Source organism: Episyrphus balteatus, chromosome 2 (assembly GCF_945859705.1).
Source record: "Episyrphus balteatus chromosome 2, idEpiBalt1.1, whole genome shotgun sequence".
NCBI classification, from domain to species: Eukaryota; Metazoa; Arthropoda; class Insecta; order Diptera; family Syrphidae; genus Episyrphus; species Episyrphus balteatus.
This window is the reverse complement of record NC_079135.1, coordinates 66,830,711-66,974,889: the sequence shown is the minus strand read 5'-3', so window position 1 is coordinate 66,974,889 and position 144,179 is coordinate 66,830,711. Positions and strand designations below refer to the sequence as shown.

General features: G+C 32.3%; 9 protein-coding genes and 1 long non-coding RNA gene across 14 annotated transcripts in view; 4 read left to right on the top strand and 6 right to left on the bottom strand.

The window, feature by feature from the left end:
- Nucleotides 1-11,588, top strand: part of LOC129908513 (protein suppressor of white apricot) — a 17,314-nt gene extending 5,726 nt beyond the window's left edge. The window contains exons 4-7 of one of the 2 annotated variants that reach the window (XM_055985071.1): nt 6,340-7,231; nt 7,295-7,696; nt 7,762-7,890; nt 10,855-11,588. In XM_055985071.1, coding sequence (XP_055841046.1) covers nt 6,340-7,231; nt 7,295-7,696; nt 7,762-7,890; nt 10,855-11,432 — 2,001 coding nt within the window. In that variant the 3' untranslated portion in view covers nt 11,433-11,588. The remainder of the gene's footprint in view (nt 1-6,339; nt 7,232-7,294; nt 7,697-7,761; nt 7,891-10,854) is intronic. The other variant, XM_055985072.1, reaches the window with a different exon arrangement.
- On the bottom strand, nt 3,276-6,160 carry LOC129908514 (S-adenosylmethionine synthase-like). Of its 2 annotated transcripts, none has more exons than XM_055985073.1 (2): nt 6,029-6,160; nt 3,276-4,581 (listed from the first exon to the last, which is right to left on the bottom strand). In XM_055985073.1, the coding sequence occupies exon 2, from the start codon at nt 4,557-4,559 to the stop codon at nt 3,351-3,353; it is 1,209 nt and encodes a 402-aa protein (XP_055841048.1). In that variant the 5' UTR covers nt 4,560-4,581; nt 6,029-6,160; the 3' UTR covers nt 3,276-3,350. The 2 variants fall into 2 exon arrangements, with proteins under 2 accessions (XP_055841048.1, XP_055841049.1); XM_055985074.1 differs by lacking the exon at nt 6,029-6,160 and adding an exon at nt 5,855-5,872.
- An 11,211-nt stretch (nt 11,589-22,799) lies between the features above and the next one.
- On the top strand, nt 22,800-28,654 carry LOC129910958 (inositol oxygenase). Its single transcript, XM_055988568.1, has 4 exons — nt 22,800-22,976; nt 27,519-27,693; nt 27,767-28,343; nt 28,406-28,654. Exons 1-4 carry the CDS (start codon nt 22,959-22,961, stop codon nt 28,512-28,514), a joined length of 879 nt encoding a protein of 292 aa, XP_055844543.1. The 5' UTR covers nt 22,800-22,958; the 3' UTR covers nt 28,515-28,654.
- A 4,729-nt stretch (nt 28,655-33,383) lies between these two features.
- On the bottom strand, nt 33,384-71,762 carry LOC129909154 (tetratricopeptide repeat protein 28). 3 transcript variants are annotated; one of them, XM_055986144.1, is made up of 8 exons: nt 57,411-57,594; nt 57,126-57,342; nt 38,441-41,558; nt 38,255-38,374; nt 37,579-38,193; nt 36,531-37,512; nt 35,728-36,461; nt 33,384-35,669 (listed from the first exon to the last, which is right to left on the bottom strand). In XM_055986144.1, exons 2-8 carry the CDS (start codon nt 57,147-57,149, stop codon nt 33,700-33,702), a joined length of 7,563 nt encoding a protein of 2,520 aa, XP_055842119.1. In that variant the 5' UTR covers nt 57,150-57,342; nt 57,411-57,594; the 3' UTR covers nt 33,384-33,699. The 3 variants fall into 3 exon arrangements, with proteins under 3 accessions (XP_055842119.1, XP_055842117.1, XP_055842116.1); XM_055986142.1 differs by lacking the exon at nt 57,411-57,594 and adding an exon at nt 71,547-71,762 and having other exon boundaries at nt 36,531-38,193; XM_055986141.1 differs by having other exon boundaries at nt 36,531-38,193.
- A 10,371-nt stretch (nt 71,763-82,133) lies between these two features.
- LOC129908725 (diphthine methyltransferase) lies at nt 82,134-99,532 on the bottom strand. The gene is made up of 2 exons (XM_055985449.1): nt 99,365-99,532; nt 82,134-83,347 (listed from the first exon to the last, which is right to left on the bottom strand). The coding sequence occupies exon 2, from the start codon at nt 83,345-83,347 to the stop codon at nt 82,289-82,291; it is 1,059 nt and encodes a 352-aa protein (XP_055841424.1). The 5' UTR covers nt 99,365-99,532; the 3' UTR covers nt 82,134-82,288.
- Nucleotides 91,095-95,517, bottom strand: LOC129908724 (putative mediator of RNA polymerase II transcription subunit 26). The gene is made up of 2 exons (XM_055985448.1): nt 93,539-95,517; nt 91,095-93,466 (listed from the first exon to the last, which is right to left on the bottom strand). The coding sequence occupies exons 1-2, from the start codon at nt 94,358-94,360 to the stop codon at nt 91,685-91,687; spliced, it is 2,604 nt and encodes an 867-aa protein (XP_055841423.1). The 5' UTR covers nt 94,361-95,517; the 3' UTR covers nt 91,095-91,684.
- On the bottom strand, nt 97,968-99,336 carry LOC129908726 (uncharacterized). The gene has a single exon (XM_055985451.1). The coding sequence runs from the start codon at nt 98,917-98,919 to the stop codon at nt 98,353-98,355; it is 567 nt and encodes a 188-aa protein (XP_055841426.1). The 5' UTR covers nt 98,920-99,336; the 3' UTR covers nt 97,968-98,352.
- Nucleotides 99,533-103,263: 3,731 nt separating the features above from the next.
- On the bottom strand, nt 103,264-110,424 carry LOC129909964 (E3 UFM1-protein ligase 1 homolog). The gene is made up of 4 exons (XM_055987148.1): nt 110,334-110,424; nt 110,145-110,256; nt 109,876-110,074; nt 103,264-105,445 (listed from the first exon to the last, which is right to left on the bottom strand). The coding sequence occupies exons 2-4, from the start codon at nt 110,219-110,221 to the stop codon at nt 103,397-103,399; spliced, it is 2,325 nt and encodes a 774-aa protein (XP_055843123.1). The 5' UTR covers nt 110,222-110,256; nt 110,334-110,424; the 3' UTR covers nt 103,264-103,396.
- A 17,073-nt stretch (nt 110,425-127,497) lies between these two features.
- On the top strand, nt 127,498-127,983 carry LOC129911966 (uncharacterized). The gene is made up of 3 exons (XR_008771723.1): nt 127,498-127,521; nt 127,586-127,748; nt 127,806-127,983. It is a non-coding gene; the product is annotated as an uncharacterized LOC129911966 (long non-coding RNA).
- A 7,235-nt stretch (nt 127,984-135,218) lies between these two features.
- LOC129909115 (uncharacterized) overlaps nt 135,219-144,179 on the top strand; it is a 13,119-nt gene continuing 4,158 nt past the window's right edge. The window contains exons 1-5 of the mRNA XM_055986076.1: nt 135,219-135,696; nt 139,175-139,944; nt 142,769-142,867; nt 142,939-143,046; nt 143,111-144,034. Of these exons, the coding sequence (XP_055842051.1) occupies nt 135,577-135,696; nt 139,175-139,944; nt 142,769-142,867; nt 142,939-143,046; nt 143,111-144,034 (2,021 nt within the window). The 5' untranslated portion in view covers nt 135,219-135,576. The remainder of the gene's footprint in view (nt 135,697-139,174; nt 139,945-142,768; nt 142,868-142,938; nt 143,047-143,110; nt 144,035-144,179) is intronic.

Below are 144,179 nucleotides of genomic sequence, written 5' to 3'. Positions count from 1 at the left end.
GATTCGGGCTTCATTAGTGATACAGCTGTAAATATTACATTTTAACAGTTATTTCCAACAATTGCTAATTTTCTTTTGGTTCTTATGAAAGAAAATATTACTTACTCGTTACAGCCAGTGGCGCTATGTGCTCCTAGGTTCAATCTCTAGATTACCGCCTTATTTTGTTATGCCAAATCTTTTCAATGTGATTATGCCATTGGAGATAAAAACTTCCTTTGTTCCTAGGAACTGGAGCATCAAGTTTAATCGTCAATAACAATATTGAAGCTTGTCAGCGCGTCATAATGCCCCCTTGGTATAAAATATCAGATTGGCAGAAATACAATGGTATAACTGAAATCAAGATTAACTTCTAAACTTTGACTTCGATAAGCGTGTTTGAACATTTGGAAAATTTTAAGGTCAAAAATAATCAGTATAGGATTAACCCGAGCATTCATGTTTTCAGGTCCAGTTGTAAAAATATTTAATCCGTGGTTCAGTAACTTTTATCTTCTGAAATCGGTGGTAAAGTTGGGGTTCAAGGTTCTTAATGTATGTATATGTATTTAAAAAGCTAAATCCATGCTTGAACCCAAATTCATCCACAGCTAATCCGCTGAAATCGGCGAGTTAAAATCCTGATCCAAGGCTGACCCCCGTTTGTGCAACTGGTCCTCAGGGTGTGTATTAAATTTCGTGGTTTGCTATTGTTTTCAGTTACGATTTTGCAGTTTTGTCTAGCGCCATGAAATTTTTCAAAAATAAATACAATTATAAAATCATTTCAATTAAAGGAACGAAAAACAATAAAAGCCTGATACATATGTAGGTATTGCTAGCGATACACTTTTTTTTTTGCTTGCTCTATGGGGCAAGTATTAGGTTTCCTTCGAAAAAAAATAAATCAATCAAAACATTTCGTTGATGGAAATATCTAAAGAAAACTATATTTTTCATTTCGTCTGTCAATCTGTTCAATTATATTAATCTGCTGTACATCAAACTAGTGCTTTAAATTTGGTACTGATTATTTTTATGTTATTCGTAGCATACTTACTTAACAGCCTTTACCCTCTTTCCCTTGCCAACTGACTTCGGTTATGCACGCCCAATTCATTGGGGTCTACTTCCATTTGCGTGGGCCACTTTAGTTGTTGTGTTCCTCTATTGTGCATTGTGCTTTAACTCCGAGTGTTGCCCGACCTTTGCCACGGAATTGTTGTTCATACGCTTCATATAGCTCAGTCATCTCAGTGTTTGTACCTTAAATCGTTGGGTTAGGTTAGTAACTTTGTACAACTAACATATAAATGAAATATCCATTTAAAATCCTTGTAAATGATTCAAAATTCACAATGATTGTTGACAAACGTAAAATTAAAATTTCTAAAAATCCATCAGTATCCACTAACAATTTTGCCGTCCATGTACGATACGATTTTCGATGTCTCCCCATCCACGATTGTATGCGACTAGAAACAGAAAGCTTTTCCGCAATAATAAAACATGAAAATACCAGGTCAACATGAAGAGTGAGTCACATTTTATTTATGGTTGTGTACAGACTTGTATCAGTATCAGTTGGACTATACCGTGGAATCGTAAACTGAATTTTATAACTATGTGACTATGCATTTTCAAGTCAAATAAAAACAAAAATTTACTGAGGGCTGAAAGCTGTATTAGGTCTGTTCCAGACTTTTTGTGCACTAAATAAGGCAGTCTGTCAAATTAATGAGAGTTGGGAGAGAATTCTCTCAGTAGGAAATAAAACTACAAAAGACTGCCAAAAAGTCTGGAACAAGTTGAACACCATTATACAACACAATTTCATATTTTATGCTTAATTCGATAAACATTAACACTTTTTTAATGCAAAAAACACGTAAACGCGATTCAATTTAAAAATCAATTCAATTTGATTTGTTTTCTTCTTTATTTATTTGTTTGACATACGTCAACTTTTCATTTGACAGAACTCATATTTCTGCCGGAAGAAATTCTTTGGGCTAAATTTGTCAGGGTGGGGAAATTTTTTACTCTCTCGTGAGCGCTCTCTTCTACACAATTTTTGAAGTTGGGAACAGACTCTGACCAAAAATAACCAAATATTACTAGATTCGGCAGTTGCAAACTGAGTGTGGAACGGACCTATTAGTTCAAATCAAATCTAGTGCAAACTCTGAGCAAAGCTAAAAATTTATTAAGCACTCTAATAGCGTTTTCGTTTGGTCGTTCGACCTGGCCGGAATCACCTAAAACTGTTCGTTTGGCATTAAATGACAATTCTAATTCTAAAAAGAAGATAAAAATGATTCTGAATTTCAAAACAAAAATAATGGATAGTGGATTTTTTATTTGATATTTTTTTTCTTAGGTATGTACGTAGGTACGTTTAAAAAAACCAAAACAAAACTTTCGTCACGCAGAACAGAAATACAAAGAAACCCAAACGTCAGAATCAAAAAACTGTATCGAAGTTTGTCCGTTTGGCATTCCGGATCGGTCAGTTCTAACTTCTAAGAATTGCCAAACGAAAACGATATAATTTAACTCTATACGTATACGGAAATATGTATGATTTCCGAATACACTCTTTGTGACTTGGTCTCGCACAACTCTGAGCCCTCCATATTTATAAAAAAGAAATGCTTTTCATTAATTTTTGTAATTTTTTTCGGATGACGTACATACATACATTTTATAATGCGCAAAATAATGAAAAAAAACCAACTTTCATTTTGATAAGACTAAATTCTCCAATATTCTTTCGACTTAGTTTTAATCATTACTTTAATAATAGAAAGATTTATTTGACATTAAATTATATGCATACAAGCAATTTTGATTGTGCAGAGCAGCAGGGATTATAATTGCCATTCTGATAATCTGGATTGCAAACATTGACGTACCAAACGCGTGTGTTGATCACTTTTTGGCTGACGCAAAAGGGGATATTCATAATCATTAATTTCTTTCAATAACAAACAATGACTCGCAAAACTAGGTTTTAGAAATTTATGAATTGAAGAAAGAGACAATGACCTATTTATTTTATTCTTAAAATTTTAAGGCTATCGCATGGTTCAACTATTTAGAGATTGTTTTTGAAGTCGTCCGTTCGATAGCGTTTTTAATCTACAGTAACATTTTGGTACATAGTGATTTACGAAATAGTCATGCTGATGACCTCACACCATGAGGATTTCTAAAGTGTTTTAGAAATCTATAAAAAAAATACATTTCTGAAAAATCATTCCAATTGATTAAAGAAATAAAAAAATGAAATATTATTTTAACTTAACAAATTATTTTTTTTATTAGAAACTCTTATTTATAAATAACTACAAAAAAGGCCTTGCAGATTAGTAGTCTAACTCCTTAGCCTGCTCCCACGAGAAGCAATCTCGTCCAAAGTGACCATATGCACTTGTTCTTTGATAGATTGGTCTACGTAGATCAAGATCTCGCACAATACATCCTGGTCTTAAGTCAAAGTTATGTTTCACAATCTCAAGAAGCTCCAACTGGGATCGATCAGATGTCCCATAGTCAAATACACTTATCGAAAGTGGTTCAGCCACACCGATAGCATATGAAACCTGAACCAAACAACGTTTGCAAAGACCTGCCTTCACTAACGACTTTGCAACCCAGCGTGCGGCATAAGCAGCGGAACGGTCGACTTTAGTAAAATCTTTACCAGAGAACGCACCTCCTCCATGAGCACCCCATCCACCGTATGTATCAACAATGATCTTTCTTCCAGTTAGTCCTGCATCTCCCATTGGTCCACCAATCACAAATGTGCCACATGGGTTGATGTGTACTACAGTCTGGTCGTCAAAGTATTCAGATGGTACCACATCTTTGACAACCTTATGCAAAACCTCTTCTCGTAGATCATCTAGAGAGATTTCTTCTGAGTGTTGAACTGACACAACTATGGTATGAACCCGCTGTGGGATGGTCGATCCATTCTTTAAAATATATTCGCAGGTTACTTGTGTCTTAGAATCTGGTCTGGCCCACCAGAAAACTCCAGATCTTCTGAGTTCTGCAATTTTTTCATTAAGTCTATGTGCAAGTACGACTGTCAATGGCATACATTCTTTTGTCTCGTCCGTAGCATATCCAAACATAATTCCCTGATCTCCAGCTCCAACATCAATTTCTAATCGATTAACATGCACACCATCTGCAATATTAACAGATTGTTCTTCCAAAGCAAGTAATATGTTGCAGGTTTTGTGATCGAATCCCTTTGACGAATCATCGTATCCAATGTGGTTAATTGTATCACGAACAACTCGTTGATAATCGACAACAGCTTTTGATGTAATTTCACCGCAAAGTAATACCATACCAGTTTTAGCAACAGTTTCACAGGCAACTTTTGCATTGGGATCTTGTTGCAAATGAGCATCTAAAATAGCATCGCTGATTTGATCACACATTTTGTCTGGGTGTCCTTCTCCCACAGATTCTGAAGTAAATAAAAATGGTCGACCATCTTCTACGTTGTCAATGTCAGTAAATCCATTTGTATATAGTTTGGTTTCAGATTGAGGCATTTTCAAATTATTGTTGTGATATCTGTAAAAATTTAATTATTTAATAAAATTTTGAGATTTTTATAAAATTGCAAGGGAAATTTGAATTATCTTATAGACTAGGATTAAATGATTGTAAATAACCAAGCTACAAAAAAACAACAATAGGATTTATTTACTGATAATTATCAGGAACCTGCAATGTTCAAGAGAAACCCCCTTGGCCAAATGAAATAAAATGATAAGGCACTTTTACTTTTCTGATTTTCAATTTCTCTTCCCTAAATTGGATTCGCTAATTGCCAACTTGCAAAGTGAAAACATTTTTAAGATTGCATCATCCATCATATGGGCTCTAATTTTTTAATTTGCCAAACACTTTCTTTTAAACGTAAGTCGTTACGTTTGGATCAAACTTTTCGATTCAAGCTTATAGCGATTAGAAAAATGAAAATGAAACTTTTTCGTGTGTATTTCAATCAGGAAAATGAAAAGAAAAGGTAGATTGTGTGGTTTGCTTCATTTTTCTGATGGCTTTTACTGGCCCGTTACTCATTTTTTGAAAACAATATCAACATTTTTTTTATATTAAGATTATGAACTGAATTTCAAGTTCTGCATTGTTAGAAAATATGTAACTTGTTAAAAATCAAACATATCATTCAGATGATAGTAAAAGTAAAAAAAAGTGGGACCCTGAATTTGTTTGTATTAACTGACTTTAAACTGGTGTATAGCGTTTCTTAGAGTAGTTGTTGAAGTTGAAAACAAAAAGTACCGGAATACCTGTCTTATAACAATTTTGAAACAAAAATTTGTTTTTTCGAAACAGCTCAGAAGGTTCCGACAGATAAAATCATGTGCTTTTTCAAGAAAGTCCTACATTTTGATGGAATTTGAATTTTAAAAAACAACCGCTATCAACTGTTGATTTAATGTTGTTAAACGACTTAACGCATTTCAACAAAAAAAAAATATATTGTTTATTTAAAGTAGCTGAAATATTAAAATTATGTTTTTCCAAACCAGCATACGTTTTTGTTTAAAGTGTATTTAAGCGACAGTTTCGTTTAAATAATAAATTCACATGTTAGTATATTCGTTTCATTTAACTTGTGTTCATTTTTCAATAACTTTAAAATTATTGAGATAAGAAATAAAGATAAATCCACGTTTGTAACAAAATATATTTGTAGAGACAAAAAAAAATGAAAATTTTTTTAAACTATCAACAAAATTGAATTGAAATCACTCAAATTGATTTAAAATTAACTTAAAAACAAGAAAGTAAATTGAAATATTAATTGATCACTAACTGCTGTCCTTTTTTTCTATATCTTTAAATTGTCCTTAAATTAACTATAAAGGAGGTTTATATTTTCTTTTAAAAGTCAAACAACACAAATTATTTGTTAACCCTGAGTCAACACAACAAAATATTAAATCAGTTTACTTAAACAACCAGTTGTTTGATTTCGAAAACAACTTACATTGCAAAATATTATAATTATGTATTTTATTTATATTATTCTGAATGTGGGCTATCTATATCCGTTGAATAACCTTCACGCTCGCGATCGAACACACTTTTGATGAATAGTAGAATATGATTGAAAGTTAATCTATATATACAGAAATCTGGTGGTCTCTCGGTCAAGCTTGCGAAAAATAACAGTACTTTGAGGGCTATCTTCCATTATCAGTGTTTGTGTTTTTTTTCTTATATTCGTTTGAATTAAAATTTTTTTTTTTTATTTTTGTTTCTTCTTAAAATGATGAAATCTAATTCCTTTATTTCCAGCCTGACACGATGAAACAACACGCAATCGTGGAGAAAACTGCTCGATTCATATCAGCACAGGGCCCACAAATGGAAATACTGATTAAAGCAAAACAATCAAATAATCAGCAATTTGATTTTCTCAATCAAAATAATTCTCTTAATCCCTATTATAAATTTGTACTCAGTGCTATGAAAAGTGGAACGTATCCACAAATAGAAATTGAAACATCAGATTCTCTTTCTTCCGATGACAAATTATCGAATGCCACAGCGAATAGTGTTTGTGTTGAAGATCCATTTTCGAAGCCTTATATACCAGTGCCTACGATAAAATATACGCCTTCAGCGAATTGCGCTTATACTCAGTTGATAAGTAAAATCAAAGGAGTTCCACTGCCTCCACCAGAGCCAGAAAAACAACAATTTACCACTTATACGCCTGTGCTTTTGCAACAAAATGCAAATTCTGCACAAAATGCTGCTGCTTCTGGAACAAATGGAGAATCTACTAACAACAATCAAAAACAACCTCCACCAAAGCTACAACCAAAAAATATTTCCAATGCGTTAATGCTGGCCCATTATGGTTCTTCGGATACCGAAAACGAAGATCAATCTGAAGACGAAGCAGAGGAGGAAACGCAGGAAAAAGAAGCAGAGAAAAATGTAGAACTGTGCTTTCCAATTCCTCCTGATTATTTGCAAAATATAATTGACAAGACTGCAGGTTATGTGATTAAAAATGGTCGGCAATTTGAGGAAACACTTCGTATTAAGAATGACGAAAGGTTTACATTTTTATTCCCGGATAACGAGTTTTATTCGTATTATATGTATAAAGTGACAGGAGAGATTAAGTCATACGTGTCTGATGAAGAGGAAGGTGATGAAAAGCAAACTATTGCCAGTGGTAAGCCAACGAATTTTATTTTTGTAAATTTGGTATATTTCATAAATGATGTTGTTGTTTTAGGTCCAGTATCATTCTCAATAAAAATCAAAGATGATCAACCAGTAGCAGCTCTTCGTCCAGCTCTTCCACAAGAAGCTAGTGATGATGAATCAGATAAAAAAGTAAAGTCGAATGGCGGTGGTGTTCAAGTCGGTGATCAAGTACAATTGCAACAACCTCAAATGCCAGCGCGAAGTGTCCCTGAGCATGTTCAAAAAGCTATACAGTTAGTTGAGAGTCAGTTGATGGCGAGAAATGCACAGCTTGGAATACCAACGGTTGCTAACAGATCGAGATTTGATATCGATCAAAGTGGGACAGTGGCACCAAAAATGACTGTACCGCTATCATCACTTCTTGTCGCAGTTGCGGATCAATCACCTGTAAATATTGTAAAGTCTCACCAAAAAGAGTTGAAAAGAGGTATAAAATCATTGAATATTTCTCATATAAAACGGTTGATTAATTATTTTTTTTTTTTATTTCAGCGGAAGAAAAGGTTAAAGATAAGTTAGCACAAATTGCGAGAGAAAAATTAGGAGGATTAATTTCAAAGGAAAAACAATTACAAATTGAAAGAAAGAAAAAGGCGATGGCTTTTCTTAATCAAATTAAAGGTAATTACAAATGTTTATCTTATAAAATTTCTTAAATTTGTTTATTTCTCATACAAAAAATAGGAACATTAGTATTTTAATATGTGTATTAAAAAATTATTATTTATTTTATTAATATATATGATATATGATTAATATATATGATATAATAGGACTGTACAAACAACGCCTCTAAACGATAGCTTCAATAATTGCAAAGCAACTTCTCGCTGCAATTTGCTTCCTGATAGAAGAGTTTATTCTTATTGAATTATTTTGTGGTTTGACTCCTCCTTCAAATTACGAACTAGCTACTCAGAAACTTATGTCGTTTTCGATTGGCTCTCCGGAAGCGTCCGGAATCATTCAGAAGCCTTCTGAAAGCGTTTTATTCGCACGAATATGACAGGCAGAACGCTTCTCAGAAGAGAAATTCTCTTCTCGATTTAAAATCAGAATTCACTCGAGAAGCACTAATACACGAATATTTAAAAGTCAAATTAATCACTCAATCAATATTTTTTTTATTTTTTTAAATAAATTAATTTTTTTCCGAAATAAATTTTTTAATTAATTTTCAAACTTACTAAAACATTTTGGAAACCAAATTTCCTATTAATTTCTTCAACATTACCAATTTTTAAAAAATTTAAAACATTTCATTTGAAAGAAAAATAAATTAATATAAATATTTTACATTTGAAATTTAAAAGAAAAACACACAAACACAAAAAAAAAAATAGAATTGAGTGGAAGCTATTTGACCTGTTCCATTCGATTTTAGAATGAGTGAATCCTTGAGTGAAACCAATTAGTGAGGCGGCTTAGCATCTAAATCGTGCAGTTTGTGATAAAAGCATGAAATTTATATCATGGGTATTACTCAATATTAGAGTTATTTTGAGATATTAGGCCACTTTGTATTCCATCCAGGAGCGTAGATACAAGAGATTTTCTGTGTTGCACCCGCATTGTTGCATATCATAGTATAGCTGATGAAACCTTTTTATTAATATAATACATGATTTCGAGGTAATAAAACCAATAGCAATATGCCTGGACCGTCATGTAAAAAGTTATTGCACTTTTTATAAATTGTCTTTTACTCAAACAGCAAGATTCAGAATATTACCAAGCAGTTTGTGATAAAAGGATCAAATTAATAGGATTGTTAGTACAATATATAACCCTCATTTAAAGATATTGGGCCACTTAATATTTTACCTTTAAAGATGTTTATAACGATGCACAGAAAGCAATTTAAATGAAGTTTTGTGAAATTTGTGATTATTAGATTGCTCATGTACATCCTCATAGGTGAAATATTAAAAGCCCCAATATCTTAAAATGAGGGTTACATATTGTACTAACAATCCTATTAATTTGATCCTTTTATCACAAACTGCACAATTATTTTTCATACTTTTACTTTTGCACCTCACTCCTTCAAAATATTAATTTGTATGAAAATTTAATAAAAAATAAAAGCAAGCTATTTAAGTTTTGCATGAAAATTCAACATTCCATGGTAAATATAATTCATTTTTTGATTATTTTTGATTCTCATACGATGTATAAAATATATATGCGGTTCAAAAAAATGCAAAAATTTTCCATGTGCTGCAATGGTACCATTTCAAAAGTGTTCTTTCTCGTTAAAAAAAACACCCTTTGACCTGAAATTTTTTGATGAACATATTTTATTATTTTTTTCTATGGTATATGAAACGTCCACACGAAATTTTATCAACCTACCACTTTTTTTCAAGGAGTACTTGATAATATTTTGACTCTTGCTCTTTGAGTAAAAGACAATTCATAAAGAGTCCAATAACTTTTTACATGATGGTCGAGACATTTTGGTATTGATTTTATTCGATCGGGCGTTAGAAAATACCTCGAAATCATGTATCATATTAATACAATATTTCATTGCCTATACTACGATATGCAACAAATCGAGTGCAACACTTGTATCTACCCTTCCGAATGGAATACAAGGTGGCCCAATATCTCAAAATAACTCTTAAATTGAGTACTACCAACGATGTTAATTTCATGCTTTTATCACAAAGTGCACGATTGAACTCTTTTTTAATGCTAAGCCGCCTCACTAAATCGAAAACGACATAATTTTATTTTTGTGTCAATTTTGTTTGATTCAAATATTTTTAAGAAGATGGAGGAAATTCTTATAATAACCTTTTGGTTGTCTTGTCTTTACGCGTTTTCTTCGTGCATTGTCGCTAATTAATCTTAAATTCATTCAAAACTGACAGTATTTTAAATAATTGTCATAAATATCCCAGGGATATTTCTAAAACTGTTAGTAGGACAACTTAAGGCTTGAAACGAAGGAGTTAAGAAACAAATTTGTGAAAAAAACAAATTCTCAACTTTTGATTTGACCGAAGTAGGGTATATAGTCAATAAAATGGCCCTTAGTGGGTTAAACTGTAACCCAAAATAGAGACAGAATTGCGAGATCCTTTTGTTTCGCATGCTCAAATTCAATATTTATTTTTCCCCATTTAATTTAAAGGTCAAAAAGTCCCCATTTTAAACATTCAGAGGGATTGGGGCACCTCGAAATGAAATTATTTAAAAAAATTTAAGTATACAGTTTTGTTTGTTTATAAATAGCGCAACTTTTTATTTCTATGCCAATTCGAAAATAAAAAACAAAAATAAAATCACTCCACCCTAATGTACAGTGGTGCCAAATATTTGGATTTCGTTGTCGATGTCGTTTTTTGTGCAAAACTCTATAAAGAGAAACAAAATAAATTCAAAAACAATCATTGATTCAAAACTTATGAAGGCGAAATGCAATATGTACCTCAGTCACAAATCTCATTTGTGTACTTTTTATCTATTTAATGTACATTATATAGGTGTGTGTGTAAGAATTTAAAAAAAAGATCACATATTAAAAACTTGAATTACGTATTATATTAACCATGTTCTTTTTTTTTCTCTTTTAAGGAACATCCCAATCAAATGTCAGCGAATCAAACAAAATCTCCGCCAAATCATCCTCGGAAAAAAAAGATGAAGACGATTCCGATACATCATCCGTACATTCCATCCCAATATCATCGTATGGTGATGATAAATCTGATACTGAAATCGTTACAAGGCCTTCCATTAACAATCAACGTCATGAAAATGTTACAGTTGAAGATGACGATGATGACGATGACGTACAATTAATTACTGTTGAGACCAAAAAGAAAATTACAAGATCTCGACCACGTCAGCGAACACAAACTCCAGAAGTTGTTATTATTTCTCCTAAACGGGAGCGTTCTCGATCACGTAATTCACATACGAAACACGCAAAATCGAAATCGCACAAATCAAAAAAGAAGTCTTCCAAACATAGTCATCATCACAGTAAGAAAAAATCAAAGAAACGTTCCCGCAGTCATAGCACATATCGAAGCCAAAGTTGTTATTCGGAAGAGGAAGAAGATTATTCATCGTCGGATTCGTCGAGTAGAAAACGAAGAAAACGTTCTTCTTCGCACAAAAAGAAGAAGAGCAGAAGGCATGACAGATAAATGCAATTGAGTTTTTTTTATTTGTACAAACAATCATAACAAACGCTTTTAACACAAATAACATATTTTTATAAATAAAAATAATGTTTTGTAATTCAAAATTGTAAACTATATTTAAGTAATAAAGAAGATGTACATAAAAAATAAATGTTTTGAAAGTTATTTTAAAGTGCAAATTTTCTATTATTTCAAAAAATGTTTGTAAATAACACAACTTTTTGAACTTGACTTCTTCTCCATTATCGAGGATAGTCATGATCTGGGATGGGGTCACAACTCTCCCACTCTACTGCTTCACACTTCGGCTCCGCATGTAGGATTTCAGTATTTGTTGAGGGTTGCTTATAGTTAGAAGTAATCTTGTTAGTAAGTCAATCGCGCACTTTTTGATAGAATTGATATTGGGCCAATATCTCAAACGACATGTGTTAGAGCACTACCAATCATTCAAATTAAATGCTTTTATAACGAAGTGTATAGTTGGTTCCTTTTTTTATTCTATACCAAATCACTATAGCTGTTTTATCGATCATTAATTACTTGTTTATAAATTCTCTGGGTGTTTTCCGACTTCAAAAGAAATAAAATATACGACTGGGCCCGCGTACTTACTATTATATTACAATTTTCGTCAAATGTTAAAGATTTATCTAAAAAATCAAAAGATATTAATTTTAATAAAGAAATCTAAAGAAGTATACTGTTTTCTTTTTGGTTGGCAAATTCCTTTTTATTCTCTACGAGCCACTAGCTACAGGTCGCAATTTTTTTTTATCAAGAAAAGAAAAACAAGAGACACACAAACTCATTTTTTGATTTTTAAGGGAACGGCATTAAAAAGAAGTCGGTGTAAAAAGGGCCATACAATTAATATAAGCTGTGTTTTATTTTCCTCGTGATCCGGATCAGATCATTGTTTTTATTAGCTTTACAACAAAAGCAGGATTTTGTTTTGTTATTGTTTCGCAAATAAATCAATGATCTGATCTGGATAACGGTGAAAATAAAACTCAGCTATTCGAAAAAAAATTTACTTGATAATGGTAGTGTAAGGCTACACAAAAAATTTCATCACTATCGTCTAAAAATGGTGTAATTTGTTGGCCGTCCGATGAAAAAAAATGGTTTTAAGAAAAACCCGAAAGTAAATGGTTTAGTCTGCGGTGCCAGAGCCGTATGAAAACGCTTTTGTACATCATTTTTGAATAATAGGTTAAGGTCCATTTTCTTCACTCGGAGTTGAACATAACTTGAGAATTTTTAATATAAAAATTCAAAAGTTTTGTTCAACTCCGAGTGAAGAAAATGGACCTAAGTGTTTTAAGAGAAAGTCAAATGAGACTATTACCCACACAAATTTAAAATGGGGAGAGTACAATAAGTTAGGTGACAAGGATTGATAACGGTATTTTGTAGAGGAGTTCAATACAATCATTTTTTACTATGGGATCTATCTCCCCCGTTTAGGCAATTTTCTAAAATATCACGTAAAATACAAAAAAAAAATATTAAAAAAAATCAAAGGCAACACTTACAGTAATGAACGATATCAAAAGCCAGAATTGTACACTTGATTCTAATTTTTAAATCAAATTATTTCAATTAATTGTTCTCGAAATAATCAACTTCAAATTCAAAATTTGGGAAAAAAAAGTAAAAAAAACACATTTAATACTATTTTTACCAATACTGTGAATTTAAATATGAAATTAATCAATGAAATAAACTACCTCAATTAATTTCTAATCAAATTCTGAAAACCCCACCTAAACGGGGGGATATAGACCCCCCTCTCATAGTAAAAAATGATTGTATTGAACTCCTCTACAAAATATCGTTATCGATTCTTGTCGCCTAAGTTATCGTACTCATGCCTTAAAATGACATAATTTCCAACCCATTTGCACGGAATAATCTAGGATATTAAGTTAATTTTTACAATTACAAGTTTCTCGAAAACTGCAGCTGTTGCAAATAAAGTCATGAAATTATTGTTTTTAGTTTTTCTCCCCGTATATTTCGTAAGCGGTTCAAAAATATTACATTCAAAATCTCCTTGAACTCAATTAATTATTTGTTTTGCTTTTGATTTTGTCTTATTGTTTTGTTCTGATGACCTAACAAAAGGTTAGTTCTTTAAAGAATACGAGCAAGTTTTTACACACGTGCGACCGAGTCATGCATTTTTAATTTTTAAACTTTTTGATAAATTGTAATAAATGCTTTTGTTTAAATAAGGTAAGTCGTTTAAGTGGGTCGCACGTACTTACTTTTATGGTTTAAGTTGCGTAGAATTTTCATGTTATTTATAAACTTCATAAAAGAATATGTATGTAATTTAAATTTAATTTTATCATTAATTTTATAAGAAATGTAAAATTATGAAAACAAATTTTAAAATTTAATTTTTTATATCAAAAGGATTTTTTGAATTTTTTTTTTTTTTTGAAAACTGTTGTAATATTTTTTTATAAAAAAAATTCCAAAATTTGTCAAAAAAAAAATATGCTATTGAAGAAATTAATTTTCCATATATTTAAACAAAATTTCAAGTAAATCCATTAATCTGTTTTGAAAAAAATAATTTTTCAAAACAAAATTGAAATATAAAAAAAAAAATCGGTAAAATGGTTTACGAGAAAACGGTTCTATAGCAGGTACCGTTAGTAACGGCCCAAAAAATGTTTTTTTCTATATCATAATTTGTTTATATGTATATACTATACATATGCTACAGTGCATGTATATTTTTCTATCCAAATCGCGCTACAGCCGTTTGTGAGAAAAAAAAGCTTTTCCACTTACCCTTAGGGAATGTTATAGAACTCATAAGTACCAAGTTTAAAGAAAATCGTTCCAGTAGTTTAGACAGAATTCCGGGAACCAATTGTTTCCCATTCTCCATCATCGTAACATCATGTCTCATTGTTACCTCTAATTCGATTTTTTTACTAATCCTAAACTTGCCCAATAGTACCTATGTATATCCCAAGTAAAAAGGGTTTTTTGTATTTTTGTAATACCAATAAGTGTAATTGCTAAAGTCAGTTTTTTTTAAATATTTTAAAATCGTAAGAGAAATGTTTAAAAAAAAAAAATCCCAAATTTCCGTACATATCAGCACCCGTTTTGCCTTTCCTACACGGAGAAAACAGACAACATAGAATTAAGCGGATCGCACCTTAATTTAAGCGGATTTCTGCATGTTTTTTGGTAAATTAAATTAAGGTGACATTACCTTAAATTAAGGTGACAAGTCACATTAATTTAATTTAAAAAAAAAGTGGCAGCGACTGGGGATCGAACCTACAACTCGCTGGACAAGAATTATAAGGTTGTATGTTTTATGAAAACCACTGCAGGCTACAACCATAAAATTCTCAGCCAGTGCCTTACCACTGTGCTATCTCACTGTTGGAAATGACTTTGATAAACTGTAAGTAAAGCTTAAGTGTAACTATATAATTTAAAATTTTTTTATTTTTGGTCGGTTTTTTTAAGATGAACATTCACATTAAAATAAGATGAAGTTCACATTAAATTTAACTGAGTTTAAGTGAAATTATCTTATTTTAAGCGGATATCACCTTATTTTAAGGTGGTGAAATTTAATGTACGCATCATTTTATTTTAATATAACACTTTTTTCTCCGTGTAGGAATTAGAAATGTTTCTGCAATGGCTTCTCAGCATTTTACAAGAAACTCTTTTTAACCGTGTTGGATGTACAAAGTCATATTGAATAAATTATTGTACCAGGAACTCGGGTTAAAAAAAATCAATGGGTCTTTTCAAAAAAAATTGAGCCTAAGCTCTTATCTCACTTTTCAGTACATTTTCTTGAAATCTAACTCATTTTCTTGAGATAAATCTTAAAGAAATGAACTGAAAAGGCGGATAAGAGTTTAAGATCTACTTTTTGCATATGGCCCAATCCACTAAGGTCTTGACTAAACAAGGACAAAACTCCGTACATCATTTTGAAGGGATGTCAATTGATTACGGGGACTCTTGTCTTGAAAAAAACAATGGGGTATAAGCTGCATTATGGGTTTAAATAAAACAGAGAGTTAGTTGAAATGATTTTCGCTGACAAAATCATGGCTACAAGTTTTTGGGATATGGGATTCGGAACGGGCTATGCAAACCGATTATAAATTATATTGGGTGACATTATCACCGGTGGATAAAAAAGTGAACAAAAAAGGATCTGTTTCTGCGGGACAAAGGCTTCAATTCTCAAGAGCCATATATTGAATCACCACTCTTAAGACACAGATTTGCCATTCTGATTTATTCCCAAAACTGAAAAAAAAGAACTTCGAAAAATTCTTAGTAGAAAATATACCGAAGATAAAGAAGAAAAAATATTTATTTTTAGTTTTTAATTAATTTTTTTTTTACTATTCCTCTTTTGTAATTAAAATAAAATGCACGACTGGGGTCGCACGTACTTGCTCTTATGCAGCTTTTGTTATTTTGCTCTGAAAACCCCTGTTTTGTTGCATTTAAATTGTAATATCTTTTGTTCTAACTTCAACTTTGGAAACTTTTATACATTTCTGAAAACTGTAATAACACGGCAAGTTTTTAAAACAATAAACCAGTGTCACACCATACAAATTTTTTTCAGGGTGTTGCTTTGAAATAAAGGTAAGAAATTGAGTTTTTATAAAACATGGAACTGTTAATTAATTTGCAGAAAAATGGCGTACGAAATAAAAAATATTTTGATTAATTAATTATCTCTTATTATTTAGTGAAAGAGTTGTAAAAAACAAAAATAAATTATGAGCGGAGGAAGCAAAATACTGTTGCAAAGTCAGGATATTTCGAAATTTCACAAAAACTGCGTTAAATCGGAAACCGTAAGGATTTGGGATGAACAAGTTATCAAATTCTGAGAGCCCTAAAGTTGGCCTATCAGCATATTTCTTTTGATCCATTTCTTTTGGGACACCCTGTATATCTATCAAAATGAAAAAGATATAAATAAAACACGGTCAAAAGAGGTCGAAAACGGTCAAAAAATTTGGGGAAAAAATAGTTTTTCCCATTATTCGGTAAAAAATCATTTTTTGCACACGTACTTAGATCAATTGAACGTAAAAGTATAAAAATAAAAAAAAAAACACTCAAAAATAACCCAAATAAAATATGTAGGTATCTGTTTTTCAAAAATTTATATTTAGCAAATTAGGACCCTGGAAACAAATTCGTATCTAGCCTCTAATTTTTGCTTGTTATCTTTTAATTGTAACTCAAGTTTCTGTAAAAAAAATCATTTAGCTATAATAACCACTTTGTCGAAGGTCTTCCCCTTGCATTTTTTTTTTAAACCTTTCATAACTCTCAAGAGCCATATATTGAATCACCACTCTTAAGACACAGATTTGCCATTCTGATTTATTCCCAAAACTGAAAAAAAAGAACTTCGAAAAATTCTTAGTAGAAAATATACCGAAGATAAAGAAGAAAAAATATTTATTTTTAGTTTTTAATTAATTTTTTTTTTACTATTCCTCTTTTGTAATTAAAATAAAATGCACGACTGGGGTCGCACGTACTTGCTCTTATGCAGCTTTTGTTATTTTGCTCTGAAATAAAGGTAAGAAATTGAGTTTTTATAAAACATGGAACTGTTAATTAATTTGCAGAAAAATGGCGTACGAAATAAAAAATATTTTGATTAATTAATTATCTCTTATTATTTAGTGAAAGAGTTGTAAAAAACAAAAATAAATTATGAGCGGAGGAAGCAAAATACTGTTGCAAAGTCAGGATATTTCGAAATTTCACAAAAACTGCGTTAAATCGGAAACCGTAAGGATTTGGGATGAACAAGTTATCAAATTCTGAGAGCCCTAAAGTTGGCCTATCAGCATATTTCTTTTGATCCATTTCTTTTGGGACACCCTGTATATCTATCAAAATGAAAAAGATATAAATAAAACACGGTCAAAAGAGGTCGAAAACGGTCAAAAAATTTGGGGAAAAAATAGTTTTTCCCATTATTCGGTAAAAAATCATTTTTTGCACACGTACTTAGATCAATTGAACGTAAAAGTATAAAAATAAAAAAAAAACACTCAAAAATAACCCAAACAAAATATGTAGGTATCTGTTTTTCAAAAATTTATATTTAGCAAATTAGGACCCTGGAAACAAATTCGTATCTAGCCTCTAATTTTTGCTTGTTATCTTTTAATTGTAACTCAAGTTTCTGTAAAAAAAATCATTTAGCTATAATAACCACTTTGTCGAAGGTCTTCCCCTTGCATTTTTTTTTTTAAACCTTTCATAACTCAGTCTTTTTTTTTAATTTTTTTACTAATATTTTCATTTTTTTTTACGAAATCATCTATGGATTAGAAAAAAGTCAACTCTCTACAACTTACCGTTAAGAAAATAATTTGTTTTTACCATGTCATTTTACCCCTATCTACCCTAAATAACAATTGAATTATGAAAACCTTTTTTTCATGTTCCAAATAAGGTTTTAAACCTTTTTGTATCTAGTTTAGTTTAATCTGTATACATTGATAATAATGAATAAATCAGCTAAGATGAATTTGCAACCTATACCACACTGGTAACAGGCACGGGTAGAATGGGAGAATGAGTCACGTTTTTCGTGGATGCAGCCAGGGTTCATTGATTTGTAAGACGTTATCACATTAAAAGTGATATTTAAGGCCAATAAGACATAGGTATGTACAAAAGAATTAAGTCCACCTAGTGACTCAAAATCGACCACTGTGCGACGCACCGACGCACAGACCGACGGACGTCATGACGAAAACCACTTTTTCGGACTTCTCCATCATCGTAAAGTTAGTTTTGATTAAAACCTCGAATTTTTTTTGACATGAAATCAATACTTGCCCTATAGAGCAATTAAAAAAGTCAATCAGTTTTTAGACAATAAATTGATCTTTCAGAATCAAAAGAAAACTTGAAAAATAAGTCACGTTGAGTTAACATAAGATGGGTGCTAAAAAATATGCGAAGCAACCTCTAACAAGGGTAGAGTAAGAAATCACAACAAACTAAGAGGAACGTAAGAGGGTTAAGGCTGAGCTGGGCGCAGTATCGGCTGCGAAATAGTTGTCCATTGACAGCAGCCTTCTGTGCAATACGTGTTGTTGGTTCACTTGTTTAGGAGGGCTCTTTAAGATTTCCACACACAAGAATAAATTTTAACAAATTATAGACATTAAATTTGGTGTAATAATGTATTTTTTTTTAGCTACGGCTCTGAGTGGATCTTATTTTCACCATCCCTACGTATTAGAAAATATTTATACAAGCATACATACCAAATAAGCAAAATAATGAAAATTAAATGTAGCCACAGCAAAAAATAATGATTTATTTAATATTCAATATTTTGTTATCAAAGTGGAATAGTACCGAGCTAGTATCATCTGTGATTATGCAAAGGTATTTGTCAGCCACGCGAATTACGTCAAAGCAAGTTCATGTGCCGATATTTTAATCAACACTTAAAGTCAGTCACTGAAAATATTATTCCATCAGAGGTTAAACAGCATGTGTCCGATGGAACAAGAGCAAGAACAAGAACGTCTATTTCTGAAAGAAATTTATTTCTCCAATTCTATTTTTAAATATATATGTAGTTTTTAACAGCTTGAAATAAAAGACTCAATTCTGCGTTTTAGTCGCAGCATTAATTGAAACAAATATAATCAAATCGACACTTTATTGATATTAATGTCTTCAATAAATGTGTTCGGGAATGATATTATTTTTAGAAGTACCTAAGTTATAAATGACATGTAAGATGTTAAAAATCAAACTGAGACGTTTTCAATCAGTTTGCATGCATGACATATGAACCTATTAAAAATAAATTGCGTTTTCCTGTTATGACACATTTGTTATGAAGTCATATAAGTTATGAATTTTGATGTCTACCATCTGATAAGTTACAAGCAGCACAGTAGTTGTTTACATTTAGGTTATATAATTTTTCGAATTTGAATGGGGTCACCAGGGTGTATACTTACTTTTTTTCAGAACGTATAAAACTATGATTAAATAAACGCATTTATCAAATGTTTGTCGCTTTTCTAGCATTAGATCCCCCTTTACATGGACATTTGATTATAGTTTAGTAAATTAAAACCAGCTTTGTAAAAAAATAGTATTAGTTATTGAAAAAAAAGAAAAACAGTTATGAGGCTCCTTCGGACACCTTTGACTTTTGCAATGTGAGCACAGTTTTACGTTGCTTTTGGGTAAATATATATTAAATAAATTATTTAAAAATAAATCGACATCGATTAATTTTGATTAAGATTTAAATGGAGGGATTTTTTGAAATATTTTATGGTTTTTTGTTTTTTTCTTCTTCTTTTTAGAAAATTAATTTTTTTGATTTATATTTTTCGTTATATTGTTTAGTAGATTGTTTAAAACCAAAAATTTATTTTTTTTTTTCTAATCAAACAATAGACGAGCAAGATCCGCTGATACTTTTAAAAATATAATGCACACGATGTGGGGTTTAATCCACCATTGTCAAATGTACCCTTTTTAAAGTCAAATGTGCCCCTGTCCCGGGGCACTTTTGACAAAATGACTTTTTTTAAAAACCATTATTTTTGTAAATGTTGAAATGTTGTTAAACAAAAAAATTTACTGTTAGTATAATCTTGAATATTCAACAAATCAAATAAAAAACAAAACATTGGAAAAAATTGACAGTTTTTGAAAACACAGACCTTTAAAAACTAAATGTCAAATGTACCCCCTTCTCCCCTACGTAATTTTTTTTTTTTAAACCCAAATATCAAAGGGGCCCCAAAATTTAGTCTTACCCCGGGGCCCCGGCGACTCAACGTACGCCACTGTGAATAGGTCACCTCAAGTTTTTGATCAAGTTTAAGATCGAATCTGGTTTATGAAACAACTCTAGTTGATGCTAGTATATGTAGGTACTTGCTCAATATCTTCGTTTTGGCATTTTAGAACTTACCTCAAAAGTCTAGAAAAATCTCAGGTCCGCAAGTCGCTGATGATGATTCTGAAAAATCAAAAATCAAGGCAATCTGACGTCTCTGAAAAAAGTTATACCTCTTTTCCATCTGCCAATCATATTATTATAACAGTTGCAAACTTACTACCGAAAATCATTTTAAAGTTATGGTAGAGTAACCAAATTTTGCATGAAGGTTTTCATATCCATTATCATTAAGAATCAGCATTTAAAAATACATTGAAATGGTGTATCATATGTTTATTAAATACCATTATCTATTGTTACTTATTTTGAAAATCTAAATTTCGCGGTTTGACCTTGAAAATCGCGACTTGCGGACATGAGATGTTTCTAGACTTTTGAGGTAAGCTTTAAAATGCATTTTTAGAATGTATTTTTTTTTTTAATACAAGATTATAAAATTAAAATCAAACTGTATAAAAATTATACTAAGAAGAAATACAAAATTTCCTTTGTATGGTTTCATGGTCAGTGATTAACTAAATAAGTACATATAAAAATGCTTTTTTCCTAATTAAAATTTAAAATATAAAATCTGAATTTGTAGGTAGGTACTCATTTGCACACGTTTTGTTTTTTCGAAGTAAATTGTATGAATTACTAACAAAATTTGATCGGCAATAAGATTTAACATCACATTTCACATAGTTTGCGAAGCAAATTATAGAGACTATAATATCATCATTATTATAATTATGTTGAATCAATAATGTTTTATTCCATTTTAAAGAAGTAAAAAAGAAAATACCTAAAATAATAAAAAAAAAAATATGTCATTATAATAAACTAAAACTTAATATTTATTCAGAACATCCTGTTTTTTATATAAAAATATTAAATTTAAATAAATTCTGAATTGAATTAACAAATGAAATACATACATACATTCAAAATATTAAACATTTAAAACATTTTTTGGCGTGTTAATTTTTCTTAGAAACCATCCCAACATTTTTAACAGTGTAGTATTACTTCTGCCTTCAGTATGGGAATCTATTTTTTCAACAGTTCTAATTGAATAAGAAAACGAATTTCTTTTGTCTTTTGGGCACATTTGGTCCGCAAATGTGGGGGGTCACAGCACAGCCTAAACATATGGATTGATTCGCTTCAAACTTGGTGTGTAGAAGTTTTTTTTTATTATTAATAAATTTCCTCGAAAATTCATGTGCACACGCTTATGTTAATTTATCTTTATCTATTATTATTTTCATTACTATTTATGTGACCTTTAATATCGAATAATTAGATTTTTATTTTAAGTCAATTTCGCGTTTATTTTTATTTTTTATTTTCGGCACAACAACGTTTCGGAGATGGTTTAAATCTGTGTTATCTCTGTCATCAGGCAATAATTTATTAGTCAACAAATTTGTAAGAAAAATTATTGCCTTAAAATTAACTTTTATTCGTCAACAAAATTGTAAACAAAATTATTGCTTGATGATGGAGATAACCATCTACGAAACGTTGTGCCGAAAATACAAAATTAAAATGAATGCAAAATTGACTTAAAGCCTTCAATAAAAAAAATGTAATTGCAACGCTTATAAATGCAATGATGAATGATGTGATCTATATCACAAAGAAAATAAAACACGGCTATTATTTTTTTTTTATAATTTCTCCCAAAAGACTAGACCAATTTCAATACAAAAAATTTTGAATACTTAAACTTTCAAGTAGCCCTAAATGCAAAATAAAGTTAAGGTCAACATTTTTTGCTTAAAAAAAATATTGAACTTAAAATATTTTTGTTTCAATGTGTTCAAAAATAATTGCAAAAAAGTAGCATCTTAATTTATTTTTGATTATTTTAAAACTATTTATATTTATTTCTAAATCCCGTACCAAAACCACACAAAATGTTAATTAATATGATTAAATTTGACAGTCTCAGACTGAGTATGATACATACATTTCATTAGCCACATTGCAATGGTAATGAACCTGTCGCAAACAAAAAATAAACAATAAATAACAATTGTTTTCCCATGTAAAGTTATCTGCTTTAAAATTAACCCCTGCATGTATTTAAAAATGAAAACAAATGCGCCCAACATTGAATAATAAAGAAAAGATAAAAATCTTAACAATTAATTAGTACTTATTGACAATTTACAATAAATTTATTAAGATTGTTCTCTCGCGTTTTTAAGATTACCACAAAAATATACTTCTATTTAGGCATTGGTAAGTCCGAACAAAGCCAGACTGGTCGGCATATTATTTTAGAAGATCGCTTCTAAATACATTATCAATTGGCAATTTGTTATCAATTACTTGTTGTTGTTGGTGTTACGAGATGTGTTTTGTTTTTACTATAAAAGAACATCGTTTTGACGCGAATCGTTTAAAAGTGTTTTAGAGCTTGACCTAAGTGAATCGTTTTCTGGTTCAAGGCAATACATCTCGCGGAATCTATTTTGTTTGAAACTCACGTGAATATATTGTATTTAATTTTTTTTTTTTTTGAATAAGGACATTGCAATTCAATTAAAATGAAATTCTTGCCACAGGTAAAAACCAAATCACATAGTGAAATATTAAACATTTTTATGGAACAATAAGATACTTAAGAAGTGTTACCTACGAATATTCAAATTCATGTTCTGTTGATAATACCTAATTGCGTTGTTTGTTATTATATTTTTTCAGAAAATGTGTTAAGCATTACAAATTAAGCAGAATCTTAGTGAAATTTACATTAACATTTATTTACATGAATTATGGAACTTTTTGTTTAAATGCATTCCTAGGGATCAGTTCTAGTGTTCTTTTTTCATACAAAATTTCAATATAAGTTGATGTATTGGAACAAATTTTATGCGAGCACTTCCGGAAGAAGAAATTTAGAAGTGATGTACAAATATTCGGATCCTTAAGGAAAAATATATTTGCAATTTAAACTACAAAACAAAAATCTGTGTTATGTATTTGTGCAAAACACTTTTGTTAACGTGTCATACATATGGGCACTTATTTTTTTAACAATCCTGTCCACAGCAACTCAAAAATTTATTATTTTCAAAATTTAAATTTCTTGTACCTTACCTATAATATTTACCTATTTTTCGTTACCTTTCGTCTGGTTTTTATTGCTTTGCAGAAAAATTGACATTAAACTCCTCGTTCGCCGATAAGGTGTATACAACATTAAAATACATAAATGTGAAGCGTATATATGTATGTACTTAATACCTACGAAACCGACGACGGCGACGACGCAATTTTAAAGACTAATTGAGTTTTGTTGAACTCGAAAAGTTTTTTTTGAAGTTATACTTCTTATGGGAGGGTGGGTATGAAAATTTACTTTTTGACAAGAATGTCAAAGGGATTATGACGCGATCACCCTGGGTAGCAGGGCTGTCGTTTCACCTTTAGAGTAGGCAGTACTTTAGTATTTAAAAATGCAGTACGCCGCAGTACGGCAAACATAAAACACACAACACGTTGCAAGTAACATGTTTCATGTGGAAAGTTGCATGTGGCAAGTTGTATGTGGCAAGTTGCCTGTGGCAAGTTGCCTGTGGCAAGTTGCATGTGGCAAGTTGCATGTGGTAATTTCCATGTGGCAAGTTGCCAGGGTTGCAAAGAGCTCACATTTCAGCTCAGCTCACAGCTCAGCTCAAATTTGAGCTAGGTACCATAGCTTAGCTCATTTGAGCTGAGCTGAAAGTGAGCGCCGCAACTTCCAACGCCTATATCTCGGAATTTTGAAGAAAATGAAACAAAATTTTTTTGATGCCAAAAGGTAGCGGGGACTCTAACCTACATTTGGGTACAACTCTCATCCCTGTAGGTCTACGCGTTCTCAAACCGGGAGAACTTAAAAGTAAAAAAAAAATAGGCACGATTCTGAAAAAATAGGCATGATGTGGCGGTTTAACATGGAAGGCGATTTTTTAAAAATCTGACAATGTGCAAAGCGTAAGCCCATCACACAAGCTATCATTAAGCATCACTCCCAAAAATTGCTCTCAAGCGGCTTAGCTTCCAGGAGCGTTCAAAGATTCGGGGATTTTTCGAAAAAAAATTTTACCCCAACTTTCAAACGCGATTTTCTCGGAATTTTGAAAAAAATCGAAAAACCGGATTATACCACTATCGGGTAGCTGAGAATATAACCTTTCATATGGCACCACTCCCCTGTCTCTAGATCAAAGCGTTCCAACGCCTATATCGCGGAATTTTGAAGAAAATGAAAATAAAATTTTTGATGACAAAAGGTAGCGGGGACTCAAACCTACATTTGGGTACAACTCCCATCCCTGTAGGTCCACGCGTTCTCAAACCGGGAGAACTTAAAAGTAAAAAAAAAATAGGCACGATTCTGAAAAAATAGGCATGATGTGGCGGTTTAACATGGAAGGCGATTTTTTAAAAATCTGAAAATGTGCAAAGCGTAGGCCCATGACAAAAGCTATCATTTGGCATCACTTTCAAAAATTGCTCTCAAGCGGTTTAGCTTCCAGGAGCGTTCAAAGATTCGAGGATTTTTCGAAAAAAAAAATTTACCCCAACTTTCAAACGCGATTTTCTCGAAATTTTGAAAAAAGTCGAAAAACCGGATTGTACCGGAATTTTTTTTTATAATAAAAAAAGAAATATTTTACTAAAAAAATAGAAATATATTTACTATTATAAAAACCAAGAGAAAAGATCACGAAAAATTATCTGTCTTATTTATAAAAATATTCTGTGAAATAAATTTCACAGAATAAATTGAAAACTACATAGACGCAAGGAGGATGAAAGAATTAATTTATTGTTCACTTGATAAAAATGTAAAAAAACGAATTGTGGATTAATTAATTAAATAATAGAAGTTTAAAATATCAAATGAAATTCATTTACATATACTGAATGAGAAGTATAACTTCAGTCGCGTGTACATGTGTACACACACTCTTTTTTTTTCGTAGAGGAAAAGCGCTGTTGTTATTCAAACTTCAAATCAAAATTTAAATCGCTCTATCGCATTGTGAAAACTCATTTTCCATTCGGAAAGTATAACTTTCATTCGTTCTTCGACATTCAACTTTTATTTTTTTAAAAGAAACCTACCTGTTCGTTTAGATCTGTGGACGTATCAATGAACAACATTCCTCAAGAAATGTTTGTATGAAAAGCAAGACAAAATCTTTCCACTGCTATTTGAATTTTAAAGTTCTTCATTTTCATGAAATATTTATGTTTAGAGTCCTAAAGGCGATGAGGGGGAAAAGTCATTTGGTATTTGGAAGGGCTACCAATCTCTGGTATTAACATACTTTGAAACTTTTGTATACCTACATTTTTTCAGTAAAACTGATTTATGACGTGCTAAATATTAAGCAGAGGAAACATTTTTGACACTATTGAAAAGATTAATTCTCAGTTGTTAAATATAGGTACATACATATATCCTGCTATCTTTGAGCTCTTTGAGCAGTTTGATTTTTTGACTGTCGCAATTAAACAAAATAAGGACAAAGTATTTTCACGATTTAAAAAAATAACTTAAGTGTTTCCTCAAGTTCTGAATTGCTGATGGGAAACGAAAAATTCCATTCAAAAATGACAAAACGAAATCGTAAACGAAAAATTTCCTTCTACAATTACGCTGTTTCACCAGTGAAATTTGAAAGTCTTCACCTCTTTTTGACACACAATAATTGGGCATTAGTAAAATTGTGTGCGGAAAAATGAGTTCTTTGTTTGTTTTTATTAAGGAAGTGAAAATTGTAAATAGTTTAATTTTTTTTATTTGTACTCACCTAAAAATTTCAATTTTTTTAGAAAATCATTTGTTTGTGTGAACCAAGAGAATAGATCCTGCAGTAAGATTTTAAGCACACGCCGCGCCGCCGCCGCACAGTGGTGCCATTGGTCGTTTTTAGCGTCAATATTCATTTGCACGGCCATTTCTGGACGAAAAGTTATGAAATTTGGTACACTGAATGATAATAGTATGGAGAATAAGAAAAAGCTACCAACTTTTTTTTATTCAAAATGGCGGCTCCAAAATGGCGGAAAGAATGGGCGTTAAAATAGATATTTCATTTTCAAAACAGTATATAAGCTAGAAATTGGGCTAAATTCATAACAAAAAGGTGTCAGCTCTTAGATTTAGGATTCAAAATCTAAGACGTTACGTTTTTGAGATATAAGTAGTTCAAAATTAATTTTTATCTACGAAACGTGACGTCATAGATTTTTTTCGACTTCAGATTTGAATTTAGAACATTAAAATCTATTAGAAAAGTATATTTTTGTTCTCAGTTTTATTGAACATTGAAACTTTTTATTATATCATGTTTTCTAATATTTACTTAAAACATAGTTGGCAACCATATAACCGCAATATTTTCAATTTTCTTATAAAAAATAAATAAAAGAGATCTCAAAATTGTGCTAATTTAAAAAAACAATCCATGAAATAGCGTAATAAGGGGTTTTAAAGTGTGTTTTACTAATTTAGCATTTTTTGCACTTTGCTTTTAAAATTTTTAATTTTTTTTTAAAGAATATGAATTTATTTTTGTTATAAATTTAGCCCAATTTCCAGCTTATATACTATTTTGAAAATGAAAATTCTATTTTAACGCCCATTCTTTCCGACATTTTGGAGCCGCCATTTTGAATAAAAAAAAGTTGGCAGCTTTTTCTTATTCTCCATACTATTATCATTCAGTGTACCAAATTTCATAACTTTTCGTCCAGAAATGGCCGTGGAAATGAATTTTGACGTCAAAAACGACCAATGGCACCACTGTGCGCCGACCCCTTGAAAAGGGAAGGCCCCTTTTATCCTGTATGGAAGTTGTTAAATGTTTAAGCTTCTGAATAGTAAAAAGATTTTACAGTAGATGGCAATGTAGTAAAATATTGTAAACAAAATGGTTCAGTTAGTTAGATATACAATTTTTAGAACTCTTAGCACATTCATCTAAATGTCACTAGCTTATTATAACAACTTTTAAGACTTTTTTTAAATTTTTTTTATGAAATTACAATTTTCATGCAAAAAAACTTCAATATTGTTATTCAGAATTGTTTATTTATTTATTTTTCAGGGATGTATTGACATCATTGATCCATCGGAACTTCTTCGGCCAGAAGCTTCCTTTGCTGATAAGAAGCTTTCCCAATTTCGTGACTATAGTGTTGATGAAAATGATCCATTAAAAGAACGTGTAAGACAAACTTATCGTGATATGCATCTCAATCAAACGGTTGATTTTGTAAAGGGTATGTTGTTTTTGTTTTCGAAATCAACAATTGTAAAACGTAGAAATTTTACATTTATTTTTACCTTTTTAAGGTCGCCGCGAAAAATGGCTTAAATTCAACACTTTTAAGGCAAATATTCGGGATGCTTTGGAAAAACTTAACGATCTTGTGGACGAGTCTGACCCTGATATTAATTTGCCAAACATCATTCATGCTTTCCAGACCGCCGAGCGTGCACGTGCCGAATTTCCACAACACGACTGGTTACATCTGACAGCACTCATTCATGACCTTGGTAAAGTGATGGCATTTTACGAGGAGCCCCAATGGGCAGTAGTTGGTGACACTTTTGTCGTTGGCTGTGAGTGGGGTAAAAGTATTGTTTATCGCGATGAAAGTTTTATTGGAAATCCCGATGGCGACAATCCAAAATACAACACAAAATACGGAATGTATAAGCCCAACTGCGGCCTTGACAATGTACTCATATCGTGGGGTCATGATGAATACATGTACCAAGTGCTGAAGCATAACAAATGCACATTGCCTGAAGAGGCTCTGAATATCATTCGTTTTCATTCGTTCTACCCTTGGCATAATGGTGGTGACTATGAACATTTGTGCGAACCAAAGGATGAACTTATGAAGAAATGGGTTTTGATATTTAAGTAAGGGCCTTTTAAATGTCTTTTTTGTTGATTTAATTTTCTAATTTAAAATTATTTTTCAGTCGTTATGATTTATACACAAAAAGTACAAAATACCCTGATATAGAAGAACTTTGGCCTTATTACCAATCATTGATTGACAAATACTGCCCAGGAGAACTGGAATGGTAAAATTGTTATGCTGATGATATTATTCTAAAATAAGAGTTATCTAATTTATAGTTGTATGATGTTTTTTTTACATTAAAATTTGTCTGTGGTGAATATAAAAATTAAGCTTATAATAAATACATATAATATTGGTTATACGATTTTTTATATGTTTTTTTTTTAAGTTTTAAACAGTTCAATTATATAATATACAAGATGACAAAGAATCTGCCGTAAGTAAGTCTTTTGGTTATTAACTCAAAATTTAGATAAGTTATGTTAGCCTTTGGCTTATTAACTTAAACTTAAGATATCTCGCACAATAAAAGAATTATCGAAATGATTTAAACAGTTTTTGGAATAAAAAAAAAGTGTTCTTATAGACACCACTTCAAATTATGTTGAAATTAAGTACCACACATTAAAGCATAATTTCAAAAACAGTGAAAATAACGTTATTTTGCGTTTTATAATGGTTATATTTCAAACACGGAAATCAATCGGATATGTCTGGTTCGATGCCAGCACCCATAAAACTTTTAGAAAAGTATATTTTAACAGAAAACAAAGACTTTTTTAGGTGCCTTCTTCTTATTTTATATTATCTTTAATTGTTATATTATTCACTAGTTTAAAAAATACATCTGGATGTAAAGTAATTGAAATGTCAAAAATAAATCCAAATCTATGATATTCACTATCACACAGAGAAATCAGAAATCTATGAATCAGATGCAGCGCTACAGTTGCTTTATAGGTTTGTGTATCCGATAGCCTTAAAAAATGTAATTTATACTTTGTTTATTTCTATTGGTTTTATATTTGGTTTGTATTTATTTATATTTATGTTTTTGTTTTTGTAATATTTTAAAAATGAAGAAATGATTTAAATATTGTATTCCTATGTGAAAATAATATTTATTTATTAATACACTTATTTAACTATTGAGCGCAAGTGTTTATTTAATTTCGATTAGAGTGTGTTAGCATCCAGGCCAAAGTTGTAGTTCACATTATTTACAGGTTGTCTATTTACACTGTTGCGTATACGTGCTCTTTTTTTAATTAATTAATTAGAAAATTTAGGTTCAGGTAATCTGGCTATATAAAAAAAAAATATTTCAAAGTATTTTATAGAGCTGAATGAAACGAGACACGAAACGAACTCTAAAGTAGTTTATAATCGTTTTTATAAAAAGATGAATATTTTTTATTAGGGCAGAGGTAGGCGGGACTAAAGTTAACATAAGTAGAACGGCAAAACAGGTACTAACAGCTTAAACATATATATATTTTACTAAGCATGTAGCTTTCTAGGTACTTATATGACAAACCAAAAAAATCATTGATTTTAAGACTTGACAAATTATTTGTATGTTGTGGTTTTTTATGTGAAATGTTAACTTAACCTTCTTAACAGGAATGTTATATGGATTACATTCAATCAAGTAAAAATTTTAAGTCAAATAAATAAAATTTGAGGTGGAATGCAAACACCAGTGGATTTAATTGTTCTTAATTATAAATATTAAAAAAAGGTCACTGTGGTGTATACGTACTTTTTTTTTTGGTGTGGTAAATAAAAACTAATTCTTCTATAATTTGGAAACTAAGCGTAGGATAGCAAAAATAAAAGTAGGGATATTCTGGGCTAACCTTAGGCAAACAAACCACGGTTTAAAACTAACGATTTTTTCACAGGAAAAAAAAATCACAATTTTTTTGGTTTCTGATAAAAAAAAATTTTTTTTGTTGTATCTTTTGAAAAATAGTGCAATCAAGAAAAAAAAGTTGGGCTATCCTGGGCTAACGTTGGGCAAACGAACCACAGTGCAAAACCAACAACTTTTACACTGAATAAAAAAAAATTATTTTTTGTGATTTTTGAGGTGAAAATAAATAATTCCGTTATAATTTTAGAACTAAGGGTATGCTAACGAAAAAAAATCTTATGCTAACTTTGGGCAATCGAACCAGATAGGTTTGAAAAAAAAAATTAGCATTTGGGGGTGGCAGCTTCACATAGCCATAGTGAAAGTATGTATTTCAGTTGATATGATATCCAAGAACCAAAAGAGTTTCAACAAATGTTCAAGGTTAAAAGGTGTTTTTCGAATTATATGAAAAGTTAGATTTTATACTTTTAATTATGCATGATTTAGGGAAAATTTTTAATGCTGAGATACAAGAAAAAACTTTTTTCTTAATAACATTTTTTTTTAACGCTTAAATCACGTAGTATAATTGTGCTTCCATTGCTCCGTGAAATTAAGTTTATGTTATAAAATCCAACTTTTCACTCTTCTCAAAAAAACACCCTTTTAACTTGGATAATTAAGTAAACAAAAACCAACTTTAAAAAAATGTGCGTTTTACAAGGCTTACTGAACATAGTATAATGGCATTTTTTATTTTGTTTTACAAATTGGGGGCAAAAAATATATTTCGCATACATATGCGAGTTTTCACGCATACTTAGCCAAAAGCCTCAATCGTTTTTGACATACTTATCCAAAAGTATCTATCAATCCAAGCTTGTAGGCAAACCAGTATGACGTCAGAAGTTTCCCATCTCCTTCTGAGTATCTCTGCACTTGGGGTTAATTAACAGGACTAAAGATAACTTTTAATTATGCATGATTTAGGGAAAATTTTTAATGCTGAGATACAAGAAAAAACTTTTTTCTTAATAACATTTTTTTTAACGCTTAAATCACGTAGTATAATTGTGCTTCCATTGCTCCGTGAAATTAAGTTTATGTTATAAAATCCAACTTTTCACTCTTCTCAAAAAAACACCCTTTTAACTTGGATAATTAAGTAAACAAAAACCAACTTAAAAAAAATGTGCGTTTTACAAGGCTTACTGAACATAGTATAATGGCATTTTTTATTTTGTTTTGCAAATTGGGGGCAAAAAATATATTTCCAATACATATGCGAGTTTTCACGCATACTTAGCCAAAAGCCTCAATCGTTTCTGACATACTTATCCAAAAGTATCTATCAATCCAAGCTTGTAGGCAAACCAGTATGACGTCAGAAGTTTCCTATCTCCTTCTGAGTATCTCTGCACTTGGGGTTACTTAACAGGACTAAGGATAACTTGCATACATATAACTTGCCTAGGATATATAACAGTAGTTGATGCGTTTATGTGCATAAAAAGTTGTCGCAATACTTATGTTTGATATTTGTTTCATTTTGTATGTATGAGTAACACTTCCGACGTGTAAAATTCGGTGGTCCTTATATTGCTTTTTGCCAAAATTCCACGGTGGATGGACATCAATTAGTTCTAAATAGCGAAAAAAAATTCTTTAATTTTTGCGAATTTTTATTTCAACTGCATAGTCTCCCGGTACAATCCGGAAAACCCCATATACCAGGGCCGGTTTTAGGGGGGGGGGGGGGGGCAGCCTGGGCCGTCGCCCAGGGGCGCAAGGATTGAGGGGCGCCGAATGCGCCCCGGAATTTTACAAAAGTCTTTATAAATAACGAAATCTTTCCAATCGATGTTTTAATGATATTTACTTTCACAAAGGCGAAACAATTTTTTTTCTATTTTACTTTTTCAAAGGCGCTCTTATTTTTAGTCCTTGACATTTTGAAGAATGAAGGCACCCCTTAATTTTGGGTTGATCTTCGTTCATCTTTGAAGAAAAAGGTGTCCCAATTTCTTTCCTCCAACCAAATTAATTTTTGCAAAGGTGCCCCTATATTTAAATCACTTAATCATAGCTGGTAATATGAAGATGGAATGTGTTTATTTATTTCTTTCGGATATGGAATAGAATAGACTGACGAACCAGACTTTAATGAATAAAAAAAAACAGAACTGGACCGAAAAGAATAGATATCAATCAGCTCAGCTGTACTGTCATATATATGTGTCAAAACAAAATTAAAATGGGTTATTTGTAAAATATTGTACTTTAAAGAATTAAATAGATGAAGATTTACATAGTTGCAAATATGTAGGTGCAACATAAGCACTCTAAAACATTCGGTTTTTATTATTCTTACTGTCCACAATTTTCATTTATTTGAAACTAAACGTGAGAACTACTCCCGAGCTCATTTCCCAACTCTTGAAAAATTGACAGCTCTTCTTAAATCCAAAAAAAAAAAAAACAGTCTCAATCGCTTCCACTCAATTCTATATCTTATATCTGTATTGTTGAATAATAAAATAAATATTTTTTGATTTTCTACTGTCATATTCGTGCGATTAAAAGACTTTCAACAGGCTTCTGAATGATTCCGGTTTCTGGACGCTTCCGCAGAGCCAATTGAAAACGAAATTAAATAATTAAACGTCAAACAATTTCTCCTAGTGAATTTCACCAAACAGAATAGAGTGGAAGCGATTCAAACTTTTGTTGGATTTCAGAATGAGTGAATCATTGAGTGATTCCATTCGAAAACGACATTTATGTAGTTGAAAAAGATTTTGAAAAATATTGTTCAAATAAACCCAACTGTACCTACTGGATCTACATCTCTTTAAATGTGTTTAAACAAAAAAGTCAGAGATAAAGGTAAACTGCATTAACAAGTATGCTTTTTTCGTGATTTTAAAAAATTGTTTTAAAATGATTTTTTTTTAGAGGCGCCACTTGCAATCTTGCCCAGGGGCGCCGGTAGTGCTTAAACCGGCACTGCCTTATACAATTATAAAATTACCTAAAACAATCAAAGAAAATGAAAAGTTCACATTTTCGAAGTATTTCCAACCGGATGGCGGCAATCTAACTGCATATCCCAAATAAGGACCACCCAAATGTACATACATATGTTAGTTCAACTCTCAATTTTGATTTTGGGAAATAAATTTAAGCAATTACAAAAACACATTAATTTATTCTGATTTTTATTCATAACATTAATAAGCTATAATGTAGATATGCATTAAAATGAAATGGGTGCTTAGCATTAATACTAAATACTTAACATATTTTTATATACACTATGATAAATTTAAAATGAAAATATGCTTTTAAACTTAATCTTGAACTTTAATACAGAAATAAAGGTTCTACTTACATATATTAGGCTTTATATGTTTGTAGCTGATAACATTTAAATATTGCTCCTTAATTAACTTAATGTAATTTTAAAAAAAAGTACCTAAAAATTATATTTAAACGACACAATTCAGTTCTTTTTTTATATTTAATCTTTGTGAGTCCTTCTACACGAACGTTTAAGAGTTTGTTCCAAACTTATTTCGATTGCTTGCTGCCAATTGACTGGCAGGATTTAAAGTAATTGTTGCATTTGTCACATCTGTCTTATAGCTACTGCTACATTGTGAATCAGCAACTGACCGCCCATCACCTTCGTCTCGGCGACAAAGTTCGCTGAAGGGACTGCTAGTTCGTTTCCCAACCATGCTGTTCACTCCTTCACTATTGCCACCGGAATTTGTGGTTTTTATTTTATTTTGACGTTCTAGGATATCAGCAGTTGTTAGATCGCTGGCTTTAACAATACTCGATGGAATGTTGCTCAACCATGGCTTGAGAGTAGATTTTTTTTGGACCGTGGCAGCTTTGCATCGACATATTATGTTGGCAGGTTCACCACAAACCGAGCACACCTCCTCATTATTTGACTTCGGATTTGTGGCAGCATTTGACGTACTACTAAGCTCCATTTCACTCACTGCATCCACAATGCTTTTGATAGCACAGCCAGCTGGCGAAAGTTTACTCTCCGATTCATCATAGTTTTTACTAAGAAGCAATTTCGATAATGGCGGAGCTAATCCTAATCCCAAATTTCTCTCATGGTATACTTCTGAGATAGTAGGAGTCATTTCTCTATTCATATGTCGCATGATAGTATCTTGAATACTCTTGGTAGTAGGCTTAGAATTGTCTTTGGAAGTTGCAGCTGTGGAAGTACTTGCCACAGGTGCTTTTGAGCTGTGCTCTTTCTTTCCGCTTTCGATTTCAGTCTCAGCTGGAGCAAAATAAAGGCTTGACGAATTAAAAACCAAAGTATTATCATCTTCAGGGAGAGTTAAAGGCTTTCTACTGCCACCAGCTATTGCAACATTCGAAGAATTCGATGCAGAAACTTCAGTTCGAACGCTTAAACGATCCATGAACATTGAAGTGGTTTCTTTTAACCGATTTGACAGGAGTATCTGGGCATTTCCTAATTTGATTTTGGGCTTCATTCTGAAATGAGCTAATGATTGTGAAGGTATTTCAAGTCCCCTTTCAAACTCTGAGTCAGAGCTTGCCGATTCCAAGACATTACTGATGCAAGTGGTTGATGGACCAGCACTTGGTAGGTTTCCGAGATTGTTGTACACAGGCGCTAATGGTGCAAGTGGGCGTAGACTATCAACTAATGGCAGGTTCTGTCGTGGTGGGGGCAATGGTGGCATGTTTTGTTGTTGATTAGATCTTCGCAAGACAGTTGCATGACCAGAGCCTTCCCAGTCTGTAGTGGAACTGGCAGAACTGGAGCTATCTGGGCGGCGAGACATGCTTGGTGGCACACTCATCTCTGGAATAACACTATCTCCAAGGAAAGTCATTCCGGTGCTTGAGTATAAGTTGCGAATTCGAGTTTGATGTGCCAAAGCTAAGGAAACATTTGGATCCACCGCTGTTTGAGTTGTTACTGGTGGACTTGGTGTAAATGCAGCGTCACTTTCTCCTCCGCCACCAGGTCGAGACACACGAACTGGTCCGCGAAGACTGGAGTAGCCCAAACGTGGACCATTAGGCTTCTTTAGGTGACTCTGGGATATATATCCATCCGAAAGCTCGCTATCTGTTGTATTTGCTAGACTTGAATCTAGATTTGGATAAATAGATGGTGGTCCTACAGTAAGGTTAGTATTTTTTGTGCTCGGGGCTGAAGATTCAGTATCAGTACGGCCTCCATCTGGTTCACCTCTTCGACGGACATATGAGATGAATGCTCCTCCACCAGCACTAAGAATGCGTGGTCTATTAATGGGAAGTGGTGGCAAAGTCATCCCAATGTTCATTGATTTCACTGTGTCTGTTGGTGATATGCTAGCTTGTTGGGATGTTGGACCAGATAGGGAGCCCGTTGAAGCACTCATTGGATTTTCTGGTCGAGAATCTTCATTAAGCGACTCACAGCTACTACTCGAATCTAGTCCAAGAGTTTTTGGAGCTTCTTGAGTGTCTGTGAAAAAAAAATAGTAAATTCTAAATAACTTAGTTATATAATGATCAGATCTTACCAAAGAGAGCTAAAAGAGCTTGCAAAACAAACTGACAGCTTCTACGATTTGCCTGCTTGCCTGTGCGCAGGGTTACTTGATCCTGTCCCACTTCGGTCAGATCAAATCCAACAGATGCCAAAAGTTCGTGGCAACCTGAAACTCTCCAAAGTCTTACTGACAACGGAATCTCAATGCAAGACTCCACTTCCGGACTACCCTTAGGTGGAAACTGACTTAGAACATTTCTAATAACAGCTATTATATCATCAGCTACATCCACACTGTTTACAAGTTTAGCTAATGCCTGCAAAGTTATTGGAGTCAGTGCTAACAGTGCTTGAAGACTTGCTGAGCACTGCGACAATCGATCTTCAGGATCGGCTTGTGGGAAAAACACACTGGAAGGTATTCCATTTGCGGCCGGTTCGAACCGGAAGCCCACTGCCATCAGTAAGTCCTTCCATCCGTTAACTGGTCCGGCTTTGTTCTCTATGCTCTTCTGGGTGGTGTACATAGCATTTTTCTGTCCTCGATGAATTCTTTGTAAACTTTTCTCCACGAGGTGCAAGCAAACTCTCAAGGCATCTCGACACTTATCTGGGGTTCGCATCAATTCACATAAGGCATGTCCCATCAAAGCTACCTTATTTGAAAGCCGGACATTTCCACCAATCAACAAAAATCCGGCCCAGTTTGCTGGATGAGCAAAGTGTTTTGTGTGTTGCACTGTTTGCATAGCTTCTGCAAGAGCTCTATAAAAAGGAAGAATAAAATTATGCTTTTGTTTAGAACTTGAATAGGAAATTTGTTAATTGACATACCTTGCTGCTCTAGATCCTTGTAAAAGAGCTGAGTAAAAAGCTCTAAGAAGAATTTTAGCGGCTGTTTCAGGAACAGGCCAAAGTGATATGAGCACAGCACCTGCTCCAGCGCATAGCCAACTTCCTGCTAAATTTGCTACTCCAGCTCCGGTTATGGGTTCAATAGAATGATAAGAACTTAGAACCACTAGTTTTGCATTTAATTTCATTGTCAGGACATCAGCAGCAGAAAGGATGAAATCAGACAAAGGTGGAATTTCAATGCTTTGATTTGCTAATTCATTGCCTTCATCATCATTTTCCTCATTATTCGAAGTTGATTGGTAGTAGCGTTTCTGTGATTGAGAATCGACAACATCACCAGGGCTGAGAACTACAGCTCCAAGCTTCCAACTTAGATTTGCGGCGAAATGAACACACTCCGCAGTTGGAAGCTCTGATACTACAGCTTCCTTGGTAGCATTGCAACTTGCCAAAGCTTTCGATTGTAGCATATCAGCTACCATTGCAGCTTCTTGTATAGACGCCGGTGATTCTGACCAACCCCATGTTTCAGATAGAGTTGATGGAATCCGAGGACCCCCAACAACCAACGCAGTATTCAGATTTTCAGCTAGCTCGCGAGTACGAATTGTTTTGCTTTTTAAACGAAGAGACTGAAGTGAGGGAATCGTAATGATCGAACAGCGTTCAGACAAGTATTCTCCATCTTCTTTTGAGCTTCTCAAAATTGCAAATGGAACTAAATACAATTCATTCTCTAAAACAAGTATGAGCTCTTTTCGGCCTTGGCGAGAAACTGCTCCCCCAGAAGGCAAAAGATCATCAAATGGTTCCCAGAGGAGGTTGTAGAGAGTATGCAAGCAGCTTGGACCTTGCCATGTGGGTAACATTTGAGCTCGTCGAGATCTAGTTGATCCCTGCAAACTTGCAATTGATCGGGTAGAACCTTGTAAGCTTGCCACTGAACCACCTACACTACCTAAACTAAATAATGAACTTAGTGAATAGTTGCTGGAATTAAGTAAATGGTTTCGATTGACCATACGAAGAAAACCCGCTCTTTCACTTGAAAAATCATCAAGTAGGTTTTCTGAACTAGAACGCCATCCACTTCCATCTCCTTCGTGTAAAACGGTATCCGAATTAACTCCGAGACTGTCCCTTACCATGTTTATGTAGATTTCTAATAAGTTTTCTGGGCTCTCCTTAGCCCCATTATCTGTAAGCTTTTCTCGAGGAATCTTAAGAGTATTTTCATTTATTTCTACCGAATGGAATCGAACGATTCCCTTTTGTGGCTGGAGAAACCAGGCAAATAGCTCATTGCCAGCCAAACTGAAGTACAAAACATTAGTTTTGGCTTTGTTGACTGTGTCAAATATGCTTTCACTGCATGTGATCATGGTCTTGCGAGAGATACTGTTTGTGTCTGGGCTAGTTCGGGCTTTACATCTTTCAGCTGCAACTAAAGCCTCCTCATTGCGGGACATGGACACCAAAATCTGTTGCAGCATATGGTAACAAGATGTTTGCAAATCGAAAAGTACGGTTCTGCCTTCTGGAGATCTCTGATCATAACGAACCGATTCAAGGATCTGAGCAGCTGTTTCCATTTGAGTGCGGGCATTCTCATTATCACCGGAAGCTCGTAATGCAAGGCCTTAAAAAAGAAGATAGCAAAATATAGATGGTCCTTAAGTAAAAATTTAAGGTACACTTACCTAACTGATGCCTTATTTTGGCCTCGTCTTCCGATTTATTTAGGGACTGCACAATAGCCAAGCCTTGACGAAGAAAATTTATTGCTTGAGCTGTTTGACCCATTTGATGGAATACACGACCTTAAAATACAAAGCAAAAACATTTAATTTCATTTCAGAGCTTAAATACAAACAAATTCAATTTACCTAAGGAGCCACAGGCATACGCCTTGCTCAAACGATCTGTTGTCAATGATAGCTGCTTTTCAAAGAACTTAACAGCATCCACATAGCTCCGAATACTCTCATAGACTGAACCTAAATTACCACAAGCTCGTGCTTGAAGAGACATTACGCCAAGGTTTTCACTTATTTCCAAATCCATTTTGTGCAATTTGAGAGCACCATCGTGGTTACCCATTTGATGGAAAACATTTCCAAGGGCACTAGTTGCATCAGATACAAGAGCTCTGTCACCTAATTCTCTAGCAATTTCTTTTTGATGTTCTAGACAGTTGACTGCTTGTTCGTGATTGCCTAAAGCACAATGAATGTTGCCTAAATCACCATAAGCAGCTGCTTTTGCCTCGGAACTTCCAAGCTCATGAGCTACCACAAGTCTCTTTTCAAGGCAAACAAGTGCTTCTTGTAAATTGCCCAAAGCACGATGACTATGTCCTAAGCCACGATAAGCTCGTTCTTGATCGCGATAGCTTAAAAGAGCTGTTGCTAATTGGAGATGTCTCTCATGACATTTTATTCCTTCTTCATAATCTCCCAAGGCATCATAACAATCACCCAAGTGTCCTAGAGCTCTTGCCCTATCATGCTGCGTAGTGGTGGTATTCACTTGTTCCAAAGTACCTAATTGCTGCTCTAGATATCCAATAGCATCCTCATAATGTCCCATATTCAATTTGGCTATTCCAAGATTACCATATGCTTGAGCCTCAATAGCTGAGTCTTGCAATTCTTGGGCACGTTCCAATTGCTCCTGATAACACTTGACAGCATGTGTATAATTGCCGAGGGCCATATGCACTGCTCCCAAATGACCATGTGCTTTACATTCTCCAGGGAGGTCTGCCATTTCTTGACGCAGTGTCAGCTCTTGTGTGTGATAACCTAGAGCTTTGTCGAACTTTTTTATCAATCTATGAGCTAGTCCAAGTGCGCCACATGCAGCTGCTTCCATAGGTCTTTCCCTTGCCTGTCGAGCTAGAGCCAATTGTCGTTGATACATTTTAGCTGCCTCTTCAATTTCTACTGTACGAATAAGAATATCTCCAATGTTTCCAAGTGCCCGAAACTTTCCAGGCAGATGATTTGTCATGTGTGCAACAGCTAAAAAGTACTTCTGGCACTCTAAAGCAGCTTGACTATTACCCAGTGCTAAGTGAGCAAGGCCAAGGTTGCAATAGGCTCTTCCCATATTCATTTTATCTTGTAAGTCTTTTGCCAATGCTAAATCTTGATCATAATATCGCACAGCCTCACGGTAGTTTCCTATGCAATAGTGAGCATATCCTAAAAAGTGACATGCCTTTCCCTCTGCTGCAACGTCACCAAGTTCTTGTGAAAGCATCAGATACTGTTCATAGTATGGAACCGCCTGTGCAAATTCCTGCCTAGAACTAAGACAATTACCAAGATTCAGTAAGGCACAAGCTTCACCAGCGGTGTCTTTGAGTTCCCTTGCAATATTTAAGTGTGCACGGTAGTGCATTAGAGCCATATCATGAGCTCCCAATGCTTGATAGGCTACCGCTAGGTTGCCATGAGTTGATGCTTCTGCACTACGATCATGAACTTCTTTGCTAATAGTCAATTCTTGCTTATGATATTTAATAGCAGCTTCGTAAAGTCCAGCCGCCGAATAAGCGTTTCCAATATTTCCATATGCTCTTCCCATCCCTGCTCGATCATGTAACTGTCGAGCTATTGTTAAATGGGCTTGATGTAGTTTTAACGCAGCATCGTGTTCACCAAGAAGCTGATACACTATTCCCAGATTTGAGCATGCTCTACCCTCCCCAACTTTATCGCGTGCAGCAAGTGCCATCTCAAGCTGTTTTTCATGCCATTTTTTCGCCTGAATCGCATCTCCAGCACAACGAGCTGCATGTCCCAAGCCTGCATAAGCTCTAGCTTCGATATTCCGATCACCGAGTTGTTGGGAAATTCGCAAAACTTGTTCATGAAATGTTATCGCCTGGGAAAAATTTCTTCGATAGTGGTGACTTGATCCAAGATTACTATAAGCCCGAGCTTCCTCAACTTGATTTCCTAGTTTTCTAGCCAAACGTAGATGTTGAGTATGACAATCGACAGCTGAATCAAACTCCCCCATTGCAAGATAAACTGCTCCAACATTGCCGATTTCCCTGGCTTCTTGCAAGCGATCACCCATCTGTTTGACCAATTGGACACATTGTTTATGACTGGCCAATGCATTTGGATAGTCACCAATTGCTGTATAGACATGCCCAAGAGATGTGAGCGCAGCAGCAGCTGCTTGAGTATCCTTACATTTCATGGCAAGTACTAATTGATATCTATGAGCAGTCAAAGCTTCTTTGTAAGATCCCTGACTAAAATATGCACTACCCAGATTGCCATGAGCCCGGCACTCTCCAGCAGTATCTCCCAAGCTCTTAGCAACTGCTAGATCTTGTTGCATGTAGCCAATTGCTTTATCCAACTGATTAAGTGCCCAATGAGCTGAACTTAAAGCACTAAAAACCGATCCTCTTAATTTAAGAGAACAAGATCCGATTCGGAGAGCAGCTTCTAGGACAGTTACTGCTGAATGATACTGACCAGCTTGCAAAAGCTCTTGGCCAACAACAGAAATTACAACAAACGGACTTTGATCTAAGCTCATAGTTCTAAGCTGTTGAAATGTTGGCTCTAGTGCATGCTTTAAGGGACTTTTAATTGAAGCCTCAAAAAGACCTGCAAGCAATTGCTTATTTTGTGCGTCCTGTGCCAACCCGGCACTAAATGAAGCCAAAGCTTCTCCATATCGTCCTAAACACTGTAAGGCTACGCCTTGTCGAAAATATGCTTTCGGCCATTGAGGACACAACTCTCGAGCTTTTGTTGCATCTTGTAAAGCCAATGCAAATTGTCCCTGTTTCAAGCGAGCTGCAGAACGATTACTGTAGAGAATGTAGTTCCCCGGATCCAAGGATAATGCGTCTGTGTAAAGGGCTACCGCTGTAACAAAATCACCACTCTGACAAGCTGCATTCGATTGGCGGACTTTCTCAAGAAATAGCGCCCGATTGGCAGCTGGCAACTCCGGTGTGCAATCGGGTTCATTCTGGAAATAAAAGAAAATAACAACAGGTACATTTATCAGTCCAAAGTAATTAACGGGTAATCTTCAATAAAAAATCTGGAAATTTCGAGGGAGGGATGGATGTTCATTGATCATAATGTACGCGAAGCAATCACCCGAATAGTGAATGCAATTACCCCTTAATGTCAGGTATTTCATCGTCCGGAGAGATGGTTGGTGTGCTCTCAAGCCAATGTACATCTTACATACCATGGCGAGGATTTTGAAGCCTCGTCATTCTCATCATCATCATCTGCATCACTATCACCATCATCACCCAGTCACGTTCGAAGCGATCTATTCAAGAGTAAAGAAAATGAAAACTTGTTGTTCAAATGAACCAAGTCAAGAGACTCTGACGACGCGACGATGGACGGTATATCATAGGTGGTTGTGTTGTGGTTCATAAAAGGAATGTTACCATCACATGTGTGTGTGTTAGGAGAGGACTTGTAGAAAAAACTGGTGCTTGGTGCGATGCCAAGAATTCATTTCATTAATCGTTTTTAATCACTTATTGCGGATGAAAACAGTTTGAAGATACTCGTAAAGTGCGGTGAGATAGCAATTGTAAAATAGTAGATACGTTATGTATCAAGGCCTGAAGCATACGGAATTCATAGTATTTTTAGAAGTCTATTTTTGATTTTTAATTTTAGCGTAATTGAAGTTTAAAACATTTAGCACAAATTGGTAACCGTCTATTAAAAGCGACATGAGTTTGGAACAATGACGTCATGTACAAAATTGTTGAGTGACTTAAAAAAAAACACTTATCTATTGAAATTTCTCAGAAAATCGAAAAAAACTTAAGACATATAATTTCGAGTTTTCACTTGTTTTCAAAGTCCGATTTTTAGGGGAACTTGAGTTAAGCAGGTGGGGACTACCAGCAGAAAAAACCTCAGAGAAGCCAAAAAAGTGGATACCAGTGTAAGATATATTTTTGAATATGTAGAGTGGTCGGAACTAGTTGAAGATTTCGGTGGATTTTTCTTAAGTCGTTCCAAAAAATGTTTTTCTGCATTAAAACTTTCTGGTCCCTTGTGGCTAGGGTGAGAAAGGATACAGGGCATTAAGACCCAGGGAAATAACGGCCATATTTGTAAGGCCCACATTCAAGATGTGTTGCTTATTTTCCAGTGATAAAGTGCAAATGGATTATAGAAAGAAGTCGAGAAGAAATGCGCCTTAATTTTAGCAAAGAATAAGGGAAGCATGTATCGGTAGCTATATCGAAATTTTCACCCCGACTGCTGGTGCTATTCAAGAGCTAAGACAGAACACAAATGAAGAAATGAAATGAAGAAAGGTTAATTTACAATGCTCAGACCATCTTCTTGTGGAAGACGACGAAATTCTTTACAGGTGGTGACAGTAATGTGACGGACTTCTAATAATAATTCTGAATAATTTGCAATGCTATACTTTCCAATAGCTTCACCTAACTTAAGCGAAGTATCCATAATCCGATGTCACAGTTGAAGAAGTTAGTGAGGAGGTAAAATAATCCAAAAAGGGAAAAGCTGTTGGGCCAGACGAAATACCTTACCTTCCCTCAGAATTTTGGAAAAAGATGGGAGACATCGGGTTTAGATGGCTCATGAAACTTTACTCCAAGCTTATACAAGATGATCGCAAGGGAAACTTACTTTCTTCGAATATACAAAGGAAAGGGTTATACTCGAAGCTGTCATATTTACCGTTCGATTAAGCAAATGTCGCACACCATGAAGATCGTTGAGCGAGTCTTGGAAAAATAATTAAGCTATCTGATGACCAGTGCAGATTTGTCACGGGTAAGTCGCGGGGTGATTTTTAAAAAGCATTCAGGCAACGAGGAGTTCCATAAACCTATGTGCGTATAAATATAGACATGTAGGTACGATGGAGCAGTTACTAAAGTAAGATGTGCAACCGTAGTAACCGAAGAATTTGAAATCTCAGTAAGTGTACACCAGAAAAGCGTCTTCGGTTCTTCTTCTTTCTTAAAGTTCTTGATTACGTGCTTAAAGGCAAGGTGACGGACCTAAAAGTACGTCAGTTAAAAATAATGCTTTTAATAGTCCCTCTTTATGTATGATATAATTTTTCACTGATATACAGTTCATCAAAAACCAATAAAATCACTAACTTTTGTTGTTGCTTAAAGGAGATGGCACATTTTTGGGCCCAGTGTGTTCACTTACGAAATGGGTATCAAATGAAAGGTGACGGTAAGCACATTACGTGGGTAAAATATTTTCAAATTCGTTAGTGGGGTTTTGGAGATATTTGAGTTTGAAGTTTCGGATTTCAAAATCAAGATTTCAGCTATTTTTGCGATCAATTAATCGTAGAATGCGTAGAAAGGACTTTTTAGATTGGAAATTAGTTAATCTTTCTTTTTCTAGTACATCATTTTTCTCTAGGAGTTATACTTTCAGAGTAACAGAACCGCAAAGTATCTCATTCTCAGTAATTCCGCACTTAACTCTAAGGGTTGTTTAAAATATTTAAAATATCAAAAAACACACAATTTTCGGTAGTGTAACTCTGAAATTATAACTTCTAGAGAAAAATGATGTACTAGAAAAAGAAAGATTAACTAATTTCCAATCTAAAAAGTCCTCTCTAGTTTTCTGTCCGACCAGTCGTTCTCGAGATATTGAGACAAATGCGTTTTTCAAAATGGCGGTCGCCCCACAAGACCAAACAATACGCAATCTGAGATTTGTACTTGGGATAAACCCCTATTCAATACTGCATTCAAACTTAGCTCAAGTCATAGCTTTTTCCAGATTTTTCCCCATTGACTGAACTATAGTTTATATTCTTATTATTTAATAGGCATATTTCAGCGCGTTTTTGTGTATTTTGCTTATTATAAGGTTTTTGTATGTTTTATAGAACTATTTTATATATAGAATTAAAGGTAACACATTAAGCTATCGAAAAATTACAAAAAAAAAAGTGCATGTCACCACTGAATAATTTGATATTTCGATGTGCCAAATGCCTCGCTTAAAAAAATCACCTTTTGAGAAGTAAATACCTAATATGTATTATTTTTTTTTAACAAAGAAAAAAACTTTTGATACAGATTTATAGACAAGAGAAATACCTTTTATTTTATACCAATATTATTTCTGTACACCCATTATTACGCATTCTACGATTAATTGTTCGAAAAATTAGCTGAAATCTTGATTGTGAAATCCGAAACTTCAAACTCAAATATCTCCAAAACCCCACTAACGAATTTGAAAATATTTTACCCACGTAATGTGCTTACCGTCACCTTTCATTTGATACCAATTTCGTTAGTGAACACACTGGGCCCAAGCTCCATAGAAAAATTTGCCATCTCCTTTCTTGGGTTGATTTTTTTTCAAAAATAAAATATGTGTATGCCTACTCGTTATATTGATATAAGTTATTTTTGCTTTCATTTATAATAAGTAAAAGTTATTTTAAACCAAATGAATACCAAATACAAATCAGAAAATTTTATGAATTTAAGAAATTAAAATAAAATTAAATAGAAAAAAAAATAAACTTAGACAGACGGAATCCTTTCATCATGTTCCGTTCATGTTCATGCAGCAAGGTGTCCGTATCGCGTCTTCTGAACTGCAGAAGAGTCCAGGAGACTACCTATAGTTTTAAGATAAATACCTTCTCTGCGCAAAGATAATAATACATACAAGAAAGCAGCAAATTCAATATAAATGTTGGTATAAAACGCACCACGAGGTTGTATGAACTTGTATCTAATTTTAAGAGTATCATTTTAGGTCAAAGCTTAAAGAATTATTTTATTTAGTTCTTAAATTTCGCATAAATATACATATCTATAAAAAAACTACAATAGGTATAATTTTTGCAACTTTTATTTTTAATTAATTTAATTAATTTTTGATTTAATTAATTAATAGTCAAATTCATTCATTTGCCAAAAATATACGTTCCGGGAAAAAATCCAAAATAATTTTTATTCTAAATCAATAACTTACCCTTAAAGATTCTATAATTGAAGTAATAAGCGAAGAGAGCGAAAACATTCTTTACTTCAACTGCTAGATATTGTGTGTGAAACAATTGCAGAAATACAAAAAAACACAAACACTCAACATAAATATTGCATTGTTGTATCTATAATTATAAGTCATAGCTTCTTTTCACTTCAATCCAACAAATTCTAGTCATAGACTATGATTATTAGGTGATGATACAAAATGCCCAGACAATTTGTCCTGTAGTATAATATGACCTTGAACTGCGACCATTCAGCAAAATCAAATCTGAATTGCACCAGCCTTGCGTTAAAAAAATGTTGGTTTGTATAGTTTATACATCCAGAGATGCCATTGTTCAATACAAAAAAAAAAGCAAAATAAAACTAACCCTTGGCCTTTATAGGGGTGAAGTTCAAATTTTTGTATATTATGCATATCTTTAAGAATATAGCAATTTTACATTTGTATAATAATTGTCTGGACTACTATTTTTGGTAAAATAATTTCTCAAACATTGAACTTGACGATTTTGGATTTTAAAAGTCCATATTTGCAGTTTTTTTTTAGGTTTTTTGTTTTTAAATATGTATGTGTGTTTAACTTTCATGTTTATAAAATCTTACTCTCCTAATTAACCTTTATATGTCAAATTTCTAAAAATACTGAATACTAAATATTTTTAATTAAATATTCTCTGAAATCATATTTTTTGAAGGTATACCTACACCTGTAAGACTTGGCTAATAATGTGGTTCGCATATAGTTGAAATAACTCAAAAAATTAAGTTTAAAATGTGGCAACCCTATGCCTTGACAGGATATCGATATCGCTAGACATGATAAACCGAAATAATGTATCCTTTTTGTGAATACAATGTCGCCATTTTGAACAAAAATTATGACGCAAACGTCATCTCCGAATTTGACAATCGAGCTTGTTTACTTGGAAATTCATATTGAATTTTATATTTTTCGAGTTTTCAGCTTAAATTTGAAATACAAATTAAAAATTATGAAAAAAAACTAGATTTTACTATTTCCCAATGTGTCAAAGATTACACTGTGACAAAAACCATTTTAAAAAAACACTTAAATGAGGACCTAAAGGTTTTGTAGGGCTTATTGAACATATTAAAACGGCACATTTTGTTTCTTCAATTTAAACCCAAAATCCGTATTTAGGGAAAAACCTAAACGACCTTCAGCCATTGCAAAGCTTTTAGTGTCGTGTTTATTTTTTCATTATATGGAAAAAAGACTTTTAGACATTTTCAGAAATGTATAAATCATTCGTTTTTGTGAAAGAACCTAGACTCTGTAAGACCAAAATTTGACAATTGACATCGATTTAGATGAAATCACATGAAATGAAATTCTTTTGCTCTATCTAATTTGCATGTTAGATGGCGATGACGTCACAGCAGAAATGTCAAAAAAATAGCATGCATAGCTTGTTTTCTGTTAATCATGGTAGGTATGTAATTCATGTGCAAACTGTTTCTTTGGATACTTCCATTAAGAAAATATAACTAAGTTCAAATAGCCAAAAGGTTAATCAAGACACGTAAACAGCTATTTTTAGATCAAATAGCTGATTTTGCAAGAAATTCTACAAATCCTTGATTTGGTAGATTTCACATTTATTTTAAATTAAAAAAAATCTTATCAATGTTTCTTCACTGACAATGCACCTAGATTTTTTTCATTAAAATTATATTGTATTATATGGTAACCCTAGCATGACCACATAATGTATCTCATTATATTTGTTGTATCTAGATGCAGTATACCTTATAACTTATTTTTCTTCTTGTTTTTTTTTTTTTAGCTTTTATATTTTGTGATTGGTGATTGAACCTGCCCTATTCCTATGGGGATTAACTTAGAAGGTTGGCGGCGGCGGTTATTGCATTTTATAAACTCTTCAATTTAAGGAGGCGCATCTGTTTCTGTATAACGTATGCCCATCTTGCAATTTTATATGTAGTTGTTGGGTTTTGGTATTTCTTTGATGAAGAGCCACCATCTAGATCACGATTCAAAATATTGTAGACAAGTATGGATGTGGTATGCGCTGAATGCAATTTTACCCCGCAAAGTAATTTCAATTCCCTCCTAGAAAAGGAATAGAACTTAATTATTTTGAATGAACGTTCCGAACCAGATGGGTGTTATAGTATAGAGCCGTTATTATATTTTATGTTCGTGTATGGGAAAAGTGATGGATTTGTTTAATTGAGGAAAATATTGCGTAACGTCAAAGTATAGGTATAATGTAAAAGTAAGTTTCTCAATTATTATGATGTTTCGGAACGGAACACTTAAAAAAAATCATCGTTAATGGCTTGGGACTACCAAAATAAATTATTTGCTGGTCTTAAATTGGACTTTTCCAGTTTTTTAATGTTATCTCCACATCTCAAATAACGCAAACGAAAAATTTTGTTTTTGATCTCTGAGAATAGTTTCTAGATTCTTCTTTTTGTATAAAATGAGTTTTTAAATTTATTAAAGCTAACTATGGAACTGGGAAAGTACCTGAGCGTTGAGCGTTGTTGAGAAGGGTTGGGGTCAAAATTCTGCCGGGTCCAAAATTCTTTTTTAAAAATTCTGCTTTCAAAATTCAGCTTTTCAAATTTCTGGTTTTCATAATTCTGTTTTACAAAATTCTGAAAAAAATTAATAATTGGTTTGGAAAATGTTTAAAAGCGCGCGCTTTTAAACATTTTCCAAACCATTTTTTAATTTTTTTCAGAATTCTGTAAAACTATCTCCTCGCTGCATATTTGATTACTTGCTCAATTTGTCAGTTTTTTTTTTATGTTCATTGTTTGTTTGATAAATCAATAAATTCAAAAATATTAAGAAAAGATTCTTAATGTGAAATATCGGCTAGTGAGTCCCAACTTGCTAGTCTTTTGTGGTATCGCAATGGATCCATAAGGGTCTAAGTGTGTCGGGTAATTTGCCTGACAGCCACTACTACCTAGCCTAACCTAATGTGAAATAGTTTCGAAAAATAATTAGAAATTTATTAAGTTATCAAATAATAAAAGTGACCGTCGAAAAATTGATTAAGAAAGGAATATTTTGTATCTTTCTTTTTAGTTTCCAATAGTTTTGAACGGTTTAAAGATGTGAATTATAAGAAAGTCAGTCTATGCATTATAACAAATGTTTGGGACAATTACACAAAAACAGTAACAAAAGTAGTAAAGTTGAATAACTATAACTATTCATGAATCATGAGTTGTTCAAAAAATATGCTGGCAGAATTTTGAAAAGCAGAATTTTAAAAAGCAGAATTTTAAAAAGCAGAATTTTAAAAAGCAGAATTTTGAAAGACAGAATAAAAAAAAAACAGAATTTTCGTAAAAAAAGCTGAATTTTGAAAAAAAGAATTTTGAAGCCAGAATTTTGACCCGATCCCGTTGAGAAATCATTTCATTCTTAGCAGATACACCTTATTTTTTAAGAAGAAAATTCTTATTACAGTGAAACAAAGTTCACTTTGATTTTAACAGAAGCTTAAACGGATTCCGTTTATTGTTATTTGAAGAAGATAAATTAAACAAGAGCATCATCTTGATTCTATGTGACTTATTTTTATCTGTTTAGATGAAGAACAAAAAACTTTAGAACGCACGGTCACATCAAGCGATTGAACCAAATTTTTCAGCCCATATTGTATTAAAAATCAGTCGCAGGTTTGCGATGACAAGGAAACGAAAGCAGTTGGAAAGTCGCCTTCTCTAAGGCAGGGAATCTTCATGCTCCCCTTAAGAGTAAGTTAAGAGTTAATTCACTTAATGCTTTGACTAAAGATTGGGTTAAATCAAAAACCCAGAATGATCTCCCACTAAAAAATTGAGCCTTATCTAATAATATTTCTTACATCGCCTTAGGCCTTAAGTCTTTTTTGTTTTAATATTTTAGCATTTGCTTTACCATTTAAAGCATAGACATTAATAAGAAAACTGCGAAGCAAAGCAAGTACGGATCTTGGTGTATACATATGTACATATTCCTTACCTGTTGCTGTTCATACTGTTGAATATTTCCTATTTCAACTCCACATGCTGCAAGCAAAAGTAACTTATCCAGTTGTCTTAGAGTCGCACTGGTCATTTCTATATGTAATCAATTAATTCATTAAATATTTATGCATATGATCGCAATCCTCATGAGTGACGATAATCGCTTACATAAGCATAAGTCTTGAAATACAAAGCATCTGCGTTTGTGCGGATTGGGCAATAAGTGAAAGTCTTGGCATTTGATATTTAAACTGCAACAACATATAGTCATATCATCCTTGTAGAGTCACACACATGTTTGGTTGGAGTGTGCTTCATCTTAAATCACATTATAACACTTGCAGCTTTTGTGTGGAAAGTGTTGTTGTTGTGGTATTTTTATTTTGTTATTCAAGATTATCAACTTGCGAGTTTTCCTGAAAAAGCCATTTACAGCAGACCATAACATCACCGAAGCCACATAATTTTTTAAGTGTGCAATGGTTTATTTACACAATCGTTTACATACGTGTGTAATTTTCATTTAAAAACAATGTTATTAGCGAATAATTTATTTTTTAAAACAAAAGTGCAAGACTATCCTATACGTTATTTCTGTGCGAATTGTCATTAACACCACAACTCAGAGATCCATCCTACCAATGCCACCTGGGGATCGGATATATCTACATTATCTCAGCTAGCACTTTTATGGTTTTTTCTTATGAAATTTTCTATTTAAGTGTGATGAGGAGAGTGCAATTTGTTTGATTTATTGAAATAAATTAAAACATTGAAGTGAGAAAATAATACCACGCGATGACGAATTCACTCACAGTGGTACCAAAAATTTCACGGAAAAGTATCTGTAAATCAAGATTTTTTTGGGAAAAGTACCTGGTTTTAAAAAAATAAATAATTCGAGAATGAAAGTACTTAACCAAATGAACAGGGGTGGAATCAGCAAACTCGATAGTCGATAGTCAAAAAACGATAATTTTTCTTCGTTTATTGATTATCAACTATCGACTATAGCGTTAGCCGATTTAACCCCAGATTTTTCAAAGTTTATTTATTTACGGAATTTATTCCTCAGCCATAGTGGAAAACATATATGTAGGGTGGAAAATGATAGGTCTGCAGAAATCAATTTTTTTATCCTTCAAATAATTTTTTCTTAGTTTCTTTAGTGTTTTAAATATATATTTTGAATGATATTAAGTATACGTACCACGTAAAATTTTTCGATTGATTTTTAAATGGATAGGGAATTTTAAGAAAGGGTTTACGTAGTAAAAAAGTTGAACTAATTAGTCAATAAGGCTCAATTTTTGAGGGACTTTTTTCATAAATATTGGCTTTTCCCTCACACAAATTTGTTCATATTCATCAATATTTCGTTTGCAGTCGTTGTTTTACAAAAACGACTTAAATTTCGAAACTAAATTTTGTTTATAATTATGAACAAAATTGATTTAAAAAATGAATTTGTTAGAATAGCCTTAAAAAGAGCCTCTTAAAAATATGTGGTCTAGAAGATTAAAAAGTTTTTTGCTTTTAACAAAATCTGAATTTTCAAAAGCACAATAAGAGGCTTTAAAAGACTCTTAACATCCCAGTCTTAATGTTTGGTGCAGAGACATGGACTTTGACAGTGGTGGATGAAAAAAGATGTTCGGACGATTCGATTCGGTCTCATCTGCATTGATGGTGATTGAAGAAGAAGATAATATAACAAATTGTCCGGGTACTAAAGCACTAACATAGACAAAGACAAACGAGTAAAAATGCAGCGAATGAGATGGCTTGGTTATGTGGACAAAAATGCCGAAAAGATTTCGACTCCACGCTAAATAAAGACCTTGTCTAAGTTGCGGAACAGAACCAACCGGGGGGGGGGTGAATGGTCATAAAATTAAAAAAAAAATATTTTCTTTGGTTCTCAGCCCGCCACACATGGATTCGAAGTACGTTTTACTAACAGAACAAAAGTGACCAAAATCAAGTGAATAAAACTGTGTATTAATTTATCTCAAAAAGGTTACTAGACCTAAAAAACAAAATATGAAAACTATTTGACACCACTGTATAACATCTTGTTTATAATTATAGCAGGAAAATATTCTCAAATAAATTATGCAAATATATCAAATATTATTTGTGAGGGAAGAATTGTAATTGATATCATTTGTATAAGATATCTATTATTGGATTTACTATTTAAGTACTTGGCTGCATAGTTTATTAGTTGATGGAAATGATCTTCGATTTAATGTATTATCAAAATTATCTATACATTTTTTTTTTCACTTCTCCTCCAGTAATCGAATGCCAAAGTTATATTATTCTGAAATCGATCTCCATAATTATTAAGTGTAAATGTTTGAAACATTGATATTATACTTTGAAAAATGTACCAGCATAGTTTTGTACACAACAGAAATTTTAGAAAAATGTACTTTTCCAAAAAAGATTTTTGTAGTTTTGATGCATTTCCCATAATTAAATTAAAATGCCAAAAACTTTCGATTTCAAAAAGATAGAAACATTAGGAAAAATGACACAGAATAGAATAATATGCACTCATAACTTCCGGAAGAATTTTTGATTTTGAAGCCATAAATAGGAAATTATAAAAAAAATCCTGTCACAAAAAAATTCCGTTCAAAATTTAATTACATTATTTTTGATTCTGCTCTTAATATAAATCAAAGAAAGATGTGGATGTAGCCTTTTATATGAATTAAATAGCAAAAAACAAACCTAAAATCAAAATGAAGTTTTTACCTCAGCTCTTTTGTTTCAATTTTTATTGTACGCTTCATAAGCTATTCAACATTTTAATTCTTTGTACTAATTAAAATAAATTCATTACAATCACTAATTAATAAGATTAGTAACCGTGACTACATTAACAGAAAAAATAAATTTAATGAAGAAGCAAAAAAAAAAGCATTCCGTGGGTTGTATAGGAATTCAGAAATGACGCTGACATTGTCGATGTTGGCGCGCCATCGTTATCAGGCGATGAACGTTTAAATCATTTGTTTTGCACCCGACATAAAAATAAAAGAAGCTATAAAGGGTGTTTTTTTTTCTCAAAAATTGTGCACATTTTAAAGTGCATTTATTGTATTGCTTTTATCTAGATTTTTTGATTTATAGAAAAACATAAAGAAATGTTACAAAATCTAAGAACTCATTATTTATATGTTGGATTTTGTGTGTGAATTAAATTTTAAATTTCTCGTGATTTTAATTCAAAATACATTCCGTATTAGAACTAGATCACGAAATCATCAAATATGAAATTATAAGGAAAGTAATGCCAACTATACCTACTTTAAAATCAAGTATGGGAATGTTAAATTTGTTAAAAAAAAAATCTTGTATGTAGGTATCTTTTTTGAAAAAGAAAATGCGACATTATCTAAAACATTTTAATTCAAAACTTTAAAACTATAGTTATTAAATAAATTAGAACGTCAATGATTTAAAATAAGTTTAGTTATTCCCATCTTTCTTGAATCAATAAATTCAAGTTCTTAAATCTGATGATTCGAGTGTTTTAACACTTTTTTTAGGGATTCTATTTAATCCTATTTAATCTTTCAATCTTAAAAAATTAATCTTCAGAATGTTTAACCCTTGCTTTTTGGTTTTGTTTTTTTTATTAATAAATTTTAAATATTTCAAAACTAAAATAAAGTTTAGTTCTTAAAAAAAGTTATCTTTTTCAACACGAATTCATTAAAATGTCTTTGGTTTACAATTTATATATCTTTCATGTGATTACTTTATTTTATTAACTTTATCTTCCATGAAAGCCAAAAAACCACCCTATACAAATATAAAAATACCATCCATTTGAGCTACTAAGACGAGTCTTTTTTTTTATAGGGCGAATTGAATTGAAAATTTAAAATAATTAGAATTGCCATCGGTTTATATGCTATGTATAGAGTTTTGTTGCAATAACACTCCAGACTCAGATTAGGTTGATCGTGCAGAATTCATTGTGCCACAAAATCGATAGACATCACTTCAGCATGAAGCACTCAGAACTTTGTCGTGATTCTTATTCAGTATTTCTCTCTTCAACTAACTTTGAGATGTCCTTTCTCAATTTGGATTTAGATTTTATTTAACTTTAAACAAAATTTAAGACAATGAACGAAAAAAAAAGAAGACAGAAACAAAAAAAAAGAAAAAACAACGACTTTATCCATTTACTGGTGGTTTCACCACATCAAGAGACCACCGATTTTGGAACTTAATGACCGTTAAGATGGCGAAAGGTTCTTTGGAGGTCATCACGATAGTATTAAGTTTTTCCATATCATATACATTTTCTCAGGAAATTAACATATAAGGGTGACATGTGTGGCAGAGTATATACTATACAGTATACATGTAGAGTGAATTGTTAGAGGACTTAGTTTTAAGTTGTATAAAGAAGTAAAAAATTCGCTTAGTCACACAATTTAAAGATTTTTCAAAAAGGTATTTAATAAAATTAAACCTTAGGTAAATTTAAAAGTAGGTACATTATTTGTTTAAAAAATTTGAAAAAAATCAGTCTGGGCACAAATAAAAAAATAAGTATTTTAACTTGGAATGTATTTTTATAACCTCATTTTGAATATTGAATTTATGTACCAAATTTAATCACAATAATTTTATACGTTTTTTGGAAAAAAAACGAATATTTGTAAATACATACATATATGGAAAATAAAAATATAAAAAAATCAGAATTATCGGTTCAAAAATTCGAATGCATATCCCAAATTTGTAGCAAACCTAATTATGGAAACATTTATTTGCCTATAATATTCTATAAATGTTATAGTAACATCTGATATCTTTGAAAGCTCTTTTAAATGCAAGCATTTATATGTATATACTCGTCCAAATGGACAATATCGGCTTCAATCATCGTCAAATATCCAGACAAAGATCAAGATTTCAATCTACAAAAACGCATTGTATACGAATATACACATAAACCTAATATGATGGCATCACAGATTTCAATCCAATGGAAACCATCTAAGTGATCTAAGAGTAGGTATATTCCAAGGCCCCATCATCATGCAATAAATGTATGAGACTCTCAGATATACTATACAGTCAATTTATAAACCATCCAGTTCGAGATTCAGTGCAGTGCGCTTACATGTAATCAAATTGGATCAAGTTGCGCTTGTGGACCGCTGCATGATGTTGAATCCGACATGAACATGCCCTTCATCTTGGGTTTTGTTTTATAAATATGTACTCGTATCATTTTTTGTTCGATCTACCAATTTCTGATAATCACTCATGCGAAAATAGACGTTGACATCTTTCTGTTCTGAATAAGCAATTTTCAAAGGGCGATGCGACGGCGATGGTGGCGACGTTATGGGGAGACAGAGAGGAGCTTGGAGATGACATCGACACAGAGATGTCGGTGGTGGCGGATGTTTGTCGGCAGAAAAAAAAACAAAAAAAAACACAACATACACATAAGTTTAAGTATATACAATTCGAGAGAGGACAAGTCGCTTGTACATCATGGGCACATGTAAGATTGTTATGGAATTCAAGTTGCAAGTATTGCTAAAGAGGAACAAGATTAGGGTTTTGTATAGTTCACAAAAGTCACATGTATGTAGGTTGAGTTGTAGATATATGTAGCTACCTTTCATGATAAATTTATTTACAAAATTTTGTATTTTAAAAACCAAAAACCTTTGGCTTTCGTTTATATTGTACGCATGTACAATTCAGAAATAAATGTTACTAATTCCACAAAATATTTCTGCACCTGGGGAATCTGTATCCGATATAACAAATCACACCTTAAACTCCGTGAAAATAAGTGTTTTTCTAAACTCATATGCATCACATTTTTATCTCTTCGACCGTTCGATTTATCTCAAGGTTGCACTAAACATTTTTGAAATAATCCTATTTTCTTGAATGGAAGCTGATGATATTAAAAATTTACTAATCTTAGTACCTCATGGAGCAATGGACTATCACTCCAGAGATCTGGGTTCGAGTCCTAGTCCCACTACAAAAAAAAATATTTTATTTCACGGTCATCTTTCGGGAACTGATACAGCCTCCAAGAGTGCCAATGTCTAAAAAAGTTCATCTCTTCTAACCCGTTCGAACTCGGTCCCTTCCAATCTGGCAAATTAATAACATACTCACAAGAATGATTGACAGTTGTTAGTTACTAGGGCTTGCTTCCGGGAAATGGTAAAGCTGTACCTTAGTACCTAAATACGTGTATATCGCATATTTAAAGTCTTAAGACTTTAAAAATTAGCTATATAATGAAAGTATTCATGACATATAGAAAATATTTCATGTGATTATTGTTATTCCATTTTGTTTGTGCCCAAAAAGAACTGATACCCTCAACTCATAACAACCTGAAAAAATAAAACAAAAGATTTGACACACGAACTTGATAATGCAAAATATGTAATGGCCACACTTTAGCTTATCTTAAATATTTTGCTCAAAGAAACTTTAACGATGGCTCCTCTAATTACTTCATTTCAAAACAATACGTTAAAGTGCGCGGCATATCAACGAAAAAAAAAACAAAACCAGTCGTTCAGTCAAGCAGTTAAATATTTATTCTAAAGAAATTGTGCAGATGAATCTAAATGATTAGACCGCTTTTTTTTTCAAGGTAAACAAAATACACAATGATGCAGACGAAAAGCCGGATAATGAAACATAAAGGGATCAGAACTCACAAAAAAAGCAAACAAAAAATGAAATACACCAGCCCAGCTTTAACCAGAGCACCGCATCACATTTTGGTCTTTTTTTTTAAAGATTGAAATCTAAGATTGGAAAAGAAAAGCAGACAAAAAAAATAATATCAGTGTTACCATCCTATTTATTTTAGTTCATTTTATTTATTTATTCACTAACAACCAGTTAACTGTGTATTTCTTAAAACCAAGCATATAAACTGCTTCTTAAATAAATGATATTAAAAAATTAATTTTTTTTTAAGATGATCATTTAATTTATTAGATAAAATATCATACCTTTTACAAAAATTAATTTTTTAATATTTAGAAAATATTTTTTTTATATTTTTGTTTTATATTTTTTTATTTTTATCAAATAACTTTTATATTTTATTTTAAAACGTAGAATGGTAACATTGAAAGGATCTTCGCAGAGCGGATGGATGGAAGGTCAGCCTGTAAGCAGCCAGTCGAAGAATGAAACAAAAACGAATATGTAACTCCTCTGCTTTTGGATTTCATTTAACTTTTTTTGTTACATTTGTTTGTCAATCGTGACAGACTTTATGTGTGCAGAGCTCATGATGATGATGAGACACTGAAATTTTAGCGTAGGCTTGGAAACAAGCAACGAGGATACTGTGGGCATTTTTTAAAGGTTTATTTTTATAAATTAATATATATATAAATGTTTATATATGTACAGATGTACACACATACATGTGTCACACAAATACATCATTATATTGGAAGCTTAAAGTTTAGACTTACCTCTGAGAAATCGCGCTGAGACATATCTAAAGTTGTATTAGCCAATTTGATTGTTTGTTTTTTCTATCCGTCCGTTTGCTATTTGGATATTTAATTATTTAGATATGAATAGATAATTCACATTTCAAAAAAATATTGATTTATGTATTTGACATGGTTTTGAATATTTTTTTTTCAAGAGAGGATTTTTATAGAGGATTGAAATCCGCTTCATAGTCTGTAAAGAAAAAAAATTGATTTTTATTAAGCTATACAATTTTAGTTTGTGGGTATCTAAATTCCTACCAAGATTGGTGTGATAAAGTGGGGCCTCACGTCAATTTTTGGTAGCAATGAAAAAAAAAATATGGTAACGCTTTAAGTACAGCTTTTCATAAAGCCCGAATTCTATTTCTTATAATAAAAGTTGTTGAGGAATAGATTTTAAAAAATTAGTTTTCAGACTAAAAACTTTGACAAAAACAAAACTCAAAATTTTTGTTGAATTTTTCTAAGTGAATTCAGGGGTCGAACTACGGCATACGTACGTTAACGTATTGACGCTTTATGTCTCTATCATTTTCTTCTGATTAAATAGAGAAAGCAATAGTCAAAACGTTATCGAACGTATGCCGTAGTTCGACCCCAGTAATATTTTTCTTTTTAACATTTCTCTTATTAATTTCTTATTAAACATTAAAAGCCATAAATGCATTTATGCCTTCTTTAAACTTTTAACTAAAACAATTTTTTTAACATTCCTTTTATTTATCTTAATAACAGAAGTAATGAGAATGTAAAAAGAGTCCTGATTTATTTAAACTGTATACTCAGATTACTAAACATTTTACACTGTAAACAATAAAAGTTTGTTTATTGCATTTATTTGCATTTAATAACACTAAAATATACTTTCCTAAAGAATTTCTTAATTTAAGTAAGTTTAGTAGGTTTGGCATATTTTAGCATAAAGAAACTAACCTCTAAAAATTCATTAATAAATGCAAATTTGGTGTCATATGACTGATCATGTTTTGAGAAATAAGTCCTCCAAATTTGAGCTTAATATGAATAATAGTTTTTTTTTTTTGTACAAGGTGAACCGAATCTAAAAGGGTTATTTTTTACAATCTGGGTACTCATATTTAAAAAAAAAATAAACATTTAAAAAAAATGGTACGTGCTAGAATTTTTCTGAAACCAGATTTAGTTTAAGAAAAGTCAAATCTTTCATAATGTCAAAAAAGACGAAAAAAAAGTTAAATTTTGCAGACCAGTGTTATTTAATAAATCTTTTGATATTTTAAGGTCAAAAATTAATAGTCTCAAATTTTGGGAGTGGAAGTATGTATATGTATAACCATAATATAAGCACGCAGTTTTGTAGCTACATACATATCGAATTCTGACAGTTTTAATTGGTGGCCTTATTTGATTTTCGGGGGGATAAGGAAGGCAAGTTTTCCAATTAATTCACGGTTAAACATATTTTTTCGTAATTTTTAAGATTAAACTTACCTACAAAAATTAGCTGTAGGCTCTAGATCTAAGAGTATTAGATCACACTACAGACTTTCTATCGGCCGATAGTAGTCAGGTTGGGCTCCTAGTGTGCGCATTACGGTTCTGTAGGAAATATTAAAGTTTGATGCCAATTATTGTGTAGAATTAAAAAAAAAAATGTTATCATCGTCCGATACGCATACGCACTTTCATCAGTTTTATACTGATTTAGAGACCGACTTTACTGTCAAAAAGTATAAATTTTTTCAATGCATTCATCATATTTATACCAAACACGCACAAATACAATTCAAATGATCAAATTCATTATTATTGTCTATAGGGGATTGCATTATGTTTTGGTTCTAAAAAGGGCGATGGGATTTAAAACCTTAAACAAATTTGAAACCATGAAATTTGCTTTAACCATATAAATTTTTAACAAAATCGGATTATAATGTTCTCCAAAAACTAACATAAAAAGAAAAAAATTATTTAAAATATTCGCAATTTCCAAATGATTTACTAACGATGCAGACGTTTTCTTTACTTTTTTTTTCATACACAATCAATCGATTGATTTTAAAAGAGATATGCAAATAAAAAAAAAAGAAAACAATCAAAAAGATTCGCAGTCTTGATAGCATTTTCTCTCTTTATCGATTTTGTTGTTCTTTTGTTTGTCAAGACCCTATTGGTTTAACCGAAACTAACCAACCTACAAACGTACCCATACCTATATTGCCATATTCTTGACAAGACAAGACAAGGGGAGACACTCGACAGAACCGTTTGTATTGAAGAAATGCGCACGGTTACCACTTTTGTATTTATGGTATTCCACAAAACTTGACAGAATTTTCGGTCTTTGGATAGTTTTTTTGTAGTAGAATTTTGTATATTTATATTATGTACGTACATTTTCACAAATTCGACTTTGGATTCGTTCAAAAACTGGCTTAAAAAAGCTTTCTAAAAACGTTTTTTAAACACGTTTTTAGATTGGGACGAGACTTGACTCTCAAAGCATGTGTCCTCTTTCAAAATCATTGAATTTTGAAAAAATACAGCTTCTAGTTTCCAAATCTTAAAAGTTAAAAGAGTCAAATATAATGTGAATTTCCATTTGCCACAAAAAATCAATTATTTTTAAATATTTTTGATCTTCCGTCAAAAAATACTGGTATCTCAAATTCTATTTGCAAAAAGAGATCATTTTTTATTGATCTGAGATAAAATTTTCCAGATCTTGATTTTTAAAGAGATTTACACCATTTTGTACACGGCCTTTTCACACACACCGAAGTACTTGACAGTTATGTGAACATTTGTTTTTGTAAATTTTGTAACGAAAAAAAATAAATCATTTGGCAATATACATTTGCCACAAGAGATCATTGGATTTGCTACAAAAATCTCAGTTTCGAAATTCAATCTCGTAATAACAAACTGTCAATAAAGTGGACAGGTTCAAAAAATTAAGGGTCCAGTTTAGATGTTAAAAAAATGTAGACAATTTTGGAAAGTTGACCGGAAAGTTAGGCAAGAAAAATTTCCCCAAATTGATTTAGTGTACTACCTAAATGTCCGTTCAGAAAAAGACGTTGACTAAATTTCTAGCCCTTAATTTCCTGAACGTGATTATTTGAAATGCCGACGAGGGACATAAAGCTCCAAATGACTTACTTAACTTAAAACTGGAGGTGATGAAGCAAAGAAAATTCACAAAGAATAATGAATATCGTTATTAAAAACATAATTGCCGGATTAAGACCTTGTCACTCAAAGAGCGTTAGTACGCCACGTTTAGATTATTTTAACGCACCGTAAGTTAGTAAGTTGGCAACCTTGGCATTGAATTACTTTGCTTGCGTTCGTTTGCTTGTTTCTTTCGTAAAATAAAAGTTATATAAAATTTGCATTTATGTACCTACGAATTTTATTTTGCTTGGCAATTGAATGCGCAAATAAATTATTAGTGAGTGACTACCCGCTGAAAGCCGGTGAATTTCTTTGAAAAGACATTTACAAAAAAAAGGAGGAAAAAAAAACAGAAAACAGAACGATGATGGTTATCAAAGGAGATAGCATCTAAATACGATTATTTGGAAGGAACAATTTTTTATTGCTTTAAATGGAAACAAAAGTGTTGGAATTTGTTTTTAACTCATATAATACCTTATACCATGTAATTCAGTTATCATAATCCCTATAGGTACATAATCAGCATCAATAACAACAACAAAAACTAATAATATGTAATCTATTTTAAATAAAACGATTTTTTTTCGTGGTTTCATGGTGTGTGAAATCAGCTTAATCGAACTGTCACAGCTTCGGGTATCACCCTTTCCTTTGTAGATTGGAGGAAGGCAGTGGCGTAGATAGCTTTTTGCTAAGGGGGGGGGGGATAGATCTAGTTCGCAAATTTTTGTTTATGTTTTAATAATGCTTCTTTGTATTGTTTTTATTCTCTTTAAATTGGAGAAAGTTCTTTCGGTAGTTGACGTAGAAACCAGCAGTGTAGCTAATATCTTTAATAAAATATAAATACCATAACAACTTTTTTCGGTGCAGCTTTCGAGCGCTTTCAATGAGTTCATAGAGGAAGTATTTTTCTTTCAAAATTTTTTGTAAACATTTCATATTTTTTCCAACTTGGCACTAGAACAAAAATTGTGACCAATATTTCTATAGTAAGTTGGAATAGGTGATCCCGTACATGATCGTATTTTTTTTATTAAAAAAACAAAACCGACTTCCATGGATCAAAACTGGGTTTTATGGTTTTTCTAATAGTACTGAACAGGCACCAGCTTTTCAATACCTACAAAAAGAATTATCAAAACTGGTTCACTCGGTCCAAAGTTATGAGGTGACAAACACAAAAAAAAGTACAGACGAATTGAATAACTCCTCCTTTTTGGAAGTCGGTAAAACAGTTAGGAAATCCCGATTGTTTAAATAATATTTCCTTCTTGGATGAAAACTATAAGGAAATCTTATTGTTTTTGTTCAATTTTATGTGGTCTAGTTTTTGGTAAAACTCAACAGTTTCATTAAATTTTTTAGCTGCTTTGTCTATTTCAGACGAAGAATCCTTAGAAGGAACCGAAAACCCTTCTAGTGTGTTTTCATGGTTTGTACATTTTTCTCCAAGGCCCATTACATAGAAATCGAGAAAAAGATTGAAAACAGTAACACGAAAATATTCTTTACTGTACTTTGAACCGAAGGGTTCGAACGATTCTTTTGTCGCTTCACTATTCTCTTATGTTTAACGCCTATGTCAAGGATTTCAGCTAATTTTTCCCATATACAAAAAACTTTCGAAAATGAGTCTGCCCGTTTAATTTTTAGTTGATCCCTTAAATCTTTAGCGAGCTCCATTGCTTGGACCAAGTCTAAATTCACTCTTTGAAACACCGACTTAATGGCAACGAAAGTTGGTAAACCATATTTATAACCTTTAAGCTAATCAAGAACTCGAAATCCATAGCGTTTTTTTTTTTCAAAGTGCGCTTCTTCAACTTATTTATTCATGACTGTTTATATCGATCCCAATGGGGGGGGGATATATCCCCCTGATCCCCCCCTATCTATGCCACTGGAGGAAGGTAATGAGGTAAATCAATTTCAAAAAAAGAGGTGGGAAATTTTAGAGGAGTGCATAAAATGGGGTACGGAAACTTGTATTTTTATACCTTACATTTTAAGAAACAATGTAATGCAAAGAAAGTACACAGATAAAAATAGACCACATAAAACAGTACAAAAAAAATAAGATTTCTCTGTTTCTCATCCAAGAAGGAAACCTTATCAAAACTGTAAGGTTTTTACTGAAATTTTAAGATATAAAAAAATAAGATATCCCTTACACAGAGAGTTACCAGTTTAGGTGAAGATTATAAAGCAGTAAATAATAATAAAAAATAAATAAAGTTCGCTGCTCAGCTCTTTTGTTTAAACCAACTTACATTGGAATTTCGATACAACTACATAGAACCTACCTTTTATTAGGCCCAAGGAAACTTTATATTTTTCCTCCCTTTTGCTGCAATAAGCGTGGGAATACATAAACATGATTAAATTATAGTTTTGAGCTTGTTATCATAAACGTAGGGATGGGAAAAACCGGTTTCGGTTTTTTTTGATTCGGTCAACCGGTTTTTTTCGGTTTTTTTGTTCTCCCGGTTTAAACCGGTTTTTGCAAAAAAAAAAAAAACGAACAACAAAAAAAAAAAACGACTGAAAAAAAAAGTCAAACAAAAAAAAAGATCCGACGAGACAAAAAACTGAAAACCCTCAAAATTTTCATTTCCTCTCTCAACTAACGATATAATTATAAATTTTCATTCATATTTAGCTTAAAAAATTCCTCAAAGCTCCTACTAAGAACTAGTTAAGAACTCTTATAACAATAGCAAACTAAATAAAGCTTTGCTTAGGAATTTTCTTCGAAAAGTTTTTTTTTTGGTTGACAAATTAAGTTAATTTTTTTTTACTGTCAAATCAAGCAAAAAAAAACCGAAACCCGGTTTTTCCAAAAAACCGGTTTTTTGGCCCGGAAAACCCGGAAAAACCGAAAACTGGTTTTTGTACTAACAACCCCCATCTCTATTATAAAGAATAAGGGCACTTATTATAGCAAAAGAAAAACATATGTATTAATTTCCAAAGAAGGTCGTTTCCTTTTTTGTAGTTTTTCTTTCTATCAAAATGTATGAAGTTTTTTTTACTTGTTTTGGATAAGCCAATCCAGCAAAGTATAATATATTTAGGTACTGATGTCTGAGTTGCAATTAATCAAACATATTTACAACAGTGGTACTGGTAAGAAAAGACCAGTAACTCAAAAAATGTAAAATCCATTCCCAATGCTAGTTTTTATTGAGACATTTTGTTTTTTTGATTTCACTCTGTTTTTTATATCACAAATCACTTTAAACTAGAGCTCTTGATACCCGGATACCCGAGTACTCGCCGAGTACCCGGTTACCCGAGTTTTCGGGTATTTCTCGGGCAGTGCCGGTTTAAGCACTACCGGCGCCCCTGGGCAAGATTGCAAGTGGCGCCTCTAAAAAAAAATTCATCTGAAAACAATTTTTTAAAATCACGAAAAAAAGCAATAGCAGATAATGTCTTACCTCTCATATACTTGTTAATGCATTTATTAAAAATGTGCAGTGTATTAACTTAAAAAGGTAATAACACCTTGTAAACCACGAAATCGAGCGTCATTTTCATTAGCGTATAAAACAAAGAAGAAATATTATTTTCTTTTGGTGTTTGTTTAGTTTAGTTAAGTATATTAATAGGTAACAGAATAGGGTAATGTTAAATTTTTTAATGTTGTGAAATTTTTTAAATGGCGGTGTAGTTCAGGATGATAGAAAAATCCTGTGCTTCCATCGGGCGACCAGGTAACTCCTACAGTTTTTAACCGATTGGGCTAAAATTTTGTGTGGAGATTAACATTACTATTCTCCAGTGAAGGATTTTTTGAAATATTACAATTTAACGATTTTATGGTCTTTTTTTCATCGAATTTTGATTTTGGAATGAAATAATTTTTTCAAAGTTGTGCCATTTTTTAAAAAATTAATATTTCAAAAAAATCACTGGAGAATAGTAATCTTAATCTCCACACAAAATTTTAGCCCAATCGGTTAAAAACTGTAGGAGTTACCTGGTCGCCCGATGGAAGCACAGGATTTTTCTATCATCCTGAACTACACCGCCATTTAAAAAATTTCACAACATTAAAAAATTTAACATTACCCTATTCTGTTACCTATTAATATACTTAACTAAACTAAACAAACACCAAAAGAAAATAATATTTCTTCTTTGTTTTATACGATAATGAAAATGACGCTCGATTTCGTAGTTTACAAGGTGTTATTACCCCTTAAAAAAAAATTAATTATTCATGTCATTTAGGCTCAATTGACAAGATTACCTTTATCTCTGACTTTTTTGTTTAAACACATTTAAAGATTAGGTACAGTTGGTTTTATTTGAACAATATTTTTTCAAAAACTTTTTCAACTAGGTACATTAATGTCGTTTTCGATTGGAATCACTCAATGATTCACTCATTCTGAAATCCAATAAAAAACTCGCTTCCACCCAATTCTAAAATTTAATATCTGTATTTATAAGTATTTGGTTTGTTCGTTGTGAGCTCTATGGCACTCTGGGTCGCTCCGAATTCGTTGTCAAGCGTTTTTTGTAGCTCCTTTTTCAACCAGAGTAATTTCCTCTGTGTTCGATGTTCGCTGATGAAACTAAAGCTCTGAGGTGTTCGATGTAAAATGAAAACCCGAGAAACTCTGATTTTTTTCACAGTTAATTGAAATGACTTAGAGTGCCCTGGAGGAGGGAACAACTAACAGACCTATTTTTTTATTCTCACACACAAACGTAGTTTTTATGAGAAATGGAGAAGCTGTCAGTTTTTGGCATTTCTGGATTTTGGGTTTTCGAATTTTGGGATTGTGGGTTTTCGGGATTTTGTGTTTTAGGGTTTTCGGAATTTAGGGGTTTCTGGATTTTGGGCTTTCTGGATTTTTAATTTCGGGATTCTGTCCGTCTCCCTTCTCTTTCCTTATTCATTATTATAGGATCACCTTTGAAAAAATTAAATTGGTAGGAGGAATATAAGGATTGCTTTAGTCTTTCAAAAGAAATTGGGGCGCCTTGTTCTTCAAAGATGAACGAAGATTTTAGACACCATTGGCCTTCCGGAAGCCAAATAAATTAACCCAAAATTGGGGGGCGCCTTCATTCTTCAAAAAGTTTAGGACAAACAATACGAGCGCCGTTGAAAATGTAAAATAGAAAAAAATTGGGGCACCTTTGTGAATGTAAAAAAAAATAAAACATCGAATGGAAAGACTTCGTTATTTATATAACTTTTGTAAAAGTTCGGGGCGCCTGCGGCGCCCCTCAATTCTTGCGCCCCTGGGCGACGGCCCAGGCTGCCCCCCCCCCTAAAACCGGCTCTGTTCTCGGGTAGCCGGTACCCGGGTATTCGGGTACCCGAGAAATACGTGTACCCGGGTACCCTGTTGTTTAGTTACACGAATACTCAGGTATCAAAAGAAAAAAGGATTTGTTAGGAAAATTGTTGATACTGAGCATTTTAAAAGGTAAATAACACACCATAGGTATATAATTAAAGGCAAAAATTAAATTCAAAGCAGTTCTCCAGTCAAAGCGAAGAATCATCGTCAAATAGAGTTTTAACTTGGTTTCCTTGCAAAAATCAAAAGATGCAACATCTCCATTCCTCTAGGTGACCGAAGTATGCCCACCGGAGAAGGGTCCTTGCCGTCTGCAAAGATACCTTTCATATTGTTTTTTTGTTTTTTATTTTTATAAATTTCCATTAAAATTTTCCAAAATATTAAGTAAAAAAAAAGCTTTCCTAAGCTAAAATTTGTTTTAAGTGGTTGCATTTTAATGTAAATATTTCCAGATATACGCTATGCACTTTCCGGATTAATGTCTTAAATGAAATCTGATAAGATTATTGAGCGAATATTAGCATAAAATTACCAACATTTTGGCGAGAAATAAGGAAAAATTACAAAAAAGTTTTGACGGTTGATTAAAAAAAAATCAATGTGGCTACCTTCAAACGCTTATAACATAAGAACGCCGCAACCAATGTAAGTGTTTATTGTCTCAAAATGTAGCTTATAATATAGGTCCACCCATCATAGATCCCATGGCCCTAATACTCTTAAATCGAACACTTCCAAATAAAAAAACAAATGGCTTTATTGTACCCGGGTACCAGGGTACTCGAGTATTATAATTCATGAAACTACCGGGTACCCGTATACCCGGGTACCCGGCTACTCGAGTAATACCCGAAAACTCGGGTACCCGGGTATTTGTGAGGACGGGTACTACCCGGTCGAAATCAAGAGCTCTACACTAAGGGAAAAAACGCAACGTAAAATTTAAAATGATCAACGTTGATTCAATGTTGAAAAAAATAACATGAAACTTCTTCAAAGTAAAATTGAAACAACGTAAGAAATTTTTTTATTTTTGTTGGGCTTCAGCTTTTGTTGCATTTTATCACTCTAATTTTCAACAGTGAGATAGCACGTTGGTAAAGCATTCGCCTAGTAACCTAAGAGTTGTAGGTTCGATCCCCAGCGGCTGCCCATTTTTTCTTTTTTTTTAATAAATTGATGCTTTTTTTAAAGTTGAAACAACTTTGATTTAAAGATGTTTTATAACGGTAAACCACTTTAAACTAACGATGTTCTACTTTAATTTTAAAATTTTCGTCTTCAACGCAAAATCATTCCGAAAAATAGTTGAATCAACGTGGTTTTCGTTGATTTTAAGTTGTTTTTTCCCTCAGTGTACTTTAAACCAAATTCTTTTTGATTAAATTCCGGTAAATCTGTGATAATCAAGAAATATGTCTATGTAAATAAATTGAAACCAATTTAAACTATACAATTCGTTTATTTATACAGTGTACCATTGTTAAAGGGAGTCATATATTTTATGCATCTACATTATGTTTGATAAACACATACAATTCTACATTAATGATAGTTTTTTATTAAATTTTAATGAAAATAGTTCAAGTGCATATACGAGACTTGCACTGTTCACTCCAGTATACGAAGTTCTTTGAAATTTGCTGTCACAGTCTGTTGGTTGAGGTCACAGTAAATATCACATCCAACTCGAACCTGGCATACGAACTTTGCACAACGAAGAATGTAAATAAATTGTATTTCTCTCACAAATTACAAAAATATGCGCGCAAAAAGGAGAAGCGTAAACGAAGTCTGGTCTTTGGTTTGTGGTTATAAGCACGTTAAACCTAACCAACTTGAAATCAATGAGAGAACTCAATGTTTATATCAAGTTGGGAATGAAAAGTATCCTGTCTTCGCTTCACAGTTGTTCTTGAGCAATAAAAATACGAAACAATTTTTACAGATTTCGATAGCTGTCTTCGTTTTTTTTTTATAATTTGTGTGGTTAGAGAATGTGAAATGAAAATGAAAGATGTTTCTTTACAACAAAGAAAAAGATCATTCTGGTAATTTTTCAATAATATGTTTATAACTGGACTAGTGTATAATGCAGATGATAATGGTGCCGAATCTGATGATCAAAGCTCTTATACTCTTCAGAATGAATCATAAATGATTCACAATTATATGATTCGATTTGGATCCAAACTTCTGACGAAACGATAGGTACTAAACTTCTTATTCGAATGTAAGTAGAACAGTAATGATCCATAGTATCCAAGGCAGCGTTACTATCTGTTTGGGGGATGACTATTTCTACTTGTTTTGTATTTCCTTGTTTCTCGGTGAATTTGATGCTTACTGGACCCTATTCTAAGCTAATTAAAAAAAAATGTTCCAATATGTAGCTGAAAGTGGTCATATCGTCCCCCTTCTACGTTTAACATGCATCTGCAAAGCAATTTTGTTTCCAGCTCTTAACAAAAATTTTGTTTTTCTGGATACCTATCAAACAACATAGAACAAGACTTTTCTGGTGAATTAATAACTCTTATCTTGAATAACAGTATCATTAATTTTAAAATTACGCAACTTTTCGACACGAAGATCTTTGATTTTGTGGAATCAAATAGTCAACGAACTGCCGCTCATAGTGGCAACAAAAAATAATACTAACCACTAATCAATTTTGAATTCTTTTGAATCAATTCCCAAGTGTATTGAACCGAAAATGCAGTTACGAAAAAAAAAATTTAACCTCCATACCTACAAGGTCAGCCTGGAAGCCTTCCAGGCTGACTTTGGAGGTATGAAGTCCAGTGGAAGGACATTGATCTGTAAAGTTTAATATCAAAAACACTCGTTAAAGCTGTTATCTCTGAACAGACTGAAAAAAAATTGGCCATTTTAGTTAAGGCTTACTTCAGTCAAAAATTCTCACCTACACAAATGATGTAAAATATTTTGTGTGGAATTCCTTTAAAAAAATCGAATTTAAAGCGATAACAATAAATGTGCCCAACATGATTTACTGAAGAAAAAAATCGGTTTATATTCCAAATTTTTTGAGAGGAATTCGACATGAGTCAAAACGAACAGCATCCGACTAAAAGGAATTTTCTATTTTTTTTTATTTTTTTATACCTAAATGCTTGATCCTCTTTGTTTGAAATTTAATGTACTTTAATTTTTTAATGTACTTTAATTTTTTTCATAAATCGGTTATGACATTATGAACGACTTACCTAAACGGTTTACTTTTTCCTTATACTCCTAGTTGAACTCAGGTACTTTGGGCATATTATGTAAAAAAAGTGGTTTTAAGTTTTCAGTAACCTCATCCACCGTTCTATGAAAGAAAATCTACGGTTAATTTTTGCTATTTCAGAACTTTTTGTAGGCACATAGTGACTGGGCTGATCTGAAATCAAGATTTCAAAATGCAAAAAAAATATGAGTTCAAAAACACAAAACATATGGTATAAAGTATACGAGAATTATTTTGCGAATCTTTATTCTTTGACCGCAATTTCAATTAAACTTTATCGGATAATACATACCTTGCAAACTCAAAGTTTTTTTTGAAAACAAAAAAAATGAAGCAAATTTGGACACAAGTTACCTATTTAAATGATTTTGCCAGAAGCAAGTGAAGTAAATACAATTTGATAGTTTCGAACACCTGCATTTTCCTGGAAAACACGTACAAAGATACCTTCACGAATGGAGCTTAGTACTGATAGGATACAGTATTTAGCTGGTTTCGTGTCTACCTCCAACTCCCGACACATAACATCGCACCATTGAATTGCTAAGTCCACCTTTCGACAAACCGTCTCAACACTGTAATTATATTGATTGCAAAGGCTAACAACAACGGAAAATAAATTGGTTAGCTCTTCTTTCTTTAATCGCTATTTTGTTGATTTTGTTCTTTAATTTGGGCGATAGCCAGACTTTCGTGTAAACTGTAAATATATACCTACATTGTATGAACGTAAGTATGTGCATAATATGCTCGTAGCTGCTTACAATAAAAGTTTAATAAACGTTAACTTAATACGGATATTGACCTTTAAATCTTACTTTAAATTAACTAATTTTTTTTTTAATGTAATGAAATTTTTTTTATTTAGAAGCTTTTTCTGCTACTCTTAAATCCAAAAATATTCTCACCTCAAATTCTTATGTGATGTTCATATGCAACTTACATGGACAAAAAAATAAAATCCGAGTTTAATAAGCGTAAATTTAATAATATAATCCAAAACCACGTAACAACAATTTCATAATATGACATTTTCTTGTTTTTTTTTGTATCCTTATTTTTTTTTTTTTTATTATGTCGTTTTCGATTGGACGTCCAGAAGCGTTCAGAAGCCTTCTGAAACCATTTTATTGGCATGAAAATGACAGCCAGAACGATTCTGAGAAGAGAAATTCTCTTCTTGATTTCAAATCCACTCAAGAAGTACTAATACATGAATATTCAAATGCCAAGAAGAACTCAATCAGTTTGTTTTCCTTAATTCAAGAATGAATTGTTTTCTTAAAATGAAATTAATTAAAAAATAGAAATAGGTGCATTAAAGTGATGGAACTAATCATTATCTTTTTCGTCGTCGTCCTCATAAATATAATTTTTCAACTTTAAAACCATGTCATTCGTTTGCCAAAAAAAAAATTAATTCAAATTTTTGACATTTAAAATTTTACACAAACGCAAAAAAAAACAGAATTGAGTGAAAGTGATTCAATCCGTTTTATTGAATTTCAGAACAAGTGAATCCTCGAGTGAAACCAATCGAAAACGACATTAGATTAAGGGTACCTATATAGCAATTTTGTAAGGTACCTACGTAATGATAATGAGTAACAAGTTCAAAGCCGTTTTTTGAAAACGGCTCAGGTATGATCAGGGATCAGGTATGATTTTGAAATTTACAAATTTGGAATCCTGAGATCATTTCGAACAAATCTGCATCATTACTTTTGGGGTCCATTTTTGTAAAACCTGCCGCGTTTTCAAGACCACCGTGAGGACATTTTCACAAAGCCGTGAAACCAAAGTGAAATTGTGTGTAAAAGCGGTTAAGATTGACCCAATTGGTTTAAAAATTAAAAAAAAAAAAAACAGAGCCGTTTAATGATCTATATTGAACTGAAAACACTGCCAAAAATGAGGACCAAGGAAAATGGAGCCAAAATTTAATACATAATACCAAATCGATTGATTTTGAAATTATAATAAATTAGTTTGCATTCTTTAAATATTTTTAATCAGCGTTCTTTTTAATTCATTAGGGAATTGCAAAATAAAAGGACTCAATAATATTTTCCAATTTTTTGTTTTGTTTTTACTTTTCTTTTAAGGAAGTGGCAAGTTTTTTTTCTGATAAAATGATTAATATTTTCAGAAAGGCTATTTGTAAAAGAGTTTTTAGATTTACCTACTCATATTCCTTCAGAATACTTCCATATATTTAAAAAAAATAAAGTTTAAGCAGTAACAATAATTTCATGTATAGATTTTCTTTAAATGTTCTTTTAGAAGTTCGTCTTAGTGTTAAAAAAAATGTTTTTTTTTTTTCAATTAACATTCCAAAATGATGAAAAAAAAAATAGAAGGACCTCCGAAAAATGAATCCTATAGCCTATAAAAATTGATTGAATTTTAATTTTTGGATATTTTAAAAAGAATAAAGTACTTTTTTAACAAGGTACCTACTTTGATTTTCTAAATTATTATGTTCAAAGTGAAAATAAAAAGCCCGTTTCATTTATGTTGCAAGCCTTTAAAGAAGTTGTTTTACGTATTTAAATTAAAATTATTTATTAAATTGTCTTCTAGAGATCCAAAAGGATTAAGGATGTCAAATCGAATACAAAATTTTCAAAATTCGTTTTATTTTTCTTAGCTTACCATGTAAATTTGATCATTGGTTATCCGAAATTTAATTAAGTGGTTAATTAAATCTTTCGATGACCCTTGATGCTTTTTAACTGCTATTCCAATATTTGTTTCTTATTTTATAGAATAAACTATCCTATTTTGATTTTTTTAATCAACCGTATCTGGGTTAATCTATCACAAATAGAAAATATTCAATACCAATTTTTGTATGTATTACATTCCAAAGAAGAATGCATTTTTAAAACTTCTTTTTTTTTTGCATAAATGCATACTTCATACACAGAGATACACATACACTCAAACAAAACTTCGACAATAACACTAGGCAAAGATGAAATAAAAAGAATGAAAACACTCGATTTTCACCACTTCTTCCGCAAGATTTTTCTTAAATGTAGGTACCAACATTTTTCAAACTTATATGCACTCAAATTGGTTATATTCACGAGTAGTAATTGTTGGAATAGGTACATTTTTAAAAACAATTTTTTACTTTTACTATTTCTTTCTTTTTTGGCCGAAATATTTATTTTTTGAACAACAATTATAACTTTCCTTAGAAAAAAAGGAATAAGGAACTCCTCACTTTCACGAGTAGTAATTGTTGGAATAGGTACATTTTTAAAAACAATTTTTTACTTTTACTATTTCTTTCTTTTTTGGCCGAAATATTTATTTTTTGAACAACAATTATAACTTTCCTTAGAAAAAAAGGAATAAGGAACTCCCCACACATGAAATAAAAAACAAGCCACACGACTTTACATGAAGAAACCCAACAACAACACCGTGGACAAAATCAACAAAAAAAGATTCAAAGCCATGGTGAAAATTCCAATGTGCAAAAGTTGAATTAAGAGAGATGATGGCCAATTACGATCATGATGATGAAGAAGAAAATTTTTTTCAAAGATTTTCAATTCATTTTTAAAGCACTTTAAGCTTTGAAAAAACGATTAAAAACACACAACAAAGACTTATTGTTGTTAGGTAATGATAAATTTAAATATTTTTTGAAGGAATGCGAATAGCTTAAGGTTGAAATTGTTTCTTTTTCTATACCCTTCACTAAAATTTTCTTTTTTCTTTTTTTTTTTAATAGGGAACGCGGTATTACAAGCCAAGATCGGTTCCCGTGAATTGCTTCGAATGTAACTCGCACTCAATACCAAAGCAAACTGAAACGATCAATCCCATTCCAAAAGAGATTCACTGAGTATCTTATGGATACCATTAGAACAGGTTGTTGTGTTGTTCAGTTTCAGTTCGATCTATTCCTCTGTATGTGTGGTAAGGTAAATGAAGCCGCAAAGGTGGAATAAAATGGAAGTTAGAAGACAGGTACCTAACCTATGTCCAACAAGAAACTAAGAAGAGAGAGCAGTTGATTGGTGGATTGGAAGAGGAATCAACGAGTGGTTAAAGAGGAGAATAGGTCCAAATAGAAACGTCAAATTGAAACGAATGCTGAATAAATGTAATAGTTATTAACTTAATGACAGATACCTACTTTTCAAAATTTTAACATCGCATCGGTTTTATATTCCTTTTTTCTTATTACATATTTACCATAATTATCAATTTCTTAATTCTTGTAAAAAATTAGTTGGAATTAAGAAGATTCACTTTCGCGAAATGCTACTAAGGAAAAAGTCGCTGTACTCGTATAAAGATTAAAAAAAAAAACTGAACAAATAGTAACGGAGTTATGAATACCAGAGTTATGCGCGTCAAAGTTATGAAAAACCTAAGTTATGAAAAATTATGGCTATGAATACCAAAGCTATAAAACGTGGGTAAATCAGGAGGAATGTACCAAAAACCTAGAGCGTGTAGGTTGGGTCCTGATAAGAAAAATATCGAATGGAAGGGGGGGTCTATTCCCCCTCGTTTAGCCGGGAGAAGTAATTTAAAAAAATTGACTTAATTTGGAACAAAATATTAAAAATCAACCTACATTAATGACAAATCAAAAAATTTCAAAAAATGGAAAAATATCCAAAAATAACTTAACTTTTTTGAAAACTTTTAATTTTTTTCTTGGTTAATCTAGAACTTAAATGATATTTATGAATAAAATGTTCAAATAAACTCAAAAGAGTTTGATTTTTCTCATAAAAAAGTGATTAGAAATAAGTCATTTACAGGTTACAGCTGCAATAATGTCGTATTTTATTTAATTTGATGAATAAATATGTAATTTTTTAGATTTATTTTAGGTATAGCCTCATTTTAATCTTATCACCCATAGTTATAAAATAGTGGTACATTTTATAAAAAACCGTAAAAATGCCTATTTTGATAGCTTTACTAAATTGATCTCAAATGTAAGAAAGCATTTTTTTTTAACAAAGCAAACTTAATTTCTTTTTTTAGAGAATTGAATGACGTTTTTAAATGTATCCTTGAATTTTCTATAAAGTGATCATTTGTTTAGGTATTGATAGTAAAAGTCAAGAGTATGGTTTTTGATTTTATGACTGATATTACAGTTTAAACAAAATCGTAGAAGTTTGGTGCAGTGGATGAAGTGCTTGACTGCTTACCTGGAGGTGTGGGTTGGTGCCATATACCTAAGGCAGCATTCTATTATTTATCTCCCAGCTTGGACGCCACCCGTGGGATAATATAATCCACTGTACCAACGAAAACCTGTTTCCTATCTTTCACATGCTTTTTGTTTTAAAATGATACGATCATTTTTTAAAGGGATACAGCCTATCGAAAAGCACTAAAAAAGTCACGAATTGGGTTGGGGTCGAAATTCTGTATGTTGCAAAATTCTGTATTCAAAATACTGTATTCCAAAATACTGTAGGTATGTCAAAATTCTGTATGTACAAAATTCTGTAGGAAGAAAATTCTGAAAGTCAAAATTCTGTATAGCAAAATTCTGGTTGGTCAAAATACTGTATTTCAAAATTCTGTACATCAAAATTATGTAAAGTTATGTAAGTGCGCGTGCACTTTTTTACATTATCAAAACGATATTTTTTTACAGCATTTTTACAGAATTTTGATATACAGTATTTTGCCGTACAGAATTTTACAAAACAGAATTTTGCATGTCAGTATTTTGTTGATACAGTATTTTGACGTACAGAATACTGTATTTACAGTATAATGACGTACAGAATTATGGTATTACAGTATTTTGACCCCACAGAATTTTGTCGTACAGAATTATGACCCGCTCCCTCACGAATTTTTTGTTTGTTCCTTTAATTTTTTTGGCTAGTGTACATGTATATTATAAACCTTGCATCACTCACAGTGGTTGAATTCCTCCGAAATGGCTGAACGAAACGCATAGCTGTGTTTTTTTATTACGACCGGGCTAAACAGGACAAAAAACGCAGTCGGGGCTAAGCAATTTTAACTTGCGGTTCACTGTGGCGTATGCGTAACATTTGTGTCGATAGAAAAACTTGAACAGTTTATATAAAATGTTAATGACTATGCAATATAAGCAATTGAGTTTTTAACAAATTTTATATGAAAGGTGTTTAAATCACAGAACAAGCTATTCAAAGTTCGATATTTCTATACCAATCAACTTTTCTTAATTTAGTTTTTACTTGCGATATAGGTGGGTTGGGGTCAAAATTCTGCTTTACAAAATTCTGCTTTCAAAATTCTGCTTTTCAAAATTCTGTTTTTCAGCGCGCGCTTTTTAACATTTTCCAAACCCTTTTTTAATTTTTTGCAAAATTCTGTAAAATCATCTTCTTGAAAAATTATCTGTTTATTTGATTACTTACCTACATAATTTGCATTCTTTGAATGTATATTAATTTTTGTTTTATAAATGAATAAATTTGAAAATATTAAGAAAAGGTTTTGAATACTAAACATTTCCGAAAATAATTCAAAATTTTTTAATTTGTCAAATAAAGATGAATATTCAAAAATTTGAATAAGAAAACGAATATCTTGTATCAAACAACATCGGTTCCAATAAGGTATAGATTTTATTTGAAAGAAAGTCAGTCTATGCATTTTAAAAAATATTTGCGACACTTAAATAAAAAAATTTAGGAAAGTTCCAATGTTGAATTACATTAATGAGGTGTATTTTTCTTTAGTCAGCGCATATGCTATAAAAAAAAAACAGAATTGGCAGAATTTTTTTGTATAAGTATAATGCTGGCAGAATTTTAAAAATTTTAAAAAGCAGAATTTTGAAAAGCAGAATAGAAAAAAAGCAGAATTTTGAAAAACTGAATTATCTGAAAAAAGCAGAATTTTGAAAAGCAGAATTTTGGAGCCAGAATTTTGACCCGATCCCGATATAGGTACTATAGGGCAAGTTTAGGATTCGTAAAAAAAATCGAACTCGAGATAACAATTTTACGTGACATTACGATGATGGAGAATGCCAAAAAAGTGGGTCCGGCAATTCTGTCTGTCTGTCTGTGTGTCTGTCTCTATCTGGAGCTGCAGCCTAAACGAGTGAAGTGATTTTCTTCAAACTTGGTATTTAGCAGTTTTGGGTGATTCCCTAGAGGGGAAATTGGAATTTTATTTTTATGACCAAAACTAACGGTACCTGCCATATAACGGAAATATAAAAGTTAATTTTTTTTCAAAAACGGCTCTACCGATATTGATTAAAATTTTTGTGTGAAGTATTACACATAAGAGCCAACTTTTGAAATAAAAAAAATATTTTTTGTACAGTTATTAACGGTACCTGTCATAGAACGGTTTTTTTGATTTATGAATAACTCGTACAAGACTAATCCGCTTTCAACGAAAATTTTTATACAAGAGCGTTTAAGTAAAGGTAATATTAAAATTTAAGAAAATTTTCAAAAAACACACTTTTAGATTTTTAAAAAATATTTCAAAAATTTTTTTCGACAAATCAATTTTTTGAAAACGGTTTGACGAAAAATCTTTAAATTTCGTTTTTATGTGTAAATTAATTATTTCTTCAAAATGGCATACCAACTTTTTTTTTGAAAAATGTTAGAAAATTTTTATTTACAAAAAATTTTTTTTTTTTTAAAACGGCTCCAACGATTTTCGAAATTTTTTTTCTAAAAATACCTTTTTATACAAGAAATAAAATGGCATACTTGGTTTTTTGTAAAAGATCATTTAAAACGGTGTTTAATTAATTATAAAAACAGATTTAATATTTGTATACTACTTTTGAAATTTGTGCAAAATATCAAATTTTAAATTTCTTGAATAAAAACAAAAAGCCTTAACATTAGAGTTACTTTAAGCATAAGAGCAAGTACGTGCGACCCCAGTCGTGCAATTTATTAGTATATTCAGTTAAAGTAGATATAGGCTATTGATTATGTCGAAAAAAAACAGGGTAATAAGGAACTAAGACGTTCACGGGTTTTTATTGCAGGAATCGTTCAATGGGTTATAAAAGAAGATAAAACCGCGGAGTGCTATTAAATGAGAGGGTGGAAACTGAAGATAGGGGTACAAAGGCCCCCTTTTTGGTTTTTTCAATATACCTCGTAAACCAACCAAAATTTTGATATATTGTATACCCAACTTTTTGTAGAGAATTAAATTTCCAATTGGAATAATGTTTTTTAAAAATTGAAAAAAAAAAAAATTTCCATACCAAAATAGTCGAAACAATCATAAAAAAAATATCAAAAAAATCGATTTTTTGAGTTTTTTTGCTTTTTTAGTTGTACATTTTTTTTGGGTTGAGATAGACATAAACATTGCTTCAAAGAAAAAAAGAAGATTAAATTTCCTTCAAAATGCTGTACTCACTAAATTTTTTCATTGAAAATTAACCGAAGTATGGCTATTTTAATCTATTTTTTTTCGCATTTTTAGTTTTACTCAAGTAAAATATTAACATTTGAGGGGAAAGTACGATAACTTAAGCACCAAGAACTGATAATGAGATTTTGTAGAGGGGTTAAATACAATTATTGTTTACTATGGGAGAGGGGTCAATGCCCCTACGTTTTGGTGGGAGGGGCAATTTTCTAAAAAAAAATACTTAAAATAAAAAAAAATTATTCAAAAACAACGGCAACACTTACAGTTTTGATTGATACTTTTTTCAAAAGCTAGAATTATAAACTTAATATTAATTTTAAAATGAAGTTATTTTAATCAATTGTTTTTGAAATACCCGATTTCAAAGTCAAAACTTGTGAAAAAAAGTTTAAAAATACATTGAGTACTATTTTCACAAAGACTGTGGACCTCAATACGAAATTGATCGACAAATTAAACTGCCTTAATTGATTTCTTATCAAATCATGAAAATCATAATGTTCCTATGCCTTCTACTTTTTGAGAAAATTGAAAAATAGACAAAATACTTTCTTTATCGGAATCACTCGTTTATTTCAAAAACAATTGATTAAAATAACTTCATTTTAAAATTAATATTAAGTTTATAATTCTAGCTTTTGAAAAAAGTATCAATCAAAACTGTAAGTGTTGCCGTTGTTTTTTAATAATTTTTTTTAATTTTAAGTATTTTTTTTAGAAAATTGCCCCTCCCGCCAAAACGGGGGGACATTGACCCTCCCTCCCATAGTAAACAATGATTGTATTTAACCCCTCTACAAAATCTCATTATCAGTTCTTGGTGCTTAAGTAATCATACTTTCCCCTCAAATGTTTCTGTTCTACTGAGTAAAACTAAAAATGCGAAAAAAAAGATAGATTAAAATAGCCATACTTCGGTTAATTTTCAATGAAAAAATTTAGTGAGTACAGCATTTTGAAGGAAATTTAATCTTCTTTTTTTCTTTGAAGCAATGTTTATGTCTATCTCAACCCAAAAAAAATGTACAACTAAAAAAGCAAAAAAACTCAAAAAATCGATTTTTTTGATATTTTTTTTATGATTGTTTCGACTATTTTGGTATGGAAATTTTTTTTTTTCAATTTTTAAAAAACATTATTCCAATTGGAAATTTAATTCTCTACAAAAAGTTGGGTATACAATACAATATATCAAAATTTTGGTTGGTTTACGAGGTATATTGAAAAAACCAAAAAGGGGCCTTTGTACCCCTATCTTCAGTTTCCACCCTCTCATTTAATAGCACTCCGCGGTTTTATCTTCTTTTATAACCCATTGAACGATTCCTGCAATAAAAACCCGTGAACGTCTTAGTTCCTTTCTAAACTACATAATCAATAGCCTAATACATAATTATTAATATACGGTTCTTAAACGAATCATTTTTGCTACTCTTTGATTGGTTATGGTCACAAACACAAACAATTTGAAACAGTACAAATTATTCAATTAAAAAAACTCATACATAAAACGTGAGCGGGCAGTCAGATAATTATTTTTTTTTTGTTAATACGTCTTTGACCAAACCCGAATTCCTGTTTATAGTGATTCAGAAAGCAATCATATACTAGCTATCAAAATTTGAAATATTATAGTTTTTCAAAAAACATTTTTTAAATAATAATTATTTTTAAATAAAAGGCATGGTTTTGGTTATTTTCAACAGATAACATAAAAAACGAGTCAGAAACCCGAAAAACAAGTAAATTGAAGTTTTATATTATTTTCAAAAATATAACTAACTTAGGCCATTGTATCTTGAGAACCGTTGTACAGTAAAAAACATGATGGATTCCTTAAAAAAGGTAAATTTTTCCAAGCACTTAAAAGATAAAGTTAACCTATAGTACCTACCTAGAAAGAAAAATATTCAACAATGTCCACTGTGCGCCACTTTTCTTTAGAGTTAGAATTAAACGATCGTCGAATAATGAATTCAGCACTAAGTTATCAGAATTTTAAAACTTAGTTTTTTTTTATAGTTTTTACAAAAAAAAGTGGCCAGAATTACGTAAAGATGCAAAAAAATCACAGACGATTTGATCGCGAGATTTTTGAAGTATTTCGGAGAACTTTAAGTTCGTTTAAGATGGGTAAGGTCGCGATCCAAACTTCTGAGACTTCAGACCCCAATCTGTGGAAAAATTCCTAGTGAGCTGAATTTTGGAATACACCTTTATTAAGGCGTTGTAATGAAGATGTGAAAAATCGACATTGATATCGTGTCGGCTAAAATGTTGCAAGGGTCAAAAGGTAACGAAAATTTTTCATAAATACCTCGCGACCTATTGCTCGGACGTCATCAGTGTACCTACATTATAAAAATAGTTTGTCGTAAAATTATCTAAGTATCTACAACTTATTTCTATAAAGTTTTTCTGTAAAATCGACCGTTTCGGGAGTAGAGCGCAGAGAAAGTGACTGAATTATTGCACTCACATACGAAAAAATACATCTTGTTGGTTTATGTTGCTCAATTTTTGAGGTTTTTATCTAAGAAGCTTATAATTTTTGGTCTCATTTACTTATGATTATGCATGTGTAGTAGGCTGGGTCACAAATGTATGGAAAAATTTGTTTTGCTGATTTTTTTACGGGCACAGTGATGAAAAGGTGCCAAACTGTGAATAGAACAATAATATAAAGTTTGGTTATAATCAGACTTTATCTTCTGCCTCCGGTTGCCCAGCCAAGTTCTCTATGAACTTTGGTCCTACACCCTTAGGAAACAACTCAGGCTTTTTTGAACCATTCTAACTTTTGTTTCAATAATGTCAAACATTTCAAGCTCGTTTTATTTGATAACATAGTCCAAATCAAGCTTCTCAAAAACTTTTAGCTACGTAGGATTAGTAGTTACTGAGAAAAAGGCCTTCAAAAATCGCAAAAAGAGTAGCTGATTTACTCACTAACACACTAACTAACATATGATAAAAATTATGGCAAAATTCTAGTTTTCATAGAAACTAATTATGGTCATGGATCTTGAAGTACATAATGTACACAAAAAAATCGAAAAATTGAGATTTTACATTCAGGGCCCATTTTGGTAGAATTAATATCAATTATTAAAAAGTATACTTCTATACCTAGAATCTTGAAACTTATTAGAATTGTAGTTAATGCAAAGGAAATTATATTCAAACTTAAGATTTTCTACCTAGAAGGCGTGGTATCCTCTTAAAAATAATAAAAGAAAGATATAATGTTTCATAAATTAATTAACAAGATAAACCTCAGATAGAGCTTATTCCTAAAAACAAAAGTTTGTTTATATTGACATTTATTCTTCTGATAGTCTAACTGACGATTGAAAAATCAGGGGTCAATCGTCGCATACGTTAACGAGTAACTCGTTAATGAAATCTGTTCATTTGGCATGATGTCATACGTACAGCAAACGACTTCGTATTAAACTGAACGGAATGTCATTCGTTTGGTTTGAAGCTTTCGAACAAATTGTTAACGGGTTCAAAAAGTAATGAAAATATAAGTATATCTTTTTTTAAAATAACATACGTTAGGGCATATATTAACAAAATAAAATTTCACCAAAAGAGTTCAAAGCACCAGCAATAACCCCCAATGATTTAAGAAAAAATAATTCCTCAAATTAGAATTATATGAAAAAAAAATTAGATTTTAAAACAAAAACGACGTGATTAGCCAAAAAAAAAAATAAAACTCTTAAAATGTATTTATTAAAATAAAATTATAAAAAATTCTTGCCAAAAGTGGGATTCGAACCCACGTCATTTACTCTCCCATATCTTTAGAAAGCAACATTGCTTCTTGAGTCAGGCGCCTTAGACCGCTCGGCCATCCTCGCATAGGGGTCGACGAAGTCAAATTTGTCACCCAATTATATTTTGGCCTATGCAGTTGTAGATTCTACCAAAAATTTCGTTCTGTTTTCTAACCTATACCGTCATCCCAATCGCTGTGCTCGTTTAATGTATCACGAATTATCTTTCGTACGTTTGAGGTTTCGTCAACGGATGCGACGATTTGGCCCCAGGGCTTAATCACATAAAATTTTGAAAACAAAAATTAGTTCGCAAATTAAAAATTTTTTTTTCAAAATTTTGAATTTGAAAATTAATTTTTCAAAAACTGTTTTATAAAACAGCTTTATTTGAAAGGAAAATAAAAAAGAAATTTTGGGATTAAAAAAAAGGTATAACATGTTGTTGTAGAAAATTGCCCCTCCTGGTTAAACGGGGGCGAATATTAACCCCCTCCAATACGATTTTTGTCTTGTCCCGACCCAAACTACACGCTTAAGGCTTAAGCTTTTTGGCACATCCTAATCAATTAGTTTGTATAAGAAATGAGATAATAATAAATTAAGCAAAGAATGTTCTTTAGGCAAAAATGAGCTTTTTCAAAAATGAAACTACAATCCGGAGGCACTTAGGCTTAAAATAATGAGATGAAATTTTACTTATAAGCTAACTGCTAGAACTTTTTTATGTCTCATATTTTGTAGAGAATACGTACATATATGAAATTTATGTTTACGTATTTATGGAATTCCTGCTCGGGAAATTTTTAGTTCGGCCCAGTACCTCCATATTTTATATTGAGAAATAACATGGCACTCTTATCTTCATGGCAAGAGCCTCCATCTTGCATACATATAGAAACTACGAGCCTCGAAAAACCTATTCCGAACTCGTAGAATCAAGCTCCTTTATGCGTTGGCCCTGGGTTATAGTGCTTACCACAATATACAATTAACCTTATCCTTTTCCTAAGATAGAAGAATAGCCAATCATGAATGGAGAAGGTTTGATGTTAACCATTATAAAAAATACATATATTTAAAAAAAAGAATAAACACATACATATTTCTATTATGAAACACAACCACAATATTTATAAAAATGTTCGATCTATAAAATGAAAACAAAATAAAAAATGTTTTTCCAAGATAAAATACAGTCTATTTATTCTCCACAATTTTCGATAAGCATAATTTGTGATCATAAAACGAGCAAGTTGCCATATACAATTCACCCTTGTTTTCTTTGCTGGTATCCAAACACCAATCCGCACCATAGCATATGCTTTCATGCTCATTATACTCGGCAATCAATTTCATATCACTTCTTCCATCCAATAATTCAACAATACTGAAATTTTTGTACATACAAGCGGCCAAAATAAGATTTTTATCATATGGATCAGGCTTCAGTCTCCAAATGCCTCCATTGAGGTTTATATCGGACACTGGTTGCTTCATGGATCGCGTGTCAAAGATTCTCAAGCGTTCATCGTAACTTCCAGTTAAAAGGATGTGTTCCTGCTTCGGATGACTCAGTAGACATGTGACACCGGCAATGTGTGACTTGTTGGTTAATATTTTATTGGGACCTCTAATATCGAAGGCATGTAAAAATGTGTCATCACCTCCGGTGAAAACACGATTGCAGTCCCATTTGTCAAAAGCACATATCCATGCCTCAAAACTATGTGCTGACCAGTTGTTAATTTTTTTCAAATTATCTCCGTTATATTGTAATAATGTGATGTCACCTTTAGAATCGGAGGATAAAATTCTTCTACCATCAACTGGTAGCGATGAAGGAGCCCAATTCCAATCCAAAGACAAAGCCAACAAATTATGAAATTCCGTATTCAAATCAAAAGTTGACTTTCGTATCAGCTGGTTATTCTCCAAAGTGAACACTTCAATTTGACCAAGTGCGTTTGCAGCAGCGAGAATAGGAAATTCCAAGTTCTCTTGTTGTAACCATTTCATGTCAAGTATTGCTGCTGTTTCTAAGCGATGCAATTCAATAAATTCATTTGTTTTTGCTTTGAATTGGAAAAGATAAATTCGGCCTTTTCGTCGGCATGGGGGCGAAGATGATTCTGAAGTGTTGCCTTCGAGCTGATATGTTCCGCAAACGAAATACGTAAGAAAGTTTTCATGTGGACACCATTCAATAGAATCGGCTGAATATTCAGTGTCTAATGAGTGGAGAGTTTTTATTTCCATCTAGAAAAAAGGTTAAAATTAAAAAAATTACCAAAAATGTACCTAGGTAAAAATAAAATAAACAATGTTTTAATTTTGATGTTTTAAAATTTTTTTTTACGTTGTATTTAAATTAATAATTTAATATGTTTATATGAAGGGTTTCTTTATTGTTATGGACTATGCTTGAGGAAATGATTCATGGGCATATTAGCAAGAAGTCGTTTTTAGTTGTAAATATAATGAGGCCATGAAACAATTTTTTTATTGGTTTCTTACACATTTTTTTTATAATAATATACAGGGTGTCCTAAAAGTTTACGTCGAAACTAAAACGATATATAGAATAGGTGGTGACAGTTATCAGAAAAATAATTAAAAAAATCGCAGCCATATATTTTGTGAGTTATGGGCATTTGAAAAAAAAAGTCGAAAAAATGGTCACCCTGTGACGGTTTTTCATGTGCCGTGACTACAAATCTTAATTTTTCTCAGTTTTTTCTTTTGTTACGGAACCTTGAATAACCCTGCTACCAAATGCATTCAAAAATTTTAACTCAGCTGCATCAGTTTTAAAGAAAATATTACTTTTTTACCCAACTAAGTACTAAACAAATTTACATGACTCTAATTCAATGAGCCGTAGTGTAAAAAAAAATGCACTACGATGTTTTGGCAAGTTGCCTTAAAAGTTGGTGTGTTCAATGCTCTTTTCAAAATGGTATAACATTGTTGGGAATATTCCATAAATAACCGAGATAAGATTTTTTTTCTTAAGAAATCCGACTTTTTTTTAAGTTAATTTTTCCATATTATTTAAGTTGTGGTATTCTGAAAGGTTCTGAAAGGGTACAAATCTTAAATAATATGGAAAAATTACCTTAAAAAAAAGTCGGATTTCTTAAGAAAAAAAAATTTATCTCGGTTATTTATGGAATATTTTCAACAATATTATACCATTTTGAAAAGAGAATTGACCACACCAACTTTTAAGGCAACTTGCCGAAACATCGTAGTGCATTTTTTTTTACACTACGGCTCATTGAATTAGAGTCATGTAAAATTTTTTAGTACTTAGTTGGGTAAAAAAGTAATATTTTCTTTAAAACTGATGCAGCTGAGTTAAAATTTTTGAATGCATTTGGTAGCAGGGTTGTTCAAGGTTCCGTAACAAAAGAAAAAACTGAGAAAAATTAAGATTTGTAGTCACGGCACATGAAAAACCGTCACAGGGTGACCATTTTGTCGACTTTTTTTCAAATTCCCATAACTCGCAAAATATTTGGCTCCGATTTTTTTTATTATTTTTCTGATAACAGTCACCACCTACCCTATCTACCATTTTCGTTTCGACGTTAACTTTTGGGACACCCTGTATAATAACTATTACATGATAACATGTATCCCGATCCACGAACACTTTATCATAACTAGTCCCAAAAAACTAAATTTAATATTTTGGTTTAAGAAGAAATACGCTCTTCTTTGAAACAAACCTGTGTGGAGGAAATTTATTTCATCCTACATACATTTTTTTAATTTGTATAATTTTTTTTTAAAGCTAATTTTTGCTTTCAAAGATCAAATTTCTTAAAATGTGTATTAAGGGGTTATATCTAGTTGTAAGTGCAAAAAAAAACCTTCTTTTTTGTGGATTTTTTGTGAAGAGGCATTTAATTATATAAACATAAAGAATACATATCCATATAGCAAATTTAATGTATTAAAAGAATTCGCTGTGCATTTCAAAAAATATTGGGTTCCGTTATTTTTGTAGTAGATCTTCTAGACGACCTCTAAAAAAAAAAGGTGTCTGGCGGTGAGCAAAATTTCTCCGAAACGGCTGGAGTAATCGGCTTGAAATTTTTACACAATTTTCTTAGATACTTTTGTCAGGTAATGAACGAAGGAAAAAGGTTTTTGACAATAATTCGATTTTTTTTAAGCCACTTTGAAGTGTAAATTTTCGTGAAAAACAACGATTTTTTTCTTTGGGAAGCCGCCATTTTGTCAAAAATCAAAATTTTGACTATTCCTTCGTTCATTACCTGCATTCGTCTTTCCTGCAAATGAATCTTTTGGTTTTTTTAATTTTAAGTGACTTGGATCACAGATATCTTGCTCACCGCCAGACACCTTTTTTTTGGAGGTCGTCTAGAAGATCTACTACAAAAATAACGGAACCCAATATTTTTTTAAATACATAGCGAATTATTTTAATACATTAAATTTGCTATATGGATATTAGGGTGGGTCAAAAAAATCGAAATTCTTTTTTTTGAATTGGTACTCCGAAAAATCGATTGCTAGACCCCTCTAGAATATACACACCAAATATGAGCTCTTTATATTAATGGGAAGGTCCTCCGCTTTTCAATTTTCCATTTTTACATCAAGCTTCTACTAAAAAAAAATAATTTTTTTATTAATTGACTTTTTAGCAAATTTCTTTTCATATTCTTGTAGGAAATTGAACGCTCTACAAAAAAGGCCTTATACACTTTTTTCGTTTATCTAACCGTTGAATAGATATTTGAGGTCCAAAAATCGAGAAAATCTTTAAAAATTAGTTTTTTGTTCTTAATTTTGTAACAAATTGAAAAATTATAATGATCAAACGCGCAAGACATATTCTTGTTGGAAATTGATTGCTCCACAAAAAAGGTCTTATTAACTTTTTTCATTAATCTAACCACTCTAAAGATATTCGAGGTCAAAGTTAAAAAAAAATATAAAAACATTTTATATTTTTAAAAAATTTCTAATTCACTGAAACTTTATTATTTTCAAATTAGCAAGATATATTCTTGTAGGGGCTTAATCGTTCTACAAAAAATTCCTTGGAATGAAATTGATTGCTTTAACCGTTTAGAAGATATTCGTATCCAAATCGCAATGCATACGGGTCATAAGAAAACTATTGAAATCAGTGAGCATTGGTTTGGATACGAATATCTTCTAAACGGTTAAAGCAATCAATTTGATTCCAAGGAATTTTTTGAAGAACGTTAAGGCCCCTACAAGAATATATCTTGCTAATTTGAAAATAATGAAGTTTCAGTGAATTAGAAATTTTTTAAAAATATAAAATGTTTTTATATTTTTTTTTAACTTTGACCTCGAATATCTTTAGAGTGGTTAGATTAATGAAAAAAGTTAATAAGACCTTTTTTGTGGAGCAATCAATTTCCAACAAGAATATGTCTTGCGCGTTTGATCATTATAATTTTTCAATTTGTTACAAAATTAAGAACAAAAAACTAATTTTTAAAGATTTTCTCGATTTTTGGACCTCAAATATCTATTCAACGGTTAGATAAACGAAAAAAGTGTATAAGGCCTTTTTTGTAGAGCGTTCAATTTCCTACAAGAATATGAAAAGAAATTTGCTAAAAAGTCAATTAATAAAAAAATTATTTTTTTTTAGTAGAATCTTGATGTAAAAATGGAAAATTGCAAAGCGGAGGACCTTCCCATTAATATAAAGAGCTCATATTTGGTGTGTATATTCTAGAGGGGTCTAGCAATCGATTTTTCGGAGTACCAAATCAAAAAAAAAAATTTCGATTTTTTTGACCCACCCTAATGGATATGTATTCTTTATGTTTATATAATTAAATGCCACTTCACAAAAAATCCACAAAAAAGAAGTTTTTTTTTTGCACTTACAACTAGATATAACCCCTTAAACATATTATTATACTATTTTTACTCGGTACTTTTTTGTAGAAAAAAACATTTATCGTTTGATGTTTCCGCAAGAAAATAATGATGCTGAAAATATCGCTCTTGAAACCATCGATATATCGAAACTTCAAAGCTATTTTTTAAGTGAAGCGCACCAGGCGAGTTCTACTTAAAAACGATTGTAGAAGAAAAACGTTTCTTAATTATTTTCCTACTTTTAGTGCAGTTGATAGTTAAACTATAAATATAAAATAATATAGGTAATTTTCTCCAAATCGGTCCCTTCGATTTTGTTAAAAACATTCAACTGGAATCGCAATGTAAGATTAAGTACGGTGATTCGATTTTGAAAAAAAAAAATACATTTTAAAATGAGGGCATTCAACGCAAAATCATTCCAAAAAACAGTTAAATCAAAGTGGTTTCCGTTTATTTTAACTAGGTATAAGATTCACACAGTGTAGAACGTCTAGGTATTCTAACTTTGTTTGAAATGACAACTTCAAAAATTTCAAAAGATTTTTTTTAAACAAAAGCTTGTAGGTACCTATTAATTAAAAATTAAATATAGAAAAATTAATTTTTGAATTAAGAAAAATATATAGGTATACTGTATACATAATATCAATTTTTAAGAAACGGGCATTTTTTCAAATGGAGCGGGTCAAAATTCTGGCTTCAAAAAACTGCTTTTCAAAATTCTGCTTTTTTCTTTTCTGTCTTCCAAAATTCTGCTTTTGAAAATTCTACTTTTCAAAATTCTGCCAGCATATTTTTTGAACAAAAAATTCTTCTAATTCTGTTTTTTTTTTTTTATAGCATACATATGCGCTTACAGCTCATTAATATAGTTCAACTTTATTACTTTCTTAACAGTTTGTTGTTTAAATGTCTCAAATTTTTTTATAATGCATAGGCTGACTTTCCTACAGCTCACATCTATAAACAATTTCTAACAATTTTTGAAAATATTTATTATAAAAGTTTTGTAAAACAGAATTTTGAAAAGCAGACTTTTGATCAGCAGAATTTTGAAAGGAGAACGTTAAAAAAAGAATTCTCATGCCGGCAGAATTTTGACCCCAACCCTTAATTTTTTCTTAGTTGCGAAACAATAGAATTAATGGTGTTTAAAACTTATATAAATATTAACAATTTACAAACTTCCACCTTGACAATTTACAAACTTCACTTTGACATGTGAATTTTATTTTTGCGTTTACATTCACTTACAATTTTTTTCCTTCTGCAAAAAATTTATCCTCTGAGGATAAAAATTTAATCGGGTCCCAGGGCAGGGTAAATGTTTGACAGCTGAAAACTTTTGTATTCAAAAAATTATTTTCGAAAATTTAGCCTCGGCTAAATATTTAACCCAATTCATACACGGCTTTAGTGAGTAAACAATTACAGTAAATGACATACTCACTATATTTTGAATCGTGATTTTTTAATTTTTATGTATGTTTCAAAAAACTCTTCATAATAAAATAAATCAGGTTGGCTACCTATAAGTATGCTGAGCTTAATTTAAGCTCCAAAACAAAATCCTCTCGAAAATACATTTGATTTAAGATTTTGGATAGAATTTTGATTGTTAGGAACAATTTAGCATATATTTTGAGCACTTGACCATTTTTTGGATTATTTTGGAAGTAAGTTTTTTTAATCCTGTGGGAGGAAACCAAATTTCTAGATCCGCACCTGGCCTATTCATGTACTTCTTCTTCTTCCTTTTTCTCGGCGCTGCAGCTGTTATGATCTCGATGTCGAGGGGATCATAACTATCCCACGTAACTGCTTCACACTAGTGATCCGCCTGTGGGGTTCGCCGGGTTGACCTCAGAAATCGTCGGCAAGCCTCCCGGTTTTGTATTGTTCCATTTCTATAAGGCCAACTGAATGCTGGTGGTTTTGCATTTGCTTGTACCAGGAGTTTTTAGGCCTACCTTTCTTTCTATTTCGTGTTGGAACGTTGTATGATATTGCTTTTTTGACGGGGTTCTCAGGATCTCTCCTTTGAACATGGCAATACCAACTGAGTCGGTCGTGTTCAATTGTTTGGGAGATGGTGTTTTTAACATGAAGGCTTCCTCGGATCTTCGTACTTCTAATTCTATCAAGCTTTGTTACTCTTGCTGTCATACGAAGCATCTTCATCTCAGCTGCCGTTAACTTACTCTCATACTTTTTGTACATTGTCCAACATTGTGAACCGTATGTGAGTGCTGGACGCACAACTGCGGTGTAGAGTCTTCCTTTCAGCTTAGGGGGCATTTTTCGATCACAGAAGATGGCAGAATTTTCCCGCCACTTCATCCACCCTACGCTTACGCGATGATTGATATCGTCATCACAAGTACCTTCGTTATTTATCATAGACCCCAGATATTTAAACTTTTCACACTTGGGAAGCACTACACCATTCAAATAAATGTCAGGAATAGGCCTGTGTGGATCAGAAAATGGGCAGCATAGGTATTCTGTCTTTTTCGCGCTTATGCGGTACCCACTACCTTCTAGAACATCCACCCATACATCAAGTGCTCGTTGCAGGGATATCGGGTCTTCTAACGTTTACCGCACCTGGCCTATTCATGTACTATATTTATTTATATGTATTTTATCTTTTATCCATTGTATAAGGTTGGACCCATATGTGCCAACAAATTTTATATCAATCAAAATCAATGTATCTTATTAGAAATAAGTTAAGCTTAAGTCAATCGGAAATAGAATGTTCAAAAAGTGAACTTATTACATTAACGCATAAAATTTAGCTTATTTTTGGCAACAATGGGAGAAAGGATTACATTTACGTTTCAATAGTTTTCATCTACTTTTCTGATTAGTTGGGTGAAAAGACATGCTTTGAAACTTATTTCAAAAATCTGAAAAAGGTTTTTGTTAAGCTTATTTTAGGTAACAATCGAACAATGAATAGAGCTGAGAAAAACCTCGGATTTATCGAGTGTTGAACAGTTCGAAAAGAAATTGTTTTATTTTTTTGTTACTGCGGCATTACTGAAAAAGTGAGCAATTTTCAGAAAAACAGCTTGTGTAGAATAAAAAAAAATCAAAAGTTTATGTCTTTCCAATTTATTTCACGAGATATGGTTTTAACTGAAAAAGCGACATTTTTTCGAAAATTACTTTTTGGTGTGGAAATTACTGTGTTAAGGTCCTGGGGGTACTGGAGGTCTATAAAACTAGATCAAAAATAAAATTGTGCAACCCATTCATTTCCTCACTAGAATAGTACTGTACTTTTTCGTTTCCAGAACAATTTTAGAAATTTCGCTTAATACATTCTTAAGCGAAGGTATGGATATGTGCGACGAGGCATTGACTCAACTAAGCTTTGTAAAATAGTTAATGGTATTTCATTCCAAACCTTTTTTATATCCTACTCTGCAATTCTAACAAGATTTATTTGTGCTCAAATAGGGTGACTGCGTTTGGCAATCAATTGATATTGTTATCACTGACTTACCGCCTTTTGAATGGTCTAGCAGTTTGATTTAAGTCATTGTCGTGCTAGAAGACCCAACGCTATGAAGTTTCCCACTCCGCACATTGCAACATAATATTTTTTCAAGTCGTATTGGTCCATTGTTCCATTAAAGCTAGCTGATAATGAGGTATTTTTCAACTTAATAAAGTTCTAACCTGTAATGATTATTACTTCCAAATCAAAGTAAACGGCAAAAGGAGAATGGGCATTTTGGTAGTTTGGCGGCCATTAATGCAAATGGTATTAAATGGAAGAACTTTAACACAGGAAACACTTTAGCTATGGAGGTTTGGCTCTATTGCATTGAGAATGTGAGATATTGTAATATTAGTATTGTTAATGCATCGTTCAGTGAGTGAAGGCCAATTTGAATTACATTTTTATTTTAAATATAAAATTTGATGCTCTGTCATTTTCTCTGAGTATTAAGACATTAATCTTGAATATCCGAATAATAATATAAGAATTTTAAGGCAACAACTTCGAGATTCTGTTCAAGAATTTTCCAACTGATACAAACTAACAAAAAATTGAATAACAAAACTCTCAAAATTGACTCCAAATTGTTGATTTAAAAAGCTTATTGTTTGTGTTCTATAAGTTGGATATTAAAGATAAAGGTCTCTTCAGACTCTGGAAAAATGACGGAGCATCATATTTTGCACTTAAAGTACATATTAAAGTTACAACATTGAGACAATCTATATAAAGTGTTAAATGCAAAAATGTATCTTATTCATTTCTGAAGTACATCACAAGGATACAACTTCTGCACAACATATTATGGAAGACTTATTTACATCATAAAATAACAAATTTATTAATGGCCGCGTAATGTCCACGTTGTTCCATACAAATTTGCCCATTCTCTTTTCCATTTGTGATGGTGATCCCCTAAAAATTGAAAATTCCAAAAAGAAAAGCATTCATTTCTACTTTTAAAAAATTATTGACTTTTGTTTTATTGTTAGGTATATTCTTTTTTTTTAATTTTCTCTGCTTATTTTTTTTTTGTTTTATTTTCCCTACGTTTACATACACATTAGTTAGTCACTACTTAATCACCTAGATACATATATGTATTTGTATTAATATTATGCTTTATTTTTTATTATACTTATATACGTCTGCATTTAAAATTTTTTTTTTCTTAAATGTTACTTAGTTTTCATAACTATAATGGGTTCTAAAATTTTTAATACATCGTTATTTTCGGATTGACCAAAATCCTTGCCAGGATTCTTTGCGAATTCCTCACCATTACCGCCGCCCCCATTAGTAATAACATTTATTTGTTGTTGTAGATGGTGCTGTTGTTGTTGTGCAGAAGACGACGATGTCGGATGGAGTTGGTGCTGTAGCATAATTAAATTATGCTGCTCCTGTGTTAAATTATTTTGTGTGCTGCTGTTTAGTGTTAGTTCCTGTTCGTGTGTTGATTCTTGTGGCATTGTTGTCAAATTGTGCAATTGTGCGTACAATTGTTTAGCACGCTCCTCAATGAGCTTTTTATTTTCAGGTGCTTGCGCCCGAAGTCTTCTTAATCGAGCATATTCAGCCTGTTTGGCAAGGCGTTGTTTTCGTTCGTTCTCGTTTTCCGTGGCTCGCACTTGGGCACGCTTCATGCGTGCTCTAGCACTCAAATTTCTCAGTCGAATTTCTCGCTGATCTAGGCTCTCGTTAGCGCGCACAGCACGCTGATGAGCAGCCATTCTGTCTAATCGTATTCGTCTTTCTTCATCTGTTTCTTGACCACGTCCGCGGCGCCTACCTTGCTTTATATTGTTGTTGTTATTGTTTGATGTTGTCGTTGATGATGCTGCAGCTGCTACGGCCAGCATTTGATTAATCTCTTGCTCGAGCAAAGAATTGGCTTTTTGCTGCCTCAGAATTGCTTCTTCCTGCAAATCTGGTGGCAGACTATTGTCGGCATAGAGTTTTCTAGGGCGACCGCGGACCGGCTTTGGAAAATCCTGAATCAATTGTTGTTGTAATTGAGGAGTTTCTGTTGCTGTCGTCGATGAAGTCGTAGCCGTTGTTGCTACAGCTGCGAGAGTAGAGTTCGTAAGTAAATTATACGGACTGGGCGACTGTGACGACGACGGACTTGGTGTTTGAGAAGATCCTTGAGGGAAATGAACAGGAGTAAACGGGGGAGGAACAGTATTCGGAGCTATGGCTAACTGAAAACCATTATGATACATTGGATAGTAGGCAGATGGTTGCTGCGAACTCGTTGGTGTCGACGGACAAGGAGAAGGCGATGTACCTGGAGGGGGATTTAAAACCGAGCCACCGGGAAAGGTCGACAAGTATGAGAACTGATTGTAAAGAGGGGTGGGCGGGTTTTGAACTTGATGCTGTTGCTGCTGTTGCTGATGTTGAAAACTATTAGGCTCTTCAGAGTTTGGTGAACTTTTAAGTTTATTTAATTTATCCTCGTCAATCTGAAGCGGAAGTGGCAGTACTTTAACACTGTTAACATCTGGAAGTTCCTGCTTCTTGATGAATTTATTCTGATAGTATTCGATTGAACTGGCAAGCGTACCAAAGCTAGTTACATGCGGAACTTTCGATGGCTGTTGCGACAAGCTTTGCTTGTGATCTTCATATAAACTTTGTTGAAACAAACTATTCGATTCGGAATCAAGTGATAAACTATTTGAATTATACCGCAACGAATGTTGTTGATTCTGATGCTGCTGATGATGCTGACCTGCTGCTGTGGGAGAATCTTTTGAAAGCAATACATTACCAGGACGCACCGATGGGCTCATAAACATATTTTGATAATATTCAATAGAATTTGCCAATGTCTGGTGCTGGTATTGCGAAGGCAATTGCTGTTCCGATTGATGTTGATTCTGATGTTGGAGTTGATGTTGTTGATCATGCTGCTGCCGATCCTGCTGCAGGGATGTTCTAGGACTAGTCACTTCCTGATTGTTAAAATTTCCAATATTATTAACGCTATTTGGGTTGAGCTTTAAATTTTTTTTCTTTTCTCTGACCTTTTTTGCATACTCGTTCAATTTTTTCAGTCTTTCCTTGCGCTCATCCGTTGTCTCGCTGGCGATGCGCTGTCTAGCGCGTGCCGCCATCTCAGCTAACCGCATCTTCCTTTGATCTGGACTTTCATTAGCACGATAAAGACGCATTCGTTCGGCAAGTTTTTGTAGACGTTTGGCCCGTTGATCGGGCGTTTCCATAGCACGTCGTAGTCTCTGCCGTGCGGCATTTCGTACTAGCCGCATGGCACGCTCCATTTCGGATTCGTTTTGTCGTCGCATTCGATTCGCTTCGGCATTACGCGATAGACGCTTGCGATACTCGTCGTCGGATTCACGTGAACGTCTTTCGCGCATTCTTTCAGCATTTCGGGCTAAGCGGCGTGCTCGGGCTTCGGGACTTTCGTTCCAGCGTTGCTTGCCGGAGGCGGACAGTGGGGTAATACTACGATATGGCGATAAGGATGATAAACTGCTTGGTCCGGGCGGTATGCCACCAACTACAGTGTTTTCTAGTGAATTTGTGCTTACATCCAGTGGCGGAGGTTGTTGCGTAGGCTGTTGCTGATGATGTTGAATTGAATGTTGTTGTTGTTGTAAATGATGTTGTTCTTGTTGTTGTTGTTGTTGTTGATGCAATTGCTGCTGATGGTGCTGTTGAAGATGCGGTGGAAGATGATGGTGAGATTGTGCAGCGGCAAGCGACAACAATGTGGAGGGATGATCGATAATAAGGCGCCCATTGGCGCCATTCAAACCAAGCAAGTGCGAATATTGTTGTTCTGTGGGTGGTTCGATCTTTATCCCATTGGGATCAGATTCCATAATTTGTTGCAAACACTAATTGGTTTAATGTTATTTTCTCTATTAATAGGTTTTATCAAACAATGTTTGTTGTTAATTTTTGTTTCACAAAAAACTTTAATAATATTGTCGAAAAAATAAAATAAAAATAAAAAAAGACAACTAACGCGCATGTGAGGATATTTATTGTATGTTCTATTTCAGCGCTCTTGCCATCACTTTGCCACTGCTAATATTTAATTTTCTGTTTACAAAACACAAAGAAATGCATTTTTAATGCAAACTATTATTATTTTTCTTGGAGCCAAAGAATGGCATTTAAAAAATAAATAAAAACAACAAAAAGAAAATAAATACTCTAGGATGACAGCAAATGAGTAAATTCAGTAGTTGTTCGATTTGACATTTGACACTTTGCAGACACACAAAAATCGTAGAGAAATGTTCTTTTTCTTTTTTTTTCTTATTGGAATCTTGGAATGAAAAAAAAAAAATGGTTGGTTTATCGATTTTTTTTTTGTTGCTTTGCTTATCTGTTTAAATACATAAAATACTTTTTGTTTCTTGGGTTTGAGATATGTTTATTTACAACGGAACGGAGTTCACTTGTTCTTTTTTATAATAGCACATCGGCGGTCGCTAGGGTTATTGCATAATGTATAATAGATAAATATATATGTACTTTGCCGACTAGATTATCCCTACAACCAACAGAATCCGCAGAGCGAGACATTTCTAATTGGAAATTTTTTCCTTCGATTCTCTGAATTAAACCGGTGGTAGTGGTGTTGATGTATCTTTCTCACTTATTTGCATTCAGTAAATGGAAAACAAAAGCATGTTCGAAAGAGATAGTAAATTTTGGACGAACGAGAGCTAGACGGAATATGGTGATTCGATTTGATTTGCAAAAATATATATTTTTTTTTCTCTCACACATTTGTGTTAACTACATAATTTTTAGATTTTAATTAAATTGATGGTTGAGGTTGTAATTAAATTTGAAGGTGGGTTTAGAGATATTGGAATTTCGATTAGGTACTATTTAAAATTATATATTTTTCACTGTTTTAGACGATAAGAGTTGTGTATAAATATTTCTTTTTGCTAAATTAAAAGTTGGTGTGCGGGTGTGAGTGCAAATTGGAAAATAGACTAGCTTTGCAGAATAGTGGGAAAGAGATAGGTTGAGGAAAGCGCAGGTTGGAGGGAAGAGCAAAACCGTTTGTGCATTTGCAACAGTAGTATTTTTTGTTTACAAAAAGAAAGATTTTGTACTAGAATAATTGGCTGCAAATGCAGCTGTATTAGGTTTGTTTGATTTGGTTTCAGAAAATTGGTTCGTAATTTCTACTATTTAAAGATAGAAAATTGAAAATTAGCTCAGAAAAAATTTGAAACAATTTCAAATTTCAATAAAGTTGAAGTTTCTTTCTGGTAACCAACAAAAATATAAGTATGTATCTTTTCATGTCGAATAGTCTAAACAAAGCACAGTACACATGACACGAGAGCGACCAACAAATGAGCGAATGAACGAACAAATTAAATTGTTATATGTTGGTATTTCTAAATTAATTTTTTTAACAAAAACTTTACACTATAGTTTATACTATTTATATATATATGTACTTTATACTATTTATATATACTAAAGTTTACATTTAAAAAAGTTACGAAAACGAATTAAAATTTGTTCGTTATTAGGAACCACCATCCTTACGGAAGAACCATTTAAAAAATGTATCAACTCCATATTTTTTCTTTATATTTTGTGCGTACACAACGACTTTGTAGGAAGGTATCAACTGATCCATCAGTTGCATTGGAAATTGAATTTTAATGATGAAAGTTTTCGCGAAAAAATCCTTAACCCACAAATGTGGTGTTCAGAATAATAAAATATAAACAATTCAAAAATTAAGAAAGAATTTAATTCAGGACACATAAGGCTATTGTCCTGTAAAACATTTTTTTTTAAGTTCCTTTGTTTGTTTCTTAAACAGAGCTTTTGAAAGTTTTGTATAATGTACAATTTCCAAGTGGACTTGATGTTTTATTATTTTAAACGCCTGAACAATCCTTTTTGGACTGTTCGTCAAAGCCTAGTGTCATGTATATTTTATTATCGTTTCGTCAGCTTTGTCCACAGATTTGGTCCTCTTCTTGGTATAAATGTTGCTCAATTTTATTATATTTTTTTTTATAAAAAAAAAACTTTTTTTAAGAGCTGTCTTACATAATACCACCAATCGCATAATACTAACTAACATTTTAAACCATATTCATAGTCATATGACCTGGTCAAGTCAAATAGTGTCTGACGCAGGTCTATTTCTTATAATAAAAGTGTCATGTACTGGGAACCAGACCTATATCTTTCTACATATGTATATGTTTTTGGGCACGCTGAATCCAAATTTCAAGTCCGTGTGGCCCGGTCACACTCCATTTTTGAGCTCTGACTGCATTTTGTTTGAATTTTATGATTTTTTTTGAGTTTTTTTTTTTTTATTTTTCTCAAAACTGAAGGGTGTTCGAACAAAATGGACTTGAAATTCTAATGTGTCCCCTAGAATCAAAAACAATCTATTCCACTTTTTGTGAAAAATTAGTTAAAAACGCAGTTTATCTCAGTTTTTTCAACCTCTTTCTTTGAGTGTGGTTGAACACTTTCAAAGCCAACTTGTTCCAGAGTTATACATTATAGAAATATTAGGGTTTGCATCAAAACGAATGTATTCCATATTCTTTGAGAATCAAAACAACACTATTCCTGATATAAAGCAAAATAATTTTATTGCTAAGTTTCAAAACTAAACTATTCCTATGCATGACTTTCAAAACAACTCTATTCCAAAATGAATTGTTAAATACTTTTGGAACGCGTTTGGTGAAAAAGAAAAGCATAGTCAGTTTAAAATCGAAAATACACGTTTGGCTTAGTATTTTTTTTTTCAAAAAGATTTGAAAGGTTTTTGTATATTTAATCAATTTTTGAAATCATTATTATGTGGTGTTAGCAGGCAGTAAGCAGGCTTGCACTCTAAGCCGACGATATATGAATATTGTGCATTGAAATTTATTTACAAATTATTGATTTTTTTAAAGTTATCAATTAAAATTTTCAATCCAATCAAAATGGATGTTTCGTCAATCCACACACTTCATCCATGCGCCTTTTTTAGGATCTTGTCTAAATACTTGAAAATAAAAAAAAAAAAAACATTTCGGAGTCCATACGCATACTCAATGTATTAAAATTGGAAAAAATTTAAAAAAAGGTATAATTTATTAGCAACATCTAAAAAAAATAAGTGCAACTTTAGACTTTTACCACTTTTGTGTTTTGCGACCCACCCTTTAATTACATATAACATCAAATTTTAATGTTTCACATTTTATAAAAAAAAAACTACTATTGCATAGTTTTCTTAGAAACCAATTTAAACTTATCACCCCACATAAAACATTCTCTCCAACATAGATATCTTTATAGTAGCACCCCAACCCAGAGCAGACAAAAGAATGAGAAACCAACCATCAAGCATCACTGATGGAAAATCGATATTTTTTTTTATTGTATTCTCCTTCAGGGTATGAACTAGAAAAACATATAATAAATAAATAAAAAAGCAATTTTTTGTGTTCAAGTTCTTAAGATATTTTATTATGTTATTCTTAATACTAAATATTTCTAATAAACATGATAAAAACATAAAATACAAATTTTGTTCAACAAACGATTTAGATGGGGACTAGGGAGTTATGGGCAACTAAGGAACAATATCGCAAGAAGTGTGAGGGAGATACTATAGCTTGCCAAAGAATACAAGACTAGACCAATTATTTTGGGATTAGATTAGATATAATACTTCTTAATTTCTATATTTTTATATATTTTTTTTGTTTTTGTTACACTCTTAAGAATTACTGTTAATTTGTGTTGAAAACCACTAAAAGGCGCTGGCTGCTGCAATTTTGTGCAACTTCAGATGCACTTGCACTTGCGGTTAGTAACCTTTCAGGCGATCCGCCAAAGGTGGTTTGTCGATTTTCGGTGCATTAGCTCGAGCCAAACGCATTCGCTCTGCTGCCTTTGCTAACCTCTTGACGCGCTCCTCCGGTGTTTCGCTTGCCCTCCTTAACCGTTGTCTCGCTGCATTTTTCATCAGTCTTAGGGCTCTTTGTACTTCGTTCTCATTTTGGCGTCGCACGCGATTAGCTTCAGCGTTTTTCGCCAAACGGGCTTTATATTCATCGTCGCTCTCCTTCGAACGTTTGTCTCTCATTCTGGCTGCGTTTCTGGCTAAGCGTCTTTCTCTAGCCTCCGGCGATTCATTCCATCTGGTACGTGTTTTAACGTTTTGATAAGTGTCCAAGTTTAGTAGAGTTGACGAGTAGTTGTAATCGAAACGCGAATTATGAAAACCCTGTGGATTTTGCTGCAGATTATGGGGATGCGATTCAATATCAGTGGCGTATTCTGCTTTAACAAGCTCCGCAGAATGTCCGTGCGGTGTGGTTGCGGGATTTATAATGACAATATGGTGTTCTACGCCACCACCTCCACCTGACATCTGAGAAAAAATTTTCCCCACAAGAACAAAAAAAAAAAATAGTAGGTAAATGTTCCCAATCACTTGAATCTTTTCACTTCACCCAAAGTGCACCGTTCACGTGAGTTTTTCATTGAAAAGTTTATATTTTTTCAAAAATATATATTTTTACTTTAATAATAAACGGAAAAGCGAGAAAATAAATTCTTACTTTTGGTGGCAAAATTAAGAAAACGATTTTTTGTTTTTTTTTTCTTCGCTCAACCCTTTTTGTTGGTGGCGATACACACAAGCGCACACGTACGAATTTAACGAAATTTGACAGTTTTATTAGTTGGGTGGTTTTTTTTTTTAGGTTTGTTGTTAGAGGGGCTTTTGGGGGGGTAATCGAGACAAATTTGATTTTGAGGTTTTGGGAAGGTTTTTCTTATTGAAAGTGATAAAATTTATATAAAATTGAACTTACTTTTTTGGGTATTTTGGTCCAAGGCGGCTAATAAAGAGAATTTCGTACAGCTTTCAACACTCGCGTGCGAATAAAAACATAACAAATTAATACCGATAGTTGGTTTTTTAAAATGTCACTTGAAGCAGAAATTACGATATTACGAGATTGCAACAGTTAAGGTCATATGCACACCACAATCATTTTGGTATTTTTATAGTTTTGTTACTGAGAAACAAAACCATTTGATATTTTTTTTTTTATAATTTTTTATAATTTTACTACATATTTTATATTAGGGGTATTCATTAAACCGGGTAAACGTGGTAAATGGTAAATGTGGTATGGAAAACTTTGCCAAAATCTGGTAAACATTCCCGCACAATTTTGTTTGGAAAAGTTTACCATCTGAATAAACTTTTCCTTTTTACGATGTGGTAAAGTTTTCCAGGTTGCATGAATACCCCTGTTATAAAAATTTTATAATTAAACTTTCGTATAAATAAATTATTGTTGATTTGGTTGGGTTAATATTTTTGTTATTTTAGCCCTGTTTCATTAGCTGCGTTCCTTTGGAAATATTTATCTACTGCTTAGTACTTAAAATTACTTTGAACTACTTTTGCTATACTGAAAAAGTAGTTCAAAGCAGCTTTAAGTACTAAGCAGTAGATAAATATTTCCAAAGGAACGCAGCTATTGGAGGTGGTAGTCTACTAATAGCCCTGTTCCTTTGGGAAGTGGCAAAGTACTACTAGTAGTTTACTAGCGATTTTCAATGGAACGCACTTTCAACGAATTCAATACAAATCGTATCTACTCGGGAAGAAGAGCATGAGTAGATGATAGTACTAGATTAACCAAAACATCTACTAGTAGTAGACTACCACCTCCAATGGAACAGGGCTAATAGTAGATGCTTTGGTTTATCTAGTACTATCATCTACTCATGCTCTTCTTCCCGATAGTTGGATACGATTTGTATTGAATTCGTTAAGAGAGCGTTCCATTGAAAATCGCCAGTAAACTACTAGTAGTAATTTGCAGGGCTTTTAGTGCTAGATTTAAGGCTGTTTCACACCATTGACGACTGACGACAAAAAACCCTGCCAACAATAGGTGTGTTTTTTATTACAACCGGTCTTAACTGGACAAAAAAAACGCAGTCTGGGCTAAGCAATTTACATATTAAATACAACAACACCTTAGCCCCTTGGGCTTAGTTGTTTAGCCCGGAGATTTCTCTGGGCTTAACTTTTTGAAGAGTTTTAAATCTGTGCTACCAAACTAATTTTTTCATAAATTGTTTAGAATTTGTTTAAAAACGTGAAAACTCACGTTTGGAAGGACAAAATGTATTAAAATAGTTTTGCTAGCATACATTTTTGTATCTCTTTGTAAAACATACATGAAAAATACAAGAATATGACGAAAGCGAAAAAAACAACTCAAAATTTTTGTTGTGTCGGCTGTTTTCGGAACATTCAATATACAGTGCTGCCAAGATTTCAGGTTAAGCCCCGAGGCGTTTTTTTTGTCCAGTTAAGACCGGTAGTAATAAAAAACACACCTAATGTTTTTGTATGAGCAAAATTCTTTACCGGAACGTCAACGTTCAGGGGAAACCAACGAAGTTATTGATACCATAGTTATGCGTGTCAAAGGTATGAAAAACTGAAGTTATAAAAAACCAGAGCTATGAATACCTACAAAAGCTATAAAACGGTGCTTTTGGGTTGGCAACCATTCAGAGGAACGATACACAGGTTGTGTAGTAACAAGAAGAAATTGTAAAGGGGATTTACCCACTCGTTTAGCTGGGAGGGACAATTTTCTAAAAACAACGGTTACATCAAAAATAAAATACCTACTTTTCATTTTTGTGAAGCCAAAAACTTCGTCTTTTATCTTATTTTTAAATAAAAGCCCTGTTCCATTGGAGGTGGTAGTTTACTCGGGAGTAGAAATCTAGTACAACAACTACACATTCCTCTATCCCCTCGAGTAGAAGATCATGTGTTAATTCTAGTACTAGATCTACTCATGAGCCTACCACCTCCAATGCAACGGGGCTAAAGTTGTTTAACAGTACACGTCCAGGAAATATTAGGGACTAGATATTTAGGTAACGTCATTTTCTGAACGGAAATTTGAGCAAATTGACTAAATTAGTTTGGATACGCCATTGTTGTCAAATTTCGAAATTTACTTAAGAATTTTAGAGGTCCCGTGGGGCAGACACCAAATTTCACTGCACTTTAATAAATAAATAATAATAATTATAACCGATAATGCATTTTTTACTCGTTTTTCGTTGACAAAAAAAACTTTCCTAACCTTATTAGGGAAAAATTTCTTGCCAGTCAGCTTTCCAATAAAATTACCTAGGTAAATTGGAAGGATTTTGTTTGACAGTTGACCAATCAGAGGCCGAGAAACTACCTAAATATTTAGTCCCTAACATTTCTGAACCTGCCCGTGCCCATAGACTAGTTTTAAAAAAATTAATTTGTCAAATTCAAAATGTTAATTTTTTCAAATTGTATGTTATTAAGTAGTTACTAATTAATGGCGTTTTTAATTGGCAATCCGGAATTGTTCTTCGATTCGGAATCCCAATTGAACAGTTTTTTTTATTCCGAAGAATCTGAAGTTTGGTGTGAATGTATTTTTTGAGTTTAACATGTTTCACATATATGTGTATTAGCGCCAAATTTCATTTGTATTTGTGCTGCAAACATTTTGTACTGCTGACATTTAGATCTATGAATGTGTGAGTGATTCTGCTTTTGATTCTGTTTTTAAAACCAGAAGAGAAATTCTCTTTTTTTCAGAATCAGAACTGTCAGTTTTGCCCAATTGAACGCATTCAGATTGCTTTTTTTTGCTTCCAGATTGCCAATTAAAAACGCCATTAGTTTGTATTTTTATTATTTTGACTTTGACGTAATACCCGATAGTATTTTTTCGTTAACATCTTCGCTGTTGACTTTGAAGACTTACCACTTACAAATTTTTCATTTCGCTGTGTACTTGGCCTACGCAGCTGTCCGTTTCCAATTCTTTGAAGCCATTTTTCTCAAAACTACAATTTTGCAGATTTGTGGTTTTGGCTCTGTAACCTCGATAAGTAAAACACAAACAAGTTAAATTTTTGAAAAACAAACAATGATTCAAAAGTTAACGAATGAGCTATTTAAGAATCTCAAAAATATAAAAAAAATTAAAAACCGCTAACAAACCGTCAAAAATTATTTTCTTTTTCAAAAATTTTACCTTAAAAATTGAAAAAATTACAGGAAAATCTTTTGAATAACAGAAAAAAGTTCCATGACAAGTTTAAAAAGTTATTAATTAAATTTTTAAAATCAAGTTTGGCAAAAATATAGCTGTTTAAAAAAAAACAGCACCTAAAAACATAAAATCTGTTATAACTTTCTTGAGTTAAAAGCGAAAACGAGAAAATTACCTCATAAATTTATCCACACACGGCCTGAATTGCGTTAAATAGTTAACACCGTGTAAAATTTTTGACACTATTGAGGTGAATACAAATCTTTCAGCTGTTAAAAATTTAATGGGCTCTGGGACCTGGTTAAATTTTTTTTTTGCAGATGGTTTTGTTTTGTTTTTTTTTTATGGCAGAAAAGAGGCTGAGAAAAATATTAAACAATAAGCCATACAGCTGAAGTTTTTTTGTTCATCTTAATAGTGTCAAAAATTTTACACGGTGTTAACTATTTAACGCAATTCACACACGGCTTTAGAATTACATACCTTACCATAACCTATGGTTTTGGTCTGTGGCGGTGACTGTGGGAAACTTTCCTTCCCAAACTTCCAAATTTCTTAACCCTTGTGATATACCTAAGATTATTAAATTTTTAAATAATTTCCAAATTTTATAAATACAAACTTTATTTGGTTAAGTTTTTATTAAGAAGGAAAATATAAACAAAAGATAATATTACATTATAATAAAAATATTTAAACTTTTAAAATATAATTAAAAATTGCAACAAATATCTTTAAAAAAATTATATAACAAATCACTTAATCAGCTTTCGTTACCCCTGGTTTTGTATATGACTTAGCCAAACCTTTAATTTCCCCTTGAATTGAGTTTAATTGTTGACTTAAGGTCTTATATTCATCAGATGCACTATCCAATTGCAACATTTTCAAAACAAGATCATGACTTTGCATTAGCAAATCATTTTGTTCAGAACTCATATTGGGTCGTAAATATGCAAGAATTTGCGAAACAAATCGACCAGATGCATGTAAAATACATCCCGTTACAGTGATAAAGACAATCAAAGATGTTAAATGCAGTACCATCGCATGATCCTCGGTCTCATCCAACTGTTGTAACAATTTCTCTTTATGTTGAACTATCAATATACGATCCTTTTTCTTATCCACTTTTTTTATTACCATCCCACATGCTTTAAGAACTTCCTCCGTGGCTAACACAAATTCATCAATTGTTTTGTTCAGAGCTTTGTTTAACTCAATTAATGGCGTTTTGTATTCCGGATCGCATTCCTGGGCAATCTTATTCCTTTGGTCAATATTAAGATTGTTGGCGCATTTTAAATTCAAATTACATTCATTTGCCACATAGACTGTAAGCTCTTGGCATATATCATTTCCTAGAGTTTTCATCAAATATTTAAGTATTTGTGATTGCACATCAACAGGAAAGACTTTTAAGCCTTTTTCATACAAACGAATATCAACCAATAATGTATTGATTTTCTCTTGCAACAATGCAAGAGTTTGTCGTCGATTAGTTTGTGATGTCATTTCGAAGAGTCTTTGGGCTTCTTGAATGGCTTTATCATTAATTTCATTCTCATAAAGTGCTGTGATAACTCCGCTAAGGTGATCAATGCCTTCTTCCTCAAGTGTTTTTCCAATGATTTTTTCCATTTCTTCTGGTTTAACGAGGAGCAGAGATTTGTTTGACTTGCTGTCCTGTCGGTTGTCAGAATCAATATCTTCCTTACCGCCGCTCTTTCCATAATGTTTAGGTTTTTTGTTCGATTTGGTTTTAATCTCTCTTCCTTGAGTATTACCTCCTCCACCTCCACCCTTAGCCGAAGATCCTTTCTTACGACGTTCGTCCCGTTTATCTGCCTTCAAGTCATAATCCGTTTCAGGTCCATCATTCTTCTTAGACGAAGCCTGTTTCTCTGCAATGTGTTGCTGATAAAAACCACTTTCAATTGATTTTTTTGCATTCACCATTGCCAAATCTTGACAAGGCTTTAAAACTTCTGCTAAATATTGATTTGAAAACACAATATTTTCTAAATAAACAAAATTATTTGGAATATTGCGAGTAGAAAGTGTTGTCTGGAATAACTCTTCTATGTCTTCGTCGTACATATTTGATGGAAGAATAGTCGACAAATCAACATAGCTATTAGTTGCTTTACATTCATTCAGAGCCGAAACGAGTGTTAGATCGATTATTTTCGATCCAACAGCACATTTCTTCAAATAAACCATCTCTTCGTTTGGAAAATATTGCTTTATAAATTGTTTAGCATCAGATATTCCTAATTTAGTAATGGCATCATATTCCAAAAAGCTATTTTGTTTGTAGAATGAATTTACCCAATCCGATTGCATTTTGGAATACACATTTGGAACGTATTGAGCGTTTGAATGTTTTGTGGTAACACTACCAGCTGGAGAAATTTCATCCAGCAAGGAATGAAATATATTTTCAGGAATACCAATTTGTTGGTAAATAGAAGCTACGGTGGTTGGTCTTGTGACGGCAGCTAGAATTCCACGCATCTTAGACTTGCAACGTTGAAGGTATGCTTGAGTGAAAAATGTCCGAGGATTGGATGCATCTTGACGACCATGAATAATCTTTCCAAGATATTTTTCCATGATGTTTTGTAAGAATTCAGATGGCAAATCATACTGGACGGTGAGGTCGGAGACATTGATTTCTCCCTTTTGGGCAAGTTTTTCATTGATTTCATGAGCGACTTGCACAATATAATCCTCTGCGATTAACTGACCCAAGACAAGTCGAATTTGTTTGTTGTCACTGGCGATTTTGGATGCAACATGTTCTATCTGAAAGTTTGTGTGTTTGAAAACAAATGTGATAAATAGTCTAAGAGCCCACAGCAAATTTTAGGAGTGGAGGTATAACATTAAAGTGAGAATGCAGTTTTGTAGCCATATGCGTTCTTATAACGAATTCAAAAGTCTGGCAGCTCGCGGCTTTATATTGTTTTCAGAGGTTTAAAAAACGTGAGTTTTCCAAATCATATAAGCAGGCTAAATTAACACTAATAGCGTTTTCAGTTTGTTAATTCTTAGAACGGTCCTTTCCCGAATGCCAAACGAACAAACTTAAGCCAGAACTATAATTGTCGGATCGTCGGATGAAAACGGAGGGGAACAGCGTTCGCAACCGCACTCGACGGATGAAAACTTGTCGAAAATACAAAGAAAACAACAACAATTGACAGTAGCTTCCGACTCCATCCGCCAATTATGGTTCTGGCTTTAGGTACCTACTTCTTTTTGATTCAAATAATGCGAACGTCTGTTGAAAGTTTTGTTTTGGCTATTTTTGTTTACTTTATAATATAATAATATATTAACATAATATTTAAAGTTTGGCATGGTAAAAAATTTCAATATTCAGAAATGAACAATAAACAATAACACTTCATTACTTTGACGTCTTAAGTGTAAACATTAGGGCGTTCGTTATTTTTGAATCAAGTTCCCAAGTGGAAAAACAGTTTCTAAATAATAAAAAAAAAATCCTCTAATTTTTTCAAATTTTTATTTTGACACTAGATGGCGCCCCAAGAGGGTTAAAGTTTATTATTTGAAATATGTACGTATATGCGATATAGGTGGGTACTATACAGGGTGTCCCAAAAGTAATGGATCAAACGAAATATGCTGATTGGCCAACTTAAGGGCTCTCAGAATTTCATAACTTGTTCATCCCAAATCCTTACGGTTTTCGATTTTTTTGATGAGGTTCTTGTCTACATTAAACAACGTTTTCAAAAAGGTATAAACAATTTTTCTAGGACCAGGGGTTTAGTCAGGACATGCATGTTTTTTTGGATTGTATTTTATTTTTCATGCTATTTCATATGCATGCGCTGACTAAACCCCTGGTCCTAGAAAAATGATTTTTAGCTTTTTTAAAAAGTTGTTTAATATAGACAAGAACCTCATAAAAAAAATTTGATTTAAGTCTATCAACCCTATTCTGCTACTCGATTCACGTGAATCGAAGGATTTCCTTTCTTAACCCATTTCCGGCTAACGTTGCGTTTTCGCAACGTCATGTTTGAAGACTTCTGGAAAATAACTGATTATATTTTTAAATAAACTAAAAAATGATTTGGAAAGATAGTCAAATTATTTAATCGCCCTGTTTTTGGATTTTTTTGTAAAAAAGTTTTTTCGAGCTTTTTTTGGGGCTGTGAAAATTCGAGTTTTTGTAAATTTTAAGGTAAAATTTTTGAACTTTTGAAAAATATAGTCAAAATTATAATTTTTCTAAATAGTCTCAACCAGTGGCGTATCCAGAAAAAAATTTGGAGGGGGCTAGAAAATTTTAAAAACATTTTTTAGAGGGGTACGAAAATTTGTCTCTCTAATATATTCACCTTTGATCGAGAGTGAAGCTCTGTGCTGCGGTACTGAAAGTGGTATAGTAGCATTTAACTGCTCTCGACGTCGACAGCTTCGTACTACTGTCTCCTGATTTCAAAGTTCTTGTGTGACAAACACCATTTTCGATATAAACGCCCATGTTCCGCAATTCGGCCGAAAGTGAATTGAAATCACTTTTAAATTTCACGTGAAATAAAATATCATATTCTTCATTTGGATCAATTTCAAAAACTTCGAAATTGCTTTGAACTGTCATAGCTGAAGGATCATCCTTTTTAATTTTGTTTCTGAAGTTAAATTATTACTGCTGGATGCCATTTTATCGGCAATTTTAATGGAAAAAAAGAATTCAAAAGAAAAAATAAGGAGACACAAATAAGTTATGATAATATTTTGTCCAAAAATTATAGATTCATTGAAAAAGGCACCAAATTTACAAACCGAAATAATGTGAATTGAATTCGATCAGAAAATCTAAATGAAAAATGCAGAAAGTGAAAGTCTAGAAACTAATTTTCCATTAAATTATTTTAGATGTTTAATTCGAAATATATATTTTTTCGTAATATGTTGCTTTTTTAATCCGAATTCGAAGTCCAAACTGACATTTGCTGAAAGAAACCATTAGTTACATATGATGACCACTAAGATTTTGAGATATCAAATATTTCCAATAGCTTTGAGAAGTATATAATTTTTGAAAAAAAGTGTTTATTGAGATTGCATAAGAACTTTTGCAAAATTAAACGGTGATGTTATTTGACGTACGTATTATACTAAAAAGTGATCTGAAGAATTTCGAATTGGACTTAAATCCGAAAAAACCACCCAACCCCCAGCTACAGCTAAAGCTCTTACTCAAACAAACACAAATAGCCGTTTCAGAATTTGGAGGGGGCTCGAGCATCTGAGCTGCCTCTAAATCTATAAGATTTACGAACAAGTTTCAGTCAAGCATATGTATTACAATGAAATTAGGTAAAAAATAACATGATCTGGAAGGCTTGGGGGGGGGCTTGAGCCCCCTGAGCCCCCCCTCAATACGCCACTGGTCTCAACTACAGGTAAATAAGGGTTCAAATTATATTATAAAATAGTGCTGAAGTAATTTATTTGAGTTGCCTGCTTGTCAGGTAAGATGAAAGCATTACGTTGCGTTTTCGCAACGCTCGCCGAAAGGGGTATCAAAATTTTTGAAATAATTTTTTTTACATGGAGTATGAATAAATTTATTTGAGTATTTTTATGAAGAAATGAACCAAATAAAGATACACTGGGTAATGAAAGATTGTTGAAAATAAAATAACAAAATTTGTAATAAGTTATATTTGGTAATTTTATGCTTTCAAAGAATGGGATTTTGTGCGGTATTCATCGAAGTATTTTTGATGAAGTTTGGCTAGAACACTTACAACGTCGAAATGGAGCACTTCATTGGGATTTCCTTCCGTTTGGATATCTGGTTCATTGTTTGTTTCTGATCGCAACAGGGAATCTACAACAAATATTCTAAATTCTAGTTTTGGCATTGGTGTTTCCTTACCAAACTTTTTGCAAATGCCATATATTTTCAATACTTTTAGGTACGCTTCATCCAGCGCATTTGATAGTAAAATATAATTATTATTTCTATCTTCATCAGTTTGAATCCGATAATTTGTTTGTAGCGTTATCATATAAATCAATTCCACCCATCGTTATGATGTTTTCACGAATTGAATTTGGCATTGGAATGTTGACAAGTTTTCCCTTTATTCGATCAAACCGTTTTGCCTGATATATTGGTGGATCCATCAAATGATTTGATAAGACTGTTACAATTGTTGTTTCAGCGAACAGGTGCAATTTCATTTTCGTTACCAAATGCAAAATCAATGCAACCATGACTTTTTCTCATTTGTTTGAGTTCGGTCAACTCTGATTTACCAGTTACCACTTCTATTCTCACGAACTGTGAATGTTAATACAACAAAAAAAATTTGGTTTTTTGCTCTGCATTGAGAATAAATCAAATTACATGTTCTAGTTTGTGAGACTTAAAAAAAATTGTCGATTGTTGGTGGGTGCTGATTTGGTTTATCGATTTTTGAAAGGAATCAATTCAGTGAAGTTATCCCTAGGTAATTGCACTACGATAAGAATTGAATATCAAAACGATGTCACAAGTGTTCCAGACAATACGTTTTTTCCTGCAAGAAATGTAATATCTCGATTCATATCCAAAATGCTTCGATGAGTACCACACAAAAAACCTTTCTTAGTAAGCATAAAATATCAAAATATAATGTATAACTTATTACAAATTTTGTTATTTTATTTTCAACAATCTTTCATTACCCAGTATATCTTTATTTGGTTCATTTCTTCATAAAAATACTCAAATAAAATAATTCATACTCCATGTAAAAAAAATATAATTTCAAAAATTTTGATACCCCTTTCGGCGAGCGTTGCGAAAACGCAACGTGAATTTTCTGGAAAACCAAAAGCTTTTCCAACATTTTTTTTTTTTCAGATTTCCTCTAATTGGACCAAAAACAGATAGTATGTAAAATTTCAAGTTTCTAAGTCAACTGGAACTGGTAAAACCACCTTTAAAACACTTCTTATTTTAGACTTTTACGTGAATCGAATAACAGAATAGGGCTGTATATCTAAAAAAAAAAATGGCTTCATAAGTCATAAGCTTATATCTTGACAAAAGCTTATATCTTGGGTTCTATTTGCCAAATCGCCGATATTGAGGTATCCAGACTTAGAGGGAACGACAGAGCATCAGTCCTTATATTCAGAATGTGAATTTGTGTTCAAAATCGCATAGCATACAAAACTGCATACTCACATTTTGGTTATACCTTTGTAAAATCAACATTTAATGACTTGGATATTTCAACCAAATTAACACGTCCTCCATTGACGTAAAGTTCATCTAAGATGCCTCTCTCCAAATGGTCGGGTGTTATGTATTCCTTGCCATCGTTGGTGAAGACGACTTCCACGAGTCCTTTTTGAATGAGCAAGGACACAACTTCGACGCAATTTATTTCAGATAGCCTGTTTTGATTGGAAATCCAAAATAAATCCTACTCTCTGTTTTTAAAAGTAAAAAAGTTAAGATACTTACTTTTGTAGAGTAGACGTAAGTTGGGCCTTTTGGAAGTCGGCAGCCAAACGTTTGATTTCATCCCAATCAGAAGACATGGCTTAGAAGAGTAGAATAATATTTTATTGGATTCCTTTTAAAATTAAAATAAAATTAACTATAAACTAGATTTTAAAGTGAAATGTATTTTGATGAAAACTGAAACGTCACCTTTATAACTAGTTAAATTCTAGGTATGCAAATAAAGCAACAACATACACTTGTAAAGATGTTTGTGTTCCCCTAGTTTTGTCAATAAAAAAACAAAAATTGTGTTGAATAATAAAAAAATGTGAGTGAATTGTGGCTGCTGAATTACAAATTGTGAGAAAGTGTTTGTAGAATAGTGGTTTTTGTTGTTGGATTCTACAAGTTCCTATATGCAAATATGCAACAAAAAATAAAATTATTTTTTTGGGAAATTTAACATATGATAAAAGCTCGGCATCTTTATAAATTGATATCTGTGGGTAAGGTGTGTTCGATGTTTTGGGTTGGGATTTAAGTTCAGTGACATTTTATGGGGATAGTACGATAACATGGCTAAAACAGATGTGCGGCACATCTGCAGGCATCGCTGCTTGCAGCGTTGCACCCAAAATACATGTGCATCACTTTTTAAATTATTGATGCCGATTTCTGTCAAAAAGAATTGATAACCTTGATATTTTTTATAATTTTTTTTTTGTAAGAAAACGATAAAAATGCGGTTAAAATGGAAGAAATAATTGAATTTATAAAACAAAACAAGATGGTTAAGTTTTTTTTATGAATTCAATTAGTTCTTCCATTTTAAGGCTTGGCCACACCGAAGGGTATGCGGTACGGGTAGAGGTAAACGGTACTTGTATGAAAAAAATGAGAATTTGCGGTAAATAAAACCCAATTCATTCAATGGTTATTATATATTTAGTAATATAAAATGAAAATGATATTTGGCGATACAATCTACACGGCTTTTAGATTTGAACTGATGAAAAATATAAATTAAATTATTTAAGTTTCGAAAGCAATTTTCAATGACAACTAGAAAATTTTATATAAAGTGTTTTACAACAAGTAGTTTATATTCAATACAAATTACTATATCTGACACCGCCTCTTAATTTTATATGAATATAAATTATAGTATCTTTTAATATTTAACAAAAAAAACAAATAAAAATTCATAAGCATCCAGAAAAATATTTAGAACAAAAATTTAACATAAATTTAAATACGTTCGTAACTTTTCGAACTGAATTCGACCAAGTCCTTTGGTCATTATATCTGCAGCTTGTTCACCCGTTGGGATATATTTTAGCTTGACAAATCCCTTTTCAATTGAATCTCGAACCACATGGAATTTCACTGCTATGTGTTTCAATCGCTTATGATTTTTTGGTTTTTCTGCTGCGTTAATGCATGATTGATTGTCTTCATATATCATGGTGGGTTCATTTGGTTCGATACCCAATTCACGAAGTAGTTCTTTAATCCATTCAGCTTCATTCATTGCTTCAACGAGTGCTGCATATTCGGCTTCTGTTGACGATTGACTTATCGTGTGTTGTTTGTGTGTTGACCAAGTCACCGTATTACCAAAGAGTTTAAAAATGAAGCCTGATGTTGATTTGCAATCATTTTTATCTCCGGCCCAATCAGAATCAGCATACCCGGTCAATGTATCAGCCTTGAGACTTTTGCGATAATCAAGTTTTAAATTCAAAGTCCCTTGAAGGTATCGGAGGATTCGCTTTGCATGCGTGAAATGTTCATGTGTGTAGCAACTTTGAAAGCGGCTAAAATAATTTGTAGCTGCACATAAATCCGGTCTCGTTGTCAATGTTGCATATGTAAGACACCCAATTAATTCACGGTAAGGTAAATTTGAATCGCCGATCTTGTCATCTTTTTGCAATTGTAAGCCCTTTTCGATAGGAGTTGAAGCTGATTTGCATTCTGTCATTCCAAATTTCTTCAAAACATTTTCTAAATATTGCTTTTGACTCAGTTTGATGATACCTTTTTCTCGATTGTGTTCAATATGCATTCCAAGGAATGATTCTGCCTGGCCAATATCTGTCATTTCAAATTCTTTTGCAAGTAACCGCTTTACAATGCTAATAATTTGGATACTTTCAGAAATTATAAGTATATCATCGACATACAGTAATATATAACAGCGAACACCCTTATCAAATTTTGTGTATAAGCAATAGTCCGAAGCGCAACGCTTGAACCCAATTCTTGTAATGAAGATATTAAACTTCTCATTCCACATGCGCGATGCTTGTTTAAGGCCATAGAGGGATTTATTCAATTTACATACTTTGGAACCTTTTGCCATACCATCTGGCTGTTGCATGTAAATCTCCTCGTTCAGATCACCGTTAAGAAACGCTGCCTTAACATCCATTTGATGAATGTGCATGTCAAACTGTACTGCTATTGCCAACAAAATGCGCAAAGTTGGTAGCTTAGCCACTGGTGCGTACGTTTCATTGTAATCGAAACCTTCTTTCTGTGAGCACCCTTTAGCAACCAACCTAGCTTTATATTTGTCAACTTCCCCATTAGCTTTATGTTTAAGTTTAAAAACCCATTTATTTGAAATAGCTTTACGGTTTTTAGGCAAATCACATAACGTCCAAGTATTATTTTTAAGTAAAGATTCATACTCACATTCAATTGCTGCTTTCCACTCATGCCAATCATCACGTTTTTGGGCTTCTTGAATTGATGTTGGATCGTTTTCAACGTAACCTTCAGCAGATAAAGCAAATTTTTCATCGATATCCAGTGAATTTGCAAGTAAATTCAATCGATCTGGTTGCCTACGCTCTCGTCCACTTCTTCGTACCGGTGGTTCGATGTTACCAATGTTATCCATGTCAACACTGTGGATTTCATCACTGCCGCAACTTGTAAAGTCTTCTTCAATATCTTCGTCTTCATTGGTAACCACAACTTCTTCAGCTTCAACAACTTCAATCTTGTTTGTTTGACCTTGTGATAATGATTGTTCGTTACAGTCGTTGTCAAATTGAATTACCGCCTCTGAATTTGAAGACTCATTGATTTTTGTCCGGAACAAAATTGACTTTTCATCGAATGTAACATTTCGCCCAATGATTAATTTGTTGTCGTCAATATCCCACAGTCGATATGAATTATTGGAAGCATAACCCATCATTATACATTTCTTAGCTTTGGGTTCTAATTTCTTTCGCTTCTCGGATGGAATATGATTATAACAGATTGAACCAAAGATCCGTAAATTTGAAATGTTCGGTCGTTTATTATACCACAGTTCAGCTGGTGTCTTGTCGAATTGTTTGCCGCATGCACTTGTTGGACATCGATTTTTGATATAATTCGCCGCAAGAATCGCTTCATTCCAAAACTTTCGATCCAACCCACTTGCTGTCAACATTGCGAGTGCTTTTTCTTGGAGATTTCGATTCAAGCGTTCAGCGATACCATTCATTTCAGGATTGTAAGCGACTGTGTATGATATCTGAATCCCTTTCGACTTGCAGTAATTCTTGAAATCTTTCGCAACATATTCGCCACCATTGTCCGCACGAACTTTTGAAACCTTGATATTGTGCATTGTTTCTGCCATTTCGACATGTTCTTTAAACTTAGAGAACACCTCACTCTTATGCTTCATGAAATAAATCATCGATGCTCTTGTGTAATCATCAGTAAAAGTAACAAAATACAACGATCCTTCGTATGCTGGTTTTGAAATGGGTCCACATACGTCGGTGTGTATTAGCTCTAGTACTCTTCTTGATCGTTCGATACCCCGTTTGTCAAATGGTATTCGTGTTTGCTTGCTTAAAACACAAGATTCACAAAATTTATCATCAGTATTTATTTTGAGTTTTTCAATTCCATCAACCATAGAATTGTTTATTAGTTTCTTCATATCGAAGACATTTAAATGACTCAGTCGAAAATGCCATAGATCTTGAGAAACGCTCTTCAAATTATCTTCACCTGCTACACCAGCAAATGAATCTTGTTCGACATGAAATGTTACCTCATATAATTGTCCACTAGCATGCGCCACAAATTGTGTTACACCATTTTTCGAAGCGTACGCATAATCACCTTCGAATACAATTGTGTAGCCTCTTTTCGTTAGTTTGCGGATGGACAAAAGATTGCATTTTAAATCACGAACATACAACACATTCGGAATTTTCTTGACTGAAGAATCACCGTTATAAAACGTTTTAATAAAAATATCACCTTGTTGCCTTGCTGTGATTTTCTGATTCTTCTTCGCAACAGAAATGTTCATCTCTTCAATGTCAACCAGATTTCTAAGAAACTTTTTATCATTTACCAAGTCATCTGTAGCTCCAGAATCTAGTGTAAATTTGATTTCTATTGCATCTTTTCTTTTAGCTGATAGCACCTGTTTCTGGTCATTCTTGATAGGACATGCTTCGCCACTAGTCTGTGTTATTAGCACCTCGCTGTCATCATCCCTTATGGCACACAAAATTGATGAATCATTCGAATTATTTTCTCTTGAATCCAAAGACCCAGACTCAGCCTTTGACGAAAATGCTTTCGAACTTTTACCTTTGGACCTGCATTTGGATTTAATGTGTCCTTTTTTGCCACACTTGAAGCACACTATATTTGGATTTTTGGCTTGCATAGCATATGCGTCATTTGTCTTAGCTGACCTTCCATCGTTTTGTTTAGCAAACCTATCCAACAACCGACTTTTTGCATAGTCCAATGTCAATTTTGATTCGTCCATTCCATTTAGAGATTCGAAAAGAGCATCATATTTCTCGTTTAGTGTGAGAAATAAACTGACGATTAGGTCCTGCTCCTCCGGTTTGGCTCCAGCCAAACGCAAATCACGAACTATGCTGTCGAATCTTGCAAAATGTTTTTGCATGTCATTGCCATCAAACTTCATTAACGTTAGTTGTTTGCGTAACACCAATTGGCTAGTAATACTTCGCCGCTGAAACATACTCAAAAGACCATCATACATTTCTTTTGCAGTTTTCTTATCCATAATATATGTAAGCTGCTCATCATTAATTGTTTGTGCAATCAAGCTTCTGCATTTTGCATCTTTGACCAACAAAATGTCTTTTTCCTTTTGGTCTATGCCTTCATCAGCTTCTGAGGTCAAATCCCCTTCCACGAACTCCTTCAATGATTTTTCTTCCAAAAGCAAATCTAGTCGAAATTTCCATTGACTAAAATTTGTTCCATTGAATTTCGGGAATGTAATCTTTTCACCGTCAGCCATTTTTATTTTTCAAATTATAAAAAAAAATATTATTTACTTATAACCCGATTTGAAGAATTTTTATTCAGAATTGTTCTGGGACCATAACCTGAGAATTTGCGGTAAATAAAACCCAATTCATTCAATGGTTATTATATATTTAGTAATATAAAATGAAAATGATATTTGGCGATACAATCTACACGGCTTTTAGATTTGAACTGATGAAAAATATAAATTAAATTATTTAAGTTTCGAAAGCAATTTTCAATGACAACTAGAAAATTTTATATAAAGTGTTTTACAACAAGTAGTTTATATTCAATACAAATTACTATATCTGACAAAAAATTCCAAACTGACATATCAACGTTCAGAGTGGAACTTTTTTCATACAAATATCGTTACCGCTACCCGTACCGCTACCGCATACCCTGCGGTGTGGCCAAGCCTTTAAGAAAATCAAAACGAACGTTATTTGAATTTTTGAATGATAGATTGTGTCAACTGCCAAATAGCAAGTATTTTGTACTTTTGTTGTAACTTGGCATTGAATTTAGAAATAAAGACATGATGCATAGCTCTGCGCTGCATGCAGATTTTTCTCCCATAAGAGCCCGTGTTATTTTATTTTACTGCAGGAAAAAAACTGCACGTCTGTTTTGACCATAAAGGCTTGGCCACACCGGAGGGTATGCGGTAGCGGTACGGGTAGAGGTAACGGTACTTGTATGAAAAAAATTCCAAACTGACATATAAACGTTCAGATGTGGAATTTTTTTCATACAAATATCGTTACCGCTACCCGTACCTCTACCGCATACCCTCCGGTGTGGCCAAGCCTTAAGGCGGTGAAAACTAGTAACGGATTCTTGTAGAGGAGACAAATACAAGCATTTTTTACTATAGGAATGGGGGTCTATCTCTCCCCCATACAGGGAGGAAGGGGCAATTTTCTAAGAAATAACTCAAAATAAAAAAAAATATTTAAAAATTACGGCAACGCCTACAGTTTATGAATGTTACCTTTTTCAAAAGCCAGTATTTCACACTTTATTTTAATTTTTAAATCCAGTTGATAAAAATATCAACAGTTTTTGAAATAATCGATTTCAAAGTCAAAATTTGAGAAAACAAAGTTAAAAAAATTAAATTTAATACAATTTTTGTACATAAGTAGGTTCTGTGGATTTCAATACAAAATTTTCTTATAAAATAAACTGCCTCAAATGATTTTTAATCTAACGCTGAAAACCATAGGGGTATTCACGATCTGGTGCAACAGGCCTAGTAAAAATGTAAAATTTTATTTTTTTACAATAGATCGTGAACGCCCCTCTTCTTATCTATAGTAAATATTGAAGCATGAATGATGTTTTTTTTCCTCCACCGTTGCTTCTTCTTTTTTTCCATTTTTTATCATTTAATTCTTTGTTTTGTTCGGGTTAATTAATTTTCACTAATTATTTTACATCAAAAGAAACTAAATTACGGGACATGAGTAGCGACAACCATTATAAACAGAATAAAAAAGACAAACTGTTTATCATGGGCGACGCGACGGTGAGCTGCCATCTGTCAAAAATAATTTTACTCTATTGTATTTTTATTTTGCAATAGGGTTAGGGTATAGCAAAAGTGCAAGACCATTGTAAAATTTCAATTCATTGTTGTTGTAGTGTTGTAAGATTTTACACTTTTGCACTTTTGCAATGATACTAGACCAGTTGCATCGGATCGTGAATACCCCTCATATGTTCCTACCCTACTAACAATTTTGCTTCTATAATGCCTTACAGAAGAACCAATTGCATCTGTAAAGCTTTATAGAACCAAAATTATTTGTCGGGTATGCCATTTGAGAAAATTGAAAAATAGGAAAACAACTTTTTAAAAAAAAAAGAAATTTTATTGCCCTTGTTTTAATGATGTTATTGTTAATGGGGGTTTAGTTTCTTTTCTGGAAAAGGGGACCAGGCAAAATGCTTATAATTAAAACGATGTTGACATTGGTGCCTGCCTGGCAACTTTACATACCCTAAGCGGAGCAACGAAGTTGTGTGAGCGGGACAGAGGACCCAAAAATTAAAATTTAAATCCTGAGAACCCTCGAATCGGGCCAGGCAAGGTACTGTTTACCGAAAAAACTGTTGATATTGGCGCCTCTCCCAAGTAACAATTTTACTTGCATAAGGTCCATTTTCTTCGATTCGGCAAGCTATAGTTTGTATAAGTTTAGTTTAAGGCTTACTTACGCAAATCATCCATTTTAGAAACAAAGGAGGTCTCCTTAAGGCCATCTGGAAGTGTTTAGAAGAAGCCTTGTAAGTATAAGTTAAAGAAGACCTTCATAAGACCTGTTTGAACCGTTTTAAAGAAGTCTTCTATTTTCAAGTGCCATAAGGCTTTCATAAGACCTGTTCCAAGAGGTTCTTGTAAGTATGCAATGTTTTCGTCTCTCAAGTATGCAATGTTTTTCAACAATAAGTATGCAAAGCTTTTATCCTGCAGATATGCAATGTTTGTAACACTTTAGAAAAAAACATTGCATTTATATGTGAGGTTTCAATTAGCTCCCTTTTTGCCACTCATATTTAATATTCGAGTATGGTCTACTGGTAAGGTGCTGGCTTGGTATGCAGAGGTACGTGGGATCGATTCCTGGCGGGGCCATTTGTGAAATAAAAAAAAATGTGTTCTTTTTCAATTAAAATAAATTCTTCCCATTTCAGAATGACAGGAAAAGCATTGACATGGCCAAAAAAGAAGAAAAAACAAAATAGAAAAAAATTAAAAGAAAAAAAAAATCAACAAAATCTTTTTTTTTATTCATAAATTCAACATCTTATAACAACCTCCATAAGGCCAATGCAAATGATAGTTTCCTTAGCGAAGCTATAGTTTCCCTAAAATGTTTCATTGTTTTGTAAAAAGGCTGCATAAGGTCGTTTTACGCTGTTCGTCACAAGCTATAAGCTTGTGGATTGCCTGTGGAGGAAGGTCTTGGGGAAATTCGGTAATGTGCGCCAAAATGATTTGCATAAGACTTGTCCTTCTTCTTAAACAAGTCAAAAAATAGCTTGCATTGACCCTTATGAAAGCTAAATTGTTACTTGGGCTGCCAGACGACTTTACATACCCTAAGTGGAGCAACGAAGTTGCGTGAGCGGGACAGAGGACCCAAAAAGTAAAGTTTAAATCCTGAGAACCAGCGAAGCGGGACAGGCAAAGTACTTTTTAGATAATAAAAGCTATTGGCTTTGGCGCCTATGTTTTTCCTGGAGGTACACAAAGCTCTCAACTTACTCTATGTATAAAATATAAAAGACCTTTTTAATGGTGGCAATGTGATGCCAAATATATCGAAAACAGTCGAAAAATTAAAAATCTGATTAAAAAGTAGTTTTCGTGTTTTTCAATTTTCTTAAGAACTAAGGCATAGAAACATACGGTTTTCAGTTTTTGATTAGGAATCAATTAAGGCAGTTTACTTCCCTACTAACAATTTTGCTTCTATAATGCTTTATAGAAGCAACATTGCATCTGTAAAGCTTTATAGAACCAAAATTGTTTGTCGGGTTTATCAACCAATTTCGTATTTAAGTCCACAGTCTTAAGGCTTGGCCACACCGGAGGGTATGCGGTAGCGGTACGGGTAGAGGTAACGGTACTTGTATGAAAAAAATTCCAAACTGACATATCGAATTCGATTATTTCAAAAACTATTGATTGAAATAACTTGATTTAAGAATTTGAATTAATAGCCTGTTTTCACTACACCCCAAATGAGGTAATTTAGCAAATTAGCAAAAAAGTGTTTTCACTACAAATTATCTCATTTGGACTGACAAGAAGTGTCAACACTAAAATTTGAATTTGACGTGTCAGGCATATGTTGACGATTGACACATTTAAATGTTTAATTATTCAAAGAATTAATAAAATGGAATAATCCTGTGAAGGGATCGCACCAGCGATCACTTAATTAATTGCCTTAAACATAAAAACAATTAATAGAACATTCAACCTGCTTCGATATTTAATATCCATATTCCCATCGCATTACATTTCATAATCAGCTATAGCAAAGCCAATGCACAAACAACACAACATTTATATTTCCGTTGGCACACTCAATGCATTGTGCATATAGCTATAACATCATATAGCTCATATAGTTCAACTGGCACCTTCAGTGCACGAGCTATATAATATGACACCAAATTCATATACAACAACACTTTCAATGAATGAAGAAAAAACAAACATAATTAAGGGTCGCTGACTTATGGTAGTAAAATATGCATCATAAGCAAGCTAGCCCAAAACACTTGAAGTGCATGGCTATTATGCTGATGCTGCATTTTATGGGAATTCCTATTGAATATCGAAGTATTGTTGAATAGCAATACAGGCATTTTTATTGATAAAATTTTGTATAAAAGGAGAAGAACAAAATAAAAACTTACACTTCTTATTCTACACTAAACGATTGCGTTTCACTTTAACAAGCAACTCGCTGGAGTTAAACCAATCTTGTAGTAATATAGACGCCCTAAAGAGCTACTCGCTTTTGGGTCAAGGTTTACACGGCTACTCGCCGGACCCGTCTAAATTACTAAGGAGTAATTTTCATCTATACAGTTATCCAGCTACAGACTTTGCATGGCGATCCTGCCAGTCTAAAGGACTGAGACGAAGACTCTGAGAGAAGCTGACAAGAAGATCTGTTCGAGCTTAGACAAGACAACCTGTGCTGCATATTTGATAACATTCAACCGGTCAGAAAAATTTACACCATTGACATCGTCGCCGATATCTACAATCAACAAGAAGAAACAAGACGTTACATAGGACACATCTTAAATGTCAGAGAGAATTCGCCTGGCGTTGGCAGCCAATTTAATAGAGCAGGCACAAGCTCTAATCAACAAACCTAAAACATTAGAACCAGGACCAAAACCTCTCAGTATAGAGGAGTATAGAAAAAGAAACAACATAAGAAAGACACCTGAAGCTAGAATCCCACCAGTAAGCAAAAGAGGGGGAAAACAAGTAAAGCTAAAGCAGCACCTCATCGAGCTGTATAGGCTAGCGAACATACCTGGCCTAGCGACAGAAAAAAGACAAAAATATCTCAAAGAGATAAAAAATATAAAGGGAGCTATCCGCTCCTCCAGGGAAAGGAAGAGAAGACAAAAACAACAGGGCGAAAAAGAGTTCCATAACTTATTTGAGAGAATGACAGAGAACGCAAAAATCATCTCAAAATAATGGGTAAAGGACAGTCAAAGATAGAAGAGGTAGTTGTCAACAACAACGGACCTCAATTAAATAAACTTAAAGAAAATTCTAATTTTGAAATAGACCTTTTATCAATTGCATTAATTATAATAATAATATTCGTTTTAAAATACGTCCACAGGACAATTAAGAAAAAACTAAACAATGTTGTAAAAAAAGAAATAATAAGAAATAATATTATAGGTAGACGGATATCTGTATAATTCAAAAAAAAAAAAAAAAAAAAAAAAAAAAAAAAAAAAAAAATAAAAATAAAATTTTTTTTTTTAAATACATATGTATTCCCTAAAATTATTATGTATCAAAAAACTTATGGAAAATCTTGCTAATATTATCGAAGAACTTCACCATATTTTGAGAAACCTAAGAAAAGACGGACCAAATAGAAAAAGGTCAAAAGAGTCAGGAAAACAAAAAAAAGAACAAGTTGAGGAAATTTTCAAAAGAGCGCGTATTCAGGCTAAACTTTTAGAACAGACATTGTCCGAGGAAGGGAAAAACGACCTTCAGACACATTACGATCATTTATATAGATATCATAAAGAGGCTTTAGAAAAAATTGCAGCCAGTATAAAGCAAGAAGACATAGAAAAAGAACGAATTTTATTAACAACAAAAAATACAGACAAAATGGCAGAATTTGATTTTAGTAAGGCACAAAAGTTGCCTGTACTTAATTGCGAGGTAAATGACAAAAGAGCAGAAAATATTAGGGATTTCATAAATAATATAGAGTTTTACCATGATACATTAAATGAACTTTCGAAACCTATGCTAATCAAATTTATATTGAAATGTAAAATCCAAGGAAGGGCATTGACTGAATTAGGAACTGCAAAAATAATAACAATTGAACAATTAAAACAAAATTTAATTGCGAAATGCGGAGATAAGGACACAATAGAGAGTATTCAAGCTAAACTAGATAGATCACGTCAAAAAAATCGACCTATGCGAGAATTCGTGTCAGAAATAGAACACTTAATATCAAAAATGACAGAATTAGAAATAACCATACAAGGGGAGCAGTCTAGAGAAACATTAACAGCAGCAAATGAACGTAGAGGTTTAGCGTTTTTAAAACAAGGAGTTAATGATAGATACAAGATAATTTTGGATAGTGCAAGGCATACAAAAATGCAAGATGCTATAACACATCTTTTAGAGTTAGCTCCAAGTACAGCCCAAGTAGCAGAGAATATCAGATATGCCAACAATTTTAGTTATTCTAATGCCCAAAACCAAACAAACCAGGGTTTTTCACCTCGGAGTTTTCACAATAACTACCGAAATAATGCTTATAATTCTAGTAACATGAATAGAAATTTTCCACGACAAACAAATTTTCGTAGCAATTACTTTCAAAACTTTCCAAGGCAAAATAATTTTAACAATAATAACAATTACCAACGATCATATTACCAACCACGTTTTAATTCACCACAGAATAACAATTCTATTCAGTATAATAACACTAATAGAACCAATCCAAATAACATAAATAGACAAAATAATAACCAATCTAATTTTTATAGAAGGGACAATAATTCTAACATAAGAGGCAATGAAAGAAACGCGGTGAAGAATAACCGAAATAATAATAGGGAAAGGGAAACAACTTATATTATAAATGAGGGAAACGAAATACCCACCGAGGGGGAAGCCGACCTATCGGGGGGAAATCTGTAAGCCCAATACAACACATAGCTATATGTGCAGGGGGCATAACAAACGGCCTATATGTAAAATTTAAGATTAACAATAAATCAGGTTTAAGATTTTTATTAGATACAGGAGCATCAATTTGCACAATTAAACAAGGAGTTCTGGATAAAAATACAAAAATAAATGAAAATAATAAAATAACAATACAGGGTATTTCCGGTAATTTAAGAACAGTAGGCACTAGCGTAAATAACATTACAATAGGACAACACGAAACATCCTATACTTTTCATGTAGTACAAGACTCATTTCCAGTACCGGTAGATGGAATCATTGGTGCTAATTTTCTTAAAGATTTTGGGGCAGTAATAGATCTAGAACACTTTGTATTAAAATTATCTTCAGAAGCTTTCCAAATTTCACTTCCAATATTAAACTCAGAACAACTTATTTCACTTACTATCGCACCCAGATCCGAAGCCACCTATTGGCTTAATAGTAAGCATTTAGACACAAGAATATTCGATTCACAAGAACTTTGTGAAGGAGTTTTTATGGCAAGTTCTATTTCTCAGTCGAGAAACGGTAGAATTCCAATTAAAATTTTAAATACCCGAGAATCCGAAGTAAGAATCAAATGGATAGAACCAAAGTCATCACCAATATCAGAATACCATACTATAGCCTACGAACAAACTATAAACCCTTCAAATCTAAGAACAAAACAGTTACTAAAAGAAATAAATTTCGAAACTCTTAATGAGGAGGAAAAATATGAACTCAAAGCTATATGTTCTAAATTTGAAGATATTTTTCACCTAGAAACCGATAAATTAACATACACACATATAGGTCAGGCCCACATATCACTCAAGGAAGGAGCTACTGCAAAATATACCAAACCATATAGATTACCCCATTCTCAGAAAAAAGATATTCAAATAGAAGTAGAAAAGATGCTTAAAGATGATATAATAGAACCTTCAATATCCGCCTGGAACTCACCTATTCTTGTAGTTCCCAAAAAAAAAGATCCCATAACGGGAATACAAAAAGTCAGATTGGTAATTGATTATAGAAAAGTAAACGATGTTATTGAGGATGATAAATTTCCATTACCCAATATAACTGACATATTTGATATGGTTGGGGGTGCAACATATTTTTCATGCATAGATTTAAGCCAAGGTTATTATCAAATGGAATTAGAGAAAAATAGCAGACCTTGCACGGCTTTTTCAACAGAAAACGGACATTATCAAATGAAACGACTTCCAATGGGATTAAAAATATCACCCAGCACTTTTTCAAGAATGATGTCTGTAGCTATGTCAGGTCTAACTTACTCACGTTGTTTTGTATATCTTGACGATTTAATAGTCTTCGGTAGAAATTTAGAAGACCATAATAAAAATTTAATGGAAGTTTTTGAAAGATTTAGGGAAGTGAATCTTAAAATCCATCCTAGAAAATGTGCTTTTCTTAGAAAAGAAGTTTTATATTTAGGACACATAATATCCAGTAATGGTATTATACCAGATCCATCTAAGTCGAATGTAATGAAAAATTACCCAACTCCCAAAAACGCAGATGAAGTAAGAAGATTCGTAGCATTTGCTAACTATTACCGAAAATTCATACCAAACTTCGCTACACTGGCAATACCTTTAAATCGGTTATTAAGAAAGAACGTAGATTTTGAATTCTCTGAAGATTGCAAAACATCTTTTTATTTACTTAAAGAAGTGCTAATAAGTCCAAATGTTTTACAGTTCCCAAATTTTGAAAAAGAATTCATACTCCGAACAGACGCATCTGGATTTGCTTTAGGTTCTGTGTTATCCAATTATGATGATAAACCAATTGCTTACGCAAGTAAATCTCTTAACAAAGCAGAAAAGAATTATAGCACTATAGAAAAAGAATTACTTGCTATAGTTTGGGCAGTGAAGCATTTCAGACCGTATCTTTTCGGAAGACGATTTAAAATATTAACCGATCATAGGCCTTTAGTATATCTATTTTCACTTAAAGAACCTTCCAGTCGATTAACCAAATTTAGACTATTAATAGAAGAATATACTTTTTATGTAGAGTATACACCAGGGAAAAACAACTGCACTGCAGATGCTCTAAGTAGAATACAAATTCATTCAGAGGACTTACAAAAACTTTACGTTTGTGTCACAACAAGAGCACAATCAAAGAAATCCAATAAAAACAAAGAAAATTCCCCAAAAGAAAAAGTAGAAAAAGAAAATATCATCAGTGAACTTTTAAAAACTCCGGAAACAGGTTTGAAAGTAGTTGAGTTAAAAATAATTAACAGTTTTAAAGAAGAAGATGAAGATTTTGCAAAACTAAAGGGTACTAGAGTATTAAGTCCAAATCTTATATTGGGATATATTCCAGGAAGTAATTGTTTAATTTTAAACCGGTCCAAGATAAGTACTAATGCCCGATCGGCATCATTTGACAAAATGTTGTTGAGGGACGTACAGAAAAATTGTGAACCGCAAATGAATAATGAAAAGGAATCCAAGAATGGCACTATTGACCGATCAGCATCATTTGACAAAATGTTGTTGAGGGACGTGCGTACAATTTGCGGACCTTTATCAATTAAAAATATTTATATTACTAAAGAAGAATTTAAAAAAATAACAGACGGCCGTCATAAAGAAAAAATAAATGTATTAAAGAAAATCATAGAAGGAATATTTAAAGAATATAAAATAAAAGTGCACATAATAGATGAAAAAATTAAAATAACAGACCCTTGCAAAATTAAATTACTACTAAATGATTATCATATGTTACCAACGAGTGGACATGCAGGTATAAATCGCATGTTGCGAAATATTAAAAAAAGATATTATTGGACAGGCATGCAAAATGATGTGACGACATACGTTAAGCACTGCCCAATATGTCAACGTAACAAACATATACAACCAAAAAAACAACCTATGACTATAACGTCAACAGCAAAATCAAGCTTCGATAAAATTTTTCTTGATTTAGTAGGACCCCTTGACGAATCAGAAAATGGGTCAAAATATATTCTTACTCTTCAAGACGAATTAACTAAATTCACTGAAGCAATAGCTTTACCAAATAAGGAAGCTAATACTGTAGCTAAAGGGCTCGTCGAATCTTTTATTCTTAGATATGGAGTCCCTGAAACTATAGCATCTGATCAAGGTACCGAGTTTATAAATAAAGTTTTTAAAGATATGTGTAGTTTGTTAAAGATAGAACAACTACAGTCCACTGCTTACCATTATGAAAGCATTGGAGCGTTAGAAAATTCCCATAAAGTTTTAGGAGCTTATCTTAGGAGTTATGTATCGGAAAAACATACAGATTGGAGCAGCTGGCTACCCTATTATGTTTTCTGTTACAACACTTCAGTACATTCAGAAACAGGATACACACCTTTTGAATTAGTATTTGGAAAACAATGTAATTTACCTTCCAATCTCACAAATAAAGTAGATCCAGTGTACAACTACGAAGACTACGTGATAGACTTAAAACACAAACTACAAATAGCTCATAAAGACGCTAGAGAAACTTTGATAAGCAAGAAAATTAATAGGAAGACTAGGTACGATACAGATGTAAAAGCAAAGGCTTCAGATTTTAACGTAGGAAGTCTAGTTTTGTTAAGAAATGAAAATAGAAAAAAGTTAGACCCAATCTATATTGGTCCATACGAAATATTATCTCAAAATGGGGTGAACTGCGATATTAAATATGAAAACAAAACAATGACAGTTCATAAAAATAGATTAAAACCTTTTTATATATATATGTTATTATTGTAGGATCGTTAGAATTAATATATTAAATACTAAATATATGTACATAAAAAAAAAAATATATATTCATTAATTAATAGAATTATTAAGTTAAGGAGAAAAAAAATATGTATACAATAAAGTTAAGAATACGTTTAAAAAACAAAAAAATATATATAATCAGATTTATTATAAGTACAATAGAAAGAAGATATTATGTAATAACGTAGAAAATAAGTTAAAAAAAAAAAAAAAAAAAAATTTGTTAAAATAAAATATCAAGTAGGTATTTGCTACGTAACCAAAAAATTAAATTGTATGATTGAAGGAATGAATGTTTTTCAAAAAAAAAAAAAAAAAACTTAATTTTAACTTTAGATTCTAGATGGGTACCTATCTAAAAAAAAAAAAAAAAAAAAAAAAAAAAAAAAAAAAAAAAAAAAAAAAATACATAATCAAAGACAGAAAAATGTAAATACAATCAAAAAAAAAAATAATATCAAATGACATACTAAACAAGATCCCTTGATGTACAAGTATCGCATACAAAAGAAGAAATCATGCCATTGTATGATTTCTCCTTTTTATCCCAGGAAGGGTGGTGTGAAGGGATCGCACCAGCGATCACTTAATTAATTGCCTTAAACATAAAAACAATTAATAGAACATTCAACCTGCTTCGATATTTAATATCCATATTCCCATCGCATTACATTTCATAATCAGCTATAGCAAAGCCAATGCACAAACAACACAACATTTATATTTCCGTTGGCACACTCAATGCATTGTGCATATAGCTATAACATCATATAGCTCATATAGTTCAACTGGCACCTTCAGTGCACGAGCTATATAATATGACACCAAATTCATATACAACAACACTTTCAATGAATGAAGAAAAAACAAACATAATTAAGGGTCGCTGACTTATGGTAGTAAAATATGCATCATAAGCAAGCTAGCCCAAAACACTTGAAGTGCATGGCTATTATGCTGATGCTGCATTTTATGGGAATTCCTATTGAATATCGAAGTATTGTTGAATAGCAATACAGGCATTTTTATTGATAAAATTTTGTATAAAAGGAGAAGAACAAAATAAAAACTTACACTTCTTATTCTACACTAAACGATTGCGTTTCACTTTAACAAGCAACTCGCTGGAGTTAAACCAATCTTGTAGTAATATAGACGCCCTAAAGAGCTACTCGCTTTTGGGTCAAGGTTTACACGGCTACTCGCCGGACCCGTCTAAATTACTAAGGAGTAATTTTCATCTATACAGTTATCCAGCTACAGACTTTGCAATCCAAAGAGGTTCTGGATAAAGGTTTGTACTTTCTCTAATAACTATATAAAATATGTTTATCATTTATATGCATATAAACTTCCAGCCTTTTCTTCTTCATTATTCTGACTTTCTGAGCATTTGCAATCTCGCTGTCGAAGGGAAAGAGAAATCATTACCTACCCAACATTTGGTAATTGTGGCATTATACCGTTTACCCAACCTCGGACATGATTATGGAGCAGGTTGCTGCAGATCCTCTTGCAAAGGTGAGTTTGGAATGGAAAATATGTAAGACTCAGTCTAATCTTTGTCTTACTATTCAGCTCGTGACAGCATTAACCAACATCAAACCAGAAAACAAAATGATGCCGTCCCGCTGCTCCAAAACTTTGGCAAAGATCATCAATGCCAGTCAGGACAGACTTTCCTTGGTTATTGGGCTCGATTCCCGCAAGACCAGAAAACACTTTTAAACTTTGAATGCTCCTCTTTTAATGAATAAAAACAAAAACTATTTTTTCGTATTTTTTTTACGTATAATTAACTTTTTCTCTTTTGGACAAAAAACTATTCAACTAAGTTCCAAATCTTAATGTTTCTATCGTCACTACACGACAGCAATTGGCCAGCTACTGAAGGATTCCATTTCAGATACGCTTTGTTCACAGCAGTGACCAGCAAAAATGTTGGTCGTTCTTTGATGAACCTTCGTCTTCCTTGAAAATGTAGATGTAATCATCCACACGCCGTTGCTTCCCCGGTCTGATGGCACCAACTTATGTCATAAACTGCTCGTGTGTGTTCCCCAGAAATGGTGCACACGGTTTCGTTGTCAGGTGTATGGACGTCCTTCGTTGGCAGGCAGGTATGCCAGCCAGATCTGGATGGTTTTGTCATCGGAGTAGGAAGTCAGTCGTATACCGAGAGATATAGAAAAGAGTGTTATTCGTAGCCTTCAAACAAAAGTTGAGCATTTCTTGTTTCATCCTGTAAATTAATATATAAAAAGGATAAATATTAGGTATATTGAGAGAGAAAATTTGCATTTATATTCTTACATCAATTTTTGCTTAGGTTGAATCATTTGCCAAACCACAGTTTTCTTCAATTTCTTCAAAAAATTGCCGGATATTGAGGAATTTGAGGTTCCTTTGGTGGCACTACGATCTGGCATAGTTATTTCGGAATTATAAGGTTTATTTTTAATTTTTGTTTACCGACGCGACACCATATATACACAATTTAATTTTACCGCTGTGCTATGGTTTTTTTTTTTATTTTTTTAGTTTGACGTTTTGTAAGAATTCATTATTGTGACCTATTCACAATGAAATTTTATGAGCGTTCAGGCGATTTGACTTAATTTCCTACCTAATTTCGTCGAAATGAGATGATAATTATCTCATTTCAAATTTGAAATTTGTATGGGAAATTAGGGGTATTCACGATTCGATGCAAATGGTCTTGTATCGTTGTAAAAGTGCAAAAGTGTTACATTTTCTTAAAATAAAACAACCAAATATACAGACTACAAATTTTTTACACTTTTACACTTTTGCTATACCCCAACCCTATTGCAAAAATAAAATACAATGGTGCAAAATTTGTCTATTGCAGTTGTAGTAGTAGAAAACAAAATTTTGCATTTTTACACTTTTTTGTTACACCGGATCGTGAATATCCCTATTATCTCATTTCGAACCTCATTTGGCAAATTTGATCGAAATCATCTCATTTGCTCTAGTGAAAACAGGCTATAAGTTTAAAATGCTAGCTTTTGAAAACATTTGTTCTTGTCTTCTCTTTCTTTTTACAGTTACCATTTTGACGTTTTAAAGTCGGTGAAAACCAAAGCAGACCACATTTTTTGTCAATAAATACAGCATTGAAATGTATTTTAAATCCAGTGCAAATCGTTTTTCTAATCAAACACTTTTTGAAACAATCGACAGCTGTTAAGTTGATTGAATTCATAACAAAATTATTTTAAACCCTTTTTAAAATTAAAGGTATAACCACAACGGCCACTTTTTGTGAAAAGTCAAATTTTTAAATTCATTTTGTGACAGTTCTTCCGACCACAAAATTTAAAATAATGATGCAAAAAGCTTATTTTTTGGTTTAAAAAACAATTTTTGTAGTTTTTTCCAAAAACAAAAAGCGCTAGAAAGAAATAAAAAAATTTTACTTTTGTAAATTTCCCACACGGAGAAAAAATAAGGTATGAACCACCTTATTTCTGGTATATTTAACTTTAATGTAAAGTTTAAATAGGGATGACTCCCCAATAAAATGGAATTTACCTTACTTTTCTAGTAAATTTATAGCTTATGATTAACTTTACAGTAAAGCCTTTTTTTGTATGAATTTCTAATAGAAATTACTAGAAAGTTAGGTACATATTTAACCTTACTAGGTATAAGGCTGAAAATACTGATTTTTAAAGTAAATTGAACTTCTCTATGGAAGGTATATAATTTAGTTACAGATTGGATCAAGTAAAGTCAATTTCATTTTTATTGATGACATTTTCTAAATAAAATTGTATGCATTTATCTTACAAAAACTAAAATAAAAAAGTTGATTTTTGTAATTATTGAAAAGCATAACTAGGTAACACGTACTTAATCCTCAAAGCTATTTAGAAGTAAGTAACGTATGACCCTGTTATGTTTTTCAATAATTACAAAAATCACCTTTTTTTATTTTAATTAATTTCTGTAAGATAAATGCATACAATTTTATTTAGGCAAATATAATCAATAAAAATTAAATTGACTTTATTTGATCTAATAGTTTGCGAATTCTTTATGAATTAATGTAATTATCCCGCACTCGTCACCTAAAAGTTTTGACAAAAAATAAAAATCAAACACAAATGGAGAAAAAATGGCGCACTTTTCAATGACAGCTTTAAGAGTTTTTTCTATGTATCGAGGGTACTGATCTCTATTGGGGAAATTTCCTAGAATTCAGTATTATTATTACTTTAGTGTAAGGTAAAATTTATTCATAGAATAGTTAAATTTGTAAAATATGTTTTACTAGAATCTTAAAGTGAAAAGATTCATACACTTTTTTGGTTGAAGGTATATTTGACTCTACGTAAAAAAAATATTGCTACTCGTAAGGTATATACTACTATAATTTGTTCACCATAACTTTCTTGTAAAAATTACTTTACGGATCCAAGAAATGTTCAATACGTAAGGTAAATTTTACTTAAAATCTAGGGCTTTTTACTTTAATTACCTTACTAGTCATATGGAGTATAAAATACTAGATTCATTTTTCTCCGTGGACTTTTTCACTTTTTAGGGCATTCTAGTTATGGCTTAAGGCTTAACTACATTGGCTCAAAAAGTGAAAAAGTACAAAAGTGAAAATTTTCAAACTGATTTTTGTATAGTTTTTCGAGCTGGAAAATTAAAATAAATGATGCAGAAAGCTTATTTTTTGGTATAAAAAACAATTTGTATACTGTTTTTCACACAAAAATTGCGCTAGCCAGAAAAAAAATATTTTCACTTTTGTACTTTTTCAAAAAGTGGTGTATGTCAGCTATTACATGAAGCCTCAAGAGGCTTGACTCTTTTTTTGAAATTTTTTTTTGATAACACTGGTTAACAAAATTAAACTTTTTTTTTGTTGCCGAAACAAAAATATACTTTTCTGAAGGTTTGCTGAACTCGAATCTGAAGTCAAAAAAAATTAATCAGCTCCCGTTTTTGAAATATTACCGTTAGAAAATGCAGTACTTCGGACCTTATTCTTTTATATAAGGAAAATTTTTTGAGCATATTTAGTAACGGTTTTCATAAGTACTATTTACCACCTTTTTAAATCTGTTTAAATCTTTCCGATATCTTTTTTACTGCCCGAGATATCCTAAGTTGTTTGGTATTTTTATAAATTTTATAACGTCATTATCTTCTTTATGATAATATGAAGCCAAACCCACTTACTTCAGTTTGAGATATCTAGGGCAATATAAAAGATAATGAAAAGATTTAAATAGGTGTCGAAAGATGGAAAACAGTTCTTATAGAAAACGTTACTAAATATGCTCAAACAATTTTCTTTATACAAAAGAATAAGGTCCGAAGAATTAAAAAAAAAACGTATTTTTGCTTTTTCTAACGGTAGTATCTCAAAAACGGGAGCTGATTAGTTGTTTCTGACTTCGGATTCGAGTTCAGCACACCAAAAACCTTCAGAAAAATATATTTTCGTTTCGGCAACAAAACTCTTGTAAACCAGTGTAATCATTCTGTGAGGCGCGTACTATTACACGATGCCTCTTGAGTCAAGGACTCAAATTTGACATTTCTCTTTTGATTTAAAATTTGTTGTTGTATTGCACCAAGAAGCAAAAAGAAATGAGAGGGAATGTTGAAAAAAGAAAAAGTGGAAAAAGAAACGTCAAAAAAGAGTCTCGGACTCACGACCCACGACTCTCCGGTCGGATAATTTTTTCTTTCATCTTTTTTCTCTTTTGCACTCATTATGTTTAAAAAGAGTCGCGCCTCTTGAGACTTCATGTAATAGCTGACTATTACCTCGTTTGTATGACCGATTTAAATATCGAATTGAAACTGAATCGAAATTTCGATCCAGGTATATGGAAGTACCAGATCGAGGAATCGAATTGAAATAGAATCGAAAACACAATTTTTCTTTTAAATATATTTGCAGTAAAATAGAAAAATCTAACCAAAAACAAGGTGCAAGTAAAACTAGATATCATAATGCATACATACAGTAAAATTTGCAAATAAGAAGACAATCACACACAATTTCCACCATAAATTATATCTCGAGTATTCAATTCGTTTGGTATATATGCATATTTTCGATTCGATTCAGCTCCCCGAGTCGGATCGGATCGACAAATCCGGATTCAATTCGATTCAGGTATATATAGACCTAAATCCTGATTCAATTCGGATTCAAATCGCCATACAAATGTAGTTAAGCCTTTAAAGTTATAACTACAACGACCACTTTTTGGAAAAAGTCAAAAAGTGAAAATTTTCAAACTCATTTTGTGATAGTTTTTCCCACAGTATACATAAAAAGGTAATCATGCCTATTATCGAAAACGCAGTGAATCACTCCCCGGGAATCTATTCGATCCGCAACAGCATCAAATTTCAATCCGTGAACTCCCCGGGATACACTGTATTACCAATCCACGAAACTATCTCAAACTGCTTACCGACATATGTCAAATGTCATTCTATCACTTCCGCGCCGGCGAGTTCAGAAAATAGGAAATCTGAGGAAAGTGACTCTCATTCCCGCCGCAGTGCTTTTGCGTCAAAGCATGACAATTTGTCGACCAACGTCAGCTACCGTAATTCTTAATTATTGTTTAAATTACCGACTAAAAACGCACAAAAACCGAAAAACCGCGCACACCACTAAGTTTTTCAACAATTATTGACCAATTTCCGCGAAGAAACACGAAGAAAATTTGTTATTTTTCAATTTATATTTTTTTCAAATGACATTTTATAAATTAAGGCCTGGTACACAGCTCGGGCTAGATTTTAGCTCCCATACAAATTATCGAAAAATTTTAGACAATCTAAAATCTATCCCATACAAATTATCGATAACTTGTATGGGAATTTTATCTCGGCTAAAATTTAGTGCAAACAGCGTACCAGGCTTGAGGAAGCAAAGTTATGGACATTGTAGTTACAGTTATGAAAGACACAGTGGCACGCATGTGTGTAACGTGAAGTCTTTTTGTAGCAATGATTCCTTTTTGCTGTTTCAATTTTTTTCAATAAATACTTCAAAAGAAGAGAAACGTCAAGCAATCCCAACTAACATTTCAGCTTCGGTTAAGGTATTACAAAAGCTACATTTCAGCTTCTTTTAAACTTTAGTAAGGTTGTTGGGCATGGAAAAAGGAGAACGTTATACAACTTTGACCCTCTATAAGGATCTTAAACGAAGCTTTACCGAAGCTCTACAGAAGCTTTGAGGTTTGACAGATAGCTTCGGAAGAGCTTGTATAGCTCTTTAATACATGTCTTATCGAAATTAAAAAAAAAAAAAACAACTACAAAAACAAAAAAGAATTCTTTTTAACTGGTTTTAAATCATGAATTTTATCTTTTGATCTGATATTATATATAACATTCCATTCGTTTTTAGTATATCTATTAATAATAATTTTAAAAGTATATAATTTTTTTACCACACCCAGGAATCGAACTTCGTATCTGCTTGGTGGTAGTCCATCACTCTACCCACTCGGCCATCCTAGTATATTCATTAATGAAATCAAAAACTTAATCAGTTCAAATAGCAAAACAAATGTCCGAGCTAAATTATTCAATGTCAAAACCAAAAAGTGTCCGAGCTAGATTATTTAATATCAAAACCAAAAATCAAATACAAAACTTGTTAATTTCTGTAAAGCTTCTATAAATTCATTAAACAGGCTTATCCGAAAAACAAGTTTTTTTCGTTTAAGTTTCTTTAACAGTATTTAAACAACTTATTAGAAGTTTTTAAACAAGTCCGAACTTCTATAAGCAGTTAAATTCAGAAGCAAGCTCAATACAAGCTGTATAGAAAGTAGATCCTGCGAGATTTCAATTTATAGAAGCTGTTGTGCTAGTTGGGATGTGCTTTCGTTTATTTTCTTTCGCACACGCTAACAAATTTTTTCGTTTTTCAAGTTATATGAAGCAAATCGTTCGCACAAACGAAAACGTTTGTTCGCTTTCGCCATACAGAATGTCCCCCCAGTAGTTGAAAGGAACACACCTAATATACCAAAAGAAAAAATATAGTAGCTGTGTTATTTTGGAAATATTTATCTACTGCTTAGTACTTAAAACTACCTTAATTACTAAGCAATAGATAAATATTTCCAAATGAACGCAGCTAATTTCTCACAACCCAACCTTATTTAAACCCACGTTCACATTTCAAAAATAAATTGGAATAGCCTTTCCCTTTTTGCAGATTAGCTGAATATCTGAATCTGTCTTCCAAATAAAAAAAAGAACACACTTCCCCATCCAATTGGAATAAAATGCTCACAAAACTAGTTCTCGTGTGACATTTGAATGGAAATGGATGTCAAAATGCATCTATTTGCATTTCTTTATTTCATTTAATTTTTTTAATTTCCTTCTTTTAAAAACGGAAAAAACTAAATATATCGAAAAATCCATTTCATAATTCAAATAAACGAAAAAAAAAAACAAAATAATTCCATCAATTAGTTTAATAATTAAGTGTTTTTTTTAGTGTCTCATTAATTTAATTCTTACAAAAAAAAAAAAAAAATAGGTGCGGAATACACAAATAAAAATTTGATTGTATAACAAAGAGAACGAACATACAAAAAAAAACGAATGATATTTTAAAGTGCATAAGTACAAGAAACTTTTTTTTTTTTATTATTACAATAAGTACAATTTTTTGTGTTTCTTGGATTTGCTGCTGCTGCGATGCTTTTCCACCGTTTTCGTTTCATATTTCGTTTCTTTCATTTTCTTCGTGTCGTTCGTCGTGTTCCACGATATATAGAGTATTAAAATCATTAAAAATTCTATTGTTGTACAAGTACAAGTACACATACCTCCTCTCTAGCTTAAGCTACATTGGTTTCGGTTTGATGTTTCATCGTCGTAGACGTCCGTCGTCGTCGTCTTCGTTGTTGTCGTCGACACAATCCATTCGAATCCAATCACCACTTTTGGCTCGTATAATTGACTAAAAAAAAAACACGAAGGAAAATTACAATCATATCTATTTTTTTTCCTCATATTTTTTTAAACTGTTTTCCATTTAGCAATAAAAATTATTTTAATGAATTGTTTTACATTCAACGAGACTGAAAGACAAAATAAATAAAAACTCGTTTGCCCGGAAAAGTCAACAACTTGTAGAGCAGCAAAATTATAAGCAATGTATCGTTTGCGTTTGGTTTGGTTTGATCGCAGTGGTTAAACAATTATCTCTTTGGAACTCTGCAGCTCAGCTCAGCTAGTTGAGAGTTTTTTGCTAGCAAAAAAGTAAAAAAAAAAAATTAACGCATAAATTCTCTCAAGCAAATGAAGAAAAATGGATGAAAATATGCAATTGTGTCGAATTTGCATATCAAATTCGGAATGTGCGACCATGATTCCGATATTCGGCGAAGATCTTTTGTGGAAGAAAATTACAATGCTGGCCGATGTAAAGGTACGTTTTTTTTTTCGTCTTCGTATTTGTCTTCTACCCCTTCACCTTTTTGGTAACTTTAAAAACAATGAATTTTTATTTGTGGATTTTCTTTCATTATAATCTTTCGTACACTCCTTTTCATCAGAATAGGTACACAACTTTTCAAATCTCCAGTATTCGTTTTTTCCGTACAGAGCTGCGTTCTTTTTCTAACAATAGTCAACTATGGTTGTTATGTCAAAAAATATTGTTGATGTGTCATTGTTAGAAATTGTTGGGTTTTTTACAAATCATTTAGGAACGATTTATTGTTAGATATTGTTAAACTGTCAAAACACCAAAAAATAATGTTTCGAGAATATTTTTATTTCCATAATTATAACAAAAATCATGTTTTTTTAGTCAAAATAAATTCTCTCTCATCATAAAATTACAAAACTCTGTTTTTATTTTCATTTTTTTCCGCTTATTTCCAAAAGAAAAAAATCTTTAGGTTGGTTTTGTAAACAAAACATCCACTTTGACACATCAACAATCTCATGAGTGTTCAACTCATATCATGGAGGTGAGTTGGAAATAGTTACGATTTGTAACTATTTGACACTTCAAAACGAGTTTAGGAACGATGTTCATCTGTCAAATAGTTACAAATCGTAACTATTTTGTAGTTTAGGAACGACAAAAGTTAACGATAGTCAATAGTTAACTATTGTTAGAAAAAGAACGCACCTCAGTGTACCACCTGAGGTCCAACGCAGGCCACCTGAACTTAAGATCTGGATTTTCAGAGGCTCTGATTGGTCAGATGTCATAAAAAGTTAGGTGGCATTTAGTTACGTTTTTTGACATTTATGTCGTTTTCTATTGACGAATCTCAGAATGAGATTTGTGAATTTGACAGCTGAAAGGGGGGGTGAAGAGGGGAAATGGTGGACAAATCTCAGATTTCATGATCTATTTGCGTCCTGAGATTCAAAAAAATGACAAAAAAAAGAATCTGAGATTCAAGAATCTGATTCTGGATTTTTATCAAGATTCACGCATACAAACACACGCACTTTCACACACACTCCTCTGTTTGACATTTGTCTGAACATTTGTTGTTGTTTTATTTTTTTTATACGCACAGATTTCGCACACAATTACAAAACTAGATTTCATATTCTATTTGCAGTGGAAAATCTGAGAATTTTACACAAAAATCTCAAAAGTCAATAGAAAACGACATTAGTTACGATTTTTAGGTCGAATTTTTCATCTGAAAATTCAGATGGGTGTGTTTGTGTTGGTGAAGTTGGTAAACGTACCAAATGTGCTACACACCAAAAATGAACTTTATGATTTTAATACAAGTTATAAATGGATTTGTTTATGTTTCTTTTGTGTTTGGACATTTGTTGCGGTGTTATTTGTTATTTGTTGATATGATATTATAATTAATATAATTTTGTGTTCTTCCTCCGCATGTTTATGTGCAGAAATAGAATAATGAAAATAAATGAGGAAATAAAAAAATTTAATGAAGTTGGGGACCAAAGCAAAATTAAACATACATAAGTGGATAGCAGAAAGGGATTTTATGAATCCAACAAAATAATTTTTAAAAATACTGAAGTGATCTCACTGAAAATATTAATAAATAACTCTTTTTTTACAATCATTTGAACTATTTTTATTATCCTAGAAAAAAAAGTTCTTTTTTTAAAGTCAATCCAAGTAAAGAAAAAAAGTAGATTCTTCATTAATGTCACCTGAAATTCAGATGATTTTTTGCGTTCAACGTCAACGTTCAGATGGTGCGTTGAACCCGTCCATTGTTTAAGATGTTAGCAGAATCAGCAAAAAAAATAATTCAAAACGTGTGGTTATTTTTCTTGTTTCTCTATGGCAAAGCATTTCAGATCGAAAAACTGAGTTATTATTTTGTTCCATCAGAATAGGTACACATAGACAATGATGTCAAAATGTATTTTACTTATTTTATTTTTTTGTATAATGACGGTTTTATTCATAAAAAAATAACAAAACTGTCCAACAATTGCATTGTTAAATCTCTCTATGCAATCTATCTGAATTTCTTCCCTCAATTGTTAAATGGTGGGTTAGGAAATATTTTTGTATTAAAATCGACTGTCACAAATTTTATCAGTACCGGCTAGCCATTTCCAAATATTTTCAACAAGGTTCAGGGTTGTTTTCTATGGCAGATACTGAAGTACTTCCTAAATTTGCACTTCCTCTCAATATTTTACAGAGCATTTTTTGTGGTATGAGGCGTGTTCCTGTTGAAAAATTCAGTATACTGGTTCACAAATACTAGAGAATTAAGGAAAACTTTTTTAAATATTCATTTACAAATAATTGTGACCATTCTTCACGTTTGAAATTCATTATTTGTATTATCGTAGTAGATTACTTCCTTCCATGCCTTAACACTTCTTTTTTAACAATGAACTTGGTCTCAAAATAGTTTCTCCTTTCGCAGAATGTTTAACTGATAGTTGATAGTTTAAGTCACCAAGGACATCAAAATTAAATGTTCGTTGAACCAAAAATAACAAGAAATACTACTCAACTTTCAAAAACCTTAAACGCATACAATTCTGTTCTTGGTTTAGTGATGGTGTCTTTCCAAAATTCAGCCAATTTAGAAGATTGGCACTAATGACCATTCTACTGTCCTAAAATTACAAATAACAACTGTTGTTCACTTTTATACTTGTCGTTAATCCACGAAAACTGGTAGCACATGTAAAAATTTACTCGTCTAAGAGTGTTTTTTTTTTGCATTTTTTTACCACCATTAATTTGTTTTACCCCCAGAATGTTTGTATCTGAAGTCTGGATGGAGCATATTCACAACTCGTAACTTTTTTTAACCATAGCAGGACAGGTGGATCCTTCATTGTTTGTTTTATTTCTTAAGGTGTTTTCGCCAAAATTTAGCGATTTTAATCCACCGATGTTTCTCAAAATGGTAGTATGATTATTAAATTACACTTAGGAAAGTCCAGTTATTTGTTTTAATGGTAAATTTGCTCGAAATCCACAAAAACATTAAAAATAACAAGGGTGTACCTATAAAAATAAGTGAATTTTTCCTCAAAAAAATACTTTACAAGAAAAGTTATATGGGAAAGTTATGGTCCATTTTGAAATAATTTTAGCCGTTGCTTTTCCTAACATCTTAAACTATATAAAAACAATAAAACCTTGTTAGGGCACGCACCACTATTGGGGACAAACGATTAATGAACATTTTTGTGTACCTATTCTGATGAAAAGGAGTGTATATGCCTATCGTCGACGATCTCAACTTAATTCGAGTTCGAGCCGAGCGTCAACCAAAGGCACCCACTTTTATATTCATAAATCGTGTATTTACAGTTATTATTACTTCTTGCTTGTTGTTTTTTTGTATTTTTCTTTACTTTTCAAATTTAAAAATATATTCATTATGTGGCATATTTTTTGAATAAAATTATTTCTTTTCTAGATTGAAAAGGGCGATACACTGCCACAACAGGTGTGCATAGTTTGTGCAAAAGCGGCGATTAGCGCGTGTATGTTCAAGAAGAAATGCGAAGATGCAGATAACTTCTTTCGCCATCATTTGCAAATGATGCGTAAAATGGAGAACCTTCAAAGAGGTGGTGCCGATGTTATAACAATTTCAGAAGGTTCTGACAATGATCCCAATGATGATAATATGAATTTGGCTAATAGGCATTTACTGACTAGCAATAATCCTAGCCTACAGATTATGAATGGAAATAGTTCGAATAGTGGTGTGGGAGGTGGTCAACTAGATCAAATTGATAACAAAAATAATTATGATATGAATTCGATTCGTATGATGATGAGTAATTATTTGTTGGAGCAACAAACTAGAGAAGCAGATGCAATGGCATCTGTAAATGGTTATCACAATGAAGGTGGAGGCTTTGCTGCACCGCCTTGTGATGTATCTATGGATGATGACCAGTTGCCTTTGATCCCGGAAATTGAACTGATAACTCCAAATGATGAAGAAACAACTGTAAACAGACAAGAGATTGCCAATAGTCAAGGTCAAGGCTATCAGTGCAGCATATGCTATCAGATATTTGTTAGGAAATTTTTGCTTAAAGATCATATGCAGAGCTGTCATGGAAGATCGCCACCAGTTTATGAGTGTACGAATTGTAGGAAGAGTTATTTGTATAAACGTTTTCTAGAGAAGCACATTCGTCGTGGTCGTTGTGTTAAAAAGCGAAGAAATCAAACGTAAGTTATATTGAGAAGGTTTGTTTATCTTTATACTTCTACAAAAAAAAAATACATATCTCATTATTTAAGTTATTATGTATATTTATATCATAATGTAATTCATTCAAAAATACTATTTTAAAGAAACTAACTGAAATTGAAGGGTCCAGGGGAAAAACAGAATAAGTCTGTTTCAACTCAATCCGAGAAAACGCACTTTAAAATGTTGTTCTCAATACAACTTAGTACATACTTATGGCACATCATTAATCATTTTTTTTAGCAAGGTTTAAATTTGTTTTTGAAAAGTAAGGATGCCATCATATAGTGCTCAATAAATACTACCAGATTTCATAATCAGTTTATTTTTGACTAAAAGTGGACATGTGCCGTTTTTCCCCTGGACAGTTTAATTACTACAAAAAAAAAATAAAATGAAATAATATACCGATTATTTGATTTTGAATCTGAATTTCACTCTTTATTTTTATTAAACTAACAATAGTTGTGTTTTACTTTTCTTTTGTTCCGAATCAGATCATAGTATTTATTAGTGTTGTAAAGCAAATAAATAAAAATACTGATCTGAATTACGATGAAAATAAAACACAGCTATGCTGTGTTATAGTAATCAGGAAAAGCAATAAGGAAAATAGAAACAGTATGAAATTGAATATTTTTTCCTGATAGTAGTTTATAGCGATCAGAAAAACATACGTCAGTTGGCACACACAAGATCTACACGAAAATTTTGAAACACTTCAGGAAAACGATTTGTTTTATTTTGTTTCAAATTTCAAATGTCATGAAAAATGAAAATAAATAAATAAAACACAACGAATTATCTGTTTGAACATTTTTCCTGATTCATTTTCCTCATCGCTATAACCGGCCCCTAATATCAGCAAAAAATATAAAACATGATAGATTCTGGCTAGCTTCCTTCACAGTCCAATTTATAATAAACCTTCTTTTATACAATTTTCATTTGACTTCAAAAGTATTATTTCTTCAAAGTTTAGTCGATCATTTTATAGTGTTCAACATACCAAATAAGCACTAAGTACTTTTCATATATAACACTTCAACTTTCATCTTTTTCGATGAAAAGAAGCATGTTCAACTATGTACCATGAACTTCTGAATTCAGCTCGCTTGCATCATAAACACACTTTTTCTTAAACCAACAATCCATAAACCTGAGACTCAATTTTAAACTTATGTTCTCAAAAATTCAAATAATTAAAAACTCGGACTTTTTGCTCTCAGGCGTCAACATGTCCTATACTATTTATTTACAACCAACGTTATTTCAAACCACAATAAATACTTCAAATAAACAACACAGTAGTTAATTTTATGTTATATAGATTTTGTCAGTACTACAAGCTAAAGCCAAATCAAAGATGTTTGAGAAATTCCAATATTTTCTCATCGGCTGTTGAGAAAAAATTGGGATTTCTCAAACATCTTTAATTAAAAGAATATTTTGTCAAATAACTCCTGACTCACATATTAAATTTCGTCGGCCTCATAAGGAAACCTCGTAACTCCCAAACTCAAAATTGTACAGGAGAGACGAAATAGTAGAGAAACATTTTCAGGGTTGCTCCGCTGACATATTTGCTAAAAAAAATAGCATTCAAAAGTCATTTTCGAAAAAAGGTGGAGTTACGAGGTTTCCTTATGAGGCCGACGATTTGTTTCTCTCATATGGCAACAAACTATTACTTTATAAGGGCCTCTTAATTGCATATCTCATAATAGTTTTGAATTAGATATGTTTCTTACCAGGGATCGAAGAAAGAGAAAATTTAATTCGTCCGCGATCGAAAAAATCGACCGAGAATTAAATTTTTAAGTCGTTCGCGAATTTTATTTTTCAGATAAAATTTGTGTTCACTACCGAATTAAATTTTTAAAGAAAATTAAAACTAAATTCGTTCACGAATGTATCGTAGCTTATACATAAAATTTCCATTCCATTCAGTTTACTCGGAACTAATAAAAAAACATTATTTATTTTTCTATTGATAGTTTGTTCCTATGTTTTGTAATAATTGTTAGAAGACCATTAAAAGCTAGTTCCTCAGAGACTTGAGTTAAGGGTACTGCAAGAACTGTCTGTACTAGTATATTTCTAATAAGCTTCTTTCCTACTGAAAGTTTTCCAGTGTAGTAAAACGTTGGCAGTTCGCTGGACTCTTTCCATATACGATACATTTTCTAACATCTGCTTAAGGAACCGTTGTTCTGTTCTTGAATGTGTGCAAACCATAGAAACAATTCGAGTTTCCATTGAACTCTGTTAAAACTGGGTAGAGCTAGTTGTTTTACAAAGGAAAAGTCGAGATTTTTTTTTCAGAATGCGTGGTACCCACTCATTTTTTAATATACATATGTAACACTTTTAAGTAATTATACCATGAAATTTACCAAACGCACAATTCACTTAAAAAGCATAGACAACATCAAAAACTTGCTATTTTCTTAGCAGGTTTTTTTTGTTAAAAAAGTGCATATTTGACCTTATGACGAAAAACCATTTGTAGATTCAATAAAAGTCTTTTTAAAATTAAGGAACCAAGAAATATGCCAAAACGTGCAAGAATTGTAATTCGATAAAAAATTGTATTCAAAATTAAAATTTAAACAAAATCACAAAGTCGTATGTACATCACCGTTGTCGTCTGTTAGAAATTGTTGCATTCCTAAAATTATGAACGAACAAACTATCCAAAATGTCTCTCTGTAGTTGTATTTATTGTCAAACTTTTTTAAAATTTTGTATTATCATATAATTTGTTGATACCAAATTTTCTTTTCTTCTTTTAAAAACTAGCCGTCCCATGGAGTGCACAGACTGTCATGTTCTTTTCCCAACCGGACATCATCTTGGATGGCATAAGAGAACAGGTTGCCCTTCTCGAGCTTCAAAAGTGTAAGTTAACAAACTATTTTTTATTTTATTATTTCTATTTGATTGTTAAATAACCAAATTCTTTTATATAGGCCCTTACAACAGTTATTTAAACAAAATATCGTCCAATATAATAACTTCCCAAAACCCTTAATTCCACCTCGAAAGCCAGATAATGCCTTGTTTATGCAAAACAAAAGGTGAAATCAATTGCTTAAAATTATTAGTTTTTGTTTTAAAAATGGTATCGTTGTTTTTTTTTAGAATTTTACCGAACAGTTCTAAACGTAAAGGAAGAACTCGAATTAAATTAGATGCAAAAAAAATTGCTTTGGCTAAAATTTTAATTCTTAAAGAGGCTACAACTACTCAAATCGCTCAAGAACTTGACATATCACGTACTTTCGCTTGGCGACTACGAAAAAATTTGGTTAACGGTGTAAGCTTACATGAGCGTTTTATTGATCCACCAGCAGAAGAAAAAGCTGAATGCATTAACCAGACAGGACCAATAGTTCCCCAAATGTCTCAAGTTGAAAACCAGCAAATTAATTTAGGCATCACAAATGAACAAAATGATGAAATTAAACCTGAAAATGCTGAAAATATTGTTGAAATCAAGCAAGAGATTCAGGATGATGATGAAGATAAAGAAGAAGAAGACGATAATGATGATGATACTGAGGACGATAGTGATGACGACGATGACAGTAGCGATAGTGATAGCGACAGTGACGATGATGATGAAGATGATGACGACAATGATGATGAACAAGAGGATGATCCTAACAAGAGTAAAACCGAGCAAATTAATTTGCATGGCGATGAGCAAACTATAAAACTTGAACAAAATTATCAGAGTAGCTATACTAATAGTGGACATAACCACATGCAACAACAAATCGAACAAACAAATTATAACGGTGTAACACAAAATGCATCCGAAAAAGAAATGCCCCCACTGAATCAAATGAATGTGCACAATGAAAAAAATAATTCTGATTCTGATGAAGAAGACGGAGAAGACAATGATGACGATGATGAGGAGGACGACGATGATGATGATGAAGGCGAGGATTCAGATGAAGAAGATGAAGGAGCAGATAAAGTTGAAGATAATGAAAGTCATATGCAAAGATACAAGCAACATTTGATGCAAAGTTTACCTTCGGTATTTCATATTCCACAGTAAGATCGATTTTAAACTTAAATGTAACTTAAATATTTATAAACAATATTAAAAATTGTATATATAGTGGAGTAACTAAAGCAAATTATTAGGGAACCCGGCCGAACAACTCTGGGGTCGAATTACGGCATACGTTCGTTAACG

Bases quoted from the DNA above. Each gene is read 5' to 3' on its own strand.
- LOC129909964 (XM_055987148.1), bottom strand. From the start codon at position 110,221: ATGTCTTCTGATTGGGATGAAATCAAACGTTTGGCTGCCGACTTCCAA. The intron at 110,075-110,144 runs GTAAGTATCTTA...CAATCAAAACAG, and splicing joins CTTACGTCTACTCTACAAAA to GCTATCTGAAATAAATTGCG. The intron at 105,446-109,875 runs GTATAACCAAAA...ACAAACTTTCAG, and splicing joins TAAATGTTGATTTTACAAAG to ATAGAACATGTTGCATCCAA.
- LOC129910958 (XM_055988568.1), top strand. The intron at 27,694-27,766 runs GTATGTTGTTTT...TACCTTTTTAAG, and splicing joins AACGGTTGATTTTGTAAAGG to GTCGCCGCGAAAAATGGCTT. The intron at 28,344-28,405 runs GTAAGGGCCTTT...ATTATTTTTCAG, and splicing joins AAATGGGTTTTGATATTTAA to TCGTTATGATTTATACACAA.
- LOC129908724 (XM_055985448.1), bottom strand. From the start codon at position 94,360: ATGGAATCTGATCCCAATGGGATAAAGATCGAACCACCCACAGAACAA. The intron at 93,467-93,538 runs GTCAGAGAAAAG...TTTAACAATCAG, and splicing joins TGAACGAGTATGCAAAAAAG to GAAGTGACTAGTCCTAGAAC.
- LOC129909154 (XM_055986142.1), bottom strand. From the start codon at position 57,149: ATGTCTCAGCGCGATTTCTCAGAG. The intron at 41,559-57,125 runs GTAAGTCTAAAC...TTTTATTTCCAG, and splicing joins CTCAGCGCGATTTCTCAGAG to AATGAACCCGATTGCACACC. The intron at 38,375-38,440 runs GTAAATTGAATT...TTGTATTTTAAG, and splicing joins GTATGCCTGTGGCTCCTTAG to GTCGTGTATTCCATCAAATG.
- LOC129908726 (XM_055985451.1), bottom strand. From the start codon at position 98,919: ATGTCAGGTGGAGGTGGTGGCGTAGAACACCATATTGTCATTATAAAT.
- LOC129908514 (XM_055985073.1), bottom strand. From the start codon at position 4,559: ATGCCTCAATCTGAAACCAAACTATATACAAATGGATTTACTGACATT.
- LOC129908725 (XM_055985449.1), bottom strand. From the start codon at position 83,347: ATGGAAATAAAAACTCTCCACTCATTAGACACTGAATATTCAGCCGAT.